General features: G+C 27.7%; 1 protein-coding gene across 1 annotated transcript; it reads left to right on the top strand.

Moving 5' to 3' along the window:
* The first annotated feature begins 47,067 nt into the window (after positions 1-47,067).
* On the top strand, positions 47,068-123,562 carry LOC135950913 (uncharacterized). The gene is made up of 8 exons (XM_065500437.1): positions 47,068-47,215; positions 101,071-101,282; positions 112,146-112,281; positions 112,409-112,542; positions 118,604-118,726; positions 118,799-118,967; positions 119,846-120,464; positions 123,523-123,562. Exons 1-8 carry the CDS (start codon positions 47,149-47,151, stop codon positions 123,560-123,562), a joined length of 1,500 nt encoding a protein of 499 aa, XP_065356509.1. The 5' UTR covers positions 47,068-47,148.
* The last annotated feature ends 20,617 nt before the right edge of the window (positions 123,563-144,179 follow it).

Genomic DNA, 144,179 nt, shown 5'->3' with positions numbered 1-144,179 from the left:
GACTTTGGTAATAAAAAAATTGATTGATTTCATCTTTTTCTCTTATTACATACTAAGGTGAAGGCCATTTCTTTGTGAAGTAAGAATAGAGTACAGATCAACGTTGAGTAATGTCTGCTCCCGACAAAATGCTGAAAATCATTTGTATAATTCGATTATCCCAAGGTCTTAAATTATTTTCAGTCAACTAACTAGAGGTTGTACATTTTGAAGTTTCAAATAAAAAGTGAGTATACACCAGCGAATTTTTTGATTTTTTTTTAAGATCATGAAAATCATTATAGTCCGACTTAAATCTTTTTTTTTCACAACCGAATCTATTATTCAACCCAATCTCCAACAAACCGAAACTTTAAAATTTTAATCGATGTATAAAATTTAGAATTTTTCTTTTTTTTAAAAAGATCATATAATTTTTGGTTTATACTAATTTTTGAGGCTCACTGTAGATATTTAAATAAGAAGATTTTCTGACATGGATAAACCATTATTATTCGATACCAAAAATATTCCATCAAATCCAAAATGTTACTTTTTTAAAATTTTGAATCTGGCAGATCTCGAGCAAATTTAGTTTTTGAACATACTTTTTTTAAATTATTTCTAAATAATACATTTAGTAGTCTATTTTGTTATATAAGATTTCAGAATATAGCTTGGTTTGCTTATTTTAAATTTCTGGTGTTTAATTTGTCACATACATCAAATTTATATTTCTACACTAAACCCCATTAACACGAAGCCTGGTTATATGTAAACTTATAGTTGTACTGTCGTTTAAAGCAATTGTTTTTTGTGTGAAAACTGTCAGTTTAACTTTACGTTACAACATTACTATACATTGTGATAATGGGGGTAAAATGTATTAAAAATATAAGAAATTAGATTGTTGATATACATAAATGCTTGAGCTTTACTGATACATGAATTAAGCCGAAGCCAAAAATGCTGTTCAAAACTATTTAGAATATATAAAAATTATGTGATACAAATTATATTCAAAAACTATTTTCTTGTAATACGTATGAGAATTTACATTGCTACTAAATTTCGATACCTCTAAACATTAATCGAGTTTGCTAAAATTTTAAACTTTTCTGAAGTATGTAGATGTTGGGGAATAATTTTAGACTTTCGAAATCCTAAATGTGCCTCGAAAGACTAGTCGATAGTGTGCTGGCCTATTAATTTGAGGGTAACTTGTTCGATTCCCTTCAGAAACGCTCTGAGTATCTGTAGACAAGCAAAACGCTTCGCAGTTTGAGTTTTATAATAAAAAAAGAAGAGCCATGCTAATATTCAACTTAAAAACTTAATCTAATAACTACTTTTAAAGTAATCCTTTTTCCAATTTTTGGCTGGGACTTATTTCTTTTACTAAAAATTAATAAAATTATAGAATTGCATATTTTCATATTCTTTAGTAATATTTTAATAATATTATAGATTTAATGTGATTAAAATTATGAAATAATATTAAATCAGTGTAATGCTTATTATAATAAATATAAAAATAATTTAAATGCTGTATTTTTTTGCTGACTTATATTTAATCTCTTTCTGGTCTATATTATATTTGCTTTCCCCCTTAAGAACAAAACCAAAGTTAACAAGAGGCGAAAAAATTGTGTATCTAATTTGAAAACCATTTACATTTAACTTCCTGTTTAGGGTTTTTTGTTTCGTATAATTTCAGTTTCTTCTTCTCTCATTTCTATTGTATTTCTGTGACTCCTGTTAATTTAGTGTAATACAAAAGACATTTATTACCGACCATAAATCCGCCCACAACATTGGTCATAATGCAAAAAAAAAAAAAAATAGAGAAAATCATGTATTATTTTTTTCTCAAAACAGTGTTGTTTTGTAATGTCTTGTCTAGTTTTATATTTTTTAAGTTCATATTTTTGTCTTTTTTTTTGTTGTTTCTTAGTGCCTTTAACCTAGACTTCCGTTTTCATGTTGCTTTTTTCCTTTATTCTCCATAGAGTTTCATTTGCATTTTTTAGTTTGTTTTATTTGCTGCATTCTTTTTTTTTGCAAAATACAAGGTGTATAATAAAGTTTATGTCCTGCTGGCAAAATTGAATGAATAAAATATAACAGAGTTATATTATATTTAAGTACCTACATAGAACTTTTTAGAATTTATCTAAATTTTTGTATTTTGTAGAAGTCTTCATTAAAGTTAACTTTGTTTTTAGATGTGTAAATACCATTATAGTTTTAATACCCCCAATATTTGTAAATATTTTTCTTTTTCCAGTCCTGTATAAGTTTTAAAACCAACCATATTTGTTGTTTAACTAATACTGACAGTAGTCGGCTGCCTGCTGTTTATTTGTATGAATGTCTCTGCTGCTCTATCTCTATCTCTCTGTCTCCGAGCTTTTAGTTGTCCTTCTGTTTGTTATTGTTGCTATTATTATTGTTGTAATATTGCTTAAAGCCTTGGCAGACAATTGTACATTTGGTTAGCCAAAAACTGTCTGCAATGTCATTGAATAAAACATTGTAAAATGTTACTTAAACAGAGAATTATAACAACATTCACAAACACACAGGAATAACAATTTACATAGATACCCAGTATACATATGCATATGCACGAGTATGTATCTGTGTTTGTGCTTCTAGATAGAATGAAAAGTGAAGCAAAATAAAGAAAAATATTTAAGGTAAATTTTAACTGCCAATATTTGATTATTTTTATTTGTAAGTTGGAAATAACTCGTAATTAAGATAGACACCGGCAGTCGGAGATTAAATTTAAGGGTTTTTGTTTTTACCAATTGTGTGTTATTTATCACAGTGTGGTTTGTTGCATAATTGATGACAGTTACATCTATAATTAGTGCCTATAATAGAATTTTAGTATTAAGATGAAAATATGGGAAGAGTTAAAGTAAATTTTGAAAAACCACTTTAACACACTTATCAACTGGATTAGTAATGTTCATTTTTAGTGGTTATAGTGTGCATAACCTTGTTCGGCTATAGTAAATTGAATGGAATATTATGACATCAGTCTTTTAGTTACAATCAAGTTTGAGAAAGATCTAGAAATCAGACATATATATAATGATTTCCATAAGATATTACAAACAATTTGACCATGGGTCTTCGATTTCAATCATATTCGGTAAATTCAAGAGCATGCATTTACCGAATATTATTGAAATCGCCACATGGGCATTTCCGTTTTTTTTTTAATTTTAAAAAACTCGTGATTTTATTCGCGATTTTAACTTTAAAAAAAAATAAATATATTTGTGTATAATGTATCTTTAAATATTCATATCTTATGAAGTTGGTGTCAGATTTTAATATTATTTTATATGTAGCATCAATAAGATTTATTTAAATATTTTAAAAATAAACATCCCTTTTATTGGTTTCTCTCAAAGCTCTTTTGGTTTAGTTATTAAAAATAGAGAAATCGAACTTCATACTTTTTTTATCAAAATTCGAAATTTTTGTTTTTGAAAACGGCATAAAAGAATTTGGAAATATTTCTAAAACGACTGTTAAGATTTACTTAAAGGTAATTTTATTGCGGAATTTCAGAATTTATTGAAAAATATGACAAAAAATGTTTTCTATTGAATTTTTGCATAGATACAAATTTTTCGAATTGAAATTAAGTTTTTATTTATAAATAGTTTTTAATGAAATTTCACAGTTATGTAGATTTTTCTATTTAAAATGGAAAAATAAAAACGAATTTTGAAATTTATTATCAGCAATCCCGCAATTCACAGAAAAGTGTTGAAAAATTCCAAAAAATGGGAATTTTTAGTTTTTTGGCTATATTAGCGATTTGAGAATTTTTGCCCTAAATTTTTATTTTACATAAAAAATAGGTGTTTTTTGAAACGACCTGGTCCCCCCTTTTCATTTTTTCTTTATTTTCTTTGTATACAATAAACAAATTTACGGAATGTGCGACCAGCTTCGCTCTTTGTTTAAGCAAATAAAATTTGACGAAACTTGACGAAACTCTCTTAGGTACATTATAGTTTGTCACATTTGTCTTAGAAATTTTTTGCGATAACTTAAAAAGAAAAAAAGTTATTTTTTCCCAAAAAAATTACCGAAAAATCGCATTTTTAAAATTTTTTAATTCAAATGCATATAACTTTGGACTTAGTCATTATTTTTAAACAATTCTTTTTCTATTTGACACATACATGTGTTGTTAGTCCAAAGGGAAACTGGAGAAAATCGGGAAATATTTGGATATGCTGTTTTCAAAAAACTGGAGTAGGGAGGGTAAAAATGTTGAAAATTAAATTTTCAAATGCGAATAACGTATGGTGAAAGAAATACGAACAAATATAAAATTAACGAAAACACTTCTTCTTTGCGAATGTGAAATTTCATTCAAACCAATCTAACCATATAGAAGTTACAGATTTATTTCCCTCTTTTTTTTTATACCACTGTGTGTCGCTTACGATAAAATTTGTTTACTGTAAAATATAAACATTGACTTACGATAAAATCGTACCCCCTATATTTTTGAAGTTATTAACAATTTTGATATTCTGAGAACGCTAAAACATCAGTCGGTCCATAAAATTTTAATTTCTGCAATAAATAAAAAAAAATTAAAAATGTCGCTTACGATAATTTGGCGTAAGGGCTCGATATGTTGTGCAACCTTCTGCATTTTCGAAATAACGGTATATATCGAAAACAAGGATTCAGCATAATCGAATTAGTTTAATCCGTCGGGTGCCCTTCTTGACTGAATAAAAAGTGTCAATTTCGTGCACAGTGTTATTGATCGAATACATTTGCACTTTAAGTTGAAAAATTTTATTCATTAAAATATAAAATATATTTTATCGTCGATTATTCGAATGAAAACCATAGTATGTGGTTACCGAATATGGACAAATTCGGAAGACCAAACGTTAAAAACTTTTGTTTTTTCTGTGTGAAATTCATTATAAGTACAATCAATATATCTGATAAATTGTGTAAACCCTAGATCTTCACCTCTAACTTGCTTGATATTGTAAACATAAAGTGAATCAGTTCAGTGCACATTTTTTTTTAAGAGATTTTAGCTAATTTGTTGAAAGTGCTTAATTAAGAGTTTGTAATTTCAATCAATATTAAATATAAATCATATTAATAGTATTCATATAGAAAAATGCCAAACAAATTATAAATACATTAACGTTGATTGTTCTATTACTTCAACATTAACAATAAAAATACAACAATAAGTTAAATTCTTTTTTCTCACAATGTAAATGAAAATTATTACAAAAATAAAAATAAACCGAAAAATACATAAAGTAAAATGTTTAAAATATTACAACCAACCAACCAAATAAATAAATATGTATGCAGATTGTATATTGTGCTCGCGCAAACATACGTCCATACATATTTACGTAAATATTAAATAAAGACCATAGACCATCCTTTAAAAAAATAATCATAATAATAAATATAAAATACAGAGTAATCTGTGTTAGATGAAACAAAATGAGACATTTTCCAACATTTCTTTTACACTTCATTTGATGTAGTTTTGTGTGTTCCACTGTATATAGAAATACAGTTACTCGCTTTCTCGTTAACTGAAATGAAATGTATGTACGTACAGTGTGCCATGTATAACGCAATAAATTTTCCATTAAATTTAATTTGCATGGTTTTAGGCACAATCGGTTACAATACCAGCTTTACTAAGGGATTTTTGTATACATTTGTTTGTTTTATATAAAAAAAAACATTTTATAAATATTGTTTTTTTTTCTACATCTTCTTGTGTTTGTTGCTTGTTTGCCACCCACCATACTTGTACAACAATTTATTTTTTATATTCTTCTCTGCTCTATAATAATTTTGTTGTGGGAAAAATAAGAATTATATGATTTTTTTCACATTGTTGTTGCATACTTTTCTGCGTAAGTAGATTGTAGTAAAATGTAAAATGTTTGGTGGAGCTGGTAGGAAGTGAATCATATTCTTTTTTGTTTCATTTTTTAGGCGAAGCCAACAAAGAATTATTTAATAAAAATAAATTCATGTGGAAATAAAAAGATTAGAACGCTAATACCCACGAAGGTATACTACGGCTTAAGCAACAAAAAGTTAATTTTTTTTTGTTGTTATAAATGGAGATTTTTTCAATGATATTGTTGCTGCTGTATTTGGTATCAAAATTGTATGACTAGTTATTCGTGGGGTTACAGAGAATTATGAAAATTTAATTTTTATTTTATTAAAATATTGTATACATTTCGAATATTTCTACTAGTTGTAAAATGGTTTGAGGCATAAAAACGTATTTTGGTGTTGTTGCTGATTTCAGCATTAGATATTCTGTAAACTGTTTAAATGGTATAACCAGGAAATAAAAGTTCTATTATTAAGAGATTTGTAAATAAACCTAGGAAGCACCTATTAAATAAATATTGGAGTAAACAATTTAAATATTTTATGGAAATTAAGATGTAAATTTCAGAGTTGTTTTAAAATGGACCAATTTTCTGAGAACATTTAAATTTTAGTTAAATTTTATTTGGCTACATATTTTTCTGGGAAGTTGTAAGCTATAGATACAATTTGAAGTTATCATGTTTGAACTGAAAAAATATGGTAATTAGGAGAATTGAATTTAATTAATTTTAATTTAATTTCAGTTTTAAATTCAACAGGAAATTAAAATTTATTTACAGTCTATTCATATTAGGGCAAAACTTCTTTTATTTCTTGCAAATTTTGAATAGCCGTACTACATTACAAATTATTAAGAAAACTGGTTTAATTTCATTGCGGTTTTTAAAAAAGTTCTCCGAATTTTTTTTTTTTTGCAATTTTAAAAATTGATTTATGCATTAAAACTTTGTTATAGCCCTAATGTAAATGTATTTTTAAAGCCAACAAAAAATATATATTATAATAGAAAATATAATAAATATATCATCGATTCCATGATACTTTGTTCAAAAATTTGTCACGCTACTATACAGTATAAATATTTGTATATAATCTTTTTAATATTATATTAGCTTTAGATTTCAACTTAAATTCATATTTTTTGTAATTTTTAGCTGAAAATTTTTAAAACACAGTATGAGCTTGGCGCACATGAAGAAATCTGAAGACCGTGGGTCAAAAAAGACTTGTTTTTAAAAATCGTTCATGGAATAAATGTTATATAGCTATATTCATTAATATTTTAAATGCATTTGCAAGAGTACGAGTATTTTAATAAACTCTATATAGAGATACTGACTAGAATCGTCGTAAATTTGCAAACAAAAAAACTTTTGAGCGAAATGAACAAAAAAAAAATACATACGAAAAAAATTATTAATTGAATTTCCGCTTATATCCGGTATAATATTTTATTTGCAAAATAATCAAAAAAAAAATATAAATGAAAAATTGCAAGACATACTCCAAAAACACTGTAGTAGTACACAAAGCAGGCAAACAGTGCAAAAATCATGCAATGTTATAAATGGAATGATAAGGAGAATGTGCAAAAAATTAAGGATGAAGTATGAAGAGAGAAAAAAATATCAGATTATCAGCAAATATGTTGCGACGTTGATGAATGTATTAAAACGGAAGTAAAGCTAAAAGTAACAAAGTAACAGTTAGTTAAACACACATCCTGATACTCTCTCAAACTCAAGGAAACCACTGCCATTATATAGAGAATCAAGTGCAAAAAATTCTCTAAAATATATATAAAATCGATAGTAGGGCTTAGTTAAAAACTAAGGAAGTAAACTAAGAGTAACTGAACAAAATCAAAAACTGTTTTTTGCGTAATTCAATATACAAAGAAATTTTATTAAGTAGCTGTATTAGAAGTGAGTTTTAATATAAAATTTTAGTTGGATATTTTACAGCTTTTACATGTGATAACCAGGGCAACCAAAAGTATGCAATATCATATTTTTTGCTGTGCGTCGTATAAACATATGAGTTAGTTATTTATCCGTTTCAGACAATTTTAAGAATTTTGCCATCGATTTGTTAGTGCATATTTTTGCATATTTTGCTCTTTACAGCATATTTTATCATATTTTGCTTTTTATAGCATATTTTGGCATATTTAGCTCATAACTGCATATTTTTGTTGCATATTTTCTTTTTTTTATTTTATTATTTTATTTTCTTAATATAATTTTGTTGTTTGCATTGTAATTTTTCATTTCTATATTTTACTATTTTTCGGGGTCCAAGGATACTTGTCCTAAGTTCCTTAAATAAAAAATTAGAATACCCATAATCGCTTTATCTTCATTGAATTTTCGTGGATTTAAGGGAGCTTAAAAAAACAAAGATTCAATTTGCAAATTTGAAAACTTAAGTAAATACATAGTCACCCCTATCGGCAATAACATGTGAAATTTTGTTCCCATGAAATATCCATTTCCCTCGAAGGGAAAATTGCTATCGTGATATTCCCCTGAACTTTTCATTCACAATAGTTAATTTTGTTCGTAGAAGCTGTTTATTGTTTACAAAATTCCATCCAAAAATTTCAAAACAATGGGAATTTTTTCATGTGAACAAAGTTGATGAACGAAAAAAGGAAAAGGGAAAATATTTCATGTGGAATATTGATTCGCGATAGTGAGTAATTTATTGCAATAATAAAATGAAATGAATCAGATTATTTTTATGTATAATAACCAAATTTAATTTATGAGCTCAATATTTTTTTTACTTTATATTTATTTGTTTAATAAAACTTTGAAATTCAACAAAAAACAACTATTTTTAAGTGCATATTTTTTTATATTTTAAGAGCATATTTTTCGTTTTTAAGTGCATATTTTATGCGCATAAAACACTTTTTATAGAGCATATTTTTGGTTGCCCTGGTGATAACAATTTTGCTAAGTTCAAAATCGGATTTGAGGTTTCCTGTTTTGTGTCAAATATAGCAAAAATTAAATGATGAAAAAATTACAACTAAAAATTGTTTATGTATTTCATTCCATCTACAGATCTTTAAATATAACAATTTTTCTGACATCTAATCGATTTTTAATTGGATTTTTTTCAGCATTTGGTTTGAGATGACAAAAAACTATTTTAGAATCTCACAATTTTATTAAACTACTAGGCATCATTTCTGCCTTGTCACTAATGGTGTTTTTTTTTCTGGCATAAATGATACATTCCCTTCTTTGTGTTCTTTTCTGAAAAAAAAAATAGTTTGGTCGTGTTCTTTTCTAATAATGTTACCATAAAACCCTGAATATATGCTACATTTTTCACCCTCAATTTTATCAAAGAGTTAAGGTAGGGTCACACACGACAAATAAAAAAGACGTAACCACTAAATAAAATACAATTGAATTCTTTTATTTATTTCAAAAACTTATTTTACTTAGGAAGATTCAAAACAAACAATTTAGTTTTATTTTATTTGATGCTGTTTGATCTTACAAAACACATGTAAGAGTAAACACGTCAAACTAATTTTTGCTAAAAAAAAGAGGTCACGCTTTTTTGAGCAAATATTTTTGTGTACCACTACCTTTAGAATTGTACCACTTTTTATGTAAGCAAAAAGTATAGTTTTATAATATTTAGAACCTACATAAAAGAAAATTGCATAAATGGTAATAATTTTTGTTCTATTGTGATCGTTAAAAATGCAACACATTATGAAGGTATGTGTAACATTTGATAAATGGTACAAAATATATAGGCAACATTTTGTGTCAGAAAAGAAAACACCATAAATCGAATGGTGAATGTTAAAAATGTAATTTGTTTGAAAGATTATACATTTCAATATTTCAATATAGTTATTTGAAATACAACTGTTACTTTCAATACTGTTTGACAAAAAAATATAAAAAAATCTCAAACTATGAACTTTCTACGGATAATTTGTATAATTCTTAATAAGCATTTGGGAATTTTGTCAAGTATTTTCCAAAAAAAATGTTAATGTTAACATGGCTGTTAAATATATTTTTATACTTTTTGTACACTTGCTATAAAATACAAATTGTAAGGAAAAGAAGGAACTTCCATTTGTTTCTCATGGGAAAGGAATTTTTTAACAGCAAATAAAATATTATGTAAAAACCGTAAAGTAAAATGTTGCAACTCTAACAGAACTTAAAGTGAAATTCTTTACTATATTCGTATGTACCGCTTTTAAATCATGTAATTTATTTACTTGATTTTAATACTTTTATAAGCCATTTACTAAAAAATGTTTTCGAAAACTTTTGTTCAACAAATTAAATTTATAGCCAAGATATATTGCATTTATATGAATTATCAAAAATTGTATGTGTGAATTGAATATAATCAAGAGTGAAAGAATTTGTATATATGAATATAATTTTTTATTTAGATCATTATATATAGGGGGTCAATTTGATTGAAATATGTTTTCCGAGGACAGATAATATAATGTCCCAAATATTGTATTTTATATTGAAAGCAAGGAAAATCGGTCTATAAATAAGTGACGTAGTTATTTGGAAAACATTGCGATCGCTTCAGATTTTTCACATATGAAGGTCTTATGTTTTCACCAACATTCTATATTACAGTTGAAGTTTTTTTATACCTAACAAACCTGCTAAAATTAAGAATGTGTACTTACATTCCCTAAATATCAAACAGCTCTTAATCCAGATTTGGTGAACAACTCCATAAAGAACGTTTTGATTTAGATTGAATTTGTGTAACAAGTATGTATAACTACATAAATATAATAATCTTTATAAATCTCCTTTGATTAGATGTCGTTTTCTCTCAACTAATTTTGTTCTTACTTGAGTAACAAAATACCAACTGACCTTTGACACTGAATATTTCCTGAAGAGTTCATTTTCTGTTGCATCTTATATTTTCCTGTTGGAATTGTAAGCATAAAAACATTGAAAAAACTACATGAACAAAATCTCAAACGACAAGATAAAAAACAAAAGGAACCAATAACGACAACAATGATGCTCATTGTATGGGAAGATTAAAAGACAGACAAATAAAGTGCACAATAATAACATTGAAAGGAAAATTATATAAAACTTAAAGAAAAAAAATGACTGTAATAACATGAATTTAATATGAAAGACTTACAACAATATGATACAGTTATTAAGGGGCAATGGGGGAGAACTATATGGTTGTGTATAATCATATAAGTATATCAAAAAAAAAAATAATATTCGGAAAATATAAGAAACGAATAAAAACTCATGACCTATAACACTTAAAAAATCAACAATCCATAAATGAGGTTTCATTCCATCAAATTCCATCAATACTAGCAATTGTGTATGGAGAGAGCAGAAGAGAAATGACAGCATCCCGTTATGGACCAACAACTTACAACCGAACATGCGCTTTAAACTATTTTGTAACTGAAACGTGCACTATTTGTTTCATTCCTTAGAGCCTTTCTACTAAAGAGCCATATTTTTAGTACAGAACGTCGTTTAATTTTATTAGAGTTGAGAGAGAAAGAAAGAGCGAGCGAGCACTGGGTTCCTTAATGCCATTTATGTATGATTGTGTAACATTGTATATTGGTCTGGTCATGGGCTACAAAAGAGCAAAATCAGTTTGTTTGATAACGTAGAACGTATTATAGCCAAATATATTAACGCAAAATAGCATCACAAAAAAAAAATCGCAACAAAACTTTGCTCCAAAAAAAAGTAACAAACAATAATAATAAAAGAAACAAAGCAGGAGAATCGGGCGTAGGCGTTTAGTAAAATAGATTGTTTAATTTTTAAACTAAAAGGATTTAATTAAAAGTTAATCACTTAAATATTTGTAAAAAAAATTATCTACGTATTATTGCAACTACAAATAGCATTATAATTAAATTAAAATTAATTGTTTAACAAAAACAAATACACATGAAAATCGTTCTTAACCTAATTTCTGTTGTTTGAAAATTTATGTATGTGTGTCCACATGTGGCTTTAATGGTTTTGTGGTCTTTGCGGTCGTAGTGGTAACGGTCAATTTACGTACGTTTTTCCATTTATGATTTCAGTTTTGTTTCAGTTTTTTTTTCTTCTTTTTTTATTGAATATTTTGCGTTTTTAACGTGAGTGCAAAAGGTGCAAATAATTACAATCATGATTATGTTTTCCATTAAAAAATGTATTAAATAAAATTTTATTTAAGCACCATCATAAAATAAAATTAACAACAAAAACTACAGCAAGCCGTCTTTATTATACTGGTTATGAAAGTATTTTACGTTTTTGGTTTTGCTGTTAATGACATCAAATTTAACGATTTAAAAAAAATATTAAATAAAGACTTGTTTGTTGTGTTAATTAATTAAGGTGTCAAATTCAATTTGGGTGAGTTAATAATATAAATTATTTATATAATGTACAAACAAATGATGGGTAGTTTTTTAAAGTAATTATTATAAATGTATGGTAATACTTGAAAATACTATGATGTAATTAGAATCTATACTTTTTTTATATTTACAAATATTTCATATGTTGAAGCAAATTAGTTTTTATTATAAGATCATCACTTAGATCAAAAATTACAATATAAGCCTAATAACCTAATTTTAATATTCATCACCAAAAAAGGGGGTTGGGTCATTTTGTATTTAACAAAAAATAATATATGTACATTAAGGGTCCTTATAAAATTCTAAGACGATCAAGATATGTCTATCTATTTGTCTGTTGAAGGCACGATATGGCCTAGAGGAATGCAATTTTCCTCAAATATTTAGTGTTGATCAGAAATGTTTGGTATTGAATATGGGCAATACCAGCTCAACATTTAAAAACAATTAAAACACGATTTGACCTAAGCGAGACCTAGCGATAACCGAAATTAGGCACTCCAGCTTTTTATCAAAATATCGAGGGACTATATTCAAAACCCTCTATCTTGAAAAACACAACTTTTCAGGAGAGCCATAAAACTGTTTTTTTGTTTTCGCATATTACTTGAGTTATTAAAATTCGGTATTCTACAATATTTTTAAAAAGCAACTACTGAATATCACATGTAATTGGTTTTTAAAATTTTGCATTATTGTGGACTTTATGAAAGATAGAGGGTTTTGCTTTTCAAAAATATTCAATGTGTATGTATAAAATAATCAGATAGAGGGTTTTGCACTTTAATAAACAATAATTATTTTGATTTCATTTATGCCATCTGTAATTTTTTAACGGCTAATTTTATATTAGTGGTTAGTTTGTCGAACGGTTTATGCTAAAATTTACATAAGATAAAAAAATAAACAATATTAAACAAAAAGTTGCAGAAAAAAAGTTTTATTGGTGTAAATTATCATAAAAATAATGGTATGCCGGTGGTATTACACTCTTCAAATCATGCAAATTCTTCCACTTATTTGGCTGAATTGATAGTGTACAAGAATATAGATGTTTTGGTTTAATATGTCCTGTATAAGGTTGTATACGAACAGGCAGATCAATGTGATCTGTATAAAAATTTAATTTATATTTTATGGTATCATCAGTAACATATGAAAGAGATCTTAAATTAGACACAGTAGGGTCGCTCTTGACTCGTCCTGGTCTAATGGAAGACAAAAAAAAGCATAAGTTTGTCATCATTGTAATTATTAAAGAAATCATAATTTAAATATTCTGCATCAAACACTTTTTTTACGATCTCATTGTGAATTAATTCTAACTTAATCGATTGGCAATTGTATAGATTGATTTTACAATTTAATCTCTATTAATTTTTCGTTTTTTCCCCAAACACATCTGCTTAAAGATCTTCAAGTCTTCTTTGACCTAGGTCAGCATTATTTTGATATTCAATTTAATTTTTACAACAATACAATATTTCACATCCGAATTACTGGACGTTGGGGTTGTTCCGTTTTACAGGACGAAACTGAACCTCAGTATTTAGCCTAATCCAAAGTAATCTTTTAAATTTTTTAGGAGCTTGATGCTGCTGAGCATTTAAAAATCAGCTAATTTTTAGATGCTCTGCAGCACCCACTTTAAATTGTGGATTTCATTAATCATGATTTTTCATCTTTGAGGGAGTAAATTTCACAGGATGCTTTCGTATTCTAATAGTTATATTCAAAATTGTTTCTCCCTTTTTCGGACTCTACTGGTATTGAGGTGGAGCAATTTTGGTACAAATTTTACATTATTTTTATTGATGTATACCTCAACGACTATTCATAAACTATTGAAACCAGATACCATACCGAAATAACCTAATTTCTGGTATTCTTCCACAAAAATCTGTATTGTCGTATTTTTGACTATAGTGAAATTTTATTGTTTTTATACCCTATACTGCCATTGTGAGAATATTATTATACGTTTGTACTAATGTTTGTAACGTCCAAAAACAATGTTCCAGAACCACTTTTTAACTCGATTTAACGATGTCCAAATGGAGGCTGAAATTTGAAGATTATTCAATAATTTCACCAAGCTGTTCTAAACACACATAATACTACATTACTATTATACCAAACAATTTGTTGAATATTGGATCATATTTAAGTAAATATAAGGGCTCAAATAATTTATCGCTGATAAATATCTTATACATATTGTTATAGAGATAAAATTTGTATATTCTCAGAAATACCTCTACCAAATTTTGTAGAGATCGTGCCACAACTAAACCCCCTATAAAGGCCTTCTTTCAGAGTGTTCAGAAATATTGGGAATCGGTCCAACCGATCTTGCATTAATAAATTTTGTATGAACAAAAGTTATTCTAACATGTTTTATTACAGCGGTAATTACTGTCCCAGAAAATTCTAGTTGCTTGTTAAATCATTGGTCCATATTTTGTTAGCGATCACGGGGGCGCAACAAAGTTTTTTTTTTATTTATTTGTATTAAAATCTGTAATACCAATTGTTTTTTTTTCAAAATAGCTCTAGTCATAGAATAAAATATACATACCATAAATTTGGGAGAGAGTAGTTATTTTTACCCAGAGTTGCACCTCTAATTCTACCATATTACTCTAGCTGTTCATGCACAGTGGTTTAGAAACATTTGTTTTTTTATATATCAAAAATCTATGTTGTAGAAAAAGCCTTTCAGTGGATTTACAAAGCTAACTTTGCTCGTGACACAGTGGTTTAGAAACATTTGATTTTAGAAATAATTCGGTAGCTTGTGAACGAATGAAGATATCTTAATGAAACTTGATACAGTGTAAATTGAAATTAATTATGATATCTTCCGGTGTTCAGTTACCGAAGCAACCGAAGCGACGATCAAAGTCAGCTTTGGAATTCTACTATAAAGCTTTTTTTATACAACAATGCTTTTTTATAAATAAGAATAAACAAATGACTGTTGTTAAATAATTTAAATAAAATTGAGTTGTGATTTTAAATTCATAATGCAAAAAATGTATGATATTATTGAATTATATCAAAATTAATTGATAAAAAAAGGAGAATATAAATATTTTTAAAATTTAAACAAATAAAATATAGTTTTTCCCACAAATATGCAATTCAATGTACGAGTATGATGCTCAAAAATAAAAATACTCCATTTTAATTTTATTTCATAAATAGCTGTGGGATATATTTTTTTTATAGATTTTCGTTTTTTAGTTGACTGGATATCCAAGCATAGCAATTTATTAAATATTTATTTTAGGTAAACATAACTAGTTGAAAATATTTATATTTATAATAATAAAGCAATTAATAGTTTTTAATTAAAATTTATTAAATAGCGAGTTTCAATGAAAATAAAGATTAAAATTAAAATAACATAACATAAAAATATAAGCTGAAACAGTAATTTAAAAATGTATGCAAATTAAATAAATCAGTTTAAACAAATTTTTCATTCCTGATTTATTTGATATTATTTTGATAATACATATAATTAACTATGTTTTTATTTAATCAAGATATACTTTATCGGAACATTTATGTATTTCAGTTTTCACATATACATATGTATATCATTATACCTCTTGGGCTCATTTCGTATTTGAGTTCTTAACTTTATACTCGATACTGTAATTAAATGTTTTTCACTTCACAATATTCCGTTTAAGTCAAAATTTACTAAACGATCCAATTTAATGTTAAAAGAAGGCGAAAATAAATAAAACAATAAATTACCATATGAAAAGTGCGTGTATTTCACAGGGGCGTGTGAAAACATACGGAAAAATCTTTATTAACGACGGCACCTTTGAGAAAATTTTCAACCAAAAAAAAGTTGTTCTCGGAAAATATTTAACTGTATGTGTGGGAACTGAACTGAACACACGCATACATACATTCACCCCATATAAATTTATTTATGAAAATTTTCTTCATTGACGCGTGAGTTGTTAAAATGATTTTACTGTTTCTCGTTACTGCACGCCATGGAAACTCTTAGGGATTTTATATTTTCATTTTGATGGTTGGTAATTTGTTGGGTACGAGTACGCGTACGTACATACGTTCGTATTAAAATATTATTCTAAGTGTTGAAGTTCCCTCAAGTGTGTTAATTACATAAAACCGTGGCAGCTGAAGACATGCCTCGTTTTGTTTGAGTTTTTGTAATTTTAATTTTCCGTTTTCTTAAAAAAGAAGGTGTTTGTTTACATAAAACGAAAAGTTTAACTAGTATTTCTACCAAAACAAAGTACAAAAAAAAACAACAAAATAAAGGCAAAAATAGATGAGTATAAAATTAAATACCCACTTTTTTGTAATAGGAAATTGAGCTAAAAAGAAAACTTGTTGGGTTAGAAAAAAATGGTTAATGAGTAGAAAATTAAGGTTACAAAGTTCAAAACAAAACAACAAAATAAACAAATTTAAGTGTGAAAATTTTAATTAATGAACAAGAAAAAAATGAAATTATGTCTATAAAAACTCAGCAAAAATTGGTTAAGAAACATGTTAGAAGGCTCTTGAACAAATTCCAACTATAAATAAGCAAACAAAAAACTTTGTGGGGAAATTGCTAAAATAAATACATTTAATAATATATATATGGTTAATGAGGTTTTTTCATTTTATTGGAAACAAGTAAAATCATGAGAATCTAGAAAACTCTTAGCTTTTAATGGTTTTCCTGAAGAAATTATGAATATTTTTTTTAATTATTCTCTCCCCCAGGATATTTTGAAGTTATCATTTATACATCTTCTACTACTATCATTTTTTATTTTCTCGTTTTATTTAATTAAAATGAAGTTTTCATTAAACTGCATACACATGCTTATGGCCCAAGGTAAATATTTACATTTGCTGTCTGTACAACACTTATGTAAAACTAACCAAAATGTTGCTGCACGCGACTGTTTTTCTTTAAAATAGCAAAACGAAAATACAAGAAAAGGAACGTTCATGTTTACGTACATATGGTAGCGTTTGTATCTGTGTGCATTAAAATGCTTTACAGTTTAAAATATACGAAACCCTCAACATACCTCCATGTGTGTGTGTATTGTTTACACACATGTATACATACATAAAACACATGCTTAATTAAAGTGTAATGGGAGTCATTATGCAGAAGAGAAACAGCAGCAATATTTTAAGTAAAAAAACAAAAATAGTGAAGAGGTAGAGAGAGGGAGTAAAACGGCAGCATAAAAAACTTGGATGCACTGTAGTATCTGCTTAAAATACAATGTATAGATGTATGATCGTGAATATGTGTGTATGCACATTAGGTCAGTCCTTATTTTGAACTTTTCCGATTTTCGATGCTCTCAAGGCCTAAAATAGTTTACCGCCATCTAAAAACCAAATGACACAATTGGGTTAAAGTAGCAATATTTTCCAAAAACTTGAATGTTAAAAAACCTAAATAATATTGTTGTATTTATTTTATTTTACCAATAAATGTTCAGACATAAACATTTTGTGACATCAATAAGTCAATTTTTTTGAAACCAAACAAAAGAATCATAAATATTCGTGTATATGTATCTCAAATCTCGAATTTTATATTTTCAAAAAATTTTTAAACGATATTTCAAAAAATTTAATAAATAGTTTCTGATTTCAATAAATGGTAAGTGAGGATTAAAATGCAAATTGTAATAGTTATAACTGGGACCGATTTTAAATTGGCGAATTTCGAGAAAATTTAGATTTTGATCACAAATTCATTAAAATGATTTTCTAAAAAAACATTTTGTCTAATATTTAAATTGAGATTAATTTTTGGGTTGTTTATTTTCTTTTATATTTTGGGTCAGAAATGTAAAATATTTGTTAATTGTAGCTGTTTTTACCCCAGGTATAAAAAGGTTAATTAATAAAGTCCTAGATGTAAATAACCATCGCAAAGAAAAAATTTGAAATTATATGTACTTATTAGAAAATATAGGCTAAGAAACGTTTTTTCGAATAAATAAATAATTTTAAAAAATTTGTGACAAAAAAAATAAAATTTGGACTCAAAACTTGATACTTCAAATCAAATGTGTTTTGATTTTGCTCAAATTTTCAGTGTTTGGTTTTTAGATGACGGAGAACAATTTTATATTTTGGAAGCATCCAAAAGGCACAAAATCTGTTCCACCTTAATGTATATGTTCACATATTTTGTGTGTGTATGTTATAATTTTTGAAATGGATGACAGACTGAGCACAGAGCGTAAAAAAAGTTTTAAATTAAATTGTAGTAACGAATAGGTAGAGTTACAATTACATTTAAGTATTATACACACACATAAAAATACATACATACATACACGCAATACCCACATACACAACAAACCGAAACCGACTTCCTCTATCATCCACACAACAACAAATGTATAGTATTCTCTGTGTTTTTGCATGTACGAGTATGTATGTATGCATGTGGCTTGTAAAAGTGAAATGCACCGAAAAAACTAAAAAAATTGGGTTAAGTTTTTAAGGATGAAATTTTAATTTTTCGTTTCACTCGTTACATGGTTTAAGGGTATACGATTACGACGATTACATGTAGCGAAAGTAGAGCCACAAGTAAAAGTGATGATAGAGACGTATTTATGTGGAAAACAATTTGTACATGAATCAGAAGCACTAAGAAATTTGCATTTAATGCGGATTTTTTAATTAATTATATTTTTAATTCTTCATAAGAAAGTAACAGAAAAATATTTAAGAAATCAAAGGAGTGTTATCAACAGATAATACGCAATAAAATGGAGAGAACATTATGAAAAGCAGTAAACTGTACTTCGCTGGGAGCACTTACAAATATGCGAAGATTGCACAAGTTGTTGCATTTTCATAATTTCTTAATATGCCCAGTAAAAACTTACATTACAAAATATAAATAATTATATATAAAATAATTATTCTTCGCTACTTATACATTGGTATATTAACTCGTTATGTTAACACGACGATGTCATGTCAATTATTTTTCACTAATTTTTTAAGAGATTAAAAAACAAGTAAGAGAGTTTTATTCGGCTGTACCGAGTCCTATATACCCTTCACTAAATTGTACTTCAAAATAAATATTTTTATGAAAACAAAATTTATTTTTTCCATTTGTTTTTTTAATTTTTTGAAAAAAAAAATGTTTTCGAATTGTTATTTTAAATTTAAATTTTTTTTTTAATTTTTTTAAATTTTTTAAAAAAAATTTTGGTTTAACAATTTTTTTTGTTGATTTTTTTTTAAATAGGTAAAAATCGAGGTTGTAGTGGTTTTTTCCTCATATGTAGGGTTTTTAATTTCCCGACCTTTTTTGATTCCCGGGAAACCGGAAATTTTTTTTCTACATTCCCGGGTTCCCAGCTATTCCCGAAATATATAATAATACTGTAAATTATGAATATTATAGCAAAATTTCATATAAAAACTTAGTGTTATAATCATTATATATAGAGCTTCGTATTAATTAATTCAATTTAAGCTTAATTCACTAAAACCTTAATCCGTAATTAAAAAATGTCAGCCTTTCATTCCATAAATCCATTCCCAATATCTAATTCTATAGCTTCATTAAAAAGCTTAATTTAAATCGAATTAATTTTTTAGTTAATTAATAACAGAATTTATTCAAACTTTGAATGATTAAATTTTTGCTGATTCAAATCTACTACAACATTCTTCATTCAATTTTATTTAGCTTTTATGAGTGGACGTTTTACATGTATTTTGTTTTTGTTACAATAACAAAACACAAGTTAAATTTCCACTCAAAGTACTCGTTCGCTATAGAAAAACAGCACATTAATCATTTACAAAATGAATCGAAAAAAATGTGTTGAGGCTTTTAGTAAAAGGAATGAATTCATTTCATTTAACTGAATCGTTAGAGATAAAATTTATTTTGATCTCGATAACGGAATTAAGAATTAATTCTTCAGATCCTTTGTTATGTATGCAATTGTTACCAACACATATTTATTGAATAAGCGAAAGAAGTACGTATTCAGGAAAATAAATGTTTTCTAAAATTTAATTAAATTGGTATTTTATATTTTTGTAAACAGTAACGGATGCATGGATAATCTAAAATATATTGCAAAAGTTATTATATAAAAGTCTTAAATATTTTCTGTAATTTTGTATGTAAAGTATTTTCTTATAAAAGACCCAGTAAAAACTTACATTGCAAATTAATAATTTAAAATGCTAATATATTTACTCTCCGCAGCACTATATGTTAAACGGCTACCAAAACTGTGCTAAAGTCCAATTTTTCAAATGCAAATATTGCATTTTTTTAATGCCATTATGTAACCAATACTCCAAATTAACTATGTCAGTTTTTTGTTTTTGGTAAATATTAAATTCCGTTTGACAACACGCAGTCAAAGACATTGCATTGTAATCACTTAATAAATTTTGTTGTAAAGCCTGTATTGCTTTCAAACTTTCAATTGCATTTTTAAATAATTTCGCGAGTTATAAAGAAGAAAGTGAAAATGGGGAACAATAAATTAAGTAAGCAAATAAGGTTTTTTGTTAAAAAATGTGATAAAATTGTTTAACTTGCTTGAAATAAAGCCACTTTTTTAACATAACCTTAAAAGTGCTGCGACTGTTTTCAAAATGTAACTTCGTGGAAGCTTTTAAAATTTCGGCAAAGTTCGGTAGATTAAATGCAATCAGAAATGAATATATTGAAATATATGAAAATCGCCCAAGGACGAAGCCTATTGAAACTTTCTGAAATCGGTCCATTTACAAATTTTGCTACAAACAAATTTGTATGTGAATGAATTAGATTTAAGCAATTACTAAAAGTTTTAGTATAATTAAAATAAATTAATGTATTAAGTTTGCATTAATGATTGCAAAAGGGTTAATTTTTGGTCGTTAGTGGGTTAAATTTCATTTTTTTTAATAGAATTATTCTTACTTATGCAATTCTTTAAGGTTTTGGTTTGAATACCATGATTTTGTAGTCGTTATTAATTTAGCACAGAAAAAGTAGTCATTTAACCTATAGTGCACGGTCTTCAAAGATATCTATTACAAATTGTCTTTAAAAATCGTAAGAGATTAAAAAATTAAATTGAATTAATTGAATTAACAAAAATGTATTCATCGATGGTTTATAATGAGTTTTATAATAATTTAATTATGAATTTGGTCAAAAAGTAATTTTTATCAGATTAAATGTCAGCCATTACCAAACTACTTCTTTGCAATGCAGACGGTATAAACTAGTCATTAAAAATTAAGTTGTCCAGTAATTGCAAGTTATTACCAAGTTTTTGTTGGGGAATTCCGTACGAAATGAATTTTCACTTCACATTTCGAAAACTTACGAAAGCTATAAATTTTCTCATATTTTCTTAATTTTTTATCAAACCATTTAAATATAAGTATCTCTAGGCAGTTATATTTTGTATTCAATTGATTAAATGATTTTTTTTGTGTTTTTTTTTTGGTTTAATAATCCATACCATTGTTTATCTTGTGTAAAAATATAGAAAACCTATTTTGTGTTTAGATAATTAATTTTTTGGAAAAATCCGAAAACCGGTTTTTTAATAGTAATATAATTTTGCAGGTGAAGAATTTGCAATTTTCCAATAATAAATTTGCCCAATTCACAATTGGTGTCGTAGCGTTGTAGCGCTGTATGTCGTAATTTTTTTTATTAACGTTTTTTTGAAACGTTAGTTTGAAAAATATTTATGACATACAATACTACAACACTACGACATCAATTGTGAATTAAGCAATTATAATTATCAGCATTTTGATAAAATAAAAATTATTTTTGGAAAAACTAGTCTATAGATAATTCGTGACAAAATATAAATTCTTTTGAAACTCGACAACTCGTTCCATAGAAAACTACCCAAAAACTTTTTTATTGGAAATTCTTCAAAAACATTTTTATAGAGAACTTGTCGAAAACGAAACCTCATTGAAAAGTTTTCTACGGAAAACTCGTTGAACAATTGTCTATAGAAACCTTAATAAAACATTTCTATTTATAATCTGTTGCACACTTTTCTATAGAGAAATCTTAAAGTCATCATATTTTTTTTAAAAATTTTAAATTTCAAAAATATAAAAAAATCAATTTTTATTGCAACTATGTAATAATGAACAGGGAACTATAAATAAATTAAAACAAATGCAATTAGTTTTTTTAATTACTTTAGCTCAAATACGAAGAGAAGACTGTCTGTATTTTGTTGTTGCTGAATTCTGATATTTATTAAACCACTTGACAGTCTTAGTTTCGAATTTCCTGTTATTGTGTGTACATTTTTGTTGTTGCTCTTGTTGCTGTTGTTATTGTGGGTGTTGACAACTTTTCTTTTCATTTTTTTATTGCCTAAATTCTTCAGTACAGTAGAATTTGTTTTTTTCTTTCTTAGCTTTTGTTAAATTTGATTGCTTAGCTTGTTGACATTATGCAGCTTGAGACGTTTTTTTCTTTCTTCTTCATCGTTGTTGTAAATGCTTCGGTTAAGTTTCTTTCTTTATTCAAATAGATGAAGCCAAAAAGGAGACGGTAAAAAACTTCTCATGCCGTTTTTTGTCATTTCATCGTTCAACAAAAACTGATTTTTTTTTGGTCTGATTTTATTTGGGTACAACTTTTTGTACATTTCTAACGCACACACACATTCTTGTGTGTATAAGTGTTTGTGTGTGTGTGAAAGAAAAACCTTAAATGCGGGCATATGTCTTTTATACTACAAAGCAATACAGTCGAACGCGATTAAAATGTATTATGGTTTAAAGCAACCAGTTTTCCTACATACATATTTTTGTATATTTAATTTAATACGTTCAAACAAGCTAAAATTATCGAAACCGTTACGTTTTAACAATGTTGGACTGTGTTTTTAAATCAATTATTAAACGATTTTTCCTAAGAAACATTTTAAACTTTAACAAATCAAATTATATTGTTTATTTTTGTTTTTAATTTTAGTTACTAATATTTGAATTATGACAATTTATTTTTGCTGAATTATATAAAAAAAACATTAAAATCATACTATCATTTTCTTCCATATTAGCCCACTTTTCATTTCAAACAGATTTTATCATCTTAAAATATTTATCAAATTCCTAATGTACATATTTATAAAAAAAAATATCATAAACATCTGTTATCTGAAGATTTTATTTCCACTTACTAGGCAATATACAGCACTAAACAACAGGAAAAAAACAGACAGTATGAAAAAAATGCAAATCTACTTTAGATTTTTATCATATTTTGTTAAGCAAATTTTAACATACCATTGCAATATATAAAACCACAAAAACAAAATTTACTAGTAGACAAAATATCATACTATAGTATGAGTACAAATATAAAAAGATTTAAGAATAAAAAAAATATTTATAAAAAAGAATTTGTTTATTTATTTTCATACTTATGTATACTACAACCAACTCAATTTTTTATAAAAAAAATATATAGAAAATACTTACACGTAAACACTATTTTGCTGAATACACTAGTAGAACTAGAGATGGAGGCAAAATGCCTGTGTTGAAAGTTTTATAAGAAAACTGAAAAACCTTAGAACATAAATATACAAAACAATAAAAAACCATCTACAATAATAACAAAACCACATAAAAAGTATAAAAAAAACTTAAGAAAGGGAATTCAAACATTTAAACAAGTCGTTATTTGGCTTAACAAAATAGTAAAAAAAACATTATTTCATTCAAATTCATATTTTTATATACAATTTATTAAAGTTGTAAAGTTTATTTTCAACTTATTCAATAACATTACAGAAAACGCTTAATACAAAATATTTATTTAAATTCATACATTGTTGAAACACTATATAGTACGAATATCTTGAAATACAGGAACACATCATGACGTATACGTGATATTGAAAAAAAATATATTTTTTATTAATCATACGCCATAATATTATTGATAATTAAGGCTGGCTTATGACTCAAAGCGGTGAAATGGTATTTGCTATAATTTCGTTAACAGTATAAGATAATTTGCAGATAATTTCGGTCTGACAAAGTTGGTATTTAAATAAACTTAACTGCGGGCATGAAAACATTGTTTATAATTAGGAAAAATGTTGAAATTGTTAGATGTACAACTATATTTTTTCTCTGGATGTAGATTCCATATATTCAAATAATTATTGCTCTTTTGTTGAAGTACTGAAAGAGTTTATCCAGTACTTATCGAAAGCAATATAAGTTATTATTAACCCATTTCGCTCCGAGATAAAATTTTTATTTATTTTTTTAAAAAAAATAACTTTTTTAGGGTAATTTTCCGATTTTTCGTTTTTCCAGAAGAGCCAGTTCAAATTTTGGAACAGTTAAGTTTAAACCAATGTATGTGATGTCCCGCATTTGCATGTAAATCATGGTTTTTATATTTTATGAAACAGTTACGTATGTTGGCAATAATTCCTCATGTTTATTATTTTAATTTTATTTTTTTTTACTATTTTTAAAAATTAATTTAAAAAATGTCTATTTTTAGACACTTTTTTTAATTTAATGTAATTGTAGAAATTTGCCCCTAGCAACGAGAGGGATGGTCACGTCGGGATATAGTTTTTTATTAGCTAAAATTCCACCATTTTCACATATAAAATTTTTTTGGTAAAATTTTATTTTTACTGTTCGAAAAATCGAACAGCGGAGCGAAATGGGTTAAAATTAACGTCCTATATTTTAAAAGAAGTCTGAAAAAGTCTAGTCATTTTTAAGTGATTAGTTTTTTCCAAGACGGCTGGATTTCAAATTTAAACAATAACATTTATCTTATTATTGGTATCCAATATGCACTAACATACGATAACAACATTTTTCAAATGTTCTGAAACGGATAAAGACTTTATGTACGGCTCCATAGGTCTCACAAGAAAAAACGTGGAGTTGCATGATTCCGGTTTCTCTAGTGATAATAAATATTTATGTGTGTATGTTGATTTAATATATTTTTAAGATATCATCTAAGATTTAAAAAATTATCCAGTGAATTTTAAGTATAGGAAACTCAAACGATAATTTCGTATTTCTAAAGAAGAACTAATCAAACGTATGTTGGCCTAGTAAAGTTGATTTGACAGTGATGTGCGATTCAGTTATGCTGCTATATTTTTTGTTTTTCCAGTTGAAACCCAGTTTTTAGGTCTTTTCGATACTAATGAAAACATTAAAACTTAATTTTATAATAAATTAAAGTTGTTTTTTTTGTGCTCTTAAATCTTCACTTAGCATTAAAAATTATTCAATTTATTTGCTGCCATCCAAAAATGATAATGAATTTTGTATTTTTTCATGTTCTTTTTTGTAAAGTTCATTAAAAGGACCTTGTCACCTGTAGGTATTTTTTTGAGTTTGGGTTTTCTCTAACAAAGATTTTGTGTAAGACACAAAATTTCATTGTCAATAACATTTGTGTTTTTAGCTGAGTGAAAGGAAAGTGTTCAAGCGCACTTCATAACCAAAACAATAACAATGTTTTTTTTTTATTTATTTTTTTAAATTTGGTTTACTACACTATTGTTTGGTATAATATATTCATTGATTGGTGTTTTACAGATATAACATACATGTATAATATTTCATACTTCAGAATATCTTGGAAATTTTACACAGAATTTTAAGATTTTCGTATAAAAATTTTATTGAATCAGTAAAAATTAAGAAAAAAAATTATGTAAATTTTATTATTAAATAAAAATGTTAAAGGTTACTTATATTCCATGTTGCCAGTCTTTAGCTAAACAGCAACATTTTTGTGAAACAAAAAAAAAAAAAAAAAAAAACTAGGACCCAGGTGACAGTTTCAGCACAAAGTCTTATTGACGTTGTTTCTTTTATTTTTTTTTCGTTATAAAAATGTCTTTCTTCACTTTTTTTATGTTACATGATGTTGTTGATGATGATGACTCTGTGGGAATTTTTTCTTCTGTTAAGTGTATTATTTTTTTCTTATACACTTCATGAATATTGATTGATTGCTTACAAGTTTGCATAATAAAAACAAGAAGTAACAGAGCAAAATTGTATTCTTAAGAAAATTGCTTGGTAAAGTAAAGGTGATGGAAATATTAATAAAAAGTAAAATAAAACCAAACCAAGGGTTATACAAGAGAACACACAAACTCATTTACCAGCTGCTACAGGAGCAGGGAGTAAATTAATTAGATGTTACAGAAAAAGAACCAAGTTGCAGATTCTATTCATAAAAAAATTGAGTAAAAAATTGAGAAAAAGAAACATCGACAATCCGCTTATTTAATTAGTGTGGTTGTTATAGCAAAAAATTGAAGTAAAACTTTTGAGATTCTTTTTCACAAATCTTTAAAAAAGATATAAAGTGCATAACATTAATTAAAAAAAAAACTATGCTTGAAAGAGAGCAAAAAATAAATTTAACTTTGATTTTATATACATATACTTATGCACATATTAGGGTTCTTCCATAACTCGATTTTTTTCGAACAATCGACCTTTCGTTGAAAAAACTGTGGTTGCAAAAACAATCGATTACGTTATTCCAAAAAAGTCGAAAAGTCGATTAACTGCAAAAAGTGGGTTTTTGGATTTTTGTTAAAAAAAAATTTTTAATTGCACTATTCTAGAATTTATATACGTATGTGAATTTTGACTATGCAAAAATCGATAAAAGTCGAAAACTAGAATTTTTCTTTTAAAAAATTAACGTCATGACGTATACTTGTCATTGAAAAAATATATATTTTTATTTATTAATCATACGTATTTTTTGAGATTCATGTGCTGTTTTTCTATAGCGAACGAGTGCTTTGAGTGGACGTTTTACATGTATTTTGATTTTGTTACAATAACAAAACACATGTTAAATTTTCACTCAAAGTACTCGTTCGCTATAGAAAAACAGCACATCAATTTTTAGATTGTATGAATTTTTATTTGTCGAATATTTCCTATTTCTAAAGAATAGTTAACTAAAATAATAATGACACATGAAATGTGCACATATGTAAAGGGTCTTCCAATAGGGACTTCTATGTTGTTCTGTCGAATTTGGCATTTCTGGATGGATTTGGGATGAAACCAGACCACACGAGATTAAAGAGCATCTTGAAAAAGTCACTGGTTGGGCTGTTGGGGTCATCTGTATATATTTCTTTGAGAATGACATACCCGCTTCTTTTGTCTTAAATTGGATGATATGGACACCAACGACTTTTGGTTTCAACAGGACGGTGCTATGTGCTCCACAACTCATGCCACATTGGGAATTCTGCATGAGCGATTTGAGGGTATGGTTATCTTACGAGAAGGTGATGTGAACTAGCCACCGATATCATGAGATTTGACACCGTTAGAATGTTGCACGTCTTTGTGAATAAGCCGCAAACTACAGCGGTCTTTAAAGCCAACAAAGCTCATAATGTCATCGATAGGACATTCAGACTAATTTTGAAGATATCTCAAACGCACTTTGTTTTATTAGATTGAAAATATTGAATGAAATACTCTATATATTTGAGAATTTCGAGGTACGACTTTTTTAGTCCCTGCAGCGATTGAAAATTCCTTCTGATATTCTATATTCATAATTCATCTACAAAATTTTTCTAGGGGATACTCGAATGTTTATGTAGAACATATTTTTTTTTTCTACAAAATATATTTGTATTATTATTATGTTTTAATATTATTCGTCATGTTATAACTTGATACCTACCTCATGCACAGATGCATTTTAAAGTGTATTTTTCTATTCAGTGTTTTCTTTTCTATGAGAAAACTAAAAAAATGTGTATGAAAAGGAAAGGAAAAACAAAATAGAAATTGTTTCTAACTACACTACACATACTTTTCGGTTAAATAAATCTGGGTTAACGAAGATGATACTTGAAAGTAGGTTTTTATATACAAATGTACAAATACGTTTGTCATGTTTTAAATGTGCAGCCACATAAATGTCGGATGTGTGTGTTGGCAAATGTGAAAAGTAAACTAAACAATTTTCGTACACAAATACAAAAATGTTCTTACGATACTATTTGCGATATTAATGTATGAGTATTAGGATGGCTTCATATCAAAGAAGCCAACAAAAAAACGTGGAACATTAAATTTAAGTATTATTTGATTTTATGATTCCAAAATTATTCACCCTAACCAAAAAAGCCTTAAAGTCGATTCTAAGTCATATTATTTTAAATTTCGTACCATAAAACAAATTTCAGATACAATTTAAAACGTTATTTTATTATTTTAAAATAAGCTTTTTGTTTTGAAATTTTTTTTTTTATTTACATTTATTGAAAAATATTTTCATTTATTTGAATGTATGTGTTTAAAAAATTTTTGAAAGCTTTTTTAAAATATTTCTTATGGTACGAAAAAATAAAAGTTCTATTTTAAAATAATGTTGACTTTAACAAAAATTAACTTTAAAATTTCTTTTATCGTTAGGGTGATTGTATTTTTCCTGATCAGTTTAATTTTTGTTTGAAATATTTTCAATTTGAGCACCGTAACTCTTCGTTTCTGAAACGTCTAAATCTTTATTTGACCCGAAAGAACAATCTCTGACATTACTTTTTAAAGATAATTTCATTAAAATATAGCAGTACGCTGTAGGTGGTCCATTCGGAAGGTAATAATGCCTGAGATTAAAGCATAAATTCGAGCTTGGCGGCTTCAATTGAATGGGGTAATGTCATTAAATTCTGAATAAATTTTGTCAAAATAGAAAAAGTAGCTTTAGAATTTTTCAGAATCTATCATTAAATATATTGAAAGAATTAGGTTTCTGTTACATAAAATGTCTTCCAAGCAACTTTCATGTTCAATCCTCTATTATTAAATGATATTGCTTAATTTTCAATATGCATAATTTTCAACTAATTTCTAATTTCAAAGTCATAAAATTCAAATAAGTGCTATTGAAAAGGTTTTCATTATCATCAAAAAACACTTACACATTCAAGGAGACCCTAAACTCTGGTAGTGTATTCAAGTACCAAATAATCGTACACATATGATTGCACAAAATTAAGCCATTTTAGGGCAAAAGAGCAAAATTCTAATAAAATAAAACACACTAAAACAACTCACACACACATAACCCGCACACTACAGACGAAGCTGTAAAAAGGATAGAGATGTGACAATATTAGTGGGTGTGGAGAAGAGCAATAAAAGGATAAACAACAACAATCATTAACATTTGAAAGGTTATGGTAGAAGAAAACAAATAATATCAAGGGTTTCGGATAAAATAAATATTGCGAAATCCAAATAACACACACAAATGGAAAACTGTATGTATACAGAATATATGTATGTATTTATTTATTTATATTGGAAATTGTGAATAGATATTTTGAATTGAAAAGCAAATAAATTTCTCAGAAATTATATTAATTTAATAAAAAAGAAAATCTTTTAAATAGGAGTTGGGTGAAATATTTGTTTCTTTTGTCTTTTTTAATAAAAGTTTTATATATTTTGTTTGTTACGTTGCCTAGTGTATTTTACAGATTTAGACTTAACTTAAGATTTCATTTATTGTATTTTATCAACGACCAAATGGTGTTAAAAAATATGAGTTTCTCGTTTTTATTTTTTATTTTTTGTTTTGTGTTCATCAAATTGAATTGAATGGGCCAATTGTATTGAGATCATATACCCTCCATATCTATTATGTTGGACGAATGGTTGAATAAATGTTTGGAAAAAGTACTACAGCTACGACAGCAGCAAATACAATGTTGACGACCATCATTGAATTTATTGCAATTGTGACTTAAACCACTTTATCCACAGTCAACAGCTTGACCAATAAACCAATATACTTATATTGAATTCCTTTATGCTTCCACAGACAGACATACATACATACATACATACACATGCCAAATACATATAAAAGCAAAACAGTATCCTTATAAAAAATGAAAATGAAAAAAAAATTCCAAAAATATGGTAACAATATGATACTACAGCAGCCCAAGTTGAAAAAATATGTGTATTTTATGGAATACATGAATTTCAATTCAAAAAATCCGAAGGATACTACACACACACATTCATGCATACATACAAACAGACGAATATAGAAATACGTTCTAGCAGGGATCAATATACTCGTTTCGTTATAACTTTGTTTTGTGTCTACTAGTTGTATTACTGCCACTATGTGACACCCCAATACCAATACCTACCAATCCCATCAGCAACAAGGACACCATTCTCATTTGGGTGTCGTTGTTATCGTCAAGCTTTAGTTGACAATAAGCTTATGTATTATAAAATGAAAATGAAATGAATTGAACAAAAAAAAGTGGAAAAAATTGAATTTTAAGTCCGCTATCTTTTCAATAATACAAGCACAGTCTTTTACACATCCACACACTCTCTCACACACACACACAGATACAATAATTTGAACCAATACAGACTCAAAGGACATACGTAAATACATGTTGAAACATTCAGTCATTCATATAATTCATATATTAAATCTAAAGGGCTCTCTGAGGATTTAACAGGGAAGTAGTACGGTCGTCAGTTGGTGGTGGCCTTTCGTTAGAAAATTAAAATATAATATACAATTTTTAATGGATTCAAAGAATTTCCTAAACGCAGTAGCTATCATATGTATTAATATAATTCAATTTTAAATTAAATTCTATTGTTGAAACAAACATGAATAGAGAATTATTATATTTATGCAATTATTCCGCCACCAGCACACATAGTGAAATAACTTTGAATTAAATTATTTACTAAGTTAAGTTCGTATGCTATTTTTTTAGTATTTTGTTACACTCTCCAACATCATTTTTGGAATAGTTTAGCGACCATATAATTCTGAAAGGGCATGTTTAGTAGATCATTTTTGTAGAATAAACATGGTCTGAGTTTCATTTTTTTACAGTGGCTAAAATTTTTAAATTTTTGTTCGAAGGGAGCATTATACTAAATGAAAAAATATTTTAAATGTTCTCTGAGAGAATTGTTATTGTCAGAGTTATATTGTGAAATTTTATGGGATCATTTTAGGAGTCTAAGGGTTGAGCAAAATAACATGCCACCTTAGATCGCTATTCTGTTCCAATAAAAAAATTGTTGGACAGTGTTATTATATGCCGATAGAATACAAACTAAAAGGTATTTATTATAATAATATTGAAAATATTCACTTTATTATTTGAGTCGTACAAATGTTCTCCTATCTCTGTCTCTTAAATTGTATTAGGAGTCATTTGTAAAGTAACCAGTATTCCATTTCTGTCACTAACAATATATATATTTTCATTGGCAAATTGTAGACTAGCAGTACGTTTTTTAGAAATAATTGGTTTTTTCTAGAGACGATAGCAACCAAGACCTGACTCATTTGTCCTGCTGCTAACAGTTCGAGAACTAAATTCCAATTTCAGATAATTGCTAACCTCCTGGGTAATAATTTTTTGGAATTTCTTAAACTCACTTGCTATTTAATTAGCTTGTCTTGGAGTACTTTTATGAGGTCTACCTCAAAATTTGAATTAAAATTTTCTAAAATCTTTCCACAGCCAAAAAAATTTACAAAAATAAATTATCAAAATAAATATTCTTTTTTTTAGTCTTCGTTCTTGTAGAAGATTAAAAGTTTCCATTGCTTTGCAATAAATTTTGAAATTTACTACATTCTAATAGAAAACCTAGTAGATTTAAATCAGTGTCGCCCAAGATTACAATTCCCTAGGACGCGTAATAGGACAAGAAAATTCTGCTGACGTTACTTTTATACACATACACTATAAGCAGGGCTGACAGATAAATCTGGGAAAAAATCGTTAATATCCCGATAAAAAAGAAAAAAAATCAGTCATTTCGAATTTTAAAAATCGTCAAAAAAAATCGGAAAATTAAAAAGGTCAAGATTTCTAACAGGAATTTTAAATTTCTATTTAAAAAGTGAACGAAAACATAACTTATATCAAAAAACATTTCTAAAAAAAGAAATATACTCGTACATACAAACATACATACATACATATGTATATAAATATTTGTAAAATTGAAATTGCGGAATAAAATTTTCAAAAAAGTTTCCATTTAATTTAAAATTTTATGGATCAAATATCGATATAAATTATTGTTTTAGTTTGCTAAAACCGTTAGGTACAGTTTAGTAGAAAACATGTTTGATTGTTTTATTTTTTGTGGATGTACTCATGAATGTGTTGAATGTACATCTAAGTTGAAACGAGTGTAGATGAAGGAATTTTAAGATTCTGTGTATGTCTCCTTTTTGAACAGTTTTTTGGCGCCCTATACCCCCATGGATTATTCCGTCAATCCACAGCTGAAATGAACGCTTATGAAAACGTTTATTACTGTCAAAAAGGGTTATCATTACTATTATAAAGGGTCAACATTTACATTGTTAATATTAATGCAAAGTTTTTAAAATATGAAGCAGCAGCTGCACAATTTTGATAAACTTCAAACTAAAATTATTGGATTTCTATTCCAGGGGGAAGAAACACATTTCAATAAAAATTATTAGCTGAATGGTTTGATGTACTCATTTGAAAACTTTTGACTTGTGATTATTATAGTTTGTGATTTTTCTTAAATTATGTTAATAAATTTATTCTTCTTTTTTTTTTGTTCCAGTTCGAAGCTACATAATCCCACCCCCTTACATTATTTTTGGAAATTTACATGTTGTTATCATTTGGTCTTGTTTGTTCTGTTTTTATATTCGTTCTTAAGTATCTCTTATTTTGGTATAATTTTATTATAAGTAGTTGTATTTGAACATAAATTTCCATTTTTCTATCTGTCTTATTAGAAGATTATCTCAATTTGTTTGTGTATTTATGTTTGTTTCTTTTAGTTTTGGGGGTGGAATGTCCATTTTATTCCCCTTGGAATGTCTGTATAAATTTATCATCAATTAGTTGACCATTTTGTTAGCAAGACAAAGAATCAGAGTGAGATATCCCATGAACTCACTCATGCTAAAATCAATGTAAATTGTAGTGTGGAAGTTCGTAAGACTCAGAGTGTTGTTTGGTTGTTGTCTGACGATTTTCGCACAGCAGGCAGTTAATGTTTTCTCAATTTTTTTTCAGGCTATTTAAGATAATTTATTTTGTTGGCCAGGTTATGGCCAAGTGTTTATAAAAAATGAATAACATACATACATATTGATTTGTTGAAATTTCTTAACATTTAATTGCTTTATAATTTCTGGTACTAAAGCTAAAATTATTTTCTTTATTGTTAGTTTAGCAATTTATCTTTTATAGTTGTTCCGTTCCTGAAGAACAATTCTATTAAAACACTAAATACTTTTAAGCTTTAACTCATTTAAGTTGTATATCCCCTTATTCCTTTTCTTAGTTTTGCCAAGTTGGAAAAAGATTTGCGATAATTTATTTTGTTGCAGTGCTTTAAACATGGAATGAAAGAAAACTTGACTTATTGTATAAAATAATATCATTTTCATTTTGTTGAAGCAACAAAAATTGCAAAACAACTAACTAACTAACGTTTCTTGCTTTATACACAAATTAAGCAAAGATAGTAGAAGACAGAAAAAAAATGTAAAAAGTCAAACAGCAGAAAAATATAAAAATTTTATGAAACTGCAAAAGAAAATTGTACACAGGACAAAAAAACAAAATTATATGTATATAACTTTAAAACAGTGGAGCTGGGTAAAGAATAAGCTAAAGGGCTAATATAAATAAAGGATTATTTTAAACAAATTCTTAAGGACTTCATTCTAATATTAAGTAGACAAATAATAACTAAGATTTTGCAAAATGTATTGTTGAATATAATTTAGATTCTTTGATAGAATATTTTGGATTTTAAAACTGTCGTTCAGTTTCATCATAATAGGGCTTTCAGACTATTAATAGGGCTTTTATATGGTCGAGCTAAAAAAATTTAAAAAAAACTTTGTTGGCTTAGTAAACAGTTAAAAATAGTTCTAATCTTTTTTCGACGAATGAAAAAAATAATGTCAAATCATTTATTACAAAAAAATACAAAAGCTTAATAAATAAATTATTTATTTTATAACTTATCCTTCCAATGTTTTGGGGTGTATTGTAATATTAGGACCCATTCACTTAATGCTCATAAATCTCTTAACCTATTACCGCCGCATGGTTAGACAAGTAGAAAAATATTCCAAAAATAAACCAAAACAGGTTGTTACGTTAAAAAAGAAATATGTATTTCAAATTACATATACATATACCAGATACGGATAAAATATAAACATACTGTTTGTTTGAAATTTCGTCAAAATCGGAGAACGGAATCTGGGGTCAGGTGTTAATGGGTTAATTATGTTGGCATCGAAATAAAATGTCGATCAGTCCATAATTAACCATAGCTAGCACACTACATAACCTATACTCACGATACTCACATCAACGTCCATAAATATCTGATAAATGATGGCATCGAAAATATTCTTCACAAAAAAGTTATATGTGGATAACAATCACACTACCAACGGTTTAACACTTATTTCACGTGACAAGTTGTGTTAGTTCCCTTTTCCTTAGGAACATCAACTAAATGTTTCTCTTCCAATTGAATGGGAACCATCCTACTGTATTTGTACTTAATATATGACAAATTAGCAGAAAGATAAGCTTTAAGTCATTTTTGCCAAAAAAAAAAATGAAAAAAAATGTAAATGTTGCAAAAATATACGTTTGTTTGCATGAGTTTTGTTTAAGTTTTACATTTCATCTTCTTATGTTGTGATCTTTTAGTAGAAAGAAGTCTTTGTCACTGTGTTTCACAACGATGGATGGTTTCTACCAGAACAATTTTCAGAAATGAAAGATTTTTCATGTCACTTCTTTTTTAAACAATAAATGACATCATTTGCCAAAACATATTTAAACTTATCTGCTGTGTTTTTTCTCTTCTCTTGGGCTTTATTTCATCCTGTCTTTCTACTTGTAACTTTCTTTCATTTTCCGGTAGCAAAGACGGTAACAACAATAACAAAAATATGAAAAAAAACGAACGAATGGTCGTTATATAGTCTTGCAATTCTTACCAGAGAATTTTGTTGTTATTTTCTACCTTGTTAAAAATGTTGTAATGTTTTCTTTATCGCAAACATTTAACCTCAACAATATTGCAGAAATATGAACAACAAAATAATATACTACGTAAGTATAAGTATATTTTGTGTATAAAATTTATAAAACATTTTATATTCAAGGATTTTTTTTCTGCTGACTTTTTATGTTCTTTAACAAATATTATAGAAAGCTTAATGCCTTTTCTTTGCCGGCTTAAAGCTACTTTTTGACATTGTCCACTTGTCATATTAAGTCAGTTCATCATTCATTCTGTTTTTTGCTCCATTTTTTTGTAGTCTGTTTTTTTATTTTTTTTTTAACGCACAATTTGATTGTCTTGTAAGAAGATGGGTGGTGGCCTGGCCGTAGGAAGTGGTTTCATAGGTCTTGTTTAACAATATTTAAAATGACAAGATCCTTATCTGTGTTTATGTATATTTAGTTTGGCAGGAAATGCTTGAAATACTTTTTCTTTTTTTTTATAATTTTCTGTTTATGTATTTAAGATGTAGGGGTATAACACACATTTTTAGATTTGAAGGTGAAGTGGTCAATATTGATAATAAATATGATTGACTATAATTAGCGGAAAAGAAATGAGTAAAGAATAATTGACATTGATGGGTGCGTATGCCTTGAAATCAATGTATTAAAAATATTAGATGAAAGAAAAATTGTGAATCGTTGCACCAAATCTGTTGAAAACCATATTGATCCTTCATTTACTTAAAGGGGGTTCAGACGGCATGTATTGCTTGTGTTTTGTGCCATGTATTGGGAAATTTTTCCACATGTAAACATATACATACCGTGTGATCCATATGAATCTTAGTGTATGTAAAATACATGTGTATTACTCGTAACATTTTTGGCAATTAGAGCATGTTCTATTTTCGTGTGTATAACAGTGTTTTATTTTGAAAATTTGAAAAATTTTCTTCTTCTTAACCCGACATTACCTCTAGCATCTACAAACACAAGAGACTTGCGCAATTAAATTTCCTAGTGTGAAAGGTGTCATACACATGGAATTCCATATGTGTCGAATACATGTCCCAATACACATGCAATACATGCCGTCTGACCCCCCTATTACCAAATTATTTTCAAATATGTTCATTAGCTTGAAAGTTATTTAGCATATTAATGCGTATTTTACGGATATAACGTTTTTACATTTTTTGAATATATCAAAATGGACTTAGCATAGTCGAGTAGACCATTGAAAGCTATTTAAAAAATGGTATTACTAAAACACATATAAAATTTCCACTCCAAGTACTCGTTTTTATTATAAAAACAGCACATAAATCAATCTGGCTCGAATCTATTTTGAAAATTTGCGGTATCGGGAAAAAATCCGTTTATTTATTATAAAAAATTCAGAGACCGAAAATAACGGGTTCACTTTTATTTCAATGTTAAATTCTCATTATATATATATATCACTGAGAGAGTGATATCAAACCATTTAAATAAAAAAAATATAAATCACAATTTGGTTTTTTGGTATATAAACGAGTTATTTTCAATCTCTGAAAAAAATATAAAAAAGCAATAAAAATTGGAGAAAATTATGACTTTAAAAAATTAATTTTGTGGGTGACGTTTTAATTCCAACATGACTCGATAAAAATGTTATCGTAAATAACACAACATTTGCCATCGCGTGGCAAATTTGGTTATAGCCTCATCCTTTAAACTTTCTTTCGCGAACATATTTTTTTGTAATACTATGCTGCATTTTAAATTTTGAGACATTTAAAGAAATTAAAAAATTTTTGTTATTTTAACCAAAAGAAAAACCAAGAATAATTACTGGCACAAAAAATAGCTTACAATCAAACTGTTTTTCAGCCAATAGTTTTATTTCTATATTTTCCAACAACTCTATTAAATATCAAAGTTTTATCCATTAACTGAAAATTCTATAGTAAGCTAATTTTCTAACAACCATTTCATTCAATTTAATATTTTTTAAAACATTCTTTAACAGTAACTACTTTTCTTTTTTGCTATTTTCCCGGATGTAATCAATTTTTGCAAGTCTTTTTAAAAAAAACTTAAATTGACCATACAGTACGTAAGTATATATATACATATGTATATATGTACATAAGAGAGCAAAAAGAGTTTGAAAATAAAATTCTATATAGAATTACAGTTCTAATTGTAATGTAGCCATTTAAGACTTCTCTTTTATAAACCCGCACACTCATAACTACAAGTACGAACTTTCGTACTCTTAGCTGCAAACAATAAATGTCTTTTAAAAAAAATTCATTCGATTTTTTTCTCAAAATATTATAGCATTTATTTGAAAAGTATAAAAAGTAAGTACTGACAGGAGTACTTTAGTTTGAAAATTGCTATGAATATATGATCCTGTAAGTGTGTGTGAGTGAGTGCATAAGGATATACAGCTACTGGTCTAGAACTTTTGGAAGTACTGCTATTTGAAATGCTACGTATTACAACATTCTCATTTTTCTATACATGTTTGTTTGGATGTCTGTAAGTACTTATATAACTACTGTTTGTGGGCACATGGTCGTTACTTACTGCTGCAGCCGTTCATTTAGCTTGGTTTCATTGTTATAGTGAAGAACAAACTGTTGCCTGGATGCACATAGTATGTTTATACGTTTCATGTGAAACTTACCACAATAATAGTATGTATTGAGTTCAATATCTTCGTTCGAATGACTGTTGAACTTTTTTTTTTCATATAACTCGCAGAATAAGTACTTTAGCATTTAGATTTCTAGGCAAACAAATAATACTAGTAATTAAATGATTGATTTTCGCCTTTTGAAACAGGAATATTATTTAGAAATTCATATGAAAAAATTTATCATAAACAAATACAATACATAACATTGCACTATGTGTCCAAAAGCCAAAATTGCGGCAAAAATTATTTCTTAACTTTTTTCAGCTTGAAAACTTTATTTAAAAAATGTAAACTTTCACAGCTGTTTATTTATAAACTGAGCGACCAATTGGTATAAATTTTTGGCATTTATATCGTCCAAGTTTTAGGAATTGAACCGTAAATTTTTTTTTCAAAAATCGAAAGTTGAACATTTGAATTTTTGCCTCAAAAATTAGAAATGGGCACATAGTGCATTGTTTAAGTTAAAGGTGATGGTAAAATCACAGATAAATTTAATATTTGGGGTATTATAAAAATTAAATGTCGTTTCTTACACATATGGACCAGTGGTCGGCACTTACATCTAGCAGGGACCGAATGCGATCGAATATTCAGATGAATATGACACGAATGTAAACGATACTCGTATATAGTCCAGACCGTGCCCCGTCCGACTAGTTTTTGTTTCGATCGATTGAAAAGGTCATTGCTAAAATGGCCAATACTTTGAATAAAATTATTTTGTACAAATGTTTCCAAATAAAAGCTACAAAATTTAAAAAAAAATCCCACATTTTTAAGTCATACACTTAATACTTACATTAGAAGGAACATATGAGTAAGAGAAATTGCAGAAATTTATTGGCTTTGAACATCATTAACAAATTTATAAAAATTGACTTATAAAACCCGAATTATTGTTGTCTGTTACTACGTTTATACGTAGCCTATTCGCAAATAAAAATAATTTGCAATTAACTAACTCTCTGTTTATATGTCACTTTGGTTACGGAAAATTCTTATTTTTTTAAATGCAAAAATAAAAGAATTAACAAGTCTTGGTTGCCTTGCAATTCAATTAATTCAAAAACGCAATGAAATACATATTTAAAAAACGAAAAAAAAATAAAACATTAAAAAATATGGCAATGTTTAAAATCTTATTTGCAAATAGTGTCGTTAATCAGGAATTGTTTTCGTGAGTTACCTATTTGCAAATAAAAAATTAATTCACTGTTTATATGGCTAGTTTTTTACTTTCAATATATTTATTTGCGAATAAGTCGTACGTATAAACGTAATATGTGTAATTACCGAAAATAAACAAATATTGTTAATAATTTCTCTTTAGAAAATAATACTTTTTAAGTTTCTTTTTCCCCCCTACCTAAAGCCTATTAAGTTGGTTTTCTTTAATTTTTTTTTTCAATTTGATAAAACCTACAATTCTATTATATTAAATATGTATATTTAATTTAAGCGTAACTGTAAGTTTTGAACAAAAACAGAGCTGACAAAACCACAATAAAATATGCCACAAGTTAAAGAACATGCCTCAAAATATTCCTTGTTCTTTTCAGCTCGACATTTTTGACTGTTGTTGCATTATGCTCAGGTAGGGCTGTGTGGAGACAACAGACGTTTAATCATATTTAGAACTATATGAATTCAGTAGTACGGATGTATGTATGTTTATAGATTTTTAACAAACACTGCGTTAAGTGGCTTATTAATAATGCCACAAAATTGTTTAAAAGTTAACAACAGCACAACAACAATGATTCTGTTGAATGTAGCATGTATTTCCTTTCATACTTGTTAGTATATTTTCTTTTTTGTTTATTATAAAGTGTGTGTAACAAAAGTTTGTGGTATAAATGGGGTGGCGTGGAAAGTACATATTTTATGTTGTAGTATTTGTACTTTGTAACTCGTACCAAGTAACAAAGCATGTTGTTGTAGGAGTAAGTATGAAAATTAAAACCTTAAACAAGAAAAACTTGCAAAAAGATGACAGCTTAGACAACAAGTACACATTTACAACAATAGCAACAATGTTTAGCACAAAAGAGCAGGTTCATATGAAACATATCATAATAAAAGGGATCGAATTTATTCTGGGGCACATGAATTATATAGTTAAAAGTATCTTGTTGTGTAATAAGAACACAAGTCTTTATATTGCTTTAATTTTCACATATGAGCTGCTTTTTAAACAAGAATACTACTCGTAAGCATATGCTAAGTATTGCTAAGAATGATAATATTTAAAAGCAGTTGTTTTAAACGATAGATTTTTTTGCATTTTTAAAACAAATATTTCTCTAAAATGAGCATAGTTAAAAATGTTCACTCGAAATCTCTTTATAAAATTTAGTAAATAACGCCTCTGATTATTTTCTTACATGTTTCGGTAGCGCGGTCTGCTACCTTCAGCAAAACAATCAGAGTGGGTGTAGTCGATTTTATAAATATGTATATACAAAAATGCTAATGTTTCTATGAGTATTCAGCATAAACAACATACAACACCTGCTGTTGCTACTTCTCTACTCGTGTAGCACAAACTAAACAATTCCAAAAAAGAAAATAAAAAAAAATGTGGAAAAACATCACAAACATTTAACCACAGACTTTACTTTAGAACAATTCAAAGGGAAATCTGTCTTCAAACGTTAACAACTTAAAAAATAACAAAGAACAAAATTGTTCATAAAATTTTTGTTTTGCACAAAAAGTATACAAACGACGACAGCGTAATGCTCAAGTGGAAAAATAGCAGGAAAATATAACAATCAATATGTTGCATGAAGTTGTCAGAGAAATTATGAAAATGTTAAAGCTTTAACGCAGTCTATGTAGCAGCCGTCAATTTTTTAAAAGTGCTAAACTTGTTTGTTACTTTTTTCAGTGGTTCGAAGTAGTATTGTTATAATTTCTAATTTTGAAGTTGGAAAGTACACATTTGCAAGTTTGTTTAAGTTAAAATTTGCTGCTTTAGTATTATTATTTGTTTGTGCAGCATCTGTTTAGATGTCTTACAGTTTAACCAAACATGATTTTGAAACTTTTCATCTCGGTTGATTGTTTAGTTTATTATTTGGAAGACAATTATAAACCCTTCTCCAAGTACTTACAAGAACAATTTAAAGTTTTCTTTATGAACCAGAAGACGCCGTTGAATTGAAAGTTTACTTTCACTTTAACAATATAGGTATCACAACAAAATTCAGCAAATTTATTTCAATTATAAAGTAGTAAAGTTTTTGCTTTAAAACATACTTGAATATGTCGAAAACGCAAAATTTAATTAAAAACTGGTTATATAATAAAAATATCTCAGTTACAGACATAGTACTGTTTGAGTTCACAAACATATTATTCTGCACAGTTTTAAAGAGCTTGATTTATTTTCAATATTCGCGAACTAAAAACATAAACTCATTTTGTAATGACATGCACTGCAATCTGAAAACAGACATCAAAAAGAATTGAGCAAAATTATCTTAATCTGATGGTATACTGGTACATTATTCCTATAAATCACATCACTTTTTTAAAATAACAGAATTGAGCCTGAAATAATATTTAAGGATTGACAAATTAGTTAAAATTAAATTGTTGTTAAATTCTCTTAAAATATTATTATTATTATTGGTTTTCTAATACATATTGATTTTAGTGGTTTAACCACAATTTTTAGGGGCGTTTTCATATAAACGCACTTTAAATTATGAGACAGTTTTGCATTTTTAATAATGTGTTGATTAAATTTAATTTTCAGTTTGAACCAAGTCATTGTCTTTGTGCTTTGATTCCATGCAAAAATTAAAGATATTTTGTTATACAAAAGGGGTTTGATTTGTAATCAATTTTCTAGCATGATTAAATAGGATTTTAAAGCTTAGAGCTTATTGTCCTTGTAAAATATTTTTCCATTAAAAATCATGTCTCCCTAAACAAGCGTATAGCTCCAATATGTTCGTTTTTCTAGTTATATTTATTTTTTATCTGTAAACAATTTACTTTTCTTTAAAATTGCGTTCGTGTTCTTTTGCGTCTACAAGATTTACAGTAATAACAAAAGCTTGAGAGCCAAAGAAAACTCAAGCAACCATAAAATTGCTATAGTTTTTCTTGTTTGTCGCTTGTAGCTGCTCGCGAAATACCAGCAGTACTTATGTATGGGAGTGTTCATGAGTATATGTAAGAACATAAATGAATAAATGAAAAAAAAATTGTGTATGAAAGGATAAACAGTATTTATTTATAAAATATATACACTTTACAAAGACACATACGAATTTATATGTAAATATACAGTCCTTTTTTTAATAATAAGTTTAGAGATATTGCCATTCTAGCAACTAAAGGAGTACAAATTCCAATTTTATTTTAGCACTTCCGGGGCTGAAGTAAGATTTTAACTGTTGAAGTATTTTCTTTCCAGTTTTATAAGCAGTTTCTTTAATTGTGTAAGGACAATACAAAATAAATTTATAAAATTGGCGTATTAATTGGGTTCAAACTTTTACTAATTTTTATTATTTGCAAAAGTATAATTTTCAAAAAAATATTAGGCTTTCTTTCGATAACTAGTTTATGCCAGCCTTGAGTCCAGTGTCAAGCAAATGAAACATAAATTCAAGCAAAATGTTTTTAGTTTGAATTTTTATTTTTTTTTATAATTCAGTTGAGTATATGTCTTAATGATGCTATAGTTATGAAACAGAGTGTAATATTTAATACATGTACGATAAGTGTATTTTTGTGCATGTTTATACCCTACACCACCATAGTGGGGAGGGTATAATGCGTTTGTGCAGATGCTTGTAACGACTAAAAATATTAGTCTAACACCCACCTTAAAGTATACCGATCGACTTTCTGAGTCGATTAAACGATGTCCGTCCGTCTGGCTGGCTGTAAACCTTGGGCGCAGAGTACAGGTCACAATTTTGAAGATATTTCGATCAAATTTAGTACATATTATTTTCGGCTCAAGGACCAAGCCTTTTGAAACTGGCTTAAATCGGTCCATTATTTCACCTAGCACCCATACAAATGTCCTTCCGAAATTAGACTTTATCGGTCATAAATGTTTAATTAATATATGTATCTCCACAAATTCCGCTCCAAAAAAGTTTTATATAACAAATACAATATATATAATTTTGTTACGATCGGTCCATATAGCATATAGTCATAGCTCCCATATAGACCCGCTTCCGAAAATCACTTTAACATGCATAAATCGCTTAAAAATGTTGGTATACCCACAAAATTCAACATAGTTAACTCTAATATAGACATAAATCACACGACCTAATTTCATGGTGATCGGTCCATAATTATTCATAGCTCCCATATAAGGCCAACTTCCGAAAATCACTCAAAAATATAAATTATTGAAATTTTAAAAGAAAAATGTTTTTCTCTTTTACTTAGTGTAGGGTATTATAGTAAGAAATAATACCAAAAATAAGGTAGTATATTTTCCGTTTGTAACACATTAGAATATTGGTCGTATACCCTCTAACTTTTGTGACCATTAGCCTTCAGACTTTGTTGAAATTTGGCACACATTTACCGCACAGTGGTTGAACTGGAAAAAAGTGGAAATAAATCTGTAACTTCTAAACGAATAGCCCGATTTTAATAAAATGGCTATAGAGGAGGTTTCGATAAGTTTAAGTTTTTAATTTGGGTTTAAACCAATATCAAAATTTAAAAACTATCGGGTATATCAAAAATCGGCTATATCATAAATTAAAAATGATGATACATTTTTGTTCTGGATGCGAAATTTTTTCATTTCCCCCACTGTGTACTATATGGAGCCATTTCGAATTTCTAATTATCTGAAATATCACCCAATAAGAAAAATATGAAAATATTAATTTAAAAATTTCGTATCTGCCATAACCATAGATGTGTATTTTAACAAATTTTGGAATATGTATTTTAAAATATCCTTGCCTAAAGGATATAGTTTAAATGTATTATCATATTTCCTTCGAAAAAAGAAAGTGTCTACTATTATTTTTATTTTAGTTTAAATAAATTTTTGTTGGGTTTCAAACAAAAAAGTTATAAACTAATAATAAGACTTTTAGAACTATGTTTATTGGTTTGTCATAAAATAACACTTTTTTTGTTTGCAGCACAACAAGAATTTGTTTAAACTAAAAAAATATTTTAAGACATTATGATAATACAACCTAATAGCAGACCGTGTGAATCCCCCAAATGTTTAAAATTTTTGATTATTCTTCGAAATATTAGGAAATTTTTAATATTTTGTTTAATTTTTGTATTGATGAAGTAATGAAATTTATAAATTTGCATGTTTGTACCACATCATATCATAGCGAAATGCTATTGTTAGATTCCCCACACAAAAGCTTTCAAATGAGATTGTGGTTAACTTGTAGTGATTATTAGCGGCAAACGGATTCGCCAATGCCGAACTAGTTCTATGGGCTGTATGGTACTTATGAATATACATAAATACACAAATTATCGATATGCATACATACAGTGGCTATGAATAAAATGGATATGATTTGTTTATAATTTTGGCATTTAACAAAGGTATCAATGTTATAAAATTGTTTAATAAATTATTCAAGTTCCTATGATTAACAATTTGACATTTGACTAATAGGGTGTAAAAATTCAATACAAGTTCAGTAGAAAATGTCGCCTGCTTTTTACAGTTTCACTGTAGTTTTCCATTTCCTGTAATATATACATATATTTTTTTTCCTTTTTATTTTTTTTTGTACGCGTTGAGTCTGATGTTGAGTGTGCATTGTGTCCTTTGCGTTATTTGCTTAAGTCAATACTATTACGCGCGTATGTAAATGAACACACACGAAAAAAATGCTAGGAAGAAAAAAAGTAGAGCAACAAGAATTGTACAAAAATAATAATAAAGAGGAAGTATAAAAAAACAACAGCAACAACAACAATAAAGAAGAAGAATAAGATGAAAGAAATCCAGTATTAAACAACACAGAAAGTAAAAAGTATACAGTAGAGATTTCTATAATATTTTCTCTTCTACATATAGTATGCATGTACAAATATAAATTTTAAAAAATACTCGTACATGACATAAAGAAGAAAAAAAATCTCTATTTATATTGAAGTTTAAACCTATACATGCTTACATAAATACATTCGCATGCATATTCATATAAATAACAAAGTAGTGTGTGTATGCAAATTCTGTAAGAGTTTATAACTACAAACGACTGTAGTATACGTCTCATATACATACATACATACATTCACACAAATATATGAACATATCTGTATGCTATGCTTACAACATTAGTGATTCATAGTTAAATCCTTTAAGATCTCACATGAGCCCCAAAAGATTTGCCATGATGTTTGTGTACTGTAGTAGTAGTGATATATATATTTTTATATGTATAAATACCACATGCATGCATTATATACAAGGATGGTCCTTATTTTGCGGTTTTTGGATTTTAAAGGTCTAAAATTTGTCTCCGTCTTCTGATTTGAAAGGAATTTTGTTTTTGGTGCTAAAATTACGATTTTGTAATTTTAAATTTTAAGAACATTGTTAAGCCTTTTAATAAAGTTAGACCTTTAAACTAATAAATAAAAAATATATAAATAATATATTTGGTAAATTCACAAGGTCTCTTATTAGTCATATTGTCATAATGTTTTAATATATCTCGACACGGCAGCTCAGCTTAACCGACACTTAGGCATTCGGCGAAGGTCTCTACTGGTTGGTTACGATAACACAATAAACATATCATACAGAGTACTATTATTTTAGGACATTTTTACTTGAAAAACAATAAAAACAATTGTGAAATATTAAGACATTATGACAATATGGCATGATAAGAGACCTTGTGAATTGACCAATTGTTAATTGAATTTTATTAAATGTTAAAACTATTTTTTTTCACTACTAAGTAGCCTTTGCGTTAATTTTTCTTAAAAGTACAAAAAATATTTTTCATGCAAAAAAATACTAAAGGGATAATTTTTGTAAAACTCCATATCAATTGAAATACATATTACTAAAAATCACATAGCTTTACAATATTTTTATTCTAATTTGTATATATTCGAAATTGCTTTGAATAGTATTTCTGACTTCGGGTTAATATGGGTTAAAGATGTCCAAGTAGTGAAGTATATATTCTTGTTTGTAATAGTCAGGGTTCAGTAGAGTACAAAAATGTATGTTAACAAGCAAATTCCATCTATTTTATATTTTTAAAAGTTTTTAGTGTAGACGTGTAACTTTGCTGTATTGGACATTGTTTTCATCAAGATACAAAAGGGTTAGCAATGCTTTAGAAATATAAAATTACAAAATAGTAAATTAGCAATCTAAGTACATTTGGAAACATGCTGAAATTAGAAACAAATTTGAGATCACAAACTAAATTTCCTGGAAATGAGCCAATTTCTAAACTAAGCCAACCAAAATAATAAAATAAAACAAATAATTTATGTTCAATATTCAAATTTATGTATGTATTTTATTTATAAATATTACTTCATTGAACTAAAACTCGAAACTTCAAATAAGGCTCTCGATCATCATCGAAAATTAAAAAACTGCAAACTAAGGACCAACATAATTCATACACATTTGTATGTATAAGTATTTTATAGTTAAACTGCTGTTTACATACTACATACGTATAAGGTCCTTTGTGTATTTAAATATATTTTTAAGTATGTGTGGAATATGTGTCGTTTTTACTCGTATAAAATAATCTATTAGCAAACTTTCCGTTTTTATATTTTTCACTTATTTTCAATTTAAATTAATAATGTATTTTATTTTTCGTTTTTCATAAAAGATTTATAGATTTTTCATATTTGATGTTTCTTTCAGGCAATGTGTTGTTAAAAGTGAAATACGTTACACTTTGTATCAAATTTGTTTTCAATTTCATTTGTAAAATACATCATTTATCATTATGTGGAGTTCGAGAAATGCAATAACGCAGATAGCAGTGATGGTGCTAGTGTTTACTATCATACCGGGTAAGTTAAATATATTTATTTATGTTTTTTTCTTAATTTTAGTATTATTTAAAAGAAATTCAGACATATTTCTACCCTACACTACCATAGTAGAGAGGGTTTATTGGTTTAGTGCTGATGTTTGTAACGTGCTAAAATATTGTCCCAACATCTACCTTAAAGTAAACCAATCTGCTCAGGATCACTACAGGACGATTTCAAAGATAATTCGACAAAGTTTAGTTCAAGATGGGTCTTGACCGACCATATCACCCTATGTTTAATAACAAAAGCAATACAAATGTTATTATAAGAAGAAACATTTTTTTATTTTAACAAGTGCGGTCAGAAAATTTGAACGTATCACAAAACGCTCAATAATAATTTGAGTACTTAGCATTCAAGTATATATGTATGTTTATCAAGTATACAACAAATCAATATTTATGTACTTTTTGTGGTATTTATTAAACATGAAACCATAAACACATTGATGGTACTTCTTATTTATTTTACTTTCAAAAGTTCTTAATAATATCATTTTGAGGTTAATAAACTTTTAATGTTGCCATTTCAAATTTTATTGAAATCCCACAGGAACACTAAAAACTAAAGACACATTCGCAAACATATACAAAGAAAAAAAAAAAACGAAAAAAAGTTTTCTTCTATTTATGTCATCAATTTGATGATTGCAGAGAAAAATAAGTTAGCAAACCTATAATTTATTTTTGACACAAAGAATATAAGAAAAATGTTTAAGTTTTTTCCATGTTTTTATGTTGAACAATACTAAAAATCAAATTAGCGCCATATCAAATGTGTTAATGTATGGAGAATGGATATAAAATTGCTAGTATATAGATGTTTCAATGTGTAAAGTTAAGAGTCTGGTATGACTAATACATGATATATTTTTATATTTCTTTGTGTTTGAGTGAAAACATTCATTTTTCTTACACATAAATGTCAATTCAATGACTTTTTGACAGCAGACTCTGAATCAGACCAACCATCACCGTTAAGCGATGTATTTCAATAGAAAATTTGCCAACAATCAGCAATGACGCCACATTAAAAATAGTTTTCTATTTTTGCTTCCTCTATGTTCTTTTTTTTTCTGTTGTTAAGAAACAATCATTTTACAAATGTTTTCTAGATTTCCTTAATAGCAGTTTTTCCAATCAGTTTTTTTTTTGTTGTTGCTTTAGTGTTATATGAATTTAATATAATTTTGACTTCTGATGTGGGGGAAAATTTTTATATAATTTTCTGCGTATTCATCATAATTTTTATCATCAGCAAATTTTCCCTATACAAGTACATTCATTCATTCGTATTCACAAACTGTTTTTTTTTTTGTTTCTTTAACTTTCTAAGGGAATACTGCAGGAGATGTATTTATATATTTTTATACAGACACATGTTCTTCTACGAAACATGTAACACTCGTCTATGCTCATGTTTAATAATATATTTATTTGACAAATATATCGGGGCTGGGAAATATTGATTTCAAAATGTTACCTAACCCGAACTGAACATTCAAAAAAACTTTTATAAAGAAAAAACATAGATTATGGAATTTAAAAGGAGAGATATGTTTTGAATATAATAAATAAACCTCAAAAACTTATATTTTATTGTAAAATGTTAAAAACTGTTCCCTCAAAAAAAAAACTTTTCAGTGCAATATGAAAAACAAGATTATTGGTGTCCACAATGCAAAGTGGATACTGCAGGGTACCTTCACATGAACTTAGGACGAGTAATTTTTTTTCTTGCCAAATATTACTTACGTTCGGTTCGGTTTCGACCGGATTTTGTATTTGTCAAAAAATAGAAAAATCTTGGAACTGATCCTATAAAATATTTCTGAGAAACTTCCGAGATAAAATTGGTATTGAATTTGAACTTTTTATATTATTTAATAAGACCTGGAATATAGATTTAATGGCATCGAATAGAAATATTTGTAAAGTTATAAAAGCTTTCACAAACGTCATTTTGTAGTTGAATACGGAGACACTTACTCTTATGTAAGCATGCTAAAACTGTTCGCTTTAATACAATAACAGCCTTGTGTATTTCTATTGTAAATTTATGAAATGTTGTATTTTTGTATATTTTGTTAATGTAAAGTAAAAATACAAATGTATATAGAATGATGCAAGACCATTTACACAAGATTATGAATTGGGCTAATAAGTTTTTCATTGTGCGCATATGTTAGCAGGTTTAAAATTGAAAATAAAAAAAAAATTAAAAAAATGCACCTCAAAAATGCTTAGTTTAAATTAAAATGATGTAGTCGATTTCGAATATTTTCAACGATTGTTCCATTGTTACAAAGTCGATTTATAGAGCCCTAATTAGTACAACCATCCCTGGGTACATAACCTAAAACACACATTGACACACATACATCCTTCTTATATCATTCTAGCATTTAAACAAAAATTCATTTTTCTTTCCATCATGTGTAATAAACAAACATCTATGATTAATGTGGCAAAAATTATTCTCTTGTGTAATCGTTTGTGTGTGTATTTAGTAAAAGTTTGCAACTGTGCTTGTGTATTTTCTCTCACTCTTAAAGGCACAAGTTTGTGTTACATGTAGATATAGTAAGGTGGCTCTAAAATATTTGTAGATATTTTTAACTAAAGTTTATTTCATTATAAGATTTTGTATTGGAAAATGTTTATTTTATAAAGGAAAACAAGCAAGTTCAACCATAATCGAAGTTTTCTATTTTTTCACAAAAAAATAAACCTTGTTCACTTCTCATATTTTCCAAGCAAAAATGTTTATAAATTTATTTTCTAGCTAAAGCTATTTTGTAAACTCTCACCTCCATATAAATAGGGTCCAGCCTAATGCATAGTATGTGTAACTATTAATATATTTGTTTCCTTTACTACCACAATTGAAAAACGTGATTAAACATTCTCTATGAGATGTCCTTTTTGTTTCGTTACTCATGTTTTAGTTTCGTTTAACTCTATTTGCCATTTGCTATTTGCTCATTTTATTTTTGTTTTAGTTCAAAGTTAAACATTTGCTTAAACACTTTTTTTACTTAACCATTATTATTTAGGAAAAACGAGTGTACGAGTACGTGTGTAAAAAAAGAACATGTTAATTAATTTGTTCAAGAGTTTGGGTAAATAAAAATCAAATAACATTCATAACTAGTTTGGTTTTGACTACGGGTTTTTTTTGATGTGGAAATCCTAAGGGAAAATTTGCCAGAAGTAAAATGGTGTCTCCAATGTTAAAACGAATAATTATCAATAATTCGCGAATTTTGAATAATAAATCTGACTAAAAAATTTAAAATGAATTTGGAGCTTTTGGAAATTCCAAGGGCCAAATTGATTTTAGATCTTTCGCAGAACCATGACCCCCTACGATTTTATTTTATTCTTTATACATCCATATAAATCGATCTACTCTAAAGAATCTACTAATCAATGAATTATACAGTTTCTTTATTTTTATTTTAAAGTATGCAATGGTGGATGGTATAATTGTTATTATAAAAATGAATAGATATGTCCTAGAAACGTAAAAATATACCTTAAATATATTATTAAAGCCATGATATGCATAAACAAATCGGTGTTATAATTCTTAATATATTCTGAAATACAGCCCCATATGTATGGCTCTATGTTACAAAAAACATACATACATTTGCATGATTCCGGTATCCCTGCTAATTATAAATAATTAAAACCATGTCAACTTCATACAATGCTGAAGTATCGGAAATTCATTACTACACGCTGAGAAAAACACTTGGTTTATCATGGTTACGAAAACTATGCTGTGTTCTTTGTAACAAGGCTAGTATTGGTTAACAGGCAGTTACATGGTAGATATAGGCAAGAGAGCAGCAGTTAGGTCCTTTGTGTTACCTGAAAATAGATTTAAAAGAGGGCCAGATAAAGATGAAAGAGTAATAAAGTAATAAAGACGAAGAAATTAAGAAGAGGAGAAGTGAAGAGAATAATATCATTTGACGGATACTAGGTAACTCCGTGAAGATTTCCGTGTCTGACTTGAGTAGCCAATTGCTATTCCTAAAAAAGGCATTGATGCATTCTAACTGCATGTCCGATAGCTCAGAAATACTATTTAATGAACTATATCCCAGAAACCTGATGCGTAGATCTCCTAATGCCGGGCAATGACAAAGAATATGAAAAATGGTCTCATCCTCCTCTTCATTTTGACAACTTCTATAGAAGTCGTTATAGGGCAGGCCAAGTCACCTCGCATGGTTGCCAAATATACAACATCCGCAAAAATTAATTAATATTCACAAAATTAACTTTTAATGATAATACGATTACTTTGGATCATATTGTGATTGCTTTGGATCATAATATGACAATTATATTACGATTATCTTGTAATAATATATTGCTCTTAAATTGTGTTTACCACAATCATATTTTTTCTCTTCGTGTACACACGTAACATTTTCTAAAACTGTTGATTTTGTCTTTCACTTCCAACTGGGTACCTTGTTCGAATCGTAGCTCAGGATATTTTACAATTACAAATACCCTAGTATATAGTTTGTGTACTTTGTTTAAAATTAAACTATGTTTTAAATTTGAAACCTCATTAAACACTTCATTTACTGATTCAGCATTTCTTATTCATTTGCATGCACATTGTATGCTCATCAAAAATAATTTACTTTTTTTTTTATTTTACTTTCACAGACATGCATAGTTTCCTTAATTAGAGCAACTTTTGTTGGTTATGGTTGGAAAATGAAAGTTTTTTTCATTTATTTTTTATTCCTGCTGTATGGATAAATATCAATACATAACTTTAAATTGTATTAAATTCTTTAATATCTATTTTGTGAAAATTCAAAGAATTTTTTGTTATTTTTTTTTTTTTGGAATTGATTTATGTTTATTATGTTTATCAATATGTGCATAGCAAATTCTTGAAAACTTTATTTTCCATTTTATTTTTGTTGAATTTTCACTATTATTTGCCGAAATGCAAATAAGTTTATGCATTTGTTTTTGGTGTGAGTTTGGAATAATAGTTGAATTATTATAAATTTTTCTCATAAATTCAAAGTTTTTAATTTATTTGTTTGACTACATAAAACATTTATTTGAAATGATAACTGCGAATAATCATTAAGAAGTTTTAAATAAATCTCTTTTAGGTAAGTAAAACGTTATAATTAGTTAAATGTGTATGTTTATAGCTCATACTTAAAAATAATTGGAGCTTATGAGTATGTAATATCTCAAATTTGCATTGTCCGATCTTTAAAATTTAAAATTTGTGTAAAAATACAATATTTTATATTAATTTTTGCATATTATTTTCAAAATTAACCAACCAACCTAGTTGTATAACAAATTTCACTATGTATTTAATTTTATATTTGTAAATCTGCAGCTTAGTGCAAAAAATTGCAAATGTTTTAATAAAACTTTTAAAACAAACTAATTTAAAACATTTCCATTTTACAAAAATTTGAAATTTGTACTGCATAATGAGTTGTATGCACTATGTACATTAGACGTAGCCTTAAAAGTGAATATGTCTTAAATGGCTTTAATTTTGTTTTTTTTTAGTATTTAAAACTTCCCAAGAAGACATTTTAATAGAAAATCATGATCAATACAAGTTGTGAAATTAAGCATCTAAAGTAAGCAATAATATTAAATACCAAAAATAACAAAATCTAAATAAAACAAAACCTATTGAAGATAAGTAATATTTTCAAGAGCAGGTCTAATGTACATGAGCCAAAGTGAAAGTAAACAGCATATTATTAAAACATCATATGCATGTTTAAACATGCCAAAAAGAGGATAAACTATTTTCACCACTTCAGCTACCAGCAAAAACTAGCAGCAACTAAACAAATGTATGTATGAGCTACAACAGTAAAGTAGTTTTACAAACAATTTTTCAATTGAACTTTAATTGAATTTTGAGTGTTAAAAAAATAACCCTAAACTAAAACTTCACCAAATTAGACTACTTACTCATATACATGTATGCTAGCACGCAAATACATACATACATATTATGTACAATACATAGAAGCTAGTTTTTAAATAATTGACGATTTTGTGCAATTCAAATAAAGCACATCACCGAAGTTTGTATTAAATAGAAAAAAACTATATAACTTTTGCTTTGAATACTGGCTCTTCATATTAATCATTTTTGATGTGAATGAAATTTTGCTAAGTTTTAATGAAATTTTTTGGGAAATTTAAAAACAAACGTATTTTTATATGAAAATTGTTAGAACTGATAATGTTTTCAATGAAAACAAACAAATATGTTACAAAGACCTTGAAAACTCATGAACTTTATGCAATGAAATTTTAAGAAATTATTAAAAAATCTATTCAAATTTTTTTTTTTAATACTAGTTTATTGGATAAAATTAAAAACGTCACAACCGTTGAAAATATTGTAAAAAAGTAGCCCATCTTAAAAAAAGTAAAGTTTAATGATAAATTCTTTTCAAAAATAATGAAGTTTTTGGTACTTCTTCAATCGTATTTGAAAAACGTATGACAGAAAGTTGAAAAACTTCCCTTTCCATTGATACCGAATTTTTGAAGGATGCTTCATTTAGATTTTTTTTTAGTTTTAAATAAAACACTTAAAAATTAATTAGATGCTAGAATCGTTATTATGACTCGAAATCAAAATCTCTGACATTTTCTCTTTAAATATAACTTAATTCGAATATTGAGCGCGTTAATCTGGTCCAATATTCAATCACATTTTCCAGCATTGCTTATTACAAAGAACACAGCATTGCCGGTATCCCACGAATTAGGACTTTTGACTTCATATATCCTCAAAAAACATCCAGAGGTTTGATATCACACTATCTAGGCGGCCAGATGTCATAATGCGAACGATTTCTCAATAAAACTATTTTTGCTGGAAGCGCATGAAAAACATTTCTCAAAGAACGCTGATTTTTGTAAATCACTTAAATATTTTGGAGGCGTTGTTGTGGATTTTTGTGTGTTTTGTTCTGTTTTCATCTGTGTTTTCTAAGAAACGTGTGCAAAAAATGATTGTGTTTTTGAATGAAAAGTAAAAAATTAAAAAAAGACTTTTTCCAAAAAAAATGGAGAATTTTAAACCTTTGAAAAAAAAAATCATAAATCATAGGGTTTCAGCGGTTTCTTTGGTTTGATTTGTCTATTAAAAATTTGAAATCTTAAAAAATTCCGTATATAAACCATCCTAATAATACCTTATGATACACTTTGTATAATCGATGCAACCAAATTATAGGAAGGAATAAAATATCAGCTATAACCGTATGCTGTTGCATGGCTTTTGATAATCTTGGCTTTAGAAAACATCAGCCACTACCAGTTGTGCAAAATTTGTAGAAAAAATAAATGAAATCGCCAGCTAAAGTGTGGCGAATAATAATTTGTGGCAAATACGCCTCTATTGTAAAATAAAACACTTTGCACAGTTAATGTGTAAAATATAGTGAGACATGCCAAACATTTTGCCTTTATTGTTGCTCTATAAATGAACTAAAAAGTAAAACCAAAGCATCAACCTGAACATGAGTGTAAAGTAACCTAAGGAGACCAACATAAAGCACCCATCACTAATACTAACTCATGATACTCGTTGTTTTTTGTTTTTTTTTTAAAACACACACTGTGTTTCAGTGTGTGTGTGTATTATTTTATGGTGAGTGCAGTCACTTTAACAGACAATTTGTACATATTGCCTGTAATAAGGTAATAAATCACATACAGATTACAATCGCTGGCCCCTCAAACATACTACAGCAGTAAAAATCAAAGCATACATGCATACGTACGTACAAAAACATGCAAGAACAAGCAGTAGCATGTACAAGTATGTAATAGGTAGACGTTGTTTTTTTACTCGGGAAAAAAATGCAGTGGTTCAATGGTTGTTCAACTGTTGACTGATTTTTCTGTATGTATTTTTTCAGCATTTTCAATTTACAGTTCTTCTTTCCTGTGTGTGTGTGTGCGTGTGTGAGTATGAAGTAATTGTTAAAATTGTTGTTGTTAAATACAAGCAACATGCACTCATATGAACAACTTGCACACGTCCATACATACAGACAGATACATTTACACTGATACACTCGAGTTTTTAACAATTTTATGCAATAGTTGCAATTTGTATTGCATGCTTTCAGGCGTTAAACGTATAAAATACCATTATTCTTAACAACAAAAATAACAACGGCAATAATAAAATTTCAATTGAAATATATGGGCGTTTATAGCAATAACAACTACTACAACTGCTGCAGCCACATTCAGTAACACCAATGACGACAACGTCAACTACTCAGACACTTACATACATCAAGAACTATAGGTATATAATCGCTGTTGTGTTTGTGTTGTTTAAATAGCAAAAATAAATATTTTTTCGAATCACTTACATACAACAGCTACACTCGAGATTAAATGCTGGTAAAATGTACAATATTTTATTGTTTCCGAAAAGATACCTACACAGGAGTTTTAAGGTTTTTTTTTCTCATAATATTAAACTTCAATTATGTACAGTTTTATAAAATTAAATTTAATCTTAACAAACTTTATATACATAACTACTGGACTTTGTTATGCACATAGCTTTGTGAGTGTATATTCAATTTTCACTTTATGTGGTAAACTAAATGGCATGACTTCACTTAACTGCCACCTCACATGTTGTGTACTTTTCTGGAAATCGACAGGCAAGACCATACAAATCTATCAACAACTACAACAAGAACAGATATCACGATCAGATACTTCAACGTTACAATGGTTTGTTTGTTATTAATTGAAATAAAAGAGTAGAAAATGTTTTTATAATTAAATAATGTAAATGCCCCTTGAGTTTTCGCAAAATAAATAAATAAACATTTTAACGTAAACTTTTTTTTATATAAAATACCATCCTGAACCATGGTAATAAATAAAACATGGATTAAAAATATTAAAGATTTTAATAAGTAATTTACTAATTTACATACATACATACGAATGTATATTTATTTTTAATCAGCTGAGACGTATGATTAACATGAATTACATACTTTGGTGGCAAATCGAATAATGCGTATACGTCGTACATGCACTTAAGTAATTTTATTAATTCTGTAAAACTTAAATGTCATAAAACTTAAATACTTAACAAGGTTTTAAAAATTTGCTAAAGGGAAATGAAGGGAGTTAATGTGAGTTCCTTACACATACAAAAGTTTTTATAATTTTTTTCTTTTCCCAAAACACTTATTGAATTTTTAATTGGTATTTTGATATGGTTTACTTAACTTTGAAAAGTTTATTTTTTGCTTCGTTCTTTATTCTATTTTTTTTTTGTTGTAATTTTCCTACTTCTATAAAAAGTTTTTTGTTTTCGTCTTGTACAAACACATGAAGAATAAACAAGTTGTCAAATATTCGAGATGAATAAAATGAAATTCTGATTTTGAAACAAATTTTAGAGAAATTTAATGAATATAATTGTTTAAATTGCATGACATAGGAATGAATCTTGTTATAATTGTTGAAAATCCACGATCAATGATGTTAGTTAGGCAGTGGCAAATAGATGTTGATCCCACTCATGAAGCGTTTTCGATCCGCTGATAAATCAGTAATGGGAGTAGTATTACATTTAATATTAAATGTGGCATTTACTAGCAGAGAGATGATGTGGTCCGGAAATTATATGATTTCTTATGGATTTAAAAGTAATCATAATATCGCTATCACAACCAAACATGCATTTGCAGTTTGGGTAATAAAAGCTGACCTAACATTGGATAACATGATTTCAGATATTGATGATTCATGTACTAAATTCTTGTAATAGTATTCTAGGATTTAATTAGCTGTGAAACATTTGGTGATATATTTTCATAATTTGAAACAAGTATTAGTACATGATACACAGTTCTGAGGTTTAAAGGGAGATTTAATTTCTCGCAAAAATCCATGTAAAAATTTTCTGGATAATCAATTTAATTTTGTTATAAATTCTGTGTTTTGTGAATTTGTTTTATATTATATTAAATCTAAATAACACATTAATTGATTTCTGAGAAAATGAAGATAATTTTAGGACACTTGAAATTATTCCACAATTTAGTACTGCAATTATGTTTACTAAAATAATAAATTTTACAAATTAATCTATATATATATAAAAATGAAATGGTCCATGTATGTAATGTCATAACGTGAGAACGGCTGGAGCGATTTGGCTGATTTTTTTTTTATTTTTTTGAGTCCAGTAATAGAAAAAGCTCCCTAAAGTATGCAGTACAAATTTAGATATTTTATTTGCAAATAAATAAGAACAGGCAGGTGTATGTTGGTTGGATAAACTTGAAGAACTAACATTAATAAATGCTACCGGGCGAAGCCGGGGTCAACTAGTACTAAATAATGATCTTCTGCTTCTATTGATATCAAAATTTTAGTGAATTTTGGTTTTACTAAAACTTCCACTCTTTCTTACCAAATACCGTTTTAATACCGTAAACAAAACAAGATAAAACTTTGTTTGTTTTATTAAAGTTAAGGAAATAAGATTATTCAACAATATGGAAATAATGATGATTCAACTGTATATTAACTACATAATGTATAAACATATAACTATGTAAATACTAACGAGTACAAGCACACACATACATATATGTATATATAACCCATGTTTTTAAACAGCTGAGATTTTTAAGCCGGAAATAAAGTACACAAGTGAACAAGACACTTGAGTTTTTTTTTTAGAATTTATTTTTTGTGTAACGGGAAACATTCATTGCCATTAGTTTCCGTTGAGTTGTTGTAGATTTACATATGCATACATACATGTGTGTATTTGGGTATGTTTTAAAACATTTGAATATATATTCATTCAGAATTGTGAATGTGTGTATGCAAGTGTGAGAGTGAATTATAAAAAGATTATAAGTAGCGGCGCCAACAAGTGCTTTACATCATGAATTGGTTGGTATTGTTCTTTCCTTTTTTCTCTCTTGCATTCACTTTTTTCATTATTATATTTTTCTATGTATAAATGTTTGTGGGAGCTTGAGTTTGAATGCTTTATTTTAAATAGTGCATGTTTATGTGTATGAACACAAGGACATAATTATTTATACTTATTTATATGAGTGGGTGTGATAATGTTAAGAGAGAACTTGAGATTTTTATTATTATAATTATGATGATGGTGGAAAATAAAAAGTAGTACTCTTATTTAAATATAAACATGTAGCCCGGAAGATCTTTTCAACATATAGTGTTTCTTTTCTCCAAGTACACTTAAACGAATTGTATACTTCATTAATTTCTACTTAACTAATATTGTTATTGTATTTTCGAAATCAAATTCCTTTATTAGCATTTTTAACATTTCTTATTCTCAAAACTCGTATCCCTTTAATTTAAGTTTCGAAGAAACGAGAAGAAAGGAACGTTAGAAAAGCCATACACCACAAATTGGCATTTAAATCTTCTTTTAAACGTTTTCTCTTTATCAAATTTAATCTACCTGTTAACAGACATATTTAATAGGGTTTCATTTCCCCCCAACGAAGCGTTCTCAAGCAGATGTTTGTTTAAAGGATTATAGGTTTGTTTAAAGATAATATACCAAAGTTAAAGTCAATAAATTAAGTAGATTTGGTTTTGGTAACAATACTTACGAACATCTTAAGATTGATGCCGAATTATTAAGCAGGTAAACCACACTACAAAACAATTTAATAGGATTTTTAGAAATACCATCGAATTAAATATTAATGACAACATTAATTTTATAATCTTTATAATGAAACTACTTGTGAGGGTAAAATCGTAAAGATATGACAGTATTTAAACCGAAATCAATACAATACATTATTCATATTATGAATATAACTTTAAGTAATTAAGCACACAAAAATAATTAAAAATATTAGTGTCGTACCGAATATTCAGTTTCGATTTAGGATAAGGGCAAAAAATCGGCCTAGAACCAGAATTTGGTAGAATTTTTATAAAGAAATATTTGGGATTCAACCGGTCTGATATTAATTCATATATATTAATAGTTTAAACAAATTTTTGTTGTACTTCAAACAAAAAAGTGTTATTTTATGACAAAACAATAAACATAGTTAAAAAAGTCATATTAGTTTAGAACTTTTTGTTTGAAATACAACAAAAATTTTTTAAACTATCATCATATATTAGGACATTATGATCTAATAGCAGACCGTTTGAATCCCCCAAATATATTACGGAAGAACAAGTTTTGAAAATAACATATCAAATTCAAAAAAATATATTCAAGTAAGCATCCTGTTTCAGTCTAAGAACTCCATAAAATGGGCTGAAAAATACCCCATAGTTGAATTACTTAAATAATTTGTTTCGGAAAATAATAATAAATTAAAAAGTTTTCGATTTGTTACGGTTACAGTGGTCCGAAACAAAAATTCAAATAGCAAAATCGAATTTTGAAGTATGTAAAACCCATTTCGGTAGATTTGCACATGAATTGTTCTTAGAATACACAACTAAAAATATTGTCAAAATCTTATGCTGTATATGATGCATTTTTTGTATTTAGTGGATCTAAAGTCTTTGTCCAAAGAGGCATCTATATTAGTTTTGTTACTTGATGGAGACTTGGTAAAATGTTTTCAATTTAAAAATGTCTAAGTTGTTTCTAGTAAAGTATGAATTTGATTTTTATCAGTTGCGATTTCTTTTATACAACTTGAATTTATGTGTCTCTATATTGTCCCCAAAGCAAGTTTAATATATTATATGTACTTAGTTACTCAATATATAATTTATTTAAACAACTATTGTATTGTCAAATATTTTTCAATATGAAACAGATTCCATTAGCTATTAAGTGACTTTTACCCTCGTTCCCAAAGGGAAAATGCATTCACTTTTTCTTTTTTAGAATAAGAAATATAAAATACTATATTCAATTTCAAGATAACGACAAATGTTATTTTAATAGAATTTTCATCGTGTTTTCTACATTTCTAATGTAGTAAATTCGTATTTGGAAAAAAATGCTTTTTCCTCTACACTTATAAGGCCATGTAACAATGCGACACATGAGTGTTGTATTGAAAAGAAGAAAAACACGAAGTAGTTGCTGCCACATTCCCAAACTTAACTCAAATGCAAAGAAAAGGAAGTATATTAGACGACTAAACATTTATATACAGTTTAAATGTATGAGCGAATGTACATGTTCATATGAATGTATATGTATGTATGTGTTTATTGAGCGAAGCTGCTGGGTAAGGATCTATTTTACTCCCTTTAGAAAACCTGCTATGCTAGAGCAGCTACCTTTACAATTGTGCTGAAATACTAACAAAAATACAAAATGTATACAAGCCTGTTGTAAAGTTTATTTCCCTTAACGTCTGAGGCTGCACTGTCAGCGATTTTTCTTGAAAATTTAGTTTATTTTTGTTCTTTTACTTCTTTTCGTAACAACATTTTAAAATGTTGAAAAAAGCTGGTAGTATTATATTAGGATTTCACATGTTAAGCCTTGGTGTGCATTTTAATAGCGTTCCAAATTCCCTTGAATTTTACCCTTGTAACAGGCAGAGTAAAGAAAACAGGTCTTGCACTCTTTTGTTATGTTTTGCTTTAAAAAAAGGAGGAAAGAAGGAAGAAAAAAAAACGTAAAACTCAGCAAACATTGTAGACATACGTACCTTGGCAAAAATCGAAACGAATAGAGTCAATTTTACAATCAGTAAAATATTGGTTTAATACATGAGTATATATTGTGTATATGTGTGTGCATGTAAGTGTATTTGTATGTGAAAGTGCTACCAGCCAATTTAAAATTGGTAATATTGATTTATTACCATTTAGAGAATTTAAAGCAAGGCAAGTCTGTGCATGCTTTGTAGTACGAAGTTTTTTAGTGTTTTTTCCTTTTAACGACTGTTAAAACCAACATAAAAATGTTTTTCTTTCGTAAATTCTTTGCAGTTCCTTAATAAAACAGAGAGTTACATATATTAAATGTGTCAAAACTCTATTTGCACCCTACGTTTGCACAATTTTATTTGAAATCTGAATACTTTAGTGGATTTTTAATAAATTTAAACAAACATTCACAAAAAATGTAAGTAAATGTAAATGATAAGTATTAATCGAATATTTTGTGTAGCTTAGCATTGTAAATAACCCTTTTAATCGTATGTAAATGTAGCTTTCTGGTTAACTGTTGTTTGTGTTTTTCAAGTTTATTTTTTTTTTCGAAGTTTAAATTTACATGTGATTTATGGTTTTTATTAACTCTAGTCTCATTCCTTTCCTAAAATAAATCTACATGCAGCTCTTTTGCCAGCCTCAATAGCTACAATACAAATTTAATTTTGTATTTTTATAGAGTTAGAGAAATATTTGTTTTTTCTGCAAACTCGTGTAATAATAATAATAAGGTGAAATCGATGATTTGCATACTCACAGAGCGAGAAGAATCATAAAAAAATGTTTTATGTCTTTTGCCAATAAGTAGAATTAAACGAAAAATAAGAAATAAAAAATAAATAAAATAGCAAAAAAAAGAAGATTATTAGCTCAGATCGTAAAAAATGTTTACTCAAGAGGTTTTTGAGTAATTTTAATATTATAGGATAATAAAATATAAAGGCGTGTTACTCCGAAAGAATACAGCATTTCTATAGAATCTAGTATTGTAGAAAAATGGAGAGGAATATAAAAAAGTTAAATTGAAACAACAGAAAGGTGTAATACCAAATGGTAGAAATAATTCTATAAATGAAATGAATTCTATAAAAAATAAATACTTAACAAGAAATCTACTAGAAAATCTGATAAATTTATTTTTTAATATTCGTTAATTGTTTTACAATTTTAGAACTATTTACTTAATTTTCTTATAAAATTGGAAAATCAACATTTGTCTTAAAAAAAAAAAATTAAATAATCTTTAATAGTTGTTATTAAAATGCTTAATACTCCGGAAATTTTTAGTTAAATTTTTCAAACAGTTGTTCAAAATTCAATAATTTTCTGAAATATTTTATTCAACTCCATTATTTTATCTAAATTCATCTCAGACGAGCTGCTAGAAATTTAAATTTTCCTGCTTAAAATAAACATTTTTCTGTTTTTGTCATACATACAAAATAGCTTTGATTGTATTAATGGAATGTATTGATAAACAAATGATTAAATCTAAATAAACGAATTTTTCTGTCGTGTCTAAAAAAATTTAGTAGTGTTAACAAATATTTGGTTGCTTTACTCGTAATTCGTCTGTGTCAACTGCTTTACTATTTTTAGAATCAACTAGATTTTATCTAGCATATTATTTCTAATAAAACCGATTAGTTTTGTGGCTTTAAGAATAAAACATAAAGTAACGAAATTTCCCCAGCCTAGATTTTAAATAGTAAGTAGTACAATTAGAGATGCTAATCGGGACTGATTTTTGAAAATCCCGGGGATCGGGATTTGGTAAAGAATCCCGACCCGGGGTTTTCGAGAACGGGATTCCCCGTTTGGCATCTCTAAGTACAATTGATCAAAATTGCAGCAAAATGTATAATATTCTTCTGAGATCTAAATACGGTTGGGAAAATTTGAGATTGTGGAATAAGTTTGCTTAAAATCTATTTTTTTTTGACAAATTGAGTTTTTTTGATACCATATTAAAGAACGAATTTGAGAATTTCTAATGGAGTTAGTTAGCAGACGCCTGCTCTTTCCACAGAATTTTGAAGCTTCGCTTATGTCGTCAATGTAGTAGCGAATTTAATTGTTTAGAGATCAGTTTTTTGTGATTCATGTAAGCCCGGTCTTTCAAATGGCCCCATAGATAACACTCGTAGTCTAGAGCGTTCATATTGCTTAGGTTACGAAGATTTACACGTACTCAACCCGAATATAAACAATAGAGTGTAAAAGAGCGTAATACAAATATTTCATTCAGTTGCTTGATTTTGTTGCAGGTATGGTCTAGAGTCGTTAAATCACTACCAAATGGCGGCCAATTTATATCGCGAATCGAGAATAAATTTCTCATGCAACAACTGAATTCTTTGGCCGGCTTTGTAGCTCGTGTCACTGTCTTGCTGAAACCAAAGATCCACTGAAGTCAATATGACTATATTTACATAACGGCATTATTGAAAATGGGCCTCTTCACTAAAAATTATGTATTTTGTTGAATTTCTTTGAAAAATTCAGTTTTATTGTACTTTATATAATTAGTATTTAAAAAAGAACAGTTCGCAAATGTTGCATGCGTCTAAAGCGTGTCGCAGTTAAAAATTCCCAAGTTTGAACTTCTTACTTAAATGTCATAGGATGACATCTCAGTTCTTAATATTTTATCATTTGGTGCAGCTGGTGCAGAATAATGAAACTTCAAAATTAAAGCAAAATCCTCTCCCAGATTATATGATATTTTTGGGAAAAATTGCTCATAAATTTGTTTTTTTGTAGTTCATAATATTCACTATAAAACAAAATTTGCTGGAATTTTATTCCTCCATTTTTATTTTGGCTACAATTTATTATTTCCGTATTTTATTACATTTACTAGAATTGTAAACCAACAAAGCTACTATTTTATATGACTTCATTTTAAAAATATTTTTGATATAAATATTTTTTTTTTCTTCACTTCCATTTTATTAGATTATATTTTATTTATTTACAGTTGCAATAAAATTAAATATAATTTAATCAAATCTTCAATTTATTTAATAAAAGTAACCAGGAGCAAAATACGGAAAATAGAAACATCCTTTCCATATGAAAAAATGTAGTGTTTATAAACCGGTTAACTCGGTAAACCGGTTTTTAAAATGTGGGACTAAAATTAAAAAAATCTCATGTTTTTGTGCATTTTTTATATTCATTGTGTACACATTATTGGCCTGATTTGAAACCGAAATTGCTGATTTACAATACAAACAACTTTAGATTAATATTTTTAATAATTATAATGATTCTAAATAGTAGAGGATGATGAGTTTACTGAAAAACTTTTCTTAAAATTTGACTTATTTAGAGTGTTTTGTTCTTAAAATTTTGTTTTATTATTCATTTCGTTAGCTTAGTGTACAAAGTCCTTTTTAGAAATATTACAGGAGAGACAAAAAACGCTCTAAAATCCATGATTTGAAATATTTTTGAAATCTGATAATAGATTTTATTAATTATTTGGTATATTTATATTCAATTCCATTTGACTGAGATAATAATTTTGAAATTTTTACAAAATAAAATGGACTATTTATATATACTTTTGAATGTGCGCTTTGGTATATTTATAGTTATTTAATATTAACCATTCCTGACTACTAAAAACTACAAATTTTAATGCTGTGTACACTTTATAGGACATTGTATGTTTTCTACACATATATGACGGTTAACCGGTTTTTTCGATGTCGGTTAATCGAAAAACCGGTTTTCTAAAAAGGCCAATTTTCGGTTAACCGACAAACCGGTTTTTTAAAAAGTCGGTTTTTTATAAACACTAAAAAAAGGAAATGTTTTATCTACTGCCAACTAGGCATGTAATCAAAGAAACAGAGAAATTTATTTTTTTTATTCCAAAAAAAGTACAAGCCAAAGACATCGAGGAAACAACAAGCAAAAAAATCTTAGAAAAGATTAATTGATTTCCACATGACTGCATCAGGTCTCTGTAGCAACGGCAGCAAATGCAACCAAACACTATATACAGTCAAACATATTTTACAACTTGCACATTGCATCCAGCTAGCATTCGGTGCAGTTGTTGTACATATTAAAACTATTCGCTTAAACTGACAAAAAGCAAAACGGAAGGGATGTAACCAAAAAAATGTTTATTAATTTCTGCATTATTGCAAACAACACTTTGCTGTTGCTTCAATTTTCATCTCAACTTCATGGGAGACCAAAGAGTAGAGTAGCTCAATGTTGAATGTATGTAAATGAATAAAAGGCATCTCGACGTTTCTTCTTAAGAGGAGCTAACAACCAACAAACAAACAAAAAAAATATAGAAAAATGTTCTTACATTTAGTTGCAATTGCTTATCTGCTGAGTGGAAATTCTTTGAGGAAAATTTACCAGGAAATTCCATTTGCCTGTGTTTACGATTTTTCAACTTGAATGTATTCATCTTTTCTGAAAAGCAATTTTGAAAGCATAAGACAAGAGGTGTGCTTGTGTTTATTTTTTCGAGGAGCTTAAAGTGAACTTTTCAAGATGATAACCTATATGAAAATGTTAGTTGAAATAATGTTTTCGAGGTACCCAAGAGAGAAAAGAGTAAACTTGAGTATTTGAGATATTAAATACTAAATAAAATACCCTCTTTTCAGATCGATTGCCATCAATCATATGCCACAATTGCTAGTTTCGAAATTCTGGAAAATAATAATACATAGTTTGTATAGAAAATATACAAATATACATGAATTTTTCTTAAATTTCTGTTCATTTAAAAAAATAATCATTTAAAACACTTTGCACACATATACTGTAGTTGGTAGTTTAGTGTTTATTAGTTTAAGTGTGTGCTGAAATGCTTTTAAAATTTGAATTATTTCTCGAAACATTCTTGCATACTTGTTTTTTCTGTTCTTTTGTTTCCCGTAAAACTTGTCAAATTGTATAAAATTTATAACATTTTATAATTTATGTACAAGCAGCTTAAAACCAACGCCCCATCAGCCTCCGCCACATAATTTCTCATTGTCTTCCATTCGGAGTTGGTAGACTAAATAAGTATATGAAGCATGAGTCTTTCATAAATTAGCAGAGAAGAAGACTGTCAGCAATTTACACTGGCATTAAATGTGAAAATTGTTGCTTAATGAAGCATATATTTCAATGAAAATCTCACTTTCCGACATAAACTCTGACTCCAAGTACAACCACACCGGAAAATAGAACTGCAAAGGAAAATTCTTTTACACTGATATACATACATACAGACATACATACATAAGTACGTAGAACTTAAAAAATTAACCATGATAATTAATTGGAAAATGTTCAACACCAGCCAGCCAGCCAAAACACCCAGTCAAACAGCATCCGTTCCCCCGCAGACAACCTACTAAAACAATGAAATACAAAAATTAATTATAAATGTTTATTTGGTATTCATTCGTATTGTTTTTCTTTGGCCGCTTTGTTTTTTACTCCCACTATTACGACAACCAAAAATTTTACATAAATTATCATTTCGAGGTATTTGGTAAAAGGTTTTATAAACATTTAACATTTTTTTTTTTTACTTTGTAAGGACTATTTCTACGAAATAATAATGTGGAAACTCATGCTTTAGATAAGTATGAGTTCCCACGCATTTATTTCATTTTTTTCTCGCATCCAGCAAAAATAGAAACATCCCTGCATATTAAAACCATAATTAGACCTCCAATAGAATAATGGTTAACATTCCTGAGCATTGTTTTTTTACGTTTTGGTAATTTTTCCTTTATTGTTTAAGAAAATGAGCATTTTCATTATTTTTCACTATACACACGGGATCTGCCAAATGATACGCAATTATATTTTTGCGTGCGAGAGTGAATTCGATGTGTACGTATGTATACATTTGCTCCTTGCTACTTCAGCACACCGTGATTGCCGCATCACCAACTATCCTATGGAGTTGTGCTTAGAAAAGTAGCAGTATGCTGTTGTATCCTGTAGTGTATATTTGCTGTGTGAGTGTGTGTAGATACGTATGTATATGAGTGTGTTTAAAAGATGAACGTTAGACACTGTCATGGTATGATTATGCGTTTAAGTGATAAATTGTATTTCATTCAGGGGCATAATTTTCCGTATTATTCATGTTCAAGAGTCTTGAACTGAAGTGGGGGTGTATTGTCATTAGGAGGCGTCAAGTAAGGTTGTTTCAATGACATTGTAAGCATTCCACTGGGATAATTGTGATAGAAATTTTGCTAATCTTTAATACGAGAATTATTTTCCTATTCCTAAAGAAATTTGTTATTAAATCCTGAAAGTAGGGTCAGGTTTACAAATAGGTTACAAATTAATGCTAATATTAAAGACAGTTTTCATTAGTTCTTAAAGAGATTAAAGAAATTGAGATGAAATTTTAAAAAATATAAAGTTTCTACAGTTTTTTTCATATTTTTACTTCCATTTAAGCATATTCAAGCAGCGTAATATTTCAATTGATCTTTTGAAAAAAGTAATCAATTGAATTTCACCAAATTTTGACCAAAAATAAAAAAATATTGGTGTATATGCTTATACACTATTGTTTTATTGAGGGGACGATATGTATGTATATACAAATTAAAAAAGGGTATTATAGAGACGAAACAATATTAAAAACTTTTACAAACTTATCCGGACTGAGAAAACAGTTTTCATAATATTGTTTAAAATTCTTAAAAAATTTTCTAAAGTAACCATTTAAATTCCTTATCAAAGAATAACAAAATTTTATACAAAAATACAATTACTATATGAATTCAACACACTTAAGAGAGATGATAATTAAACAAAATCATTTAGTTTGAAGAATATTTAATTTTTTTAAAAAGTTTTCAAGTTTAAAAAATAACTATTAAAAGCTAATTCTAACATAATGTTCCAGTGCTTGAATTTGTAGGTCTTTAGTGCCAATAATTCCAAACGATTTTACCATTTTTTTACCATAAAATTGGTAAATTATTTTGTTGTCACATCCAATCTGGTAATGCTACGATCTGGCATTATTTAGAAAACATCATTATTTTACTGTTGCATATACATATTTATGTAGCATACGTTAAGGCGGGCTAGGTTGATTCAAAAGAAACTAAATATTTACCATTTAAAGTTATAGCTAGCTATATTTGCCAAATCAACGATAAAAAAAGTAGAAGCAGTGCAAATATTTTCTTTTCAAATAACCTTGATTTAAAGCTCATACACCTTGATTATGTTGTGTACTCCAACATATGAATTGATGTCCCTTATACATTTTTTTGTTTGCTTTGTTTGGCACAACACAATTTAGTTTATTTTTTTCTACAACGTGATTCCTGTGTATATGTTTTTGTGGTATTCTATCAATGTTTGTAATTTAGTATCCTTGTTTAGTTTGGGAATGGTAGTGGTGGACTCAGTTTGTTGTTTCATTTGTAACATATACTCTTTTATTTTCCAATTAATCTTTATAATCAATTTTGAAATTAATGCAAAAACTTGACAATAATTTAACCTTCGCTTTACCAAAGGTTTTTTTATGTACAGTACCACCCGGGTGGTACTGCAATTCTATAAATATATGCGACGAAAGAAATTTTAAAAAAATCGAAAAATCCTTATAAAATGTTTCTATTAAATTCTATAGAACTCTAAAATTTGTTCAGTGAGTATAAATTTCATTTAAATCGAAACAAATTTAAAAAAATATTAAACCAATAAAAACGAAGTGGTCACCTCGATAATGGCAATAAAAATTGCACTTTATCAAAATGAAGGAAATTTTATGCATTTGTAAATATATATATTCAATATTTCGCGTTTCCTTCAAAGCATATTTATTATTATATTTTGTTATCCGTTACATGAAATTAGTTGATTTTCAACACATTTCGTTTACCGAGTATACCTTTTTGGCAGAAACGTTGCAAAATACACAGAGATTACATATGTGTGGAAAACCACACACCAAGGTAAGCAATAGGATATATCTCGTTGTCAACAAATATTTTTGTTTTAAAATTTTACTGGCCCACATAGCATAACTGCAATTCGCCTATACCGTTCCTATTTACTTTTTATATCCTTGTTTTAATAAAACAACTGTTTGTTTATTAACTTTTTTCGACAACAAACACTCGATATAATTTGTTAGTGTTGGAGTTGACTGTTTTTTTTTTTTCTCAATTTTATCTTTTTTTCTTTCCATTTCCACATTTTTTTGGCTACAAAGTTACAAATCATTTTTATGGTTAGATTGAACATTACCAAGAATGTTTTTGGGGCATGTTTATTTTTCTCATTTATTGTTACGTTTTTGTTTTCCTAACACATTTGGCGACATAAGAGGTGAGGCAGAGGGAGATGTGATGAAGAGCATAAAGCAGAATTTAGTTAATAGAAATGTCAATCAATTGGGTAAATATTTTAACAATTTCATTTCCGTAACAGTTCTCCAAATTTATATAACAAGAACAACAGCAACTAGGAAAACGAAGCAACACATTTAAGGGATCAAAGTGAAAATGATAAAAGGTGGTCGATGTGAAATGCGTAACGTAGTGAAAGGAAAATTGGATAAATAAGCAGGGAAGTACGAACAAAAAAAATCAAATCTGTTAAAAATATACAACAAAATAAACAAACAATCAATGAAAACAACTAGAACAAATTAAACCTAAAGGTCAATAGATTTCATTTGAACCATATTAACCCACAAACCAATTTGTTACAATTGGGCAGCATTAAATTAGATATGAAAAAAATAGGTTTTAAATTTTAATTAAAAGCTGTAAAATTAAAAAAAAACAAACAAGCTTTTCTTATATAAACTTGATTTCACTTATGCACTTAAATGATTAATTTTGTTGAGCAAATATAAAAAAACAAACAAACAAAAATGATTTTATAAACAAATTAATTTTAAGGTTAATTTTGAAATTGAGGTCATTCTACCGATTTCACTTTGAAAATATAAAACTACACAACCAAAACTGAAAAAAAGTAAATAAATAAAAAACTGTCGTCATTAAATAAAAACAACAACAATTTTGTTTAACGTGTTTCTACCTTTGCCAGTAAAAGATTGTTTGTTACCAAGCGGAATTCAATTTCATTTTCAGTTTTTAATTTCAGTTTTTTAAAAACTTCATAGAATCTGTGTAAAGAAATGATTTTTTGAGTTTTGAAAATATTGCATTTATTTGTTTGTTATGTAGCCCTGTTACAAAATTATATTGAGTTTCCTAGATATTTTAAATCGAAAGTGGTTTCCAAAAACTAGCAACTATACTACAGCTTACTAAAAGTGCAATGTCAGGGTCATTATCAATATTAGTTGTTCTCTACTCTTATATTCATGAACTTTAAAAGCTGATGTTGAAAAGGAAATCATGAAGGAATATTATGATGGGTGAACAGCATTTGTTAAAAGTTGAATTTGCTATAGGTTAATGAACTATAACTATGAAATATATTTTCTAAAATACAAAGTAACCAAATGAACTAGAGTTCAGTGAACTACATTTATACTATTAGTATGAAGTTGTATGTGAAAATTAAGTGAAGTGATCATTGGGTGGAATAAAAAGAGTTAATTTCAATACCTAGTTCTTCGAAGACGCTATATTATGTAGAGTTCAACGGACTTTGTTTATACTAAAGATATTAGTACGAATTAATATAAAGATTATTAGGTGGGAGAAAAAGTTTTGTTTTTATATCTATAATTGGTTCTTTATCGTTTTATAGTATACGAAATAGGATAGTGCGTTAGTGATATACATTTTTATTTATTCGACAACATGTACATACCTACATTGCATTATCAATGATTAATACAAAAAAACTTGATATCCCCCTATTATGTAATTTTCCAAATTTTGATTATGACCGAGATACTAATTATAAAATAAAAACAAATTACAAAAAACAATTAAGAGAGCTATATTCGAATCGTATTTACCCTTCCGTAACTTTTAATTTAAAATTAAAATTTGATTTATTTTTTTAAAAATTGATTTTTTTCAATTTTATTTTAAAAATTATTTTTTTAAAATTTTAAATTTTTTTTTTTTATTTATTAGCGAAAAAATTGTATAGCAACAAATTAAAAAAAAAAATTATGACAAAATTTTTTTCCGATTTTGACCCATTGGAGGTCCAGCTTACTATAACGTTATATACATCGTTGCAAAGAACTTTGAAATATCTATCATTAAATATCCAAATGTCTATATTAGTAACCAAGGCGAATTCGTATAAGGTGTACTCGTCCCTACAACAATACAAAAACAACATACATTTTGTTTTTGCTTTTTACCCAATCTGTCAAAAAACACAGGTAAGGCGAATTCAATATTAAAGTGGAATTTAACAAAAAACTATTTTTATTGCTTCATTTCATGTGGAGGATTTTAAAATGTTCGATGATTACTTTAAACGCGTGGAGAAACAGAAGAAATTGAATATAAACAAGTAAGAGTGCTATATTCGGCTGTGCCGAATCTTATATACCCTTCACCAAGTTATACTTCAAAATTTTAAATATTTTTAGGTAAACAAAATTTATTTTTTTTACAGTTTTTTTTTTCATTTTTTGGAAAAAATTTTTTTTTGATTTTTATTTAAAATTTTAAATTTTTTTTGTTTTTAAATTTAAATTTTTTTTTTTTTTTATTTAAAATTTTTTTTTTTAGATTTTGAATTTTTTGTTTGTTTTTTAAATTTTTTTTTTCCGATTTTGACCCATTGTAGGTCCAACTTACTATGGTCTTATATACGTCGTTGCAAATGTCTTTGAAATATCTATCATTAGATATACATATTGTCTATATTAATGTCTTGGTAATCCAGATATAGTTCAAAAATAGGTCAAAAATCGAGGTTGTCTTGGTTTTTTCCTCATATCTCAGCCATTTGTGGACCGATTTTGCTGATTTTAAATAGCAAAATTCTCGAAAGCATGTCTGACAGAATTATTGAAGACTTGAAACTTATTTTTGTTGAATTGTGTGTAGATACCAACATTTTTAATCGATTTATGCTCGTTAAAGCTATTTCCGTATACATAAAACTTATTTGGATCGAAATTTGTGTAAATACCTATAAATCTGTGGAGTTTGGACAAAACATCTTAAGTCGAGATAAGAAAATATCATAATTTTTTTTATAATAAAACTAACTTTTCAAAACGCTTCGTTTACACTAATCTGCTTCTGCTTACGAATATTAGTTTCTGAGATATCACGAAAAAACAAATCGACTTATTTGGAGTTGTTGTTGATTTGTTTTTGACAAAAAAACTTATTTCGCAATAACTGTTGAATTTATCGATAATTATTTTATTACTTATCCTTTGTATAATTCTGTGAGACAAATAGTAAAGTTCTTCAAGGACAAATAATAAAATATTGATCGATAAATTCAACAGTTTTTGTGCTCTCCTGAAAAAATTTAAAATTCCACTTAAGTTGTTTTGTCAAAAGTTCACAGAAATTAAACAGTTATGACCGATAAATTTCTATTTCGTAATTACATTTGTATGGGAGCTAGGTAAAATAATGGACCGATTTCAGCCAGTTTCGTCCTTGGGTTGAAAAAATCTATGTAACAAATTTTATCGAAATATCTTCAAAATTAAGACCAGTACTTTGTGCACAAAGTTTATATGGCGAGCCAAATAGATGGACAGAATAGACTAAAACTTTTGGGCGTTACAAACGTTAGCACAAACGCATTATACACTCTTCATTGCGGTAGTGTAGGCTAGAAAAATTATAAAAAATTTTCATTCCATTTGTAATTTTCATATTTTTTCATTTGCGACTCTATTAAGTTTATGTATATATTCTGGATCGTTGTAGATAGCGGAGTCGATATATCGATGAAATCACATAATTCCATATATGGGGCATTTCATGTCAAGTGAACCAACTTTTGAAATCGATGTCTTCCGATCGGGATGAAATTTGCACCAAGGTTAGCTCTATTGGATAGTAACTCAGACACAATTTTTCAACAACATCGGTCGAGAACTCTCTGAGTTATAGGGGGTAAAATTTTGACAATTTGGTCAAACAGGGGTTTTTTCTTATCCATGTAACTTATTACCTATTGTTCTTAGCAAAATGTGTCCCAAATAGTATAGATAGCTATTTCTTCGATCTTTCGAAAAAAAATATTTAAAAAAAAAAATAAAAAATTTTTAATATTTTTTTTCCGAAATCAAAAACTTTTTTGACTTTTTTTTAACAAACAGGGGTTTTTTCTTATCCATGTAACTTATTACCTATTGTTCTTAGCAAAATGTGTCCCAAATAGTATAGATAGCTATTTCTTCGATCTTTCGAAAAAAAATCGTATTTGCAAAAAAAAAAGTCAAAAATTGTAAGTCTTGAGTTAAAAAATATTTATTTTGATAGATATCCCACTAAGCTTTTGTTTGACCTAAAAAAAAAGATTAAAAAAGGGTCCATTTTGAAAAAAAAAAGTCAACAAAGTTTTTGATTTTGCAAAAAAAGTCAAAAATTTTATGTTTTGAGTTACAAAATATTTATTTTGATAGATACCCACTCGCATCCCACTAAGCGACCAAGTAGGTGTTCAAGGAAAATATCTAAACTTTATTTTAAGAAAAAAAAAAAAAAAGGACCCATTTTAAAAAAAAGTCAAAAAAGTTTTTGATTTCGGAAAAAAAATATTAAAATTTTTTTATTTTTTTTTTTAAATATTTTTTTTTCGAAAGATCGAAGAAATAGCTATCTATACTATTTGGGACACATTTTGCTAAGAACAATAGGTAATAAGTTACATGGATAAGAAAAAACTCCTGTTTGACCAAATTGTCAAAATTTTACCCCCTGTAACTCAGAGAGTTCTCGACCGATGTTGTTGAAAAATTGTGTCTGAGTTACTATCCAATAGAGCTAACCTTGGTGCAAATTTCATCCCGATCGGAAGACATCGATTTCAAAAGTTGCTTCACTTGACATGAAATGCCCCATATATAAATAACCAAAAGCAAGTCAATTTCGGGAAACAAAAATTGTTTGCAAACATTTTTTAATAAAAAAAAAATGTGAAAGTCTTTTAAGAGTCTTTAAGAATTTATCAAAAGTACCAGATTTCATAGCATATATTCTCGATGCTTAGGTAGGGTACGAAAAATTCGTCACAGACGAATAGAGTTGTTTTATTTCAAACAAACATATAGAACATATTATTTATTTCTCTGTAAATAGTAGTATGCATTAAAATTTATCTACATACAATATGGTTATATTTGTAATTTTCTTATAATAGTTATTTATTTTAGTTATTTTTTAGTTTATTTTTTTTTATTTTAGTTATAATACCACAGCTGTGGAACTGGGAGACTTGATTTAGGTTTTAGACATAGAAATATGTTCTTTTATGTCTAGGTGTACAGCATTTATAAGCTAGGGCCAAAATATATTTTAGTTGTCAAAATACATATATATATGTACACTATATATTTGTATTAACTTATGTATGTGTATATATATTGTACATAAATACAATTATGTATTGAATTTAACCTTGAGAGATATTCAAGTTCATAGGCCTACCTTTTTACTGCTCAGGCATAAAATTGAAAAAAATATAAATAAATCTGACATTCAATATCGCACTACAACTAGCCAAATGCAAATATTTCTACACATACACACAAAAATAAAAGCTAAAGTCACATGAGCTGCAACATCTGAAATATACATAAATAATGAAATACCAAATTCATTATTTTTTGAGGCTATCATAACAAAAAATTATGATTTACATATTTAATTTGACTTTTAAAATCTTAAATTTGTTAATTTTAAAAGTCAAACATTACTTTGCTCCACTTTATTATACGCATTAATGTGATATGCTACTTACTACCAAGTACATACTGTCATTTTATTTTGGCTTAAATTAGTGGCTGTTAAAACAAAACTGCAATAAATCCATTAAAAAAATAATGCCAATGAATTTTTATTGCAGTTACGTTTTTGAACAAAACAAACGTGCAGGCAATGAATAGACAGGCAGACAGTCTGATAAATGCAAAGACGACAGACACATAAAACGAAAACGACTTTAGCAGCTCAGCAACAGAGACTCCTCATACAATTAAGGCTAAACTATTTACAAATTGGGTGACCTTAAAGATCTCACGTTTTTCTTTGTTTATGGGTTGTTTGTGTTTTATTTTAACGTTTGGTTTGGTTTTCAGTTTTTAATGGAACGAAGTTGTAGGTTGTTGCCTGCTAAGATGTTAAAAGTTTTTAAGGTTGGTTGGTGGTTGGCTGGCTATAACTAGGCCTTTTAAATGCTGTTGTATGTACGGAACTATCAAAAGTTATGAATGAATTTTATATTTTGTAGAGCTCTATGTATAAGAGTGAGAGGGAGAGGAAGAGAGGGATATTTGCAATTGTATGTTTAAGTTGGCGATCATTTCGTAGGTTACGTTTTGGTTTATTTTATGTACTCATATGTATGATCTACTATTTATTTAACCTTGAATTTTTATTTTGGGTGTGTGTGTTTTTACATGTATAAAAGACGGAAATAATTTTATATTGGTATTATTTATTGTGAACTTAAGTTTAAATTTTCCAAGGTTTTTTTTTTTTAAAAACAAAGATATTGTGAATTTTTTTAAAAAAAAAAAAAAAACTTATATAAAATTTGTATAAAAAATAGCTTACTGTTGAATTATGAATACCTGGCTAAAATAGAACAGCTTTTTCTAGGTCCTTTAATAGAAGAAGATACAGCTAGACGGCTAGATAAAATTTTTGTTTATATTAAGCTAGATATGACGGAAAGAACTAACTGTGTGTGTTATAGAGTTTTCTTGGCAATAAATATAAAATTCTGTTCTCATACTGTCCTTTAAATTTAGAATATTTTGGTCTTTATTCTATGAAATAGGAGTTGTAAAGAACATTATGAGCAAATATTTTACATTTCATTAATTTAACAAATTGTTATGATAAGTACATTTTCAACTGATCTGTGAAACATTTATTAACATTTTCATTTGTTGTTATTTGGATTTTTTCTTAACTATTTTGTATGCTAAGCCTTTTACAGTAGGGATTATAAAGATGTAGTAGAACTCAAGGTCCCATGAATCAATATTTGATGAATAAATACAACCTGTGAAACATGCTGGTCTCCTAGGTAAAAGAGAACCTCTTCAGTTTACTAAAATCTAAGTTTAAAGCGCTACTAAATAAACTAAATATTTTTTTTTTTATTCCTTATGTTACCTATGGAGTACATACTGATCAGGCTTTATTTATCAAATTTGATGTTTTTTTTAAACTTTTTTAATAATTTGAACTGTCGATATAAAATTCAAGGCCTATAAAATCAATATTTGTAGTATTATTGTATAAAGCCCTGTGAAACGTGCTGGACGCCTAGGTTAAAGAGAACATCTTCATTTATATAAAATCAAAACTACAAATCAAGCTTTTTTATTAAGCTGATTTTTAGATTTTTAGCTTTAAAATAATACAGAACAATATTCCGTGCCAATATTTTCTTAACTCTCTTATTTTATTAAAGACGTTTTTCCGGCAAATTTATAAATTCATAATTTTACTATTATTTAGTTTAGTAATTACTATAGTTTACATTATTGTTCCTCTGCTCTGCCTTTTGTAGATTTTCTTCATTTAACATTAAGATTTGTATATGGTATTTTATACTTTTCATTATTTAATATATTAAGCAAACATTAATTATTTTTACTTTTGTATGTACAATTTTGGTTGGGTAGGCCTTTGAACTGTCAGTAAAATATTTTAAATCTCAAGGTTCAATAAATAAATATACATGGTTTAATAAATGTTTTGTTAAATGTGCTGGTCACCTAGGTAAAAAGAACATCTTCAGTAAACTAAAATCTAAATCATAAATAAAACTATTAATTAGTTTTCTTTCATACATTCAGTATATTAAAAATTATGCCTGCTATTTTGTACATTAAATATCAGATAGATTGCTTAGAAATCTATCATTTTATTCATTGATTATGTATTTAAAGTTCTTTAATAGCAGAAAATTCTCATGATTTAATTTTAAATTCCAACGAATTTAACACTACAAATTTGCCTAGCAAATACGATATTTTTTTTACTAGTTTCTATAAAATATAATTTTGAGTGGTAGGCCTTTGAACTGCCATGAAATAATTATGAAATACTAGGCCTGACAAAACAATAAGTGAAGGCACAGCTTATATCTAAAGTGCTGTTCGCCCAGGCAAATGAGAACATCTTCAGTTGACTAAATTCTAAATTAAAAAAGCAACCAACTTCCACAAAGTTCTTAAGAAAAAATATGTATGAAGTATACAAAAAAGGTTTAGTAGGCATAAACAGGTACTATAATATTAAATCCGTACTATCAAGCAAAAGAAGTCTGTGAACTTTTTCAAGGTTTATTTAAAAGAAACTTTTTTCAATCTGTTTAATATTTTCATAGAGATTTAGGCTTACTTGCAACTCCCTATTAATTCTGATAGCCTAGTTTATATAGAACAATGTAAAGCTTTTACAATTACAATTTCCTGAATTTACATTTCCTTTAACTGGATTTCTTTCAGAGTTAAAGAATTTTGCTTTAATTTATTGACAGTTTTGCAAAAAATATTTTAGTCTAGAATAGTGAAATAAGCAACTAGCTTTAAAATTCTGTTCTGATTGCCTGTGCCACCTAGAACAGTGGAGGACATCTTCAATTTTTGCAATGTAACTTAAAGTAGAAGATACAAGAGCTTCTAATCTATTTATATAGTTTACACCTGCAAGAAAAAGTTAGTAAAAAAAAGTTGAAAAGTACATACATATTACTTACAGACTTACAAACCACAAATTCGAAATCGTATTCATATAAATTTAATAACACTGAATTAGCTATTTAACGTTTTCATTAGTTTTGTATTTTTATGCTGGCAGAGGTATTTTTATAGTGACAAGAGTATATACATGGGCAGTGAACCAACTTTTTAAATCGATGTCTTCCAATCGGGATGAAATTTGCACCAACATTAGTTCTATTGGATACTAACTTAGACACAAATTTTCAACAACATCGGTCGAGAACTCTCTGAGTGACATTTGACATTTTGGCCAAGCAGGTGTTTTTTCTCATCCATGTAACTTATTACCTATTGTTCTTAGAAAAATGTGTCCCAAATAGTTTAGATAGCTCTTTTTTCAATCTTTCGAAAAAAAAATATTTAAAAAAAATTACAAATTTCTAATATCTTTTTTCCGAAATCAAAAACTTTTTAGACTTTTTTTTCAAAATGGAGCCTTTTTTTCTTAAAATAAATCTTAGATATTTTCCTTGAAGACCTATTTGGTCGCTTAGTGAGATGCGAGTTCGGTATCTATCAAAATAAATGTTTTGTAACTCAAAACATACAATTTTTGAGTTTTTTTTTGCAAAATCAAAAACTTTGTTGACTTTTTTTTTTAAATGGACCCTTTTTTATTTTTTTTTCAGCTTAAAAAATAGCTTAGATATTTTCCTTGAAGACTCTTTTGGTCGCTAGGTGGGATGCGAGTTGGATATCTATCAAAATAAATATTTTGTAACTCATGAGTCATGACATACAATTTTTGAATTTTTTTTTTTACCTTTTTTTTAAAAAAATGTTTGCTAAAAAGAAAGCTTAGGTCTTTTCCTTCAAGACCTATTGGGTCGCTTAGGTCTTAAAGGAATGTTGAAAAAAAGTACTAAAAAGGGGAAATATTTGAAATTATTATGCCAATTTTAATAAAAATTTGCTTCCTCCAGTCATACAAAATTTAACTAATAGTATGTTATTTGAAACTCCAGTGTTAAGGTGTAAATTGGGCCAAGTATACAGTTTGGTACTTTGTTGGAACATACTTTTTTTTGTTTGAGCACATGAATACAGATTTTAAGCTTCTAGGGTGTTCTATTAATTAAACTTTAGTTCATTTTACTTAGTTTGTACTTGATTTTTTTTTGTTTTCTTATAAAGTAAAGTTTTATATTTAAACCTACTATACATAAATACGAATTAACAAGTATACCTCCTTATTTGTTGGAGATGCTTAATTAAATAGTATGTAAAAGGAATACAAGCTATTCTTAAATAAATAATAATAAAAAAATTTCGGATTTCCTTTATTAGATTTTAGAAGTTTTAATGATCCCATTGATTTTTATTGTTGACTGAATGACGAAAAGTAATTTTTGGTATTTTTTTTAATGTTCTCTACAAATTAACAATAATAAATCTGTGAGTGTAAAAATCGATTGTAAAACATAAAATACTAAGTACGATCATGCACGTGAGCTTTTGTTAACATCCAAATGTGGCAAACTGCTGGGTTCAACAAAATCTTTTAAAAATCATTTTTTTTTGTACAAATAGTGGTTGGCCTTTAAAGGTTCAAGTCATATAAACGCAGAAAACCTATGCTGAGCGTGACGTACATTGCTGGGCATTAAAATCTGTGGGTAGTGGAGACGTAAAATGGGATTCAATGTACAAAATAAATAAAATTAAGCTCAATAATATGTATGAGTGAGTATAATAAAAGTGATTAGCATGACTTGTTGCTATGGTTATGAATTGTTGCCATCTTGTGTCGTCCGTATGTGTAAATATTTATGGTTTCTTTGTCCGTTTGTCAGTGGCTTAAACTTGGCTTAACTTGACTTAACTTGTGTGTTAAAATGAAATACAAATACCACAGAAATAATAAATGTATACAAAAAAATATTTAACCTTGTTGCATTTAATTGTTAATGCTTTTTAACACACAAATGGAAAAAAAGTACGAACGTATGAATGAATACAATATTGAAATATTTTAACTTAAAACAATATTAAGGTTTTTCTCAAGGTTTTCCTGATAAAAAAAATTTAAAAAAAACTAGAGGAAAACATTAAGCTTTTGAAAAAATTTAATGTGCCATCTGAAAAATATGAACGCCTGGACAAAATAGAACAGCTAACGTTGCGAAATATTGAAATCTAGGAATTAGTTTGAAAAAATATCTAGTCGTACCTTCTAAAAACTACAGAAAAGTTATATTTATGTACTTATCATTATTTATATATGTACAAATATCGTGTATCTTCTAAAATTCATTTTAAGGGTATTTGTTATTCTTTCGAAATATCAGTGTTTTATTTTTAAAACAAAAAATTCAAATAAACTTTTCTAGTTTTTTTTCTAAATGAGTTTAAGTTTAACTATTAATTATTTATTTACTACCCACATTATTTGTTAACTTGTTTAGATTTTGTTGACTATTTCTTATTAGGCTTTCAGCAGTGATAAACCAGTGGTTTCTTTGAACCCATTATGTGATAATTTAAATTTTTGTTAATTTTTTTTTTGTTTATTTTTAATCGTTGAAATTTATGTTAATATTTTAATATGGTAAAGTTTTACTTAATTGCTATGGGCTTTTGATATAAAGTATTGCACGAATGTATGTATATGTTTGGTCATTCACGTATTAATGAATATCTATGTATGTTTATGTATATGTATGAATGATTGTTGTAGCAGTTGGTCTTGTTTCCGCTTTTGAGGAAGTTTATCATACATTAAACAATATGGTAATTCTGGGAATAATTTAAATTATGCGAGCTTAAATCAAAACTAGCAACAGGGTTATACAATATTTGTGAACAATATTCATTTGATGTTCATATTTTCTATGCACAGAACTTAGCATTCGAGATACATATATCCAAAAATATTTTCTCAAACCGGTGGTACCATTTCGCTTCGATTCTCAAAAGTACATATTGATACAAGATTTAATATCCAGAATATTAACAAATTGTGCTATTTATTCCATGATAATTCATCGATCATAGCAAGATTACATTTATTATGATTACTATGGATCATATGATTGCATTGAATTATATTATTATAATTTTGAATCATATTATGATTACTTAAGAACATATTATGATCATATTGGGTTATAATATGATTTTGTAAGATCATAATTAATGGACAAGTATTATTATTAATATTACGGTTATATTTGATCATAGTATGATATTTTATTATTACAATGTTTTGACTATAATCATAAAATCATAGGTTATGATATCCACAACCATGTTTTTCTCTGCGTAGAAATTACAAACAGAATGACGAACTTACATATTTGTACATATAAGTTTGTCATTCCATTTGTAATTTCAACATTTTTCATTTGCGACCTCACAAAGTATATATATTCTGGATCGTTATAGATAGCGAAGTCGATATAGACATGTCCGGCTGTATGTTGAAATTAACTTTCCGTAGAACCCAAATAACTTACAAGCCTGATTGATACATCAATATATCGGTAATTCTCCCGGCTCGGTTGCTATCTAAAATCGGCCCACAAATAGCAACCGGGACAACCTCGATTTTTAGCCTATTTTTGATCTATATCTGGATTACTGAGTCATTAATATAGACAATATGGATATCTAATGATGTAATGGATAGAAATTCCATTACCACGATGTATATAAGGCTATAGTTATTTGGACCTAAAATGTGTCAAAATCGGGAAAAATATTTGTCTTTAATATTTTGTACTAATAAATTTAAAAAATTAAAAAAAACAATTTGGTAAATTTTTTTTTTAAATTTTGAAAAAAAAAATTCAAAAACAATTTTGAAAAAAAAATTTATTTTTTTTTACCTAAAAATATTTAAAATTTGTATTTTAAATTATAATTTAATGGAAGGTACATATATAAGATTCGGAACAGCTCTTATACTTGTTTATAAATGTAATTGAAATTTGAATTGAATTGGTTTTCGTATTTAATAAATAGGTAGGTCAACGAAATTAAATCCCCTTAAATAATTTAATGAATTTCAACAAAATATTTAAAAACTTATTTTTTGTTGTAAATTTCTATAATAAAATGTTTTCAAAACAAAAATCGTTTTTTTTAAATTTCGAGCTAGTTTTTAAAAAAAATGAATATTTGAAAAATTAATATTATATAGATTATTTTTGTGAAGTAAATTATTAATTTCTTATCAACTATTTCCTAACCCTTTCTTATTTACTTTCGACCATATTCTTTTAATAAATAAATTAAAAATTGTAGAAATCTGTTTAACAAAGTGTATGTATGACTGTGCCAGTTTTGTGTTTTGCGAAAAATGTGCAATTATGAAAGAATTTAAAACTGTGTAATTTTCATATACAATTTAACAACATAATTTCAAAAACAACATAAGCCTTTCATTTCTCAAAAAAATTCGCTGAACTTTTATCTTTAAAATCTTTCTTTTTTAACTTATTTCTAGAGAAATTACCATAAAGATCACTTCAAACAAGAACGATAAACTTTAAAAGCATTCATCACAAACAAAACTTTATCCAAAAGTTCATTGAACTACCAAAAAACTAAACGAGATCGCTCAAAACAATACTGTCACTTCCACTCATACATACCAATACAACAACGACAAACAATGTGCGTGTGTGTTTTCATTTTATCCAAATTATGGCTGATAAAAAATGTTGACTTTTTTAAATTTATGAACGCCTAATAAAATGGATACAAAAGTCCATGAGACTTCCTACAAAATGCGGAAAAGCGAAAGTGATCTTTTAACAAAAGCCAAGAAATTCACTGCGTTCAAGACAAAATGCTCTTTTATTACCACTCAAGCTCTTCAAAATAATATCATTTTTACTTTTAGGTGTGCGTTCGTTTATACAGCCAAAGTTAAAGACCCTTAATGGGCACCATAACCTCAAGTAACCATGACACACAATTTATGTTTACATTAATAAACTTACTTTTTTAACCACACATAACGATCATGATCAAATTTGTATGTTTTCTTGAAAGCGTATCATTTGCTTGTTAAATTTTCTGATCACTTCATGCTTAAAGTTTCAAAAGATTTCATTTTCAACCGTGTTCAAGGTTTCCGTTACTGGGCATTATGAAATTTTTAACTGAAAACGTTTTCTATACAAATTTCGTGTTTCATATAAAAAGGGCTTTGAACTTTTTTGACGAACAGTCAATGAACTTGTGGAAAAGTTCATTGACTTTTAGACACATACGAAATTCAGTTTTACTGAAAATAAAACTGATTTGTGGAGTAAAACTTACAATATCAGCGTGTGGCGGTAAAAGTTGGTTATATTTACAATACAATTTTAGTGGTGTGTATTTATGCAATTTTATATAACAAACCCGAATATCCATATCATCACCTAAAAACAACGTAACATCATTTCCACAATATTTACTGCCGAATATTTTCAGAATTTGGTTTTTTGTTGACGGAGAAAAATTTTTGACTTTGGGACATTGGAAAATCCAAATACTGCTAAATAAAAGCCTCCCTAATGTATACTGCTAAATTAGCATTTCAATTTGAATAATATCCAAAATATATAGAACATAAAGAAGTTACTGTATACTCGACAAATCTGGCGTAAATGGTATTAATTATACCCTACACCACCATACTGAGAAGGGTATATTGCGTTTGTGATATGATTTGTAACGCCCAAAAATATTAGTTGAACACCAACCTTAAAGTATGTATACCGATCGATGTAATTTCGGTCAAATTTTGGTACATACATATAACTTTTTCCGCCCAAGGGCCAAACCTATTGAAACTGGCTGATATCGCTCTATTATTTCACCTAGCTCCCATACATATTTCTTCCCGAAATAGGACTTTATCGGTTATAAATGTTTAATTAAATCACGCGACCTAATTTCATAGTGATCGATCCATAATTGGTGATAGCTCACTAATATAAGTTATTTAAAGTTTAAAAGAAAAATGTTTTTGCTCCTTTCATTAGTGTAGGGTATTATATGGTCGGGCTTGACCGTCCATACGTTCTTTCTTGTTTTTATATACAAATTTGTGATGACAACTACACATCAGGTAAATCCGAATACCGGTTAGCACCTTTAGGTATTGATCCCAACACTAATATATGTACATCGTTTTAAACACCCGCATTAACATACTGACAGTTTATTTTTTATCATAAGGTAATTCTATACATACGAACATACATATACGTATTTATATATACCCAGCAATTCTAGGAGACAGTCCCGAACTAGTGATTTTATCCATCATTTAGGATGGGAACTAGTTACTTCAATAGCTACGTTACTAGTTATCAATTGACCCTTTTTGATTACAATAAGACTGTCCGATAGCTGGTCCAAACTAGTCAATAAATTGGATTCACATACTGGTTACATAGCGTCAATTACTTTACTAGCTACCTAACTGGTTACTTGAGCAGCTACATAACATGTACGGGTGATAATTGTCCACAAATAGTCATCTAAAAAGGCATATCATAGAAAGTCCAATAAACGATTGCTTTCTTTCGATAACTCTCCAATAGATTGCTTCTGGTGGATAAAATTTCTACTCTCTAAAGTGCAGTACAAAATAAACGTTTAAAGTGGCTTCACTATAGTTTACTAAGAGATATTAAAGTGACTATTGACTTCACGCTATGTTACATGATATATAAGTATACTTAAGCAAAAATAAAAATAAACTGTATGAGAATTATATCAACAACAATTTGTATAAAACCAAATTACTCACGAAACATTTAAGTGAGTACTACTACTTGGAATGTACAAAGTAACCAATTGTCTTCTCTCTGCACTACAAAGAGCACATACGTGTCAGCCAAGTGCTAAGACATTTGTGACAATTACTGTCTTGAAGGGATACATTGACTACTTGCTTAACTGCTGGGTATGTATACAGTGAGTGTGTTTCATTCCCTTGCACACAACTTGTTATTTGTTTTTTTTAATAGCCCGCATAATTTAAAAAATCAAAAACAACAATAATACGACTGCCGAAAATTGTATACAAAATTAAATAAAACAAACAAAAGAGTTTTAAAACAATTTTAAAATTCATTGTTTAAAATTTTCTGTGAGCCTAGTAGAAATCAAAATGATCTTATTGATTATTTTAAAAATGAAAGTGATCTATCTATCTACAGTTTACTAACACACAGGTTGTTGTTGTATCAAATAAATGAATAATGAAGATGACTATGACGATGATCATCATAATGGAAAAGAAACAAACAAACAAGTCGCTTGAAATGGAATGAAATTTAATTTTGTTTATATATTTTTTTTATTTTATATTTACATATTATAATTAATACAAATATTCTCTTTTACAATTTTATGTTTTCCCAGTAAAAAAGCAAAGTCAACTATTGATTTTTTTGATGAAATCGAAAGTCTACAAAAAAGTGTTGTTTATTTGCTTGACAGATTTGTTTGTCAGCAAAATATTGATGATGTTGATCACCACTCTATGAACTGTATACCTATTTTTTTCTTTGAGCGCGAGGTTGTAGTTCTACTTATTTTAAGGTTTAATGTCATGATCAGGGCTACGTACTCATTTCGTTTTCTTTATCAAAGTTAAATGCGCAACATTTTAGTATGTCAATGTTCTTACCCTGACATGATTGTTTTGTTTCTTTCGTTTTGTGGTTCAATGCCCAAAAAAAAAGAAAATCATACGAGTAATGCTGGTATCAGGTTCGCAGCACATTTTGTAGGGTTTTTATCACACATAATTGAAATATTGTTCACTTATTTAATTGTTTAGTCTGCGTCTCTTGTTATGTGTTTGTGTGCATGAGTTTATTGACCTGTCGAAAAAAACGTACCACTTTACAAACAAACAAAGCAATACATATCTACACTACGGTTTGGAATGTTTTTTTTGTATTTAGTTGTTTTCAAGAAGACAAAACAACCACCACTTGTTGTTACTGATACTGTACCTAAGAGCAGCGATCAACTGAGAGAGTAATTGAGGCATGCCTTTAATGAAAGAGGATGAATAAAACACAGAGCAGTAATATGTTTTACCTGAAAGATTTGATATTTTTTCTTAATTGTTAAATTGTAATTAAGAACATATCGTTATTTATTTGTGTACTAACAAATGTGCCAAGTCCACTTTTTGCTTTAAAACGTGTACAACTATTTAGTTTTTACGCTACTTATAAAATGTTTGACGCTACATTTGACTGAATAATAATTTTGGCAAACAAAAAATGAACTTAGCACGTTTACATACCACAAAATGGACTTAGCTCTTTTGCATACCGCAGTATAACGACTGTGGTATGCAAAATAGCAGTACAAAATAAACGTTAGATTACTTAGAGACAATAAAGTGACAATTGCATTCACGCTACATAAAGTAAGCAAATTAAGTGTTATAAATAAAATTCTTTAACAAATTCAAGACCAAAGTATTTTACAAATGAATCTAAAGCAATGGTAGGCGTTCATATTGTTCAGGTTACGATGATTTTCGTCAAACAACCCGAATGTGAACAAAAGAGCGTAATAGAGCGTAAAATACACACATTTCATTCAGTTTCTTGATGTTGTTGTGGATATTTTATTTTTTACCCAAAAGAGCACACAAATTAAATGCCTGTTTTTGTCTACCAATGATCTAAAGTATATAGATCTACTTCTAGAAAGAGCACATACGTTTCAAATGACCCAAAATATATAAACTGGAGTCAGCTAAGCGGTCACACATTAGTGACAATAAGGGATATAGACTAAAGACCTGCACAAGCTGCATTGTTTAACACAGGGTTTCGAAGAACTACTAAAAGCAGTCGCATTTTACTGAATAGTTAACTTTTTACAGTCTCATGCTTAAAAAAAAGTAACTAGTTTCAGTTTTTGATCACATGGTTACTGAAAACAGTTGACTGTGCCCACACATTACAACAGCAAGCAGCAATCGATTTTGTTTTTTTCCAGCAGCCAAACGAATCAGCAGTCGCCATGTTTCAGTTTTCAACTCTACCGAACTGATTAAACGACTTCAGCAGCAAAAACATTTCTGTGTGTGCTGCTTACGCATTGTCAGTTTCGAGTTTTGTTTTTCGTACTACGCAGCGTAACAAAAACTGCTAGCTCGACTGAATAGTACGACTGGCTAGTTTGGCTGGTTGTTTAAAATGTGTGTACAACAACACACACTTTATGAAGTTGAATCGTATGATTTTTTGGTTTTTGTGTTTACATATCACAGAGGAAATTTAAATGTTATTATTGTTAATAGAAATAAATAGGAAATTCTTATATTTATTATATCTTAACTAAAAATACTTCCTATTAAAAAATAAATTTAATAAAATTATTAATTAATAAATTTAGTATAAAAAATTACTGATATTTTTTTATAATATTTTATATTGAATAATGATTATTTGCTTTATGATTTTTGGAATATATTTATTAATAAAACAAGTAAGAAAGTATGGTCGGGCTTGACCGAAAATAATACCCTACACTAAGTTAAAGAGCAAAAACATTTTTCTTTTAAAATTTCAATAATTTATATTTTTGGGTGATTTTTGGAAGTGGACCTTATATTGGGGCTATGACCAATTATGGACCGATCACCATGAGTATAAACTATATGAAAGTTTACCATGTTGAATTTTGTGAGTATACCAACATTTTTAAGCGATTTATGCACGTTAAAGTGATTTTCGGAAGCGGGTCTATATGGGAGCTATGACTAATTATTGACCGATCGTAACAAAATTTGGTGACATGAATTTTGTATATATAAAACTTATTTGGAGCGCAACTTGTGGAGATACATTTATAAATTAAACATTTATGACCGATAAAGTCCAATTTCGGAAGGACATTTGTATGGGGGCTAGGTGAAATAATGGACCGATTTCAGCCAGTTTCAATAGGCTTGGTCCTTGAGCCGAAAAAATAATATGTACCAAATTTGATCGAAATATCTTCAAAATTGCGACCTGTACAAAAACCAAAAAATCATACGATTCAACTTCATAAAGTGTGTGTTGTTGTACACACATTTTAAACAACCAGCCAAACTAGCCAGTCGTACTATTCAGTCGAGCTAGCAGTTTTTGTTACGCTGCGTAGTACGAAAAACAAAACTCGAAACTGACAATGCGTAAGCAGCACACACAGAAATGTTTTTGCTGCTGAAGTCGTTTAATCAGTTCGGTAGAGTTGAAAACTGAAACATGGCGACTGCTGATTCGTTTGGCTGCTGGAAAAAAACAAAGTCGATTGCTGCTTGCTGTTGTAATGTGTGTGCACAGTCAACTGTTTTCAGTAAGCAAATTGTTGAAATTGAAGACTTAAACTATTTTCAGTTCAGTCGTTACATGAGACTATTTATTTTGGTGCTGAATATTAAACCCTGGTTTAACACGAAGACAATTGCCACATGATGCTTTTGTCATGTCATGTTATGTTCTTTTACCTACTTAACAGCAACACGCAAAGGCAATGTATATCAAAACAAAAAACAAACGCAGCATCATTTTAACAACATTATAACACACACAACATTAAAAAAATTAACAAATGCATGGATGACATGGAAAATAATTTCAAGTCATTTAAATCATGTATGAGGCCTTTTTTGTATGAGATGATTTCAATTCACTTGTAGTATTTATTGTGTGCAATAAGAAAAAATCTATATTAATATATAAATGTCTTCGTAAGTTTGTTGGTTTGTTTATTTGTTTGAGCATCACGCCTAAACGGCTGAACCGATTTTATTGAAATTTGGAACGTAGATAGATCCTTACTGGGAAGCGTCAATAGGCTATATATTTTTTTAACTACGACAGTGCTAGCGAAGCGCACCGAGTCAAGCTAGTTGACTATAAAAATACAACTGAAATTTATATTTATATTATATAGTAGGTCAAAATAAAAATACGAAAGTACACCAATGGGTTTTTCAATGTTGTTTTGGAAAATTTTACAATATTTAGTAATATTACCTGTTATATTATTACTTAAAAAGGAATACGTGGAATATAAGCCATAAAATGCCAATAATTTTCATGGAATTAAAAATGTAATGTGTTTCACATACATATTTTAAATACTACCTGACTTAGGTACAACCGCTCGAATATTATTAACGGGACATTTAATAATTATATTGCTAAATAAAATAAAACTTCATGAACAAAGCCAATTGGCCTATAAGACGGTGTTTAATTAAAGAAAATTAAATTAATGTATAAATCCTTAACGGTGAAGTTTATAATATATTTAATGATATTAAAGACAAACGTGTTTATTATACTCGTTGTAAAAATGTGTTTAAATTTAATGAAGTGTCTCTGAATCGTTCGCGGCATAATTGCTACAAAAATATAAATCTACGAAAATGATCCAATGGAACAAAAGCAACTGCCCAACGATTTGAAGAAAAAGTGTAGGGCATTTATTGCGTAACTTCACAGAATATTTTTTCCTATTTTTTGTTTTCAAATAAAATCTAGAAGGCTTGAACAAAATTATTTAAATTTTCTAGTATATTTTTATGTTATTCAAAAATGTTTGAAATTTTTCTTGGAAAATATTTAATTTTTTTATGATTTTCAGCTATACAATGAGAAAATATGTATACGTTTCAGACTTTTCTATACATTTAGAAATATTGGCCAATATTGGGATATTATACAAAAATATTTGAACTACATAATGCAATTTATTATAAAATAGCAACAAATTTGTGTAAAAAAAGTAAAAATTTCCTTCATGTACAAATTAATAATATTTATGAACATGTTCTTATTCTGAATGAAAAAAGTTTGGAAAAAATTCATGTTCGATTAATAATATTTATTAAAAAATTCATTCCAATTATGAATTTCTTTTTCCTGTGTTACACTTTATTATTTATATTTTTTAAAAATCCTTATATTATTTGTTCTAAATATTTAAAAAAATATATATGTATAATGCTAAATAATAGTTCTCAGATTTTCACAGTTCAGCAGTTATGTACAATTTCATTCTGCTATGCAATTTTATTCTGCCTAACAATGCGACACTTGTTAACATCAATTCAATTCAAGCTACCACACATAACAACAGCATCATCAATAGTTATAGACATGACATGGCACAACACGGTTTTCGCGGCGCGATGACACGGTACAACATGGTTTTTGCGGCGCGATGACATTGAACAACATGATGTGCGCGTCGACACAACAAAACAAAGCATCAAATTTTGAAGTAAGACATTTTTCTACAAAATGTTGTCTTGTGCAGGCCTTTAATATAGACTATTGGCTTAACTGCTGGGTACCGACTACAACCTGTCAAAAATATAATACATACAAATGTTTATATGAAAATTGTTTTCACGACAACACGGCTAAAAAGAAGCTAAAAGAACATCAAAAACATTTAATATTATAAATATATTAACAATCAAGGAGGTTTAAACTTAATAAATTGAAAGAAATAATGAAAAGAACATCAAAAACATTAAATATTATAAATATATTAACAATCAAGGAGGTTTAAACTTAATAAATTGATTAGTTTTTACATTTTTACGACATATCGCACTGTTCAGTAGAAGCAAAAAACTATTTTTTTTTTTTTCAATACATTACAATGAAACAACTGTGCGGATACAACTGTATTTTTTGGCGAAAGAGTAGAGAAAATGATAGCATATTTTTACAGTGGGTAGATATGACGACCACTGCACATCGATTTCTTGCAAAAAGTGAAAATTGAAAAATTTTGAGTTGACACTCTTTAGAGGAACCAGTGCGATATATGAAATATTTGAAAGTTTACTTTAACAAAATGTCTGCTGGCTACGATGTCGTGTAGTCGGTAGCCTGCTGTTGTGAATGTGTTTATAAATTAGTTAAATTTAAGAAATTGTTTTTCACAAATATTTTTTAGTTTTAAAAATAAAAAAACAATAACAATAACAAAACTTTTTCTGCTCTCTCGCTTATACATTTTTAACAAGTTCGATCTTAAACTTTTTTGTAACAGAGACACAGAATATTCAGCAGCCTTAAAAAAGATGAATCAAAAATTTATATAAATAAAAGAAAAGTTTAAAAGTATACATATAGAAATTGAAAAGGTCATTCATTTAACGTTTTAAATAAAATTCTTTAACAAATTCAAGACCAAAAATTACGCGCACGCAACTGTTGTTTTACAAATGAATATTAAGTATAGTGCTCTCCTTCTTTCATAATAAAACTAAGCAGGGTGTGGAAGTTATGATCTTCTTACGATTACTTCTTCTGTCTCTTTCTATAAAGCAAACTTAAAACCAAAACAAGCTGTAAGAATTCGTTTTAATGTCATGAGTACAAACAAGTTCATTGAACTCGTAAAGTGCGTATAGGTGTTTGACTTTTAAGTGGGTCATGTTTTTTCTTTTTTGTTTGGCTGTTCAAATTTGTATATACTCGTACGTTTTCTGGCTTGTGCCCTAAAGTGAAGTGAGTTTATCCAAAAAACGATCACTTTCGATTTTCCGCATTTTGTAGGAAGTCTCATGGTCTTTTGTATCCAATTTGTTGGGAGAACATAAATCACCAGAAAGTAAAATTTTATCACAATATCGTAAGTTTCAGTTTATGTGGTTATAACAATAAATTTTTTTTGAAGAACTGTAAGTAATAAAAAAATGTTTATAACGAAAAAAGAAGATATTAAAAATGTTTGAGAAATTGTGCGCAATATCTTATTAATATAGAACAATTTGGCATAAATGGATACTTTAACAAGATTTAAAAATGGAATAGATCATCGGTGTTGTACAACAATAGAGAACAATCCTTTGATAATATAGTTGTTATTAAAATATATTTTTTAGAAATATTTATTTTAATATCACATTAAAGTATTCGTCAACAGTAAATATTTGAATGACAAGTACAAGTGAGTGAATGCGTCATAAACAATTTTTACGAAATTTGTTTTGTTCATATAAACAGATATATACAGATATGTACGTCATGTTCGTAAATATACTTAAATATGTACATACATACTACATACAATCATATAAGAGAAAAAAAAAAACCAAATTAAATTTGTCGTTTATTTAAAATACTTGTTGTGCGCGCCTGAACTCTTCATACAAAAAGTTCAAAATTTCCGTAAATTTTTATAAAAGAAAAAAATAATTTATAGATTAAATTTAACAACACTATTAAAACGAAGGAAGTTGCATAAAATGTCGAAAAAGTATTTAAAAAATTTGTTTAAATAATAACGAAAAAATTTAAAAACTTTTAAACTTTTTACAAAATTTGCTAAAATGCCAGGCGCACACAGAAAACAGTAGGTGAAAAATACTTTTAAGAAATTTAATAGAAGAGATCAACAACAAACATTGTTTATACAATTTTTGGGTAAAAAGTCGAGCAAAGCGCGCGCAGCTTTTAAAATCAATAAAAACAAACAACAACAACAACATTGTCCGAAAATGCCACCACAACAACCACATTGTATCACATGATTATGATAAGTTTAATACACATACATATATGTACAATATATACACATATTTACATATTTATAAACAATAACAACAATAGTATAAGTAAATACAATTAAAAGCTGATTAAGCAGTCATTATTTATATTTTTATGATATTAGGTAAGAAAGAGGGAGAGAGGTATGTATATACAGACAGAGTAAGAGAGTATGACCCAATTTAATGAATGTTTACATTTTACGTAAATTTTGGTTGTATGACTGCCGATCGTCACTCTAATGTGGGTCAGCATTTTTTAAATATATTTTTCTTGTTGCTATTGTGGATTTACACGTTTAAACTTTCTCTGCATTGTATTGTTTTTATTTTTGATTAAAAAAAGTCAACCCTGCAGTTTTAACAGTATTAAGTTTCACTAGCGACAACTCTACATATACAACACACTAGTTACATTTGTGTCAACTGGTATAATTGAAAGTAATGAACTGATTTTATTGAACAATTTAATATAAATTGTGGCTTTTTTAATCTAAAGTAAAGCATACATATTAATTGTTTACTTTGGTGATAGACGATTAGAAATAAACTACAGTGTATAGTTATAGCACATCCATGTATGTATGAATGTACGTATGTTCATCTAAAAATCTTGAGTTACGGATAATTTATAAGTCAGTAATTTAGTTGAACAAACTTTGGCCTTTAAAACCTTGAGAAATCAGTGTACAATTTTTCAGCAAAATTTTTTTTTATTTTTTCACCATAAAAAACAATTCAAAATTCAGAAAGTCAAAAAGCTGGCTGGAGAAATACACACAGATTTCTCAAGGTTACCTAAATATAATATCTACCATTTGATAGGCCAACGTTTTTTTCTTTCTAAATCCGCTGAGAAACTTAAAATCAGTTGATATTCATCTAAATTACTGGTAACTAGGGTATTCAATTAATCGGGTTTCTGATTTAATCGGTTAATCGAGCAAATAATTAATCGGGGTTTAGATTTAATTGATTAATAATCGGTTAATTTTAAATTATTCGATTAACCGAATAATTTCTATTTAAATATTAAACTGAAACTAAATCATGAATTTTGTGTACTTATTGAAGTATTTTATTACTAAAAAGAACAAAAACATAAAAAATAAACCAAAACAAAAATTCAACCAAAAAGTAAATAATTTTCTTTAGTTTTAATAAAACTCGACTTGGAAAAAACTCTCTCGCTAATTGTAGATGTTGGAGAAATCGAAAGTAAGACGTGATAAATAATATCCAATTTGTCGGTTATTTTTTTAGTTTTTTCTAAGCATATAAAATCCTCCATTGTACCATAGGAGTCCTTTTTAGATTTTAAATACTTTTAATAATTTCGATAAGTTCTGATAAAAACTCGTTTCAGTAGTGTCTCCAGTTTCGTCTATTATCATGTTCTCATCCGACAATTACATGTAAATTAAATATATGTATCGTAAATTAAATATATGTATCACTAAACATATTTCTTGAATGTTCGAAAAAATATGAAATTTTACTATGACATTTGTATTTGAATTAAAATGGAAAATTAAAAACAAAAAAAATATGTTAAAGTGCAAAAAAAAGAAATTTCGGTTAATCGGTTAACCGACACAAATTAATCGGTTTATTCGTTATTTGAAAATCGGCAATTTTGAATTATTCGAACAGTTAACCGACCAAAATTAATCGGTTAACCGATTAACGGTTAACCGATTGAATACCCTACTGGTAACTCAATATTTTGTAGGTGTTTCACAAATTTCATAAAACAGATTCTTGTTATACACAATAACATCTACCAGAAAAATAATATCAGTTTCCAGGTATTTTTTTGTCGCACAGTGTTATTTATGACATATCCCAGCAAAAAATTTTGGAAGTGTTGTAAAATCACACCATTTTCAATGCATAACTTAATACAGACTATTTTTAATACACTTACAATTGAGGTGTACGCATCACTTCCTACATGTGAAAACCTCGTGTTAACTTCATTGATTTTTCATCCAAATTTGAATTTCTCTGGTTTATTAGTAACATTATCGCGTTGTTAGTTTCTGTTTTCAGTAAAAATAGTTTATGATTATTTACATAGAAATGGGAATAATGTAAATGTCAGTTTAGTGATAGCGAACACGAATTATTTTTTGGCGAATGTTAATTGTTAAAGTCAATATTAAAAGGAAATATAAACATTACATTAAAGAAAAAAAATAAATTATTATTTTTACATAAAATCGTGTTATAATCACTTAATTTTCAGTGTAAACATTACAAGTAAAATTTTTGAGCAGAACAATAATCTATTATCTTATTATCTTCAGTGGGTTTTGTGAGTAAATTCTCAAATGTAAGTGTTTCAGAATGCATTTAAACATATAAATAATGTAATTTTAAAACAAGTAATAGAGCTATATTCGTCTTGCCGAATCTTATATACCCTTCACCAAATTATATCTCAAAAAAAATAATTTTATGGTGAAAAAAAATTCGGGTTAAAAAATATTTTTCCTGATTTTGACCCATTGTAGATCTAACTTACTATGCCTTATATAAGTCGTTGCAAAGGACATTGAAATGTCTATCATTAGATATCCACATTGTCTATACGGTTACGGAAAGTTGATTCAACATACAGACGGACAAACCGACATGGTTATATCGACTCTGCTATCTATAACGATCCAGAATATATATACTTTGTGGAGTCGCAAATGCAAAATGTAGGAATTACAAACGTAATGACAATCTTAAGGATATTAAAATATATTTTTTTTTTTTTAAATGATTGCAAAAAGATGATGAGAGATTTAAGATTATTTTTATTGTTAATGTTTGCTGGGATATTTTCATTTATACGTACATAGTATATAGTAACTCATCACGTATTTGCTTTGTAATTATTTACATGTACTTTTTTGGAAATACATAATACATTAATGTAAATATATTTACTTAAATGTGGCTCTGAAATGAATGTACATACATACATACATATTTATTTATTTCTACATTTGTGTTTTTTGTCATATTTTTTGTTTGTGTACTGATGAGAGCCTGTTATTTAAACAAATGAAATTATTGTTAAATTATCCTGTTAAATTGTTTTACAAATATAAATTAAATTAATTTTATAAACAAAATGTTCAAAAATGTGTTTTCTCTTATGCTGATATGATAAATAGAATTTTAAATTTGTGCTTAATTTTAAAGTTTTATTTTATTTTAACATTTTAAATGTTATTTTATAAAATAATCTATGTACATATAAATATATGTATGTATGTATGTATGTATGTATGTATATGTTTGTAAGTGTAAATATTTATATATTTGTCAGCCCATACATATTCATAAATAAAATAATATATTAAAATGAAATTCATTGTTTTCGCTCCTCCATTAAATTGTTTATGTTATGGAGCCTGCACTCTACACTAAGCTAAAGGTTTGTTAAATTTTTATTTTTGTGGGTAATTGTCACAAAGAAACTGGTTAGAATCAATTAAATGTTAAACTCATAACTATTAATTAGGGATTAAATTTAACAAATTAATTCTTTCGTTTAACAATTTCCAGATCAAAGCTATTAAAAGTCTATAAATTCCAAAAGCAACCGATATAGTAATTTAAATGGCAGCGTATACAAAATTCGTTTCATCTGAGGTACTTTGACTAGGAGCTTTTGTCTGTTTTTTAATGTTTTGTTATTGTTTGCCTATAAAAAAAATCACAATAAAAACTAACAACAATTTGCACTTTATCACAGATAATTTAAATACGCCAAATATCAAATAAAATTTTAAACTATAAAAATAAACTGAACATTAAATTAAACTAAAAACTTTTTCCTAAAACAACACAAACAAAAAAATGTCATAAAATAAAAATAAAAATAGAAAACAACAACAAACCAAAATTTTGTTGTGTGAAACAAACGAGCAGTAAATTTATTTCTAAAATAAAACAAAGAAACAAACAATTTAAGTGTTAAAATGAATGTGAATTGTAAAACATTTTATTTGTTATTTGTCTGTTTTGGCTCTTTGGTAATATATATTAAATTTTTGTTTTGTCAACAAAAAATAACAAAAGCAAAAGTAAAACAAAAAAAAAAGCAACAGCACACAGTGGGCCAGAAGCCAAATAAATATTTTAGAAATAAAAACAAATTTGAGAAAAAATCTTTTCGAAATATATATATCTTTAGCGAATAATGTCTCATTTCCAATTATGAAAGTTATGCACTTTTTTATATGTCTTTAAAAAATATAATTTTCCAGTCATAATGTTTGCGTAATTTTACTGTGAACTAGTTTAATTATTAAATTACATAAATACATACATATATACAGCTGGAGACGTAATAGTGTCAGCAATAACAAAACTTTAAATTATGCGCTATAAATGTATTATTATTGTCAGTAGTGAATAGCAAACCACCTACCTCGCCTCTTTAGTATGAAATTCAGTAAATAAGTGTTCTACTTTTCCAGCCCTTACATTTATAAAACGAAGGAAAAATAACAAAATGGCAACAAAACTGAAACCAAAAATTTTATTTAAAATAACAACAATAACAGCAACACCCAACTGAGGGCAATAAAAAGTCAACAGCAACAATAATTTATGACAGTTGCATAAAAATTTACACATAAATAAATATTATACAATGTAAGAATGTACGAATATGTTGATATGTATGTATGTACACTAGACCTGCCCTTAACAAAGAAATTTCCATCGAACGGATCCAAAGACAAATTTGTCAGAAAATGGCCTAATGTGAACCTGAGCCGGAAATTTATAGAAATTTCAACCTTTACTTGATTTGAATATAGTAGTTTTGAAGAAAAATATCAAAGTAAATTATTCATATTGAAAATTTTTCATTCAACGAGGGGCAGGTTCATTGAAGACAGTTCACACAAAATCGGAAAATATTTTGTAATTTCTGCAGATGAAAAAATGTAAAATATTATACCGATTTCGCGATAAGCAGAGAAATTTAATAATAACGCTCTCCTGTGAAATACGATAATTTCGCGCGAAGGTGTCGATATATATTCTGGATCGTTATAGATAGTGGTATAGATATAGTGATGTCCATTGGTCTTTTGAAATCAACTTTCAAAGCCCCAAAATACAAACGTGAATAATACATCGATATATTTGGTATTGTGCTGGACATTAGGATGGCCGTTTTTTTTCGCAATTTTCTATGCTACCAAGATCATCTAAAAATCAAAATAAAAAAATAGCTTTCGATTCTAATAAACTCTAAATGAGAATTAGTTTTGTTATTGTGGGTTAGCGTGGGGACCGATTTGAAATTGCTGGATTTCGAGGAAATTCAGTTTTTGGTCGCAAATTTAATAAAAAATAATTTAATCTGAAGAAAACAAGTGGTCACATAAATGACTAAACAAAATGTTCCATAAGAATTAATTCGCAAGATTTAATTTTTTAAAATTATGAACAATAACACGGTGTTACGATGGAAAAAACTTGGAAAACGACCTAGCGTAGGTTATAGGGCTGGCTGAGTACATTAGAAATTGTGTTAAAAAATTTTCTAAACAACCTCAAATTCAGAAGTTATTCTGAAAAAACCGTTTTCAGTTATGTCCGTGAACTTATCGATCTGTAACTCAGTCAGTCTTTGTTTTGAATTTAATCGCTTTTCATTGATTATTTTGATATGGAAGCTTATAAAAATTTATACCAATATATTAAGGAAATTTAGTTCTTAACAAACCATCGTTTTAATTATTCAAAAAAACCATCGTTTAATTATTAAAAGTTATTCAACTTTTCATTAACACCTTTTTTAGTATTTTCGCCCCCAGCCCATATGAAAAAAAAAACAAAAAACTATAAAAAAAAAATGTTCTATAATTTTTAATTTACAAGGTAAATTTTGGAACTTTTTTCGAAAAAGTTTAATAACTTTTGCAAATATAAACTAATTTTAACAACTAATATCTGGTTTTCGTCTACATAAAATTGTCTATAAAATACTGTGCAAAAAAATAGGGTTTCATAGACAAAAATTAAAAAAACTATTGTTGAATTTGAAAAATTAGGAAGAAAATAAAAAAGGAGGCCAAACTATTTATAAAAACTTACACAATTTCTAGGAATATAGATCTTATACATACATTTTATGAAAGCTTAATTTTTTGCCTAACCATAATGGTTTAAAATTTTGGAATCGGTCTGAAAATGTGTGAGTTAGAGGTACTAAAGTACTACGACCTACCCTAAAATAATTCAAAATTTTGAGGGTGTTTCAAAATCTTTGAAAACGGTTTTAGTATGTCCTCACCTTTTTATGTTCTGACAAAAAGTGTCATTTTGTAGCAGAGTGTAATTGTTGTAAATGGTAAACCTAGGTTTTATTAATCTCTAATTAAAAACGGTTTTTTGTTTCATTTCATTTTGTTTTAATCCGAACTAAGTTTTCTCTTTTCTTCCAACTATAATATTTTAAACCATGCTTAATTTATTTCCAGTTGTCTAAACGTTCTCTTCCTTATTGTTAAGAACTCTTAAGGCCTTTTAGATTTGTAGTGAACCATTTTGATTTATTTTTTGTATATATTTAAATATATTCTTTAATTTTTTCCCTGTATTTGTGTGCACATACATAAGTATATGTGTATAGCACAACAATAATAACATTTTTTAATACATACATATATTTTTTGTGGCATGCCTGAGGTTATGCAAATATATAAGTCAGACACTTGTGTCACAGGAAATCACACTTCAGTGTGAATAATTTCAATTTTTTTGTTCATACTTTTCATACATTTTGAAACATTCCTGTAGTACGCAAAGTAAAAAAAAGAAAGAAAACCAAAAACTTGTCACTTTTGTGTGCGATCCTTTGGGTGAGTGAGGAGTGTTAACAAAAAAAATTTCAACACAAAAAATATAACGTTTTTTTTTCTGTTGAAATTATGAAATATTTGTTTGTTTTTGTTTTAATAATCTCTAACAAATGTCATGATATTGAGAATTTATTTTGGTTGTTATGTATCGTTCTCAATGGCTAAATGCTATTAAATTGAGTTATTTCTACCAATAATAATTCTTTTGTTTTCTTAAACATATGAATTTGGTCCCCTTTTAGTAGAATTTTGAATATCGGATACAAAGCATTTGTAAGAGATAATAATGTTGACATATTTTCTTTCCTTTGTACGGCAGTATATACATATATAATATGCTTAACGAATACACAGACATAAAAATACAATAATCAAGTATAATTAATAACAAAGCATATTATTCTTACGCTGCTACACAAATATATAGTTTATATATTGTATATAAACACATACTCAACACAGAGACTAAACTCACACAACAGGACACATTCTAATACAGCCGGTATCAAACAATATAAATATAGTTAATATTAAAACAAATACAAACAAATTACCCATACAGACACATGTTTCTAAAGAAAATAATACAGCATACTTACATTCGCTTGTACATGTTACTTGGTCCTTCCTTTAACATTCACTCTCAATGTGTTTGCAGTTGAGTCTATATAATTTTGTTTTAAAGGTGTTTAGTGTACAGGAGGACAGTTTCAGACCGTAAGTACTAAAGTAGTAGTCATGATGATAGAGAAAGTAAACATAAATCTAATTAATTATGGTTGTGGTATTTTGTATACACTTATATGTATGTATGTATGTACATTTTGCATAAACTACCAATATCTTTGTCTCATGCTTGTTGGTACGCACATTAATTGGCCAATAATATTAATAAAGACATTCATTTATGCATTAATTCATTTCCTTACTTTCTTTGTGCACAGTTTATGGAATTTCCCCAGACACATTTCGTATTTCTAATTGGATTTGTCGTTGGACAGCATTTGCATTTAATTGAAGTGTAGCCAGATATTTTGCAGAAGATAGTCACCTGTACTACTTATTTTTGGGGGTTATGATAATTATCTAACACCCAACCTATCTATAATAGATAATAAGTAATATTTGTGTGAATATGTGTCAAGCTAAATATTTGTGTGGAATTGTAAATTCAGTTGTTGTAAATGATACGATTTGTCTTATAAATTAGAAGAGAAATTTATTGCAAAATACTAACATTTAAATAGTTTTTTTTATTCGCCTAATTAACACTCTTTAATTATAAATCTATAAAATAGGATGCACTAAAATATATCAACTTAATTAGATGTTATTTTTGGTTCAGTCATTATTTATCATTCTGTTTTAAATATTCAATTACGTTATTTCGTATTGGAAGTAATGTTAGTCATTAAAGCTGAATCTGTTTGTAGTTTCCTTTTATTTTAAAAATAAGTCTGATGAAAAATCAATAACTTATTCTCAAGTCTATAAACTTTGCTTAAGAACAGTACATACCTACCTATTTGTATATACGCATTCCTGTTGCTATTCATCCTTTTACAGTTTAACACCTTTTATTACAAATAAGGAGCCGATGACCAGAGACAATGTTATTATCGGCTGATGCTGGCATTAATGTTTATATAATAAATTATCATTAATGCTTGAAAAAAAGTTAAAAATAATAATAAAAAAATTCTCGTGATATTTTTTTTTGTTACTCAAGCTCCATTAACTTACACTGTTTCTCTTTTGGTTTGTCTCTCTCTTTGCAGATTTCATATTGGCCTTACGTAATGTCAGTGTGACCATACCGTTGGCTGTTAAACGTGGTGATAATGCGATTTTAATCTGTAATTACGACATTGAAAATGACACACTGTATACGGTTAAATGGTATCGAGGACGTCGTGAATTTTATCGTTACACGCCAAAAGAGAATCCAGCATGGAAAATATTCCCATCAACAAATGGTTTAAACGTGGATGTAAGTATGAAAAAAAATTTAAACAGAAAAAACAACAACAACAACCGGAAAGATAACAACACACCATTAAAATAAACAAGAGGGCTTTCAAAATAATGTTTATACAATTTTAAAAATGACCAGGATTTCTGTTGTATGTCCTGCTTTTAGTTGACTTTAAATATGTAGCAAGAAACAAACGCCCGGCCGACAGCAAAAACAAAAAAAAACGACAGTGCGAATTGATTTTTTATGGTTAAATTGGGTATTAAGTCTAGAGAGGAGGGAGACGTCAACAGATACCAATGGATAAACATTGATTTAATGTGTTTTATTAACAATGGTTAATAAAAACAGTAAAGTGAAAATGACAATAACTTATAAAAGGATTTTCTTAACCAACACAAAACGTGGCATATTTAGCATTTGTTTAAGACTTAAAACTTTCTGCTCATTTTGTTTATTTTAAAGATTATCACCAGTATTCAGAAATGTGATAATACACGGATTTCAAATGAAAAATACATATCGCTCATTTGCTGCAACAACGTCATAATTCAAAAAAATAAGTCGTTTCGAAAAAAACGGCTTTGAATGTTTTATGACGTTTTACTATTTATTAAATAAATTTTCAATAAATCATGCGATTTCAGAAATAAAACCTGATTTAAATAGTAGATATTAATATCTTTCTAGTCTGTATTTAACCCAAATTTTTATTATTCAAATAAACGAGAAAGTATGAATTTTAACTTTGACATTTACAACGAATAAAAACTCTCATACAAAAAATAATTGACTTTTGTAAAACTGATAAAACTATATGAAAGACTAAAGAACGGAGCATATTTTGTATTACTCAGATCAAAACACCCGAATTTTGAGTTATGACGTTGTTGCAGCAAATGAGCGATATGTAGTATATAGAAAAAATTCATATGTATATATATTTAATATGTAAATTTATTTCCAAAACTTTGCAATTTTAAAATATGCACAAACAAAATAATTTGTTTGTGCATATTGTAAAATGTAAAATGCAGTTGTTTTTGTTATTGATTTTTTTTGATAATTTTATGTTTTAAAATTTGTCAACATGAAAATGTCATAACAGATTATAATGAGAAATGTAAATTTCTCTTCATTGTATTTGAAAAACTAAAGTATATTAAGAAAAACAAAATGCAATCTGGTTTAAATAAAGTTTTATTTAATTGCACATACATTAAGAGCAATAGTCTTAATATTAACATTATTAAGATATTACAAGGTATACTTGAACTTTATTGGTTCACTGTATGCATTTTTTAGGGTCTATAGTTGAGACAATAAGTCGACTTTTTCTAAATGTTTGAATAGTTGACTTTTCCACTATTCGATTGTAAGTAATTTTTAAAAAATCTACTTTTCGACTTTTCTATTTATATCGTCTTTTTTGAGAGAGAGTAATTTGTGAGAGATCTAAACAAGTTCAAAGTCTTTGAATTTAATATTTTTTCTAATTTTTGACATTTTATTTAGTTTTTTGTAGATTTTAAATTACAACACAGAATTTCTTTTTTGATTTTTGGTCAGAAATATGAGTGTTCACAGATCGAGCTGCTTTTCTTGATTAAACGCTTATTGGTCAAGTTATTAGCCAATTTAGATATTTTGAGTTTTTATATAAAAAATCGATTTTTGGTTAGAAATATGAGTGATCACAGATCGAGCTATTTTGAGTGTATATATAAAAAATCGATTTTTGTTAAGAAATATGATTGATCACAGATCGAGCTCCTTTTCTTGATTAAACGCTTATTGGCCAAGTTATTAGCGATTTAGATATTTTAAGTTTTTATATAAAAAATCGATTTTTGGTAAGAAATATGAGTGATCACAGATCGAGGTCCTTTTCTTGATTCAACGCTTATTGGCCAAGTTATTAGCGAATTTAGATATTTTGAATTTTTATATAAAAAATCGATTTTTGGTAAGAAATATGAGTGATCACAGATCGAGCTGCTTTTCTTGATTAAACGCTTATTGGCCAAGTTATTAGCGAATTTAGATATTTTACGTTTTTATATAAAAAATCGATTTTTGGTCAGAAATATGAGTGACCACAGATCGGGGTCCTTTTCTTGATTCAACGCTTATTGGCCAAGTTATTAGCGAATTTAGATATTTTGAATTTTTATATAAAAAATCGATTTTTGGTAAGAAGTATGAGTGATCACAGATCGAGCTCCTTTTCTTGATTCAACGCTTATTGGCCAAGTTATTAGCGAATTTAGATATTTTGAATTTTTATATAAAAAATCGATTTTTGGTAAGAAATATGAGTGATCACAGATCGAGTTTCTTTTCTTGATTCAACGCTTATTGGCTAAGTTATTAGCGAATTTAGATACTTTGAGTTTTTATATAAAAAATTTTGGTAAGAAATATGAGTGATCACAGATCGAGCTGCTTTTCTTGATTAAACGCTTATTGGTCAAGTTATTAGCGAATTTAGATATTTTAAGTTTTTATATATAAAAAATCGATTTTTGGTCAGAAATATGAGTGATCACAGATCGAGCTGCTTTTCTTGATTAAACGCTTATTGGCCAAGTTATTAGCGAATTTAGATAATTTAAGTTTTTATATAAAAAATCGATATTTGGTCAGCAATATGAGTGATCACAAAACGAGGTCCTTTTCTTGATTAAACGCTTATTGGCCAAGTTATTAGCGAATTTAGATAATTTAAGTTTTTATATAAAAAATCGATATTTGGTCAGCAATATGAGTGATCACAAATCGAGGTCCTTTTCTTGAGTAATCGCTTATTGGCAAAGTTATTAGCGAATTTAGATATTTTACGTTTTTATATAAAAAATCGATTTTTGGTAAGAAATATGAGTGATCACAGATCGAGCTGCTTTTCTTGATTAAACGCTTATTGGCCAAGTTATTAGCCAATTTAGATATTTTACGTTTTTATATAAGAAATCGATTTTTGGTTAGAAATATGAGTGATCACAAATCGAGGTTCTTTTCTTGAGTAATCGCTTATTGGCAAAGTTATTAGCGAATTTAGATATTTTACGTTTTTATATAAGAAATCGATTTTTGGTTAGAAATATGAGTGATCACAGATCGAGCTATTTTGAGTGTATATATAAAAAGTCGATTTTTGTTAAGAAATATGATTGATCACAGATCGAGCTCCTTTTCTTGATTAAACGCTTATTGGCCAAGTTATTAGCGATTTAGATATTTTAAGTTTTTATATAAAAAATCGATTTTTGGTAAGAAATATGAGTGATCACAGATCGAGCTGCTTTTCTTGATTAAACGCTTATTGGTCAAGTTATTAGCGAATTTAGATATTTTAAGTTTTTATATATAAAAAATCGATTTTTGGTCAGAAATATGAGTGATCACAGATCGAGGTCCTTTTCTTGATTCAACGCTTATTGGCCAAGTTATTAGCGAATTTAGATATTTTGAATTTTTATATAAAAAATCGATTTTTGGTAAGAAATATGAGTGATCACAGATCGAGCTGCTTTTCTTGATTAAACGCTTATTGGCCAAGTTATTAGCGAATTTAGATATTTTACGTTTTTATATAAAAAATCGATTTTTGGTCAGAAATATGAGTGACCACAGATCGGGGTCCTTTTCTTGATTCAACGCTTATTGGCCAAGTTATTAGCGAATTTAGATATTTTGAATTTTTATATAAAAAATCGATTTTTGGTAAGAAATATGAGTGATCACAGATCGAGCTGCTTTTCTTGATTAAACGCTTATTGGCTAAGTTATTAGCGAATTTAGATATTTTGAGTTTTTATATAAAAAATTTTGGTAAGAAATATGAGTGATCACAGATCGAGCTGCTTTTCTTGATTAAACGCTTATTGGTCAAGTTATTAGCGAATTTAGATATTTTGAGTTTTTATATATAAAAAATCGATTTTTGGTCAGAAATATGAGTGATCACAGATCGAGGTCCTTTTCTTGATTCAACGCTTATTGGCCAAGTTATTAGCGAATTTAGATATTTTGAATTTTTATATAAAAAATCGATTTTTGGTAAGAAATATGAGTGATCACAGATCGAGCTGCTTTTCTTGATTAAACGCTTATTGGCTAAGTTATTAGCGAATTTAGATATTTTGAGTTTTTATATAAAAAATTTTGGTAAGAAATATGAGTGATCACAGATCGAGCTGCTTTTCTTGATTAAACGCTTATTGGTCAAGTTATTAGCGAATTTAGATATTTTAAGTCTTTATATATAAAAAATCGATTTTTGGTCAGAAATATGAGTGATCACAGATCGAGGTCCTTTTCTTGATTCAACGCTTATTGGCCAAGTTATTAGCGAATTTAGATATTTTGAATTTTTATATAAAAAATCGATTTTTGGTAAGAAATATGAGTGATCACAGATCGAGCTGCTTTTCTTGATTAAACGCTTATTGGCCAAGTTATTAGCGAATTTAGATATTTTACGTTTTTATATAAAAAATCGATATTTGGTCAGCAATATGAGTGATCACAAAACGAGGTCCTTTTCTTGATTAAACGCTTATTGGCCAAGTTATTAGCGAATTTAGATAATTTAAGTTTTTATATAAAAAATCGATATTTGGTCAGCAATATGAGTGATCACAAATCGAGGTCCTTTTCTTGAATAATCGCTTATTGGCGAAGTTATTAGCGAATTTAGATATTTTGAGTTTTTATATAAAAAATCGATTTTTGGTCAGAAATGTGAGTGATCACAGATCGAGATGCTTTTCTTGATTAAACGCTTATTGGCCAAGTTATTAGCGAATTTAGATATTTTACGTTTTTATATAAAAAATCGATTTTTGGTAAGAAATATGAGTGATCACAGATCGAGCTGCTTTTCTTGACTAAACGCTTATTGGCCAAGTTATTAGCGAATTTAGATAATTTAAGTTTTTATATAAAAAATCGATATTTGGTCAGCAATATGAGTGATCACAAATCGAGGTCCTTTTCTTGAGTAATCGCTTATTGGCAAAGTTATTAGCGAATTTAGATATTTTGAGATTTTATATAAAAAATCGATTTTTGGTCAGACATATGAGTGATCACAGATCAAGGTCCTTTTCTTGAGTAATCGCTTATTGGCAAAGTTATTAGCGAATTTAGATATTTTGAGATTTTATATAAAAAATCGATTTTTGGTCAGACATATGAGTGATCACAGATCGATTCATGATTCAACGCTTATTGGCCAATTTATTAGCGAATTTACATATTTTGAATTTTTATATAAAAATCGATTTTTGGTCAGCAATATGAGTGATCACAAATCGAGGTCCTTTTCTTGAGTAATCGCTTATTGGCAAAGTTATTAGCGAATTTAGATATTTTGAGTTTTTATATAAAAAATCGATTTTTGGTCAGACATATGAGTGATCACAGATCAAGGTCCTTTTCTTGAGTAATCGCTTATTGGCAAAGTTATTAGCGAATTTAGATATTTTGAGATTTTATATAAAAAAATCGATTTTTGGTCAGACATATGAGTGATCACAGATCGATTCATTATTCAACGCTTATTGGCCAATTTATTAGCGAATTTAGATATTTTGAATTTTTATATAAAAATCGATTTTTGGTCAGAAATATCAGTGATCACAGATCGAGGTCCTTTTCTTGAGTAATCGCTTATTGGCAAAGTTATTAGCGAATTTAGATATTTTGAGTTTTTATATAAAAAATCGACTTTTGGTCAGAAATACGAGTGATCACAGATCGAGGTTCTTTTCTTGATTCCACGCTTATTGGCCAAGTTATTAGCGAATTTAGATATTTTTAATTTTTATATAAAAAATCGATTTTTGGTAAGAAATATGAGTGATCACAGATCGAGCTGCTTTTCTTGATTAAACGCTTATTGGCCAAGTTATTAGCGAATTTAGATATTTTACGTTTTTATATAAAAAATCGATATTTGGTCAGCAATATAAGTGATCACAAATCGAGGTCCTTTTCTTGATTAAACGCTTATTGGCCAAGTTATTAGCGAATTTAGATAATTTAAGTTTTTATATAAAAAATCGATATTTGGTCAGCAATATGAGTGATCACAAATCGAGGTCCTTTTCTTGAGTAATCGCTTATTGGCAAAGTTATTAGCGAATTTAGATATTTTGAGTTTTTATATAAAAAATCGATTTTTGGTCAGAAATATGAGTGAACACAGATCGAGCTGCTTTTCTTGATTAAACGCTTATTGGCCAAGTTATTAGCGAATTTAGATAATTTAAGTTTTTATATAAAAAATCGATATTTGGTCAGCAATATGAGTGATCACAAATCGAGGTCCTTTTCTTGAGTAATCGCTTATTGACAAAGTTATTAGCGAATTTAGATATTTTGAGTTTTCATATAAAAAATCGATTTTTGGTCAGAAATATGAGTGATCACAGATCGAGGTCCTTTTCTTGAGTAATCGCTTATTGACAAAGTTATTAGCGAATTTAGATATTTTGAATTTTTATATAAAAATCGATTTTTGGTCAGAAATATGAGTGATCACAGATCGAGGTCCTTTTCTTGAGTAATCGCTTATTGACAAAGTTATTAGCGAATTTAGATATTTTGAGTTTTCATATAAAAAATCGATTTTTGGTCAGAAATATGAGTGATCACAGATCGAGGTTCTTTTCTTGATTCCACGCTTATTGGCCAAGTTATTAGCGAATTTAATTTTTATATAAAAAATCGATTTTTGGTCAGAAATATGAGTGATCACAGATCGAGCTGCTTTTCTTGATTAAACGCTTATTGGCCAAGTTATTAGCGAATTTAGATATTTTGAATTTTTATATAAAAAATCGATTTTTGGTAAGAAATATGAGTGATCACAGATCGAGCTGCTTTTCTTGATTAAACGCTTATTGGCCAAGTTATTAGCGAATTTAGATATTTTACGTTTTTATATAAAAAATATATTTTTGGTCAGACATATGAGTGATCACAGATCGAGGTCCTTTTCATGATTCAACGCTTATTGGCAAAGTTATTAGCGAATTTAGATATTTTGAGTTTTTATATAAAAAATCGATTTTTGGTCAGAAATATGAGTGATCACAGATCGAGGTTCTTTTCTTGATTCCACGCTTATTGGCCAAGTTATTAGCGAATTTAATTTTTATATAAAAAAATTTATTTTTGGTCAGAAATATGAGTGATCACAGATCGAGGTTCTTTTCTTGATTCCACGCTTATTGGCCAAGTTATTAGCGAATTTAATTTTTATATAAAAAAATTTATTTTTGGTCAGAAATATGAGTGATCACAGATCGGGCTGCTTTTCTTGATTAAACGGTTATTGGCCAAGTTATTAGAGAATTTAGATATTTTAAGTTTTTATATAAAAAATCGATTTTTGGTCAGAAATATGAGTGATCACAGATTGAGCTGCTTTTCTTGATTAATCGCTTATTGGCAAAGTTATTAATGAATTTAGATATTTTGAGTTTTTATATAAAAATTTGATTTTTGGTCAGAAATATGAGTGATCACAGATCAAGGTCATTTTCTTGATTCAACGGTTATTGGCCAAGTTATTATCGAATTTAGATATTTTGAGTTTTTATATAAATAATCGATTTTTGGTCAGACATATGAGTGATCACAGATCGATTCATGACTCAACGCTTATTGGCCAATTTATTAGCGAATTTAGATATTTTGAGTTTTTATATAAAAATCGATTTTTGGTCAGAAATATCGAGGTCCTTTTCTTGATTAATCCCTTATTGGCCACGTTATTAGCGAATTTAGATATTTTGAGTTTTTATATAAAAAAAATAGATTTTTGTCAGACATATGAGTGATCACAGATCGCGGTCCTTTTCTTGATTAAACGCTTATTGGCCAAGTTATTAGCGAATTTAGATATTTTGAGTTTTTATATAAAAAATCGATTTTTGGTCAGACATATGAGTGATCACAGATCGAGCTCTTTTTCTTGATTAAACGCTTATTGGCCAAGTTATTAGCGAAGTTAGATATTTTGAGTTTTTATATAAAAAATCGATTTTTGGTCAGACATATGAGTGATCACAGATCGAGCTCTTTTTCTTGATTAAACGCTTATTGGCCAAGTTATTAGCGAATTTAGATATTTTACGTTTTTATATAAAAAATCGATATTTGGTCAGAAATATGAGTGACCACAGATCGGGCTCCTTTTTTTGATTAAACTCTTATTGACTAAGTTATTATCGATTTAAGCTATTGTGAGTTTTTACATAAGTAATCGAATTTTGGTCTGAAATATGATTGATCACAGAACGATGTATTTTGCAGATGTATTTAATAAGTGGGCGTATTAGTGGACGTGGACAATTTTTATTTATGTAAAAACTTTTGCGGACTATGTATTGCGAACATTAAAAAAAATAATAGTTAAATAGGTCCAGGCGTACTGCGATTTTAGATATATCGAAAAGAAATTGGCGTGGTCAATTTTTCTTTCAGTAAAATCTTAAATTTGATTACTATGATCATTTAAACAAAAAAGTGGGCGTAAAAGTGGGCCTGGTCAATTTTTCATTCCGTAAAAACCTAAGCTGGGCTATGACCAACATTTTATTTATAAATAAAGATTGTCTAAATCGGTCCGGCCGTTCGCTACTGATGCAATTACCAATGAACGACATTTGATTTTTATTTATTTAGAAGATTGTAACCAATGAAAGATAACTCATATAAATGTTGTACATTATATTTTTCATTTAATAGGTATAAGTTTGTGTTTTTTCCGAAATTCATTATGCATACATATATTCAAAATAAATACAAATACGTATCTTTATAAATATATTTGTCATTAAAAATATTCCATTTCCCCATAAATTCACTGCAACACATACATATATATAGGTTAGTAAAAATGCGGAAAACATTAATAGGAAAAGTTTAAAGTGTAAGCAAAATATACATACTATCATTTAGCTACTTTTCTTAATTCCTTGTCGGATATAAAACAAAATTCATATTTATAATGTAAAACTGTATGAAATTTTTTAGAGACCTTAAGCATACTTTTTAAGTCTGATTCGAGAAAGTTTTGCAATTGACTGTAAAAGTGAAACAAAATTAATACAAATAAAAAACCAACAACACGTGCATAATAACATGTAATCAAAAAGTATTTAACATAAAATAAATACTTAAAATTGTTATACATGAATATATGTTAGAGTATCCCGAAGGTAAAAATCATAAAAATATATCAAGAACAAGATCTTCAATTTCTTACCAGATATAGAAAATCAGAATATCTGTACAATATGCCTCAAAACATGTATAAATATTTTTTCCAAACCAAATTTTTGAGAACCATTTCGAAACATTTGTAGACAAATTATATCAGATTCATCAGAACAATACGCTACATCTGACTTGTATTCCTACAAAATTTTCTACGGGACACTCTTCTACATGTGTGTATATATAGTTTTTAAAAAAATAAAATCACAAACGAAAAACACATAGATATGCATGTACAGTAGACCTGTCCTTAAATAAAAGTTCTACTTTGTATGGGTCTTAATTTGTGCTTTAGTAGCTGAAACTAACTGCTAGCAAATTTAATGCAAATTGGATAACGAAAACCTGTCGATTGTCGATGTCGATGAAAGTCGATTAAAAATTGTGAAATTGCGTAACAATGGTACTTTTTATAGCTTCTTAAAAATATTGTTTAAATGTTTGAAATAAGTCTTATCTTAAATTATTTATTTTAAACAATATTTGTTAAACAGCAACATTATTGGAGTACCATTAATTACATGATATTACAACTTTCAATCGATTTCCGACACGGGTTCTCATTATTCTATTGCCCTCAGCAGCAGTTAGTTGTAGCTACTAAAAACAAAATAAAACCCATCCAAAGAAATTATGTTTTTTTAAGGGCAGGTCCAATGTACAATATGATGATATTTAATAACAAAGTATAACAAGTAGTCTTTGACAGCAGTACCTAACTCTATACATGTGTTAGTGAAAAAGTACCTAAGTCTAAATATGTGTTAGTAACAAAAATGTACATGTGTTGGTTCCTTTTTAATTTTCACCAGACACACAGAGTTCTATAAAAATGTTTAAATTTTAATTTATTTAAATTTTGTTCTATTTTCAATACCAAAAATTGAAACTCTGTTCTATATTTTAAACCTACCACAAACAAAATAAAACGTCAAAATTAATAAAAAAAAATATTTTTTAGTTTGTGCGAAATGGACGTGATTCGGAAAAGAAAAAGTGCTAAATGTGTTGAAAAAAATTATAAAATAGGGTGTGTTAGTGAATTTACGTGTATCAAACTATATTTATTCGACAATTTATAGTTAAAATCTCGAGACTTTTGATGTGTATAATTCTCTCACAAGGGTGTTGAATTTACACAGTACCCGTATATGTGAGAGAGTAATTTTAAAAAATAGAGAGTTGGACTACTTGTTATACTTTGTTTAATAATTTGTTTTAATGTTTCATACGTACATATATGTAATATGTAGAATTTTTTAGTTTATGGAGAAAAAATGGTGAACCAGTAATTATGTGTAAGTAAATATGCAACAATGACCATAAAAAGGAAACGCTGTAAAAAGAATAACAACCGAATAAATGAAATTATATTAAATAATGGCGTTCTTTCAACACAATTTAAACAGAAATAATTGTTTTTGTGTTGAAAAATAAATAGTAAATGATATTTTTTAATGCCTGAATATATGCAATACAAAACTTGTTTTTACGCGTAAACGTTAGTGTTTGGAACAAAGTATTAATTTATGTGCTGTGCATTGAAATAAAAATGTAGTTATTAAATAAATAGTTTCTCATTTACAGACCACTCAATCAAATGCCAGTTTTGTTTTCTTACGAAACGTTTCCACAACGATAACAGGCCGTTATGCCTGTGAAATATCGGCAGATGCACCGTCATTCCATACCTCCATAATGTCGGGAGAAATGGATGTAATTGGTAGGTAGTGATCTCTTTAACAACATTTTTTTTTTTTTGGAAAAACATTTAAATTAAACATGACTTTATATATTTTATCTAATACTTTGTTTTTTTGGTAATTTCATTTTTGTTTTCGTTCTATTAGAACTTCCCACTCAACGTCCAATTATAACTGGAATTCACTCACGCTATCGTTTAGGCGATGTTATAAATGGCAATTGCTCATCAGATTATTCAAAACCGGCAGCAAATTTAACCTGGTGGATAAATGACATACAGGTAATTATATTATCATTAAAACAAAACTTTTCAAATCTATGTATAATTTTATGTACAAAAAATAAACTATTGTTTTGCTTTCCTTGCTCATTTTAAAGGCGAAGCAATGCTATAATTCCTTAAAAAGACTCTTTTTTTTCATGGACCCAGCCCACTTGCGAAAATCACTTAAATACGCGTAAATCTCTCAAAAATATCTTTATTAAGTTGATATATGATACTCGTTACTTATTCTTACCAAGATCGGTCTATAATTGGTTATAGCTTCAAATTAAAAACCACTTCGGAAACACACATTAACCTAAAAAAAAAATAAAAATTTCAGATTATTTATTTAGAATATTCTGAAGTAACCAAAACAAAATTTCAATCCAGTTAATTTTAACAGCTATTTTCCTGAAACACTTAAAAACCATTTTCTTGCTAAGTGCTGATTCACATGCGTCAAGTTTACTTGAGCATATCTTGAATTTATAGAAGAGAGATGAAGAAAGGGGAACATTTTTCCAATTTTCTCTTCTTTTTCATCAACAAAATCAAGACTTTGGCAAGTAACTTTGACATGTGCAAACTATCACAAAGTACATTATGTTGAAGTCAGAGTATGAAAACAAACAAACCATTTCGCAAACGTTTGCAAAATGTACAAAACAAATCAAAAATTTTAAATAGTATTGTACATGAGCAAAAACAAAACAAAAACTTTTCAAGTGACAAAGTGAGAAAACGAAACGATTGGCTTCTCACTCATCTGCATTATTTAATTTACCGTTACAATCGTATATTTGAGTACAAAACAGACAGAGAAACGTATTTTTTATTCTTTTTGTTTTTTTTTGTTGTACTGTGTTCTCTATTATAAAGAGTAAATCAATTACCAAACGTTTTTTATCAGAATGTTTCTATATTGTTCTTACTCTTTTCATTTCTAGCTGCGTACGTTTATATAAATGTACAGTTTGCGCTCACGAGCAAAAACAATATAAAACAAAATGGCAAAATCATTCTCATTGTTTATATTTGGTTTTTGTTTTACTCACTGAAAAGAACAAAACAAAACGATAGCAAACGTTTCGATTTGTTTATTTCCGTACACTGCACGATGGGGCCAATGACCAGTTTTTGAGGCAATAAATCACAGGAAACAGCTAGACCTTTCAAATTCCGTACAGATGATAATAATGAGCTTTTAAGTCTTCAGTAAAAAAATCAAGTCAATCGGGCAGTGCCACGCCCATTTCCAGTAGGTAGATTAAAGTACTACTGCGGTTGATGATCACCGGGAAATAATAAGTTTCTGAGTTTCAAATAGGTCACATAAATGCTCACCTAAGACTTTAGTAATCATTTCAAGTCAATCCGCCTACTGCCATACCCACCTCTAGGACAGGAAATATATGCATGGCTATAGGCGGATCTTGAAATTAAACGATAATTGCATCAGTCTGTTCAAGATACATTTATTTAGAAACTTACTTTAAATAAACAAAATAATTCATATTAATACATTTAAGAAAATTACTTATTTTATTATTTTTTTCTTAAATGGTTGACTTTAAAAAAGTAATTTTTGCCTCAAAAACCTGTAATTGACCCCATCGTGGATCGTTATAAAAGTGATTTTCGGAAGTGGGCTTTATATGGGAGCTATGTCTAATTAAAGACCGATCGACACAAAATTTGGTGGTGCGATTTCGGCTTATATAAAACTTATTTGTGCTGAATTTGGTTCGGATATCTATATAAATAAGATTTTTATGAGAGCTTAACTATTTTCAGATAGGGCAATCGTATGGGGCTAGGAGAAATAATGGACCGATTCTAACAAAATTCAACAGGCTTTGTCCCTGGGACAAGAGAAAAGCTTGTACCAAATTGTGTAGAATTTTCTTTAAAATTGGAACCTGTAGTTTGATTAAAAGGTTTATATTGACAGAATGACAGACGGACGGACGGACATCGGTTAATCGACTCAGAAAGTGATCCTGAGCAGATTGGTACACCATAAGGTGGGTGTTGGAACAATATTTTTGCTCGTTATAAACATCAGCACTAACCCAATATACCCTCCCCACTATGGAGGTTTAGGGTATAAATATCCAAATTTTTAAGTTATACGCTATCTGGAAATAAATTTTATAAAAATTATAAACAGCGGCAAATGGCGGCAGATGATTTTTCCAAGAAATTATAGTACACATTATTACCTTTCCCCACACATATATTTTTTCACGGATACGCTCGGATAAACAAAGTTCTATTCCAAAGAATATATGGACGACAGCAAAAGCTTCACAAAAAAGACAACACAAGTTGACACAAAAAATTATTTACTACATCTAACTTTTTTTTGAAATTTTTAATGACATTTTAATTTACACACCTTTACAAGTGTTTTCCATTTTACAAAATTTTTATAATCTTAAAAGTTTTTGTTTGACGACTAAAATTTCTTTGTTGTTTCATTATGATTGAATGTCGAAAAATGTAGCAAAGCAAAACTTGGCAACTTTGGCAGCTCGGCATGACGCCATGAGTTGCCACCTGACTTTAATTTTTTAATATTTGAGTATTTCAAAGTGTTAAATATAAAATACCGTTATTATTTTTTTTAAATGGTTGACTTGAAAAATGGACTTTTTGCCTCAAAACCTGTCATTGGCCCCATCGTGCTCTGGTTGAAGTATCTTGGGTTCAGCGCCATCTCGTTTCGACATGGAAAAGTAACTGCACCAAATTATTTTAACATAGTATATCGTCACCTTAAATGCAAAAAACGTTGAAGTTTGATAAAAGGAACCCTAATCAATTAAAATTTAGTTTTAAAATTTGTGTGTAGCCCGTTTACATTTAAGGTGACCATATGGATTGTTTGTTATATTTCAAAATATATACATTTCATAAAAATTGTGGTGACCCAATTTCTAATTTTTGTGCCACACTGTGGTACTTTCGTAAGGTCCAATTTTCGATGAATCACCCTATATACACCTACATTTAATAAGCAATTAAGGTGAATATGATTCCTTAATTTCACTTTTATTCTAGTAAATGTAACTTTAATCAATACATTGTGATTTTCTTCGAATCACATTTGCAATGTTCTGCATTCCGTAAATAGAATTCCTTATAAATTGATTTGAAAAAAATATAACAGACACATTGACATTAAAATTGAATTTTGAAACATTTATGTGAGAAGCCATCGAACTACTCAGACCCACTTGTACACATGCACGTACCAAACACTAAAGAAAAACATAATGGAGAAAAAATAAGATCATAAAAAGAATTTAGCATATAAAATTGCCAGAAAAAACTTATGTGGAATAGCATTCATTAGCAATATTTTTTATTCAATTCCTTTTGTTGGCCAACATTTAATATTTTCCATTCACACACACACATCGAAATACTGATATAAACTTACACACATATACATGCAAATATAAACAGCATTTGTGTATGTAGACAATACATACATATATTGCGTTAGATTGTATTTTTCTTACTCTCTTTTTATTACGTCCAGAACGATGGACCTTAGAAAATGTTTATTCTTGGTCCATTCAATTTTTTGTTGAACAGTGTAAGTTCAGTTTGTGCATTTGACAGTTGCTTGGTATGCCAATGTAATAAAAACAACAGCAGAAATATATGTATGTGTGTAGTATATACACACCACTTAAAACCAGTGCCCCCCTCAGTTAAATGTTGAATATAACTGTGTAAATGGCATCTCAGTGTATGCCACAGTGTGTACAAAGTTTGAAGGAATAAAAAAAAGAAATGGAGAGAAAATAACATTGAAAAGAAATTCATTAGTTTGGTTTAGATTTGATTTATGCTGCACTTAAAATGGAAATTGTGCAAAATATTGAAATGCATAATAGATGGTTATTGATATTTTTTACCAGTTAGTTTCTCATTTTTTTTTTGGTTGGCCATTACAAAATATAAGACTTACAAAATTCTAAGGTTTCACTGCATGTATCCTACTCCTCGCCTCCTTGTATTACCCACTTTTCTCTAGTATTTGGTTTGTATTTTTTTTCCTCGAAAAAGTCATTTTAAATGATAGACGTTATGGCTACCAATTCAATATTATGGTATTTTTTCAATACATCTACTGATTCTCCTCAATGATATTTTGTATAGTTCAATACATATGCTTATTTTGGCAGACCAGCTACAGAATGTTTTCTTTGCGGTTATAGAAACAAGTTAACAAAAATAAGGATAAACTAATATTTAAGGTGCTACAAATTTGTTCATTAAATCTATGTTTAATTCACTTAAAATATATTTAACTAAAACTACTTGCAGTTTTAAGAATGAGTTGATAATTCTATAATCTTTTTAGAATAAGAAAACTAAGAAAATTTCATCCCACTTTCGTTTATTTTTTTATTTTTAGTTTAAACCCTGTCACTCTCTTTATACTTTAATTCTGTTCATTATTTACGAAACATATACGGGCCATGTACATAATATCACAAATTTACCTTCGTCATAAAAGTTCGTTTTGAAATTTGATTTCAATATTTTAAATGTCTGAGTTCAATACCCACAACATAAGAGCTAAAGAAAACGTGCAAAAAGTAACAAAAAGAAATTATTGTTGTAATAAATACACACATACACTCATAAACCAATACAACGGTACGAACATTGTGGAAATCATAGATATAATTGAAAAAATTCGAATTTCCCGGACATTATGTATGCTGCTTTCTAAATGATATTTTATGACCTCAATATTTGCAAATATAATGCGTTAATAAAATCCAAAAACTAAAATCTATAAACGAACAAATGAGGGAGAAAGAAAAGAATAGACTTTGAGAATGAAAATAATATAAGTTTAATACAAACAAGTAAGAGTGCTATATTCGGCTGTGCCGAATCTTATATACCCTTCACCAAATTATACTTGAAAATTTTAAATATTTTTAGGTAAACAAAATTAAATTTTTTTTCCAGTTGTTTTTTGAATTTTTTGGAAAAAAAATTTTTTCGATTGTTATTTTAAATTTTTTTTTTTAAATTTAAAAAATTTTTTTTTTTTAAATTTTAAAAAATTTTTTTTTTAAATTTTAAAAAATTTTTTTTTTTAAATTTAAAAATTTTTTTTTTTTAAATTTTTTAAATTTTTTTTTGTTTTTAAAATTTTTTTTTTTTTTAAAAAAATTCGGGTTCAAAATTTGTTTCCCGATTTTGACCCATTGTAGGTCCAACTTACTATGGTCTTATATACGTCGTTGCAAATGTCTTTGAAATATCTATCATTAGATATCCATATTGTCTATTAATGTCTTAGTAATCCAGATATAGGTAAAAAATAGGTCAAAAATAGAGGTTGTCTTGGTTTTTTCCTCATATCTCAGCCATTTGTGGACCGATTTTGCTGATTTTAAATAGCAAAATTCTCGAAAGCATGTCTGACAGAATTATTGAAGATTTGGATCCCGAAGATATCTGGGGTCTTCAGAAAACTGATTTCAACAGACAGACAGACAGACAGACAGACGGACAGACAGACAGACAGACAGACGGACATGGCTTAATCGACTCCGCTATCTATAAGGATCCAGAATATATATACTTTATAGGGTCGGAAATGAAAAATGTAGAAATTACAAACGGAATGACAAACTTATATATACCCTTCTCACGAAGGTGAAGGGTATAAAAATAAAGCAATTATTTGAAGTAGAAATATTGAATAATTTATTCTCAATTTCATTTGAAATAAATGATTTTCGTTTATTGTGTGCGTTTTGTCGAAATTAAAAATGAATTATTGAATAAGAAATTGCTTAATTATATGAAGTGTAACAGAGAATTTTCCCTGTAAACTTTTGTAAATAGTTAACGATTAGGAAAAGTAAAAAAATGTAGATATTGTAAGTAGTGAGTAGTAAGCAAGTTCAATTTTAATTTGGTTTTCAGGTATATTTCAATATTATATAACTAGTACGAGAACATTTGTTCTTAGTCCTCTATTTTTAAAAATACAAAATCATTTGTTTAATAAAACGTCTAATTTTTCACGTTTTAGGTGCCTCCAAATTACTTGCGTACGCATGAAATACAAAAGCATGTCGAAGAACAGTTGGAAACTTCGGTATTAGAAATTAATTTTATTGTAACACTGCAACATTTCATAAAGGGAAGATTAAAGGTAATATTTATACAAAACTTGGTTCATTTTATACAACAATTTCATAATACTTGTCTATTTTGTTTATTATAGCTCAAGTGTTCTGCGCGAATACATCGAATTTATCATGCTGAAACTGAAAAATACATAGAAGAGGACAGACCTAGAATACTGGCTTCGGGCAGATCTCCAGAAACATTCCCCTATGATCATAATGATGAATTTGATGACGAAAATGGATTATATTTGACGCACTATAAAAGTAAGTACATGAATATGATATGAATGAAAAAAGGTGAAATCGGAAAAAGTTGAAAAATCGATTGTATTATCCTAAAAAACTTGACTAATAGTCGAAATGCCCTCAGTAAACCTGACATCTATTTTGTTTTGTACAGTAAAATAGTACAAAAAGTTATAAAAGTCGATAAGTCGACTATTCAAAAATCGAATAGTCGTGTGTCAATAGTGTTTAAACTATTGAACTAAAAATGTTTCTAAGATTATATAATACCGAAGCCCCCATATAACTTACAATTCTATCTATATTGGAGACAATATAGATAGAAATTCGGACCGACAATGGCTTATACAACATTATTTTTTTTTTCACCTAAACATTTCTTTCACCAAAAATTGTTTTCAAAATATCCAAATATACATTTTTATGTGCTGTTTCCTTTCCTTAATGTAGAAAGGCCATACATAACTCGTGTTTTTTAAGTCGAAATTTGTTTGGCTAATTATGAGCGGACCATTTATCGAAATAAACTAAAATCTGGACTTTCTATATTAAAGTAACGATATATGTATGTATATTCTGCATCGTTATAGATAGTGGAGTCGATTTAGCCATGTAGCGTTTAGATCTGTTTAGGTTGCTATTTAAAATCGAAAAAATCCTCCCAAATCTGGCTGAGCTATAAGCAAACAAAAGATGACTTCCTCGAGTATGACTAAAAATATTTTATTTCACCAAAAATTTGTTTGCTCTTGGCGGTTTAAATTAGATTTAAGTACTATTTTCATTTTATAATTAAGTTTATTGCCTCGAACACTTTTTAAATATGTATTATCATTTATTTATTTTATTGAAATTAAAATTAGTAATTCTATTATTATTATTTTAAATTATTTCAGATTATCATTCTTCTGGCCAATCGACTTTAATAAATCTTAATAGCATTACGAGATTTATGTATATGATGCTACCAATGATAAGTAGCTTATTTTTTGTAATATTTAACAAAAATATATTGAATCCTTTGAGACTTGTACGACAACAGCATCATCGACAACAAAGAGAACACCAGCCACAACAACAATATACAACGAGTTTTTTACAAAACCATAAAACAAAACCTCTACAGCAGAGACAGCGACAGAATCGGAAACAGCAACAATTTCAACAAAGACAACAACAGCAAGAGCAAGAGCACCGGTACTGCCACATCAATTGCCTTGACGATAATTATAACAAAGATGATGATGACGATAACGATAATAACAATGATGATGATTACAATAATAATAATGATAATAATTATAATGGCAGTAGTAGTAGTAGTAGTGGTGGTTATGATGTTGATAAAGTAAGACTAACAGCAAAAACAACAGCATTAAGAAGAAAATTACCGTGTAAAAGAAATAAAAATGAAATCCAAAATTCACACTCGTATAAATGCCAAAGACATGTTATAATTGCTACGAACACAAATACGGATTCAGCTACAAATGGAATTAATACCAACGATATGAGGCACGTATTACGGTGATAAGTTAATTTACACAATTATTACAAATAATATTATTAAATAAATGTGTAATAAGTAAATAAAGTAAAGCGCGCGAGCGAGCGACTGGCAGCCACAGCTACAGCAAGTGCTATTGTGAGGGATCTAGATGATGTGACACACATACACGGACAAAAAATATATATATATGTATAATGAACGGAAATCATTAAACATACAAATAAAATCGTTTGAGATTGCATATTGTAGTATGTGTGTGAGTGTGTGTGTAGTTGTCCTTCTTCACACCCTCAAACACACACACACTCACCACAAAATGAAGTTAAATAAGCTGAGCTATTTGAATAAGTTGTTTTTTCCAAGTGTATATGAATGTATGTATCTATGTATGTGTTTTTTATATTGTTTTTATTGTAACTGTACGTATATTTAATATTCGTAAATACTTCTACATAAAGCCAAAACAAAAAAAGTAATAAACAAAAATTACAAGCATTTAATAAATTATAATAAATTAACGAATTAATTAAGTACGAGTAACAGCAGATGAAAATAAAAATGGAAGAAAAAAAAAAGAAGAAAATAAAAGGAATTAATTATTAATAATACCTACATATTTGTGCAGTATGAGTATTTATTTAATTACAAAAGATTAAGAAATAAGTAAAAGAAAATATTTCAATTGAAATATTTATGTATAAAATAATAAGACTATTTACAGTAGTTTTGCTCGTAAATCTATGGAGGTATAATGAATGAATGGTGTATAATTTAAAGCATACTTTTAGGAGGTTTAATTGAATGATTTCGTGTTCTGTCGGTTTGTATACTGAAAAACAGTGCTGCCACATGTAAAGAATTTTAGTTTTGCTGTTGTACCAGTTAAAAGATATAAACGATTTTTAATCCCAATTAGGGTTTTTAATTTCCCGACCTTTTTGATTCCCGGCTATTCCCGAAATATATAATGATACTGTAAATTAGGAATATTATAGCCAAATCTTTATATATATAATTCTTCTGTACGTGTGTTAGTAACTAAACAACGTTTGCCGGGACAGCTAGTTTCATAGAAAAACATAGTGTTATAATCATTATATATCGCAGCTTCGTATAAATTCATTCCATAAGTCCATTCCCAACATCTAATTATTTAGCTTCATTCAAAAGCTTTTGTTTAAATTGAATTAATTTTGAAGTTAATTAATAACAGAATTTATTCAAACTTTGAATGATTAAATTTTTGTTAATTCAAGTCTTCTACAAATTGAGTTTGCATTTTTTTCTTCATTCAAATTTGTTTTGATTTTAGTCATTACAAATGAATTGAAAAAAAATTGTCTGAAGCCTTTTTGTAATCGATTTGAATTGAAGAAAATTTAATCATTTAATACATTTTGTTATGGATTTGAAGAAATTTATAATGATTTAGTAAGAAATTAATTCTATAAATGATGAATTCTCAAATAAATTCACTAAAGAATGAATTCAATACATTTAACTGAATCGTTAAGAGACACAATTTATTTTGATATCGAAAATGGAATTAAGAATTAATAAATTCTTTCTATCCTTTTTTATACCATGACCGTTAAGTGTACATCCACGTCAACGTCTTATAGATAACGAAGACAGCGATGTCCGTATGTCTTTTCAAATTATTGTATCATTCGAAATACCCCAAATAAAAACTGTAAAAAAACCTTTTCAAATTTGTTGGTGATAAAATAGCTTTGTAACTTGTTTTCTTTTATTTTGTTCAGTTTTTAATACTCTGGATTCCCGACTAAAAATCCCGGGAAACGGGTAGTGAAAAATTTTCAAAATTCCCGGGAAATTTGAACCGGGAATTCCCGGGATAAAAACCCTAATCCCAATAGAAGAATTTTGCAAATTTATTCATATTCAATTTTTAATTTTATAAAACAAAATTTTCATACAAAATTTGTTTTATAAACCTGTAATAAATTTAAAAATTTAGATAAACTATATTGATGTTTCACTTCAGAACTTCTTAATTAATTGATTTTAAAAATAGTTATTCCAACACTGGGCGTTAAGTACAATTAATACAGTAAATGAAGGATTGACGCTATAAATAGATTTTTCAATATAATTTTCAATTACATACAACGAAACTATGAATATAATGAGATGGTGTTTGGTGTTATACATACTTACATTCATTTATGAATACCTCCATATTATCACTTTGTGTTGTGTTTTTGTAAATATCTATAAAATTTAAGTTAATCATATGTACGTTTAAGTATTAATAAGCTACAAGCTGTTTGAATATTTTTAACCCCCTCCCTCCGTTTCTACAATTAGAAATGGGAAAATTGCTCATTAAAATCCATTTAACACATTTTTTTTTACAATTAAGTTACAAGTTGTGAAAACATTGTAAATCATATACAAAAGTCATTAAATTATAATAAACATCATACATAATTGATAGTCAAAACTAAAAAAAAATACATATATTTTATTTTGGATGCCAAATGTTTAAAGGTAAGGATTGTTTAGCCTATATTTTATTTTACAGTATTTGATATAGGACATTGATGAAAATGTGGAGGTATTTGTTTGTTCTACAAAAAATACACAAAGTTTATACTCTCAAAAACACCTGTTACAAGGGTTCAAAATTCTGGAATATTGAGAATGTGAAAAAAATCATAGGAACATCGGAAATTATAAAATGATTTTGAAATCAATATAGAGTATGTTTATTCTCAGGATATTATTTTGTAAATTTGCTGGGTATTACTTTGTAAATCAGTTGAAATGTTTGCGAAATTTAGAGGGATATTAAAAATTGGGATTTTGAAAATAATGGTTTAAAAAAGCGGGATTATATTTAATGTAACGTATGCGGAACAATATTGCAAAAAATACTTGAGCTAAAGGTTTTTCAGGATTAATTTTGAATTACGTTATGTTTTGATATAATACTTAAAAAAAACATTTGAAAATCTGGTCTTTATGTATTTCAAAATGTTAACAAACTACATTGAACAAATATTTCTAATTTTTTTCGATAATTTCTCTATATTTCAGGTGGTATTGGCAGGAAGAGAATTGTCTTTTAAAGAAATAGACCTATTATTGATAGATCTTGGACAATGAATATTATTAATAATGTCATTCATTTCGAAAATGCCTAAATTATATTTTCAATGTGTTCTTAGAATTATACTCAAGCCACAAAACAATCTAATTTTAATTATTTTTAAAAATTCTTAATTTCTTGTAATTTTGATTTGGAGTAAAATAATGTTTATCTTACGAATATGATAATCTTAAACCCATTTCATGTTAATTAATAGTTGATCTGTAACACTTCCTCAAAACTAGCAGATTAATACAAAAACCTTTGATTTAAGAAATAGTTCTTTAACCCTCCGTTACTCGCAACTGATCTGGTTAATACAGGCAAACATTTTTTATTTAAAATTTTTTTAAACACCCTAAATTTTAAGCTTTTTTTGATAAAATAATATTTTTACTGCAGTCATTTTTGTATTACTCTTTTAAATACATTGCATTTAATATTGTTTTTATGTTTTCAAAATAAAAAGTGAAGACATTATTTTCAAACACGCCTTTCTTTTGTTGATATCAATTTGATATATTGCGATTAGTCTCGATTGAAAATGATTGCAACTAACGGAGGGTTAATCATTCCAAAGAAGATTGAGAATTACTAACAAATCACTTACAACAACATGGCCTTCGAAAAGTTTCATACAGTTGAAGTTCATGCAATTAAGTGGCACTAAAATTTTATTTTGCAAAAATCAAACATATTTTTGATTTAAACTAAGTTGTGTTTTAAACCAAATCTTATCACTTTAATAAAACAAATTCAGCATCATTTGAAAGTGTCTGCATAGCATGCAAATAAATTTAACTCTCAAACGCTTTATATATATTAAAGGTTTTACACAGTTTGTTCATTTTACAAAAAAAAAAATAAACTTAAATCAGATTATCATACATAAACTACTTAAACTTTTGCACTAAAAATACACCCATAGAACGCATTCAAACACTTCTACAAATTTTCGAACAAAAACAAAAATCGGCCAACCAACCAACATAGAATACATAAAACTTTTGTAATACAAATAAAACCAATTAGTTTTATATACAAAAAAAACAACAACAAATATACATACATACGTACATATATTCAAGGATTAGTGTAAATGACTGGTTGGACTACTGATGCTGTGGAGTAAAAACCACTAGACAGAGTCTTTTCATTGCGGTTAAAGAGAAAACAAAAGCAATGACTGAAATCTAACCAAACACCTCTAAAAATAGAGGAAACTAAATTGAAATCTAAAACTACAACGACTTGAAATTGGCTAAAAAGGCAAAACAGTTGAGAAATTATGTTTTATGTTCTTAAAACAAATGTACAATAGTTGATGGTGGTTGTAAAACGCAGTTTTATCAGCATTAAAAAAATTAAAGATATTCCGCTTAGTTGATTTATATTGAAAATGTGGAATTGCAAATAAATTATGTATTTATAGTTATACACGGAATTAAAATAAATAAATTATTTGAAATAAGATTTTTTCGAATTTAAAACGCAGGAACGCAGTTCATGCCAAACAACCAACGTGAATTTTTCAGTTTATTACTATTGATCATAAACACTTCAAATTAGTTACTTTCAGTGATAACTAACGTTAGCTAAACATACATGTGGGTAGGTATGTATGTTTATATGCCCGTACTCTCTATACATAAACTAATACATATGTTGCCTTCTTCGTTGATGTACCAACAAAACCGTCTAATAAACACAAATGATTCTCATCAACTTTTCATTCAGTTCAAATATTATGACCAAACATGTTGTTCGTGGCAAACACATTCATCACAGCTAAATGTTATCACAAGCTGCAAATGCCAAAAAAAAAAAACACAAGAAGAAGAGCAGAACAGAAAGTTAAATTTTTTAAAATTCACCAACAAACTTAGTACTAATTTACACTCGAAACTTTTATTGAAACAAATTTTCAGTGGTTTGTTTCATGTTTTCTATTTTATTTATTTGGAAAATGAATGCAAAGTTTTTGTATATGCCATTTGATTTGTTGGTAGTAAACCCATGCGAATGGATGAATGTACTTTAGGGTGATTCATTTAGAGGTTTTTTATTTAATTTTAAATAAAACACTTCAAATAGAATTGAATGCCGTAATCTGTTACGACCCGAAAGTACAATCTCTGACATTTACTTTTTAAAGATAATTTCATTCAAATGTGGTCCATTCGGAAGATCCAATTTGCGATGAATCTTTAACTACGACATTTGACTTCACCACAAAGTAAACAATCCAGAGGTGTGATATCACGCGAACTCGATATTAACTGCTCAACAAAATAATTTCTTAATAAAGTCATTCGTGCACTTCAAGAAAAATATTTTTCACATTTCGGGGATTTTAGAAATATAGCTGAATAATTTGCAGACATTGCTGCTGTGTGAGTCCTCCTATGATGAATTGTCAAACAAAACTAAATAAAAATTAGATGACTAAATAAAAATATATGAAAAAAGAACTCTAAATGAATCACCCTATATATAGACGGTAGAATAAATGGACAAATGAATGTATGAGTATAAACATACACACATATGTATGTCTGTATGTCACTGATTGCTCATAAAGTTTATATGAACAAACAGTTTTTACAACATTCAAAGGAATCGAATATCATTCATTTGCTATATTTGTTTTTAAACTCTACTTCAGCAACATCCTCATTTACTTTTTATTATATTACGAGTAGAGTTTATAAAAACCAGACCTTTGCCCGGTTTTTAAGGGTTTTCGGTTAACAGTGTTCCATAAAACCGGTTAACAGACATTAGAAGGAAATATTTTAGAAGTTTGTTGTTTAGTTATGGGGGTATATCGATTTTGTCATTCCGTTTGTAATACATCAAAATATTTGTCGCACAACCCTCATTAGTATATGCTATATTCTGGGTCCTCATAAGATTCTAAGATGATCTAGCTATGTCCGACCAGTCAGTCTGTGTCTGTTGCACACAGAGAGAATTCCATAAATACTCTCTGTTGATAAGGTTTCTTTGTTATTGAAAATGGAAAATATCGGTTCATAATTTCACCTAGCCCCCATAAAAATATGCCCCCGAAATACTGTTTTAGCAGTCTTAAATAGTTTGTAATATATTATGCGGTAATCTTGATAAAAGGTTGTACAAATTATTTCTAAGTACTCTAAAGTTATACTGTAAAGTAATACGAAAATTGGGCAAGATGTGTGTCCCATACAAGGTCCCCCTCCGAAAATTACTTGAACACTCATAATTATCGTATTTCCAAAGCTATCAGTTTATCTAAAAGATCCATTTCACCTTTTAGTTTTTGTATGTTCCCAAATTTTACATTTTCCAAACTTTAATTGTAAAAATGCCAAAGCTTTCAGTTTCGGTGAACCATACTCAAATTTATAATTGCGATGAATATAGAAATGTTTACAGTAACTGAAATATTGTTGAAATTAAATAAATAGCTATTGTCAAGTTAAAAATCTTTTATGTGACTTTCAATTCATAATTATTTAAGATTTTCTTCATAACACTCAAACATTGAAGTAAGATTTGATTTACCCCCATTAACACGAGGTTTGGTTATGTGTTAACTAATAGTTATACTGTCGGTTAAAATAATTTTTGTGTGAAAATTCTAATTCTATAGAAAGAAGTGTAGACCATACGCCACTTTTTTTTGAGGCGTTCTCAAATTAAAACCATGATACATATTCTTAATTTTTTTCTTGTTTCGGATACTTAGATATGTTGGCTTTAGTTTGGTCATTTCAATCTTGCCTATCTCATCTTAATATACATATTTTTTTAGCATTTCTAGACTGACCAAAAACGGCGAAACCACCCCACCCAAAATAACCCCAAATAAGCCATAGGGATGGATTTGTCATTTGTAAAATAAGACAAAAAATTCAAAAAATATAAACGTATTTTATTGTTTTGTACCTTGATTCACAAAAAAAAAGTATTATGAACTAGATATTTATTGTTTATTTCACATAACACATAACACACATAAAAATTTAAACAAATTGTGACTGATTTTTTCTATATTTTATCAATATTTTGCTCTACATCACAGGGATTTCTTGTACCCCAGGGGAGTTTTGAGGTTTAATATAAATTTTGTTCATACATCAAAATAAATGACCAGAAAACTATTGTCACTTATTGTTCACTACTATTGACATTCTATCACCAACCAATATCTTTTTAGTATCACAAGAACTAAAGAAGTTAGCACAAAAAATTCGCATGCTGTTATATTTTCACAGCTTGTTGAAACACCATTAATCGCGTCTGGCTCACATATGTAAAATTAAACTTTCCAACTTTCAGGGATGATAAATAATCGCTAAACAAAATCGATTACTCTGTTTTTAAGTTATTTGGTGTTGGCAGATGTGCCCCTATGGTGAATGATCCCCTTCTACCCTAATTAAAATTATAAAATATTAAATTGAAACTCCAATATAAACTTCGATTCAAAATACAAACCTAGCTTCAGAACTAGCTCCCAATTGCATTTTAATTTAGTGTTATTAGAAAATTTTACATATAGGACATCACTTATTGATATTTTAACCAAAACGCTACAGATTACCTGATGACCGAAAGCAAAAGAGTGCTATCTTATAACAGAATACAATTTGTATGTATTATCCAAAAGATTAAATTGCATTTCATTTGAAAGCTAATGTGAACTAAAAACTATTATCTGCCCTTTAAAAACAATTGTAATTGTGTAGGTAACTAGCGAAAAGAAAATATAATTAAAATTCTTTACAATTATATTGAAAAGAAAAAATCCGGAAAACAAGAAGAACTTAGAATTAACATGGTTGTATAAATAAATAACGCCGAATGAGAGAAGAGAATGGAAAAGAGAATAATTAAGTAATTAAAGTTTTGAAATTGTTATGCAAAAAAGTTTGTAAAATATTTAACAAATAAACATGGTAAAAATTCACACAAACTTCACTCCCTCTCACACGCACACAAAATCTGTTAAATTTTTATAACAACAAAATAAACATGGAACTCCCAGCAGTTCTTGGTGGCTGCTAGTAGAACTAGTTATCTTACCTATCACTTATAGTGACAACTAGTTGCATAAGTAGTTATATGAACCTTTTGGATTACAATGAGACTGTCTGGTAGACTGTCATAGATAACATTTACATTATAACAGAGCATAGATTGCTTCTGGTGGGTAAAATAACTATTTTATAAAATGAAGTACAAAATAAACATTTAAAGTGGCTACACTCTAGGTTACTTAAATACACTAAAGTGACTATTCTCTTCATGCTAGGTTATATGGGATGTTAGAATACTTCAGCAAAAGTAAAATAAACTGTATGAGAATTATATCACATAATTTGTGTACAACCAGTTTGCACAAATTACTCACAAAAAAGGTGCAGTTTAAAATAAACGTTTAAGGTGACTACATTCCAGATTACTTAGAGACTATTGACTCAAGAAATCAATTGTCACTCAAGAGTCTTGAGTAACAATTGATTTCACGCTTGATTACCTGGTGACCAAAGTATATTTATACAAGTACATGCAAGTGATCAGCTGTTTATTTCGTTTTCCTTTGTAAATACTTGTGAGATTTTTTACTTTGTTGTTTTTCTTTCTATGCTTGTCAATAGTTTTTGACAATTTCACCAGTTTTTACACAAACAAAATGAATGTTGTTTTTTTATTGTTGATTTGTTGTAGAGTTGCATGTACTTGTATAAATATACTTTGCTGGTGACCAATTGACTTCTCTCTGCACTACAAAGAGCACATAAGTTTCAAGTGAGCCAAAATATATCAATTGTAGTTAGCCAAGCGATCAGACATTAGGGAAAATTACTGTCTATAAGGTATACATTGACTACTTGCTTAACTGCTGGGTTGTTTTCATATAAGTACAAACATACATATTTGTTTACATATGTACATTAATTAGGCTGGGTCGATTTGTATGGACGATCAAAATGTAAAAAAATCGTATAGCAAAAACACAATCTACGGAAAATTCTAATAAAGTTTCCTCAAGAAACCATAGGTCTAAAATCAAATTCTATCTTGCGCATTATCTTATAAAAAAACTATTAAAAAAAAATTAATAATTAATGAAATATGATTCGATAAAAGATGAAATGCGCAAGATAAGATTTGATTCTAGACCTATGTTTTCTTGGGGAAAATTTCTTAGAATTTTCCTTAGAATGCATTTCTGCTATACGATTTTTCGTGAAAAAAATCGATCCGGCCTAATGTACATATATATAAAGAAAGTGCAATATACATACACACATACACAGTGTATATGTATATAGAAAACAAAACCAAAACAATCTGCGGTTATTTCTTTTATGTTTTTTAACAAAATTTTTAACACTTAAATGAATGCAAGTGAAGTGAAGTTTGGTTTCTGCTGCTGTTGTTATTTTTTTTTATTAAAATTAACAACAACTCCAACAACCACATAAAACATACCACAATAATAAGTACAAATTTATAGTACGAAAAAAAGAGATGCAATAAACGCACACATACAAACAAACAATCAAAACTAACAAATAAGTAGGTAAAGTGTTCTAGGAGTACGAGAATTGCTAGCAAATTATTTATAAATATTTAAATATGTAAAAAAAAAATATTTTTTAAAAGTATTGTTTGTTTGTTGCACGGATAGAGGTTTATAGAGGAAGAGAGGAGGTAAATAAAATAGTTTGCTGTTTTTTTTTTTTGGTGGAAGACCAATCAGGCTGAGTTTTAATTGAATTTTAATGAATAGACCAAAAAGTTATGAAAACATTTTCATTATAAATTTATTTTTGGAATTCTAAAAGATAAAGTTTTTTGCAAAGGCGGAATGGAATGATTAAGTGATTAATTTTGGCATGCCTTAAATAGGTGCATATTTATAGAAAAATGTTAACTAAGAATTTAACCTGTTTGAATAGTACAAAAATACAGACATTTCTAGTACAGGCAAGGTCAATGACATAATCATAATAAATATATATTTGGAATCAAGGCGAATTTATTGTACAGGTGGCGTTGATATTACAACAAGTACAACATTGCAATAACAACATTGTGTTTTATTGTTGCTTGGGGGACAAAAGTGTCAAAAAAACAAAACAAAAATTTGTGAAAAAAAAACAAAAATAAAATCAATTTAATAAAAAATAAAATGTAATAAAATCAATAAAAATAACGTTAATTTTACATAAACTCTAAATTTATTTGCGAGGACATCGATCAGCAATTGCGTGGTCCAGAAAAAACATCCAAAGATAATAAAGCAAATGAAAAAACTGATAAAATAAGGGTGTCTCCTGGAAGCTTCTGTAATGGTGGCACAGTTTGCGGTGAAAATGGTAGCGCTAATGCTCCAAATGTATGCACGTGTCAAATGGTTATGATTGATCGAATGAACTCCGGAGCTACCCGTTTTGTTGTACTTTTAAGAGATCTTATAAACTTTTTTTGGAGCTAAAAAGGTAAACAAAACAAGTTTTGACATAAAATAAATTCGTTTTGTAAACAATTTTTGACAAGTTTGCCCCCAAGGCGAACAAAAAAAAGTAGATCAGCTGTGCTGTTAACGCCACCTGTACAGTAAATTCGCCTTGTTTGGAATTGAATAGAAATAATAACTTTTATAATCAAATACATAAATATGACTTTTAATCAAAATATAGATTTTTAGTATTCACTTTTTTTACTTCAAAATTTTGAAGATTTCTGCCATAGCTCCCAGAAAGTTTGAAGACCCACAATAATAATAATAAATTTTTACTTTGTATGGAAGGTGCCATGCCCATTGTACGTATATAGTTCAATTGTTAATCTAAACCATCCAGAGACCCACTCAAACACACACAACAAATTTCATCGAAATCGGCCCAGCCGTTAAGGAGGAGTTCAGTTACTAACACACGTACAGAAGAATTATATATATAAAGATATTAAAAAAAATATGTCCTTTCACATATTATACCTTGAGTGGCGGACATGTGATTTTGTTCACTTCTACATGCTGGTAATGAAACAAAAGTATTACATAGTAACGCATGATGTTCCCTTGAAGCATAATCGTGATACTCGTTGAGATAAACAGAATAAAGTTTAAATATGCACAAAAAATGCAAAATAAAAAATAGTTGAGAAAAACTGTATAGGAAAAATTTAATTTCAATTGTGATGATAATCGAATTTGAAAACGAATTGTTTTAAAACCAAAAAATATTGTGGTGAATTTGTTAATAATTTCGTTTTGAGTGTTGTTTAAAATTACAATTTTATACTTTTCCATTAATCAAAAATGTTTATTAATCGTTTAGTTGATTAATCAGAATGTTTGATTATGCGATTAATCGCACATCCCAAGACTAAGGGCCATTATTACAACTTGCCGTTATAGTTAAAGGTAACTTTAAGCAATAGAAAAAGGTACCCTTAAAGGTAACTTTAACTGTAATGGCAAGTTGTAATAATGGTCCTAAATGTTGTATCTGAGTTTTTTTTTAATCTGAGTTCAACACATACTTTCATATCGATATACATACATATATTTATATATATTGGGGTTTTCATCTAAAATGACACAACCTTTGAAACTTCCGATCGGGATGAAATATAAAAAGTGCACATTTGAAAAAAAAAGTTTTAGATTTTTTAAAAAAAGTCAAACATTTATTTTTGTTTTTTATTTTTTTCGAAAGATTGAAGAAATGGCTATCTATGATGTTATTTTGCTAAAAAAACATATTTGTGGCCAAAACTGAAAATTCTATCCCTTCTAACTCATAGAGTTCTTGACCGATCATGTTTAAAAATTTTGTCTAAACTACTATCTAATAGGACTAACAACCTTGGTGGAAGTTTCATTCAGATCGGAAGACATCGGTTTCCAAAAGTTGTGTCACTTGAGACGATAGAGGTTAGTGCTGATGCTTGTAACACCCACCTTAAAGTGTACCAATTTGAACAGGATCACTTTCTGAATCGATTAAGCGATGTACGTCCGTTCATGTAAACCTTGTAACCAAACCACAGATTGAAATTTCAAATGTAGTTGGAAATTTGGCAACGATAAAGCCTATTGAATTTGGTTAGAATCCATTGTTTCTAATAGCGGCAATAAAATTGCCCTATATGAAAATAGTTAAGCTCTCATAAATATCTTAAATATTTAGATATCCAAATCAAATTCAATACCAACAAGTTTTATATAAGCTGAACTCGCACAACCAAATTTAGAACCGATCGGTTCATAATTTACCATATCTCCTCTATAAGGACTCCTCTTAAAACTTTCATTATTAAGCATTAATCTCTGAAACATGTTAGTATCCAAATAAAATTCAACATAAATAAGTTTAATATATACGCAAAACATGGCACCAACTTTTGTAACGATCGGTCCATAATTAGTCATAGCTCCCATATAAGGCCACTTCCGAAAATTGCGATCATAAATTTCTTAAAAAATAAATTCTATATATTATACAAAAGTCATGTCACCCAATTTTGTAATGATCGCTCCATAATTAGTTATAGCTCCCATATAAATTTTAAAAGTGTAGGGTATCAAGTGGGGCTTGGCTGACTATATTTTCTTACTTGTTTTACTTTTATTTAATTTTTAGAATTTTTTAGATTTTATTATATTTTATTTAATTTATGCTTTGTTTTGAAATAGAAAAAAATGCAAAATTTTATTATACAAAATAAACAACTCTGAACATGTTACTTTAATTTGTTTTTGTATTTTCTTTTCTATTGTGGTTTTTTGTTTTTGTTTACGCTTTTTTAGCTCGTATTAAAATATGTTTATTGTTTTTCATTTTGTTGGCAAATGAAAAAAAGAAAATAAAACAAAACAAAAAAAATTGCTAATTGATTCTATTTTTTTTAATTTCTTTTGTCTCATTCGCTTGTTTTCCTCATTTTGTTTTAACCATATTTTTCCCTCTTGTTTCGGTTTTAGCTTTTTTTTCGTTTTTTTTATTATTAAAATAAAGGGTAACTACATTAAACGGATTCAATTTGCGTAACTTTTTTTAATTTCTCGCTTTTGTGCACAATTGGTTTTAACTTGAATTTAATGTTGTTGGGGTTATTGTTGTTGTTGCTTCTTTCTGTGTTGTTGTGCTGTAGCGTTGTTGTCAATTTGGTGATGTTTTTCTGTTATTATTTTTAGTCTTGAAAAGGGTTTTATTGTGTGTTAGTATTTTTTTTATCATTAATTTCTTTTTGTATGGTTTTATAATTTTTCCCATTATTTTGTAACAATTTCAATATTTTTATATTTCTCTTTTAAGTGGCACATTTTTTAGATACATATTTTATTGTTGTTGTTCTGTGTGTTGTAATTAATGTTTAATTAATTAATAAATAAGAGTTTTTTCTGCAGTTAATTGGAAGAAATTGTTGTCAGACTTAAATAAAAGTTGACATGATGTTAGAAAACCACAAATTGAATTCCAAAAAAGAAAATCATATACATACATAAGAATGCTACATAGAAGAATATTTGATATATTATGATGATATTTACAATTATTAATTTTTGAAGATAATATCAATATGAACAATATGACCGTTTGTGTACTTAAATGAATTGGAATAAATCTTAATTAAAATAAAATGTTTGAGGAAAGTAATAAATTAAACTAATAGTTGTCAATAATTTTAAATTATATATACATATATACATTAGGGATATAACTATTGACAATTTTTGCAAATATGTAAATTGGCATAGCATAGTCGAATAGAGCATTAAAAAATATAAAAAACCACGGTATTATTTTTTCGCGGTTGTTAAAAAAGTTCACGCACCATAATTTTTAAATAAGCGAAGTATCCCTCACACTTGCAAAAAAAAATGAAATAATTTATATAATTTTTCAGAGAAATAGAAGTTTGGTTTATTTTAGAAATAGGTGTTGGTGCGTGATGTTTTTGATTCCAAATGATCTAAAAAAATGATTTTCATTACTTATACAACATTGGCCATCACGTGGTGGTATGCCAAAAATTTCGCCAAAATTAGTTATATGCCTAATGTACATATGTAGATATTTATGTCCTGATATGTTTAGGTAATCTTATAAATAATTTTATTGAAGTTTATGTTAAAAAAATTAATTAAAAATGTATGTATATAATATCAACTCACTGAAATACGAGGTTTTGTTTATCCCCACAAAAAAAGCTTGAATTGTTTTATAATGTTTTCAAAATATTTTGGTTCTAGTGGTAACCGTTCGTGAGTATTTTTTTCTAATACAAAATAAGTTATCTTAACCTGGTCCTTAATATTGACATATTCTAGAATTTGTATTATAATTGATGGATTTTTCACAAAGAAGTTTATTATTTGAAAGTAACTCTAAAAAATGATAAAATTTTATTGATTTAAAATAAGGTTTGTTAATTTTATTTTCAATATTCGCACTAGTTCGCGTTTTATCGGATATTAAATCTGGTAAACATAATCATTTGAACATGCTCGATATGATATTCCATATTCCATATTATATTTGTTTGCTTGGGAGAAAATACAAATATTTGCAAAAAACCAGACCAGACGGTTAGCACTAGATTAGAGTGTCCAAAAAACCGGCAAATTTGAAAAACCGGTTTACGGTTTAAACGAAAAAGAGTGTTTTTGAAAAAATCGGTTTTGATTATTGTCTTTTAAAAAAAATCGGTTAACCGGTTTGTATGAAATTTTTATTCAATACATATGAAAAATGTCTCCTGAAATTTATTTTTATTTGTGAACACTAATAGGAAATGTGTTAAGAATTTTGTACTAAATCTTCGGAAATTTTGCATTTTTGAATTTTTAAAGCTCTATCTTTATGCAATTATTTTATATCTTTTACGAAATATTATTAAATGCTATAATCTTCTATAAAATAAAACAATGTTTTTACAAATGGTATCAAAGTTTTTCATAAATATGTTTGAATGCTTTAGAAAATATATTTCATTATAACGGGTTAACCGTCTTACAAAAACAGATTTGTAAAAACGCCGAAAAGTTAAGAAAACCGAAACTGGTGGAGTTTACAAAGTTGAAAAAACCGTTTGACCGGTTTTCGGTTTTGGATATATACGTTCTATAAACAAAATTTATACACAATACATGCATATATTATGTAAAGTTTCAAAAATGGTGATTTTTTGAAATTTTTGTATGGGAACCCCCATGTGCCACTAGCATGGGTGGGTTGGCCCTCCAAAGTTAGACTCGATTGGGGCACTTTAAATGGGTCAAAGTAGGATTTTTCAAAATTTGTCCTTTGGGACAAAATAAGGGCAAAGTTTCTTATTTTGATTCCTTGTCACTTGGGCGGTTTTTAAATCGACCCGCCTTAATACATATGCTTGTATGATAAATTTAAATATTTTTTATTAACTCTTAATAACACTTCATTTTATTTAAACACTTATAATAAATTAAATCAAAATAAGAGTAAAAAATACAGTTTCACTTTTATTTTTGTTTATTTTTTTTTTGTATGGACTCCAACATGCACTTATTAATATTTTTTATTTATTTTATGAGAATTTTTAATATTAATTTTATGTTTATGTCAGCTTTGTTTATATAACACACACACTAGAGCTAAGAATAATAGCAAAACATTTCTGTTTTATTTTGTCCATTAAAATTCTCTGTATTAAGTACCTATAATTTTTAAATGTTTTTTCGTCAGCTAAGAGCTATACAGATAACTTCATAATAACATCTCTTAGCAGAATCGGCCATAAATTGGCTGGGATATTAATGAACCAAAAAGTAAACTTTTGTCTTAAAATTACAAATTGATTAAATTTTATTTCCAAATTACTTGAATTTTATAAAATAATTTTACAATAAATATTTTGGTGAATATCTATTATTTAGAAATTTACTTATTTTTATTTGTTTAAAATACATATGTATGTATATGTGTTGTTCTAAATAATAATAAGTTATTGAGTGATTAAAATTCTAATTTCAATTTATAAATAAAATATTTATATTTTATTCGGTTTGGCAGTCCGCAGCCATTTTGTAGCCCCTTGATGTATGTTATACTTTTTTCTCTTATTCAAACAATAATTGCATGTATGTATTCGTACGTATGCATGTATGGACTGGTATATTAAATATTGTTAACTGTTTTCTGTTGCTGTTGGTTTCGGTAAAAGAATGGAAATATTGTGAAAAAAAAATTAATTACCTGTATAATATATGGCTGGCATATAATGAAAGTCATTATGTGGCATGTCAACAGTTTATATGTTATTAATTTTCGTACTCATATATTTATGTGAGTGGGAGTGTATTGTATATGTTGTGAAAAATATACCTACCACATATACTATACGTACTTATGTATGTATATATGCATTTAAATACCTACACGAATAAACAAAAACACACAATCAAACCAATCACTATTTATTTTCATAAATATTTGTTGCAAACTGTAAAATATTAACAGAGTTTAAATAGTGGAGAAATATTAAGTAATCGTCGAAAGTAATTAAAGACATGACAGGCATTAAAAGAAATTAACCACAACATTTAAAATAAAAGAAATCCATTAAAAAAGTTAATAGGTTATTTGTTTTTATTTATATAAATCAGATATCTATGTTAGGATCATGAATATTTAATCTAAAGGAATAATTACTTAATTTACTTTCATTTAAATTTTATTATTGTTTTTTTTAAGTTTTTTTGGTTATGTAACAGCTATAAATAATAAAAATCCAAATTTTAGTACGAGGATGTGCCAATAAGTCCGACCTTTTTTGATTACGGGGAATCGGGAAATTTTTTCCACATTCCCGGGTACCCGGCTATTCCCGAAAAATATAATGATAATGTAAATTAGGAATATTATAGCCAAATTTACATAAGAACTTAGTGTTATAATTAATAAAAGTCAGAGCTTCGAATTAATTAATAAAATTTGAGCTTAATTCACTAAAATCTTAGTCCGTAAGTAAATAATGTCAGCCTTTCATTCCATAAATCCATTCCTAATATTTAATTTTTTAGATTCATTCCAAAGCCTTTGTTTAAACTTAATTAATTTTAATTAAATATTTGTTAAATCATAACATTTACAAAAATAATTGAAAAAATTGTCTTAAGCCTTTTTGTACTACATTTGAATTGAAGATAAATTTAATAATTTGATAAATTTTTGAAGAAGAAATTTAAAGAAATTAGAATGATTCAATAAGAAATAAATTCTATAAATAATGAATTCACTTTATAAATTTTCATACGAAAAACCCCAAATAAATTTTTATAATAAACGGTCTATTATTGCCGAGAAATTTTAATTTTGTCTGCTCATTAAACATTATTTTTTGCGAAAAAAAACATCACTCAAATAAAGGCTAAGCTTGATAAATACTATGGGAACTATACACCATCAATTTCAATGGTAAAAAATTGGTTTACTGAATTTCGTTGTGGCCGCATACTCACGGAAGATGCCGAACGTTCTGGACGCCCAGTTGAAGTCTGTACAAAGAAAATAATTGAAAAAAATAATAATATGGATTGATAACAAAGAAGTACACACATGTGCAGTTTCCATGGTAAAAACCCACGAAATAGGCTACGAAATGTTCCCTCTTTCGCCATATTCTTCGGATTCAGCACCGATATTTCTTCAAATATCTCGGCGGAAAGTGATTTGACTCCAACGATGAAATCATCTCACAAAAGATACATATTTCGATGACATCGACAAATCTTTTTTTTGAAAGGGATACAAAAATTGGAGAAACCTTGGACAAAGTGCATAGTATTTGGTATTGTTTGGTATTTGTAGTTTGTATTATTGAAAACTTTAGAACTTGATGATTTACATTTTAATGAAAAGGTAATGTAATAATTTTTCGAGTACAGTTTTAAAAACAGACTTATAAAACATTGAATTACATTAAAATTCGAAATAAACTTGAACATTTGTATTATATAAATATTACTTATATTTGATTAGTTTATTCCAATTAAGGATAAGCTCTTTTCGGCTATAGCTGCAGGTAAATACAAAAGTCATATGCTATTTAATTAAGTAATTTTAACTCATAAAAATGCGTTCATTTTAATAAAACTTAAAATTTCTTGTTGTTTTTTTTGTAGGTATTAAAAATGTATTGATGTTTTGAGCTTTTATGAATGTAATAACTATTTATAATTTCATTTAACACTTAGTTGTGGTGAAATGTAATTGAATGAGAAATTGATTTTATCTTGGTAAATCTTATCAATTCATTTCTGGTTTCCTATTACGGTTTTATCGTTTGCTTTTTTTCCATAACTGCAATGTTTTTTCCTTAAAATAATTTTATTATATAAACAAATCCTCAATGTTAGTCTATCCGTTTGTGAGTATGAGGATAGTGAGTTGTTCGTTTTATATTATTGCTGTTAAATAAGAAAATTAAATTTCAAAGTTGTATTTCTTTTTGCTCTTCATTTTCTCTTTATATTATTATAATTTCATAAAGTAAATACAATTTATTTACTATTTTATACAAATAAACATGCAAACATACACACAAATGCATATATATGCTCTCATCTACACGTACACTTTGCAACACTTTGTTTTGTTGTTGTATATAAATATAAAATTTGTTGGCATAAGATTGTGTAAAAAAAAAAAAATTATGTAATTGAATGTCATGCCACACTGACTGCCTACTCTTCTATTTCCTCTCTTTCCCTTCCTCTGTGTTGCAGTGTAATTTGAAAAAATAGCAATAGAAAAAAAAGAAACAAAATTATAGCAACTACATGTTTTAGGTTGCATACAGAGATGTAAAATTAAAATTAATGAAAAATCTACACGATTTCTTCCTAAACTACTAAGAGATTTGAAAAAATCTAACTTCAACTGGCAACATTTATGATTTGAATATGACTTGTTAAGTAGTAGAGCTATGAATTTGAATTATTATTTATTGATGTGAGACAACCAATGAATTCATTACATAAAAACTCTGACTGACAACCTAAGAAATAAAGTGTTTATGCAGATGAGTGTAAATGCAATTGTACAACTAGCTTTGGCAAAAGTAGTTGTGCAACATTATTGCGTTCGTTTTATTTATTTTTCTTTTCATTGTTCTTGTGGTTGTTATTGTTGGTTTTGTCGCTCTTTATTTTTTTTATAGCTATTTAAAGTTGCGTTTGTATGCATTATGCAAAAGGAGTACAAGAAAAAGGAATTGGTGGTAAAGTTATCAAATAAGAATAAAAATTTAATTTTCGTTCACAACGAAAAAAAAGAGTATAAAACTGAAGGAATTACAATATTAAAAATAGACGAAACAAACAAATATTTTTTCATAAAGTTGTTAAAATTGGAATATTACAATTTTTTTTAACTTCAAAATTATATTATGAATTTGTTATATTAAAAAAGTGAAGCTTTAGATTTGAATAGGACTTGTGTGTATTGATTACTAAGTAGTATTTCTACTAGAAAAAGGAGTATTTCTAATACCTTTTAAAAATAGTAGTCTTTCTACTACTTTTTTCAAATAGTAGTATTTCTACTACTTGTTCAAATAGTAGTATTTCTACTACTTGTTCAAATATCCTTAAAATTAGAGTTGTCAAATATTCGACATATTCTTAAAACCGGTTTTCGAATAATTCGAAAAAGCGTAATTTTTAAAAACCGGTTTTCGGTTTTTTCTATCAGAAACCGGTTCGAATAACCGGTTTTTAGCCTTTTTTTGTCAATTTAAGAATTGGGTGGCAAGGGTATATATTAGTTTGTCATTCCGTTTGTAATTTCTACATTTTTCATTTGCGACCCCACAAAGTATTTATATTGTGGATCGATATAGATAGTGAAGTCGATATAGCCATGTCCGTTTGTCCGCCTGTATGTTGAAATCAACTTTCCGTGGCTCCAAGTAACTTACATACATGATTCATACATCAATATATCGGGAATTCTTCCGGCTCGGTTGCTATTTAAAATCGACAAAATCGGCCCACAAATGGCTAGATATAAGGAAAAAATCGGGATAACCTCGATTTTTGTCCTATTTTTCATCTATACAATATGGATATCTAATGATAGATATTTCAAATTCCATTGCAACGATTAATATAAGGCTATAGTAAGATGGAGCTAGAATGGGTCAAAATCGGGAAAATATTTTTTTTTTAATTTTTTTTCATCAAAAAAATTTTTTTTGTCATAAATTATTTTTCCCAAAAAAAGATTTTTTAAAAATAAAAAATTAGAAAAAAAATTAAAAAAAAACTTTTTGAAAAAAAATTAAAAAACAATTTAAAAAAAATTAAATTTGTTTAAATAAAAATACTTTTAAGTATAATTTAGAGAAGGGTATAAAAGATTCGGCACAGCCGAATATAGCTCTCTTACTTGTTGTATTAAAATTATTAAAAGTAATCGCAAAAAATTTTAAAAATATTCGATTTTGTCGAATAATTCGAGACAAAAAACCGGTTTGTCGAATAACTCGAAAACCGTCCTTCTGTAAAAACCGGTTTAAAAAAATCGGAGAATTGGAAAAAAAACATTTTTGACAACTATACTTAAAATTCAACAGCGAATAGAAAGTTAAATTTTTTTCTACAAAAATTGCAGAAGAGAGCAAAGTGAAAATTTGGTTTTCTACAGAAAAGTTCTTTAATAACACATCGCATTTTTTTTGTATGCTCAGCAACGATATACTCTTAAAGTAGAGCAGTACTTCTGGATGTGTCAATATCAAATTATTTATTATATAAATTAATAGAAAAGAAGTAAGAAATTTCTTTATGGATCAAACTTTCAATTGATATAGTAAATTGATGCAAAATAAATCAAAAATAGAAAGTTAAAGAAAATACATAGCTATTTTTGTAGGCGTAGCTTCGTTAGATTTTTTTAAATCGTTTTTAATGAAGAAATAATTTTTTGAAAAAAAAAAAAATTCATATAGGGCATATAAACGAAAATATCCTTAAAAGCATAACTACTATGGAATGTAAACAAACTATCATTTTGTTTGTAATCAAATGATATTATAATAACTTACATATTTTAAATTTTCCATAAATACAAAAAAACTATTAAATTTGAATTTTGTTGTCCCTACAAAGTATGTATATTATGTACAATATGTATCCAAAACAAATATCAAATTACTCTGATTAAATACTCAGAATAACTTAAAACTATGTAAATGTTATAAAAAAGTTTGCTATTGTCTCACTGTTACCTTGAAACAAAAACACTGCTTTTAACTAGAACAGAAATGTTATGCACTCAACGAATTTACACCTGGTGTAATGTAAAACTCACAGAAACGCAATCAAACAAGCACACAATGATGCAAAACATGACTGAATTTAAAGGCCTCGGGTCACAAAATGTTTTTGTTCAATTTTAGTAAATAACTTTAACCTACAATTGACTATTGCGCCTGGCCTGTGAACTCTGTAAACTCGTCCCCCCTTTTTACTAAATTGTGCAAATTTACTCATACTTTAACACAAATATACTGTCTGTCCAAGTGTCCGTTAGTGTGTCTATCAGTCAGTCAGTCAGTTAGTCAGGTTGTATGTGTGTTGTGTATGTAAATGTCTATACTCGTATGTATAAAATAGCAAATGTTAAATGATCTAAGCCCAGTAAAATGCATCGTCTATCACATGGTTAGTTTGCTGAGTCAATCATTTGTAAAATTTATGTTGCTTTGAATGAAAATGTCATCAAACGTGAAGTTATATGTTTATATATATGTATATCAGATAGGTATGTTCATGTGAGTACTAGTATATAGCTAAAATGCAACTAAAATAGTTTGCTTGCACACATTACATGCTTGTTTATATGCTACCTGAATAAGTTGATACAAATGTGTGAATGTCTGTAATATATAATGGCTATGATTCCAACTCAATGAACAGATTAACTTTAGGGACTACATAGAAAAAAATAAAAAATAAAATCTGTATGGCTTTTTTTTACGGCAATTTTTAAAACATTTTTTCTAAGAAAAATACAGGCATTTTACAAAAAAAGTGTATGTGTCTTTTACATTGTGCAAAAAAAGTTTATTTCCGTTAGTAAGTCGAAAGAAAAATGAATACAAGAAATAACTTCACTCTCAAATGGAGACGTTTAATTTAGTTTTTCTTTCATACATTTACCTACCAGAAATGTTACCAGGATATGTTTGTTCAGCGACACCTCATTTATTCTTGTATTCAACTTTATGGAGTTCTTTTTTATTTTCGAAATGTCTTTAAGAATGGTGCATAGTAACAGGATGTCCGTTGGAAATGTTTTCAGTTTTGCTTTTAGCGGAATTGTTAAAGAAAGTGGACAATAATGGAGTATATCTCTTAGCGCCACTCACAAACAAGAGATAAGAATAGCTTAAATGTACATAAATATAACATGAAATGCTATTACATTTTTATAATTACACAATTTTTTTTAAATTGAAGATATTACACCAAAAAGTTTGATTAATATTTGTAACTTGCAATTAGTTAATATCGCTTATACGTTACCAAACCAACTATTTAATATGAAATGTTTAAGCTTTTGGTGGCGTATGATTAATATTTAAATTTATTCATATCTAATATTAAATACTTGGGAAGAGTTGAAAATGTTGAAAAAATGTTGTATCAAACATTTTGGTATTAGATATTCTTTTATTAATATCACAATATTTCATTTTAAATTTAATTCAAAGCTTGTGTCCACATCAGACGAAATTGAAAAAAATTTCTTTATGAAATATTTGTTTATTTATTTTTTATTCTTTTTTTTTTTTTGTAAAATTTATATAAAATTAGAAAGATATGACGTTTTATGTTTTGTTACTTCTTTCTTGCTTGTTTTCGCACATCATACAGTATTTTGTACATTATTAGTTGTAGAATTTATAGTGCATTATTATTAAAAAGAAATAAAATAAAAAAAAAAATTTTAGTTAGAGACAACACCAGCAACAAATAAGCAACAATAAAGAAGACAGGAAATATAATGTAATATTAAGTTTTTTTTTATATTTATGTGGAACATGATGCTGCTACTGGTGATGATGGTGTGTTATTAAACTAATTAAATAAACTGTCAACATATTGTAGATTTTTATTTCAGAGTTAATAATTTAAAATGACAGTTGTCGCATTATTATAAAACTGCATCTAAGTACTATTTATATGAAATGTTTGAGTGTATTTATAAAAGTATAGTGTGAAAACTATAAATTAGTCCACACACACATATAGTTTTATAATTATTTGTGTGTTTGTATAATTACACATACATACGTGTATGTATGTCTATGCAATTTACCAGAATTTTAAATTATGCTTATAGGGTTTCACTTTAATGTATTTGATAGTAAAAAAAAATACTTATATATAGTCATGAAATATTCATAAGTATCATGTTTATGGTGAATTATAAATGTCAGTTATCTGATGGTCGTTGCAGCTAGAGTGGTATATAATTTTAGCAGCTTTATACTGCATTCTAAAGATTAAGTGTATTAAATAACTAATCAAATATAAATATCAGTAAAG

This window comes from Calliphora vicina, chromosome 2 (genome assembly GCF_958450345.1).
Source record: "Calliphora vicina chromosome 2, idCalVici1.1, whole genome shotgun sequence".
In the NCBI taxonomy this organism is placed as follows: Eukaryota; Metazoa; Arthropoda; class Insecta; order Diptera; family Calliphoridae; genus Calliphora; species Calliphora vicina.
The sequence above is the reverse complement of the archived record's forward strand: the minus strand, read 5'-3'. Positions and strand labels throughout refer to the sequence as shown.

Excerpts from the sequence above, each read along its gene's own strand:
- LOC135950913 (XM_065500437.1), top strand. The coding sequence starts at position 47,149 with ATGTGGAGTTCGAGAAATGCAATAACGCAGATAGCAGTGATGGTGCTA. Across the intron at positions 47,216-101,070 it reads AGTGTTTACTATCATACCGG|ATTTCATATTGGCCTTACGT; the intron begins GTAAGTTAAATA and ends CTCTCTTTGCAG. Across the intron at positions 118,727-118,798 it reads TCATAAAGGGAAGATTAAAG|CTCAAGTGTTCTGCGCGAAT; the intron begins GTAATATTTATA and ends TGTTTATTATAG.